General features: G+C 52.0%; 1 protein-coding gene across 5 annotated transcripts; it reads right to left on the bottom strand.

Annotated features, from left to right (window-relative positions):
* Positions 1 to 18094: 18094 nt before the first annotated feature.
* Positions 18095 to 107547, bottom strand: NF2 (NF2, moesin-ezrin-radixin like (MERLIN) tumor suppressor). 5 transcript variants are annotated; one of them, XM_002721163.5, is made up of 17 exons: positions 107028 to 107547; positions 74161 to 74286; positions 71354 to 71476; positions 68499 to 68582; positions 58091 to 58159; positions 57300 to 57382; positions 53150 to 53225; positions 50278 to 50412; positions 45750 to 45824; positions 43079 to 43192; positions 40393 to 40515; positions 38619 to 38836; positions 36955 to 37060; positions 33278 to 33405; positions 30785 to 30950; positions 29389 to 29447; positions 18095 to 20264 (listed from the first exon to the last, which is right to left on the bottom strand). In XM_002721163.5, exons 1-16 carry the CDS (start codon positions 107139 to 107141, stop codon positions 29412 to 29414), a joined length of 1776 nt encoding a protein of 591 aa, XP_002721209.1. In that variant the 5' UTR covers positions 107142 to 107547; the 3' UTR covers positions 18095 to 20264; positions 29389 to 29411. The 5 variants fall into 5 exon arrangements, with proteins under 5 accessions (XP_002721209.1, XP_008272905.1, XP_069921885.1 ...); XM_070065782.1 differs by lacking the exon at positions 18095 to 20264 and adding an exon at positions 28136 to 28153; XM_008274683.4 differs by lacking the exon at positions 29389 to 29447.
* Between the last annotated feature and the right edge of the window lie 14462 nt (positions 107548 to 122009).

Genomic DNA, 122009 nt, shown 5'->3' with positions numbered 1-122009 from the left:
GAGGGAGCAGGCAGGTCTGGGGCTGGCCTCCCTGCCCTGTGGCTGGCGCCCAGAACTGAGCTTGCCTTCCATAGTGGGGCCCCAGTCCTGGAACCTTCCCGAACCCAAGGCCTTGCAGAGGGGTTGCCCGTGTCTCTGACGGCCCCGTGGGATGTGGTGTGAGGCCGAGCTCCCAGCCTGGGGCTTAGAGCAGAGGTGTGTGGGCTTCCCCAGGTGCCAGGTGTCAGGTGTTGGACGCAATGGCAGGTGTGTGCATTTATCTGCCATGCACCAGGGTGCAGAGGTGCTGATGGGTGTATTCGGGAGGACACGCGAGGCCACCTGTGTGTACAGGGCAGGAGAAGAGAGGGCAAGAGCCTGGGGGCATGTGGGGGGGCGCAGACCTCCTGCTGGGAGTGGCGCGTGTGCACAGATGTACATGTGCGTCTCTACGGGGATGGTGACCTTCTAGCCTGGACGTGGCCGTAGCTCTGGGGCCCACCCCTGGAGCCCCTGTTGGAACCACCTCCCTGCCCGCTTGGGTCCAATCAGCCGAAGGCCCCAGCAGGAGAGCTGATTGCCGCGGCCCTGCCCGGCCCTGCCCTTCCCAAGCTGATTACGTTTTTCTGGTTGTTTCTGCTTTTATCACTGATTAATCACAGCTCTGTGTCGGGGGCCTGGGGAGAGAGGCCAGGCTGGGCCAGGCCTGGGCCCCGGCACTTCTTGGGCACTGCTGTGGAGGATCTCCGAGCAGCATCTGCAGCCTGCAGAGAGGTTGGGAAGGAGCCGGTCTGTCTGTCTTGTCTGTCTGTCTCCCCAGACCTCTGTGGGCCAGCTGGCTGCCTGGCCTGGGAGGCTAAGAGGCCCCAGAAAAGCCCCCATGGCACAGCCCTCCTTGTCCCCCTGTTACTGTCTGCCTTCCACCCATAGAGCTGAATGCTGTGAGCTCACTCGGGATTCTCAGTGGAGCAGAGGAGCCAGGAAGAAAGAACCTTGCCCTCGGGTCCAGGCAGCCAGGGGGCTCCTGTAGCTACCTGCTCCTTGCTGTGGGACCTCAGTTTCCCCACCAGTGAAGTGAGGGAGGCAGTGCCACTTCCCAGACCCCTGGAGCATGAAGTGACAGACCGTAGGCGAGGTGCTTGGCAGCTCTCAGTGTCCCTTGGGAATTTGCTATTGGCATGAAAATCCCCCTCCCAGGGATCTGAATTAATAATGACAGCATTGAGTATTGATTGAGAGTGTGAGCGGTCTGCACCAGCTCAGGCCAGCCAGGACCCCTGGGCTAGGGGAGGGTGGGCTGGAGCCTGCTGAGGGGGCTGGCACGAAATCCAGCTCCCGCCTTGCTCCCGGGGAGGCTGACTCAGAGCCTGTCAGTGCTGGCCCAGTGGAGGGGCCGCTCCCAGCCTCACTGCCCAGGTGGGGCGTTTTCAAAGGAAAAGGCAGAAACGGTCCCCGAGTGAATCAAACACAAATCAGCTTGGCCTTCTAGCCCAGCCCAGCCCCGTGGGTCTGTGCCGAGGAAGGGCATACGTGTCCGTGACGACACCAGCCTTGCCCCGAACTTGGCCTTGGTCTATGGCCACGGAGTCAGATGACCAAGGTGCTCCTGGGGCAGGCTCCCTCCAGCCCTAAGGGGCCAGGCCTGCTGGGGACCATTGTCCCACGGTTGTGGGGCATCCCATGGCTTGGGCCAGTGCACAGTGCTGGCTTTCAACTCAGGGAGCTGCTGGCCTCAGCAAACTTCCACATGCCACAGGCTGCACCTGCTCCCCTTCTGCACGTGCTGGTGGGTACCCGGGCCATACCTGGGTGGTGCCTGTGACCTGCTGATTACCCCCCACCACACCCCGAGGGCAGTATGGCTCCAGGAGCTGAAGCCGCGTGGTGTAGCTGTGCAAGGTAGAGCTGGGGTTGGAGCCCAGGGACTCCAGGGGCCGGAATCTGGGCCCTGCTGACCTCTCCTGACCCGTGCAGGTTCAGCTGGAGCCCTGCTGCCTCTGGGAACCACTGTTGACCTCGCTGCCCTTCCACTGCTGTGGACTGAGTTTCCCTGGGCACCTCCTGGTGCTGGTCCCTACGTGCTGCGCTGTTCGTGCCTCAGGTTCACGGAGCAAGTGCTACAAGGCTGGCGGCAAGGCTGAAGCCACAGTTAATTCTATCTGCTGAAAGGCTGAGGGGTGCAGTTTTTGTAGAGGTCTGTGGAGGCAGGAGCTGTAACATCTGTGGACATGGGACGGGGACACGGTGCCATGAGCAGTAAGAGCCCTTTGTGGACAGGCCAGCGCTCACCATGTAATCTCCCTGAGCCTCAGCTTACTCAGCTGTTCAGTAGGACCACAAGTGGCCCCAGAATGGACAATCAGACCCTGCATTTACAGTGCCCTGTGCCGGGGCCAGTGCTGTGGCGTAGCAGGTAAAGCTGCAATGCCGGCATCCCATATGGGCACCGGTTTGTGTCCTGGCTGCTCCACTTCCTATCCAGCTAACTGCTAATGACCTGGGAAAAGCAGTGGAAGATGGCCCAAGTGCTTGGGCTCCTGCACCCTCACGGGAGACCCAAAAGAAGCTGCTGGCTCTTGGCTTTGGCCTGGCCATTGTGGCCATCTGGGGAGTGAACCAGCGGATGGAAGACTCCCTCCTCCTCTCTCTCCCTCTTTCTCAGCAACTCTGCCTTTCAAATGTATACATAAATATTTTAAAAGAAATAAATCAAATGCCCCCATGCTTGGAACGTGGTGGCTCTCCTACAGTCAGGGAGGTCCAGGGAGGAGTGAGGATGGGCCACGGCTCAGACGTGTAAGACCCACTCCCGGCTCTGGAGGGCAAGGTCTGGGTGTGTGTGCCCTGGTCTGCCATGCCTGGCCCGAGGCTGGCCTTAGGAAGATAGTCATCTGTTGAATGAATGAATGAATGAATGAGTGAGTGAGTGAGAGAATGAATTACGGTTGCTCTTGCTGGCTCGCCCATCCCTTTGGCACTGCAGCCCCGCCCAGCCCCCTTCCCCCTGTCACGAGGGAGCAGATGGTGTGAGCGCAGGGTGAGATTTATGTCTGTCGCTCCCGATCTGGAGCAGGTGCTACTGCTGCCTTCACACTCTACTCCCCGGGGGCCCCCTGGGAGGTGCCTGGTTTGGGTCTTCCCGGGAGGGCTCTCCAGGGACCTTGCTCAGTAATGCTTGGCTGAGACAGCAGGAGACGCTGGGAGAGGCGACCGTTGACACCTGTGGCTCTGGGAGGCAAGGAGTGAGGAGACCGATGTGTCCTGACACCAGACCCCTCCCTCCTAAGAGCAGCGCAGTCCACACCTCCCTGGCTGGAGACCTCCCCTCGGGTGCCAGCATCTTCTCGCCCCTCGATTCAGCACCAGGGAGAGCTCCCAGCAGAGCCCAGGGCCCCACAGTGTAGGGTGTGGGACCCTGAGGAGCCTGCAGGGCAATCAGTGAACCTGTTTTCTGCAGGAGGAAATGAAGGTGGGCTCCAAGTTCAAGGTCATGCTGAGGCCCTGACCACAGCCCTGCCTGAGCCAGGGGGTCTAATGGGAGGGACGGTGAAGGGAAGTGGGCAAGTACAGGTAGTGGGGAGTGGCGTCCATCGAGGGCAGAGGCTCTGGCCTCTGCTCCTTGGCTGGGAACAATATTGTTCCAAGAACTCGCTGGGGACAGTGTCTGGAGGTGAATAAAATATTCATTGTCCAGGCAAACTCACGTAGTCACTTGATGAATAATGGAATTTATAGACTGGCAGATGCAGACCGGGCCAGAAGGTGTTGTGGGCCAGAACCCAGGGGCCCCTGCCGCTCTGATCCCGGCCTGCTCTGGCCCTCAGGTACCCTGCCTCTGAGGGTGGTGGGGCTGGACGGGACAGCGGGGGACAGAGTCCGTGGGAGGGACAGGCCCTTGAATTTGTTGCTGATTGAGAAGTGGGGAACTCACTGGGGAATAGAAAAGGAGCACTGGGTTCAGCTGTGTGCCCTTGAGGTGGTACATGGCTGGCCTCTGTCTCCTCCCCTGGCCAGTGGGTTTGATGCTGGTACCGCGAGGCCCTGTGCCATGACAAAGGTGACGGTGCCTGGTGCCACTGACCCTGCGCTCAGATCTGTTGAGCCTCCCTGTCCCCGAGAGTCCTCTGAGCCCAGGATTGGCCTCCCCTGCCTGCTCTGAGTCCTGTTGGAAGGTAGGGGGAGACATGGCCACAGGAAGAAGAAAGTTCTAGTCCTCAGGACGGGATTGCTGTCAGTGATGGAAAAAACCTGGCTCACGCAGGCGCACAGTTGCCCTCCCCCACAAAGAGAGTCTGCCTCCCTAGCCTGCGCTGGGCTGGGGCAAGGGTATTCTTTTTTAAGTTTTTATTAATTTATTTGAAAGAGAGATAGAGTGGGATTCCATCTGCTGGTTCACTCCCCAAATGCCCAGAATAGCTGGGGCTTGGGCCATCGCCTGCTTCTTCCCAGGGTGCGCAGTAGCAGGAAGCAGGGACTCGAACCCTAACAGGATCTTAACTCCTTCACCAAATGCCTGCCCAAGGGTGTTTTTTTTTTTTAAAGAATTATTTATTCTAGACTTCTCTTTCTGCCCTAAATAAAGTCCTCACTCTCCTCGCATTTCTCTCACTGAAAAAAAAAAGCTTAAAAACTTAAAAAAAATTTATTTATTTGAAAGGCAGTTAAGGAGAGGTGGGGGGGGGAGAGATCTTCCACCCGCTGATTCTCCCAAAATGGCTGCGACAGCCAGAGCTGAGCTGATCTGAAGCCAGGAGCCAGGAACTTCCTCTAGGTCTCCCACATGGGTGCAGGGGCCCAAGGGCTTGGGCCATCCTCCACTGCTTTCCCAGGCCATAGCAGAGAGCTGGATCGGAAGAGGAGCAGCCAGGACTCGAACCGGCGCCCATATGGGATGCCAGCACTGCAGGTGGTGGCTTTAGCCTCCAAGCCACAGCCTCAGCCCCTGAAGGGGATTCTTGAAACGCTTCCTGGTGTGTGTGCGTGTGTGTGTGTGTGTGTGCATTTGGCACAGTGGTTAAGATGCCACTAGGGATAGTCGCTCACATCCCATATCATCAGAGTTCCTGAGTTTGAGTCCTGGCTCCCCTCCCGACGCTGGCTTCCTGTAAATGCACACTGGGAAAAGCAGCAGTGATGGCCGGGTCCCGGCCACCCACGTGGGAGGCCTAGCTGGAGCTCCAGCTCCCAGTTTTGGTCTGGCCCGGGCCTGGCTGTTATAAGCATTTAGGGAATGAGCCAGTGGGTGGAAGATATCTGTCTCTGCCTCTTAATAAAATGTTTTTAAACGAGTTATTTGTTTTATTTGAAAGTCATAGTTACAGAGAGAGAGAGGGAGCAACAGAGAGAGAGAGAGAGAGATCTTTCATCTACTGGTTCGCTCCCCAGATGGTCACAACAGCCAGGGCTGAGCCAAGCTGAAGCCAGGAGCCAGGAGCTCCATCTGGGTCTCCTAAGCACTTGGGCCATCTTCTGCTGCCTTTCCCAGGCCATTAGCAGGGACCTGGATCGGAAGTGGAGCAGCCGGAACACAAACTGGTGCCCATATGCGATGCCGGTGTCACAGGCGGTGGCCTTCCCTGCTGTGCCATAACGCCGGTCCCCAAATAATTTTTTAATATAAATTAATTTAAAAAAAAAAAAAGGAACTCCCTAGGAGCGTCCAAGGTGCAGCCAGGGTTAGACCCAAAGCCCCGGAGGAAGGAGACCTGGTGGGTCTGGACAGGAAGAGAGAAGCGTGGGGACATCCTGCCTAGGAAGCAGCAGGACTCCCTCTCTCCTGTGCCCTTGGGGCCTCCGTCCGCCGCTCTGGGGAGTGGGAGCCTCTGCTGGGGCCTGGCCAGGCTGCTGGGATCAGGACCCCACGCGGACGGCAGCAAGGCCAAGGGCGCTTGCTCCAGGCCCACCTCCTGAGTGACAGCGGCAGCAGCTGGCGCAGACGAGGCGCAAGGCAGCTCCTAATTGCTCTGGGCTCCCCAGACCCCGGCCTCAGTCTGTTGCCTCTGATGAGAGGCCTCACCGACTGCCCGCACCGGCTGTGCCCCCAGAAGAGCTGCACGTCCCATCGGCCTGGGCATCGGCCTAGGGTGATGGCTGGGGGAATCACTTCTCCCTGCTGAGGTCTCCAGGCTGAGGCTGGGACCCTGCAGTGTCCCCTCCTCTCCACGTCTCTGTGTGACACAGAGGGAGGGCCGGGCAGAAGCCCCCACTGCTTGGGGCTGAAATATGCAGAGCTCTGAAGGTGGTTCTGTGGCCTCGGCCGGGGCCCCTGGGCCCACCCATGGGGACAGGCTCATCCCCTTGGTTCAAACTCTGGGCAGGGTGCTGGGTCTCTGAGTGTCGGTGCCACACCTGATCTGTTCCTGGAAGTGAGCATGGAAGACGTGAGGCGAGGGAGGTGCTGATCCCCGGGGGCCCAGGGGCCTGGGTGGCACCGGTGCTGCAGCGGTGTAGGGCGATGCTGCCAGCCTGAAGTTTCTGGCACAGCCTCTGGGCTGTTTTCCGATTGGTGGCTGCCTCCCCAGACCCCTCCCTGCTGCACCCTCCCCTGCCCCCGAGCGGTGGGGAGCACAGGACTCAGGGCCCCCAGATTCTTTCTCAGGATGACCAAGTTGTCTCTGGCTTCCACCCTGACACCCCCAGCTGCCGCCCTGTGCTTGTAACCTCCAGGGACGGGGAGCTCACCCCTCCAGGGACAGCCGCCAGCGCTCGCCCAGTCCTTGGCTCTGTCTCTGTGCTCAGAGAACCCCTCTGTTTTGAGAAAGCGTTGAGGGTCCCCTGAAGAGGCACCTGCCTGTCACAGGGGAGAGGGACAGCGCTAATGCACCACTGCTCAGCAGGGCCCGGCCTCTGAGCCAGGGGACAGGGGACAGGGGACAGGGGACAGGGCGGGAGGGGCAGGGGGACGAGGGGCTGCGTTTTCAGAAGAGCACCCCTACCTCTCGTCCCAAGGCTCAGCTGCTGAGATGATCCTGGGACACTGAACAGGTGACTTTTGTCCCTGGGGAACGTGGGGGAGGCCCCGTGTGCAGGGAAGGGCTGGGCTAGGGGAACCCCTCCAGCTCCCGCCAACGCTGGTTCTACCAGGAACTGGGCTGTAATCTTTGGGACTCCCTAAAGTTGAGAGAATGGCTGGACTGGTGCACGAGGACCCCAGGAGTGGTGGGCGGAGGGACTTCCTCCAGGGCCCAGCTAGGTCTGCCCCCGGCTCCCAGGAGGCCCGAGCCCAAGGACACCCATGCTAATGGGCCTCTGGGCCCTTGGTGCCCCGGTCGTGTTGAGCTCAAGTGATGCTAAAATCGACAGCAGTTTAATTGGTAATTTTAATCCTGGACAGAGCAGTAATGGCGTCACTAATTGGATCGTTAGAGATTTGTGCTTTATGGCTGTGTAATTAGAGGAGCTGTGGGGAGCCCGGGTGAACTAGGGGGCCCTGTGGGGCCAGGGGCAAACGGTGGTGCGGCAGGGCCCCTCCCTAGGCGGGGTCACTGCGGGGCCTCCTGCCCCTGCTTCAGCTTCTCAGCTGGGGCCCCCAGGGCAGCTGAGAGAGGCGGACCCGGCCAGGGGTTTCCACTGCAGCCCTTGACCCAGGGTCCCGTCCTGGCAGGAGGCCCTGGGAGAGCAGGAAAGGTCCCCAGAGCTCCCAGCCCAGTCCCTACTGAACCAGGATGGAGGGCTCTCCAGGCCCGGCCCCTCCGGATGCCCTGGGCTCACCCGCGCTGTGCAGCCCGCCCCGCGTGCCCACCAGCATGCTCACTTCCAGGAACAGATCAGGTGTGGCACCGACACTCAGAGACCCAGCAGGATCCCCGGCAGGATCGCAGCCCCAGGCCCTTGACCTGACACCCCACCCGGGACTTGGGCTAACCACAGAGAGCGTCTTCCTTTTAGATCAGGAAGCGCTCTGGGGTCCTGTACCCCGATCATTTCTCAGACGGGGAAACTGAGGCCCAGGACGGTGGATGAGGGGGGAAACAAGCTTGTGTGTGCCCCAAGGCCGACTGCTCCATACGTGTGTGTCCCCATAAGCCCACACCCCCGCCTCAGGAGTTTTCTCGGCACACACACGGGTGCCACCGTGCACCTGCCTGAAGGGGCGCAGGGCCTGGCCTCAGGGACGCTGCCCCTCACCCCCACCCTGCCAGGTGGGCAACGGAGACCTGTGAGCTGCTTGGCCGGGGGCCGGGCAGCGTGGGGCACGCTTCTCCTGGACCCCAGCAAAGGCTGCAGCTGGGGCGAGTGCTGTGGTGCCGCGGGCCCGCCGCTTGGGACGCCGGCACCCCGTAGTGGAGCGCTGGTTTGAGTCCTTGCTGCTCCACTTCTGATCCCGCTCCTTCCTAAGGCAGCAGACAATGTTGCTTGGACCCCTGCCACCCACATGGGAGAACCTGACGGCAGGCTCCTGGCTTTGGCCTGACCCAGCCGCGACCTTTGAGGGCATTTGGGGATGGAAGATCTCTCTGTCTCTCCCTTTGTCTCTGTCGCTCTGCCTTTCAAATAAATCTTGTTTTATTGCCTGGTGCTCAATATGTATTAAGTAATGAAAGAAAAAGAGGGGAGGAGACAGGAGACAGAGGGCCTCTGGGGGACACCCTGCCCACTGACCCTGTAGCATTAGTCACTGACCCAAATTCTGCACACGCCCCTCCCAGCCCTACAGTGCCCCCAGCCTTACTCCCAGGAAGAGCCCACATCACCCCCCGGGGCTGTGAGCACAGTGACAGAGAGAGAGACAGAGGTCTTCCACCTGCTGGTTCACTCCTGAAATGCTGCAACAGCCAGGCCCGGGCCAGGCCAAAGCCAGGAGCCAGGAATTCCATCTGGGTCTCTCTCTCTCTTTTTTTTTTTTTTTTTTAAGGCAGAGTGGACAGTGAGAGAGAAAGACAGAGAGAGAGAGAGAGAGAGAGAGAGAGAAAGGTCTTACTTTTGCCGTTGGTTCACCCTCCAATGGCCGCCGCGGCCGGTGCGCTGCGGCTGGCGCACCGTGCTGATCCGATGGCAGGAGCCAGGTGCTTCTCCTGGTCTCCCATGGGGTGCAGGGCCCAAGCACTTGGGTCATCCTCCACTACACTCCCTGGCCACAGCAGAGAGCTGGCCTGGAAGAGGGGCAACCGGGACAGAATCCGGCGCCCCGACCGGGACTAGAACCCGGTGTGCCGGCGCCGCAAGGCGGAGGATTAGCCTAGTGAGCCACGGCGGCGCCGGCCCCATCTGGGTCTCTTACGTGGGGGGCAGGGACTCAAGTATGTGAGCCCCCACGTGCGGCCTCCCCAGCTGGGTCAGAGGCGGAGGAGCTGGGACTTGCAGTGATGCCCCAAGCAGCGGCTTAATCTGCTGTGCCCCCCCCTGGGTTGTACGGCCTGTGATACACTCAGACCTGCCTTTCCTGCCTGGGGCTGGACTTCGCTCAGTGCTGTGTCCCTGTGCACACAGTAGGTGCTCGTACGTAGGAATGAATGAAGTGGCCTGGGAGGTGACAGAGGTTGTCGGGGGAGGGGTGCACATGCATTGCGGGCGGCAGGGGTGGTGGCGGTGGAGCCAGCCGCGGCCGCGAGTGCCTCTCCTCCGGTCACCCGGCTCTTGTGCCCGTGCCGCAGCAGCTCCGTCAGGAGACCGCGCCCCAGCAGATCGCTTGGCCGAGGCATGGGGCAGCGTCTCTGACCGCCTGCCACAGCTGCTGTGACACCTCCGTCCCCTGTGCCTGCATGGCCACCAACTCCAGCAGTACTCGCTTCGGCCAGGTCACCTTGAAGCATCCAGCTTGAAGCTCCTTCCCGCGCTCTGGGGCCCCCCAAGTCCCCTCCTCAGCTGGGCCCAGCTCCCTTGTTCATGGGCCCGGACCGCCTGAAAGGCCGCCCTCACCACGGAGCTCCCACCTGAGCCCAGTTGCGCCTTGCCCGCCTCAGCCTGGCCAGGTGATGTATGGCACACTGGGCCCTGCCAGGAAGCGACAGCAGATGGATGGGCAGGGCCAGGGGCGGGCTCAGCGCCAGCAGCCAAGCGCAGGGGGCGGGGAGGCGCCTGGCTCAGGAGAGAGCGGTTCCAGGAAGACACCTCCCTGACCCAGCACAGGGCGGGCCTGGCTCCAGGGCCCGGCCCTCAGTGGAGCAGAATGCATGTAGCTCTTGGCCCCTCCTGGCCTTCTCTCGGGTTCCTCATCTCTAGAATGGCGATGCACCGTGCACGGGCCCAGGCTGCTCCCAGCCCAGGCCCTCTCACCCTGGAAGGCTTATCCCGGACCCTGCCCCACCTCCCTTCCCCAGCCCCCACCTCCGCCTTCCCTCTCTTGGCCCAGACCCGAACAAGACCTTGGAAAGTTTCTGGTTCCGCCTTCCTCCCATTTTCCAGATGGGACAAACTGAGCTCTAGAGAGAGGCAGGGCCTGGTGGTCGGGTGGGAGGGCTTAGGAGACCCCTGGTGGTGAGTCTGGCAGGAGTCCCCATGCCTATCTTGGCCACGGGAGGGGAGGCGCTGGGTCGGCCATCGCTGTGGCTAGCAGCTGAGAAAGGACAGGCAGGACACAGGAGAGGGGACTGTGGGCCGGTGCAGCTGCTGCGGCCGAGTCAGGACGCGCCAGACGCCTCCGTGGGCTCTGTCTGTGTCCAAGGAGACTAGGACACTGGGCGGACGGACAGCGTGTCCTTGCCGTCTGGGCCGGAGGAGGGATGGGGAGTGTGTGTGTGTGTGTGAGAGAGAGAGAGAGAATGTGGGAGGGGTCATTCTGGGAACCGGGGCTGCCTGCAGGGCCGGGCAGTGTCTCCTGCTGCCTGTGCACCTGCCCTGCTCCCCAGAGGAACCTGGGCCCCACGTGGGGCTCCCAGTGGCTGTGCACGGGGACAGGCCTGGGCGGAGGGGGCCTGTGACTGCGGATGCGGGCTTCTATGCACAGGCAGGGGTCTGACAACTCAGGCCTGAGCAGTCGCACGCGGTCTCAGCTGCGACACCTGTGTGTGGGGTGCACTTGCAAGCGTGGCCCTCGTGGGTGGGTGTGAGATACACTCTCACTCAGCCCCCATCAGCCGCAGAAGGCAGTGGCTGTCTGAGCACTGCGGGTTCCTGCTGGGGAGTCCAGGAGGAGGACCCCTGCCCCGTCCTCCTGGCTCTGACATGACAGTGTTCCACCAAGGCGCCAGGCAGGTCGCGGCGCAGGCGGTGCTCTGCGCCGTGCAGGGTGGGATGGGGCTGCCCTGTGCTTAGGGACCTTTGCAGACCGGGACACCCCCATCAGGACTTCCCCGTCCCAAGCCTCAGTTTTCCCACCTGTAGAATGGATTCCCCCCACTCCTCAGTGGGGCCTGCTGGGAAGAGCTAATGAGGCCTCAGACGCCCAACCCTCCCATCAAACAGGGCTGGAGACCCAAGGTTAGCTCAGGGACGAGCCCATGGACCTGCCCCGGGGGCCAGGCGGTACCCCACACAAGCTGTCCAGAGGGCTGGGCCGCCTGGGAGGGGGGAGTTGGGGGGCGGGTACGGAGGGAAGCGAGGCAGGGCGGCCGGCCTTCCCGTTCACTTAGAGAAGGGATTTGTCATTTTAATGATGTGATATTTCTTGCCTGGCTCCTGTCCACGCCGAGTGAAGGGGACAGCTGCCTCCCTGGATGAGGAGGCGGGGGTGGGGGTGGGGGTGGGGGTGGGGTGGGGAGGTGTCCTGCACCTCCAGAGCCTGGCCAGGCTGTCGCCCACCTGTGGGGTCCCAGAGGCCAAGAGCAAGCCAGCCCAGCTCTGCCCCTCCCTCCCTGCATAGCAAGTCCGTCCCCATCTTTCAACCTCTGTTTCCTTGTCTTTAAAATGGAGCTAATCCCAGCCCCTCCCCCCACCCCGCCCCGCCCCTTCCCTTCTTCACCTTGGCCCTCCCCCAGCTAGACTTTTGCAGGAGCTACTGCGTCTGCCTCACCCAGACTCGAGGTCCTGGCCCCTGGGGTCTGGCCAGAGGCCTCCTACCTGCTCCCTACCTGCCCCTGGCCCCATCTGTCACCCTGGAAGGGGACGGCCGGTGTCCTAGCCTGTGGGGCTCAGAGCTGTGCTCCAGCACACAGTAGGGCTGGAATCAAGAAGCGTTTACTGAATGACTGAATGAGCAGCTTCCTGACCCCGGAGTGCGGCCGCGAGGGTGGCCCGGCGGGCGGTCCATCCATCAGCCTGGCGCTGCGCCTGACCAGATGGAGCCCAGGCTCCGGGGAGGGGGGAGGAGGAAGGGATTCATCACCCAGCGGTTGGGCAGTGGCGGGCGTGCGGAGTCAGAGCTGCTCCCGCGGGACCCTCATCCATCACGCTGTCCCCGCGAAGCAGGGAGGGACCAGCGGATGGCAGCCTCTCCGCCAGGCTCCTGGGGCGGAACCTTTAGGGCCCTGCAGCTCTGTGGGGCACAGGGGAAACCGAGGCACGGAATGGGCAGATGCACTAACGTTTGAGTGACAGCTCTGGGACTCACCTGGGTGACCCTGGATTCCGGGAGCCCAGCTCCTCAGCTGGGCTGAGAAGTTTTGAAAGACGGGCACACAGTGCAGGACGGGCGGCCCCTGCCTGGCCCCCACTCCTTGGGCCGGCTGGCCTGGTGACCTGCGTCATCAGCAGGGAGGTGAGGACGGAGGCAGCCCTGGAGCAGGCAGGCTGGGGGAGCCTGAACCGGAGTGGTGACAGCTCAGCGGGCCCAAGCAGTGCCAGAGTCCTTCCCAGCCCCAGGCCCGCTCGCTGGGAAGTCCCTGCCTCCCTCCCCCCACCCTGTATTTTAACTACAGAAACAAGCCCCCGTTCTTTCACCGGAATTGTGTAAGGGCCCAGGGAGTGGGCTAGGCCCCCCAGGCACTGAGGTCCTCATTCCACAGCAGGGCAAGCTGAGGCTCACCATCTTGCAGAAGTAGACTGGGTGCCTTGTTGGGGGGTCCCCCAGGTGGGAGGTGGAGCAGCCCGGACTCTTCCCCTCCAGGGAGCCCCAAGGCCGACCCCACAACCCAGCTCCTCCCCTTCCATCACCCTGGACAGCTCCGGCCAGGCCCCTGAGCTGGGGGAGGGGGAGGACTGACAGGGCCCCACTGCACCCCAGCCTCACCCGGGAGTGATGCTACCTGCACAGGGCTCTAGATGCCCCTCCCCGACAGAAAACCGGGAAGACCAAGGAGACATCAAGTACACCAAGGGCAGTCACCAGGCTGGGAGCAGGTGTTCGGGAGACACGGGAGCCCTGAGGGCCTGGTCTCCTGAGCCAGGTATGTGTGGGGGGAGGGGGAGGGTGGTGAGCATGCCCTGTGCTGCTCCTGCCCAGTGGGGCGGAGCCGGCTCTAATGAAGTGGGCTAGCCCGGGCCGCACTGATTTCACGTCTGGGTGGCCACTTCCCAGCTGGTAAATGTCACTGGAGAGCAGCGAGGCACCTGGCCTGGGCCCGGCGGCAGTGGCAGGGATGGGCAGGCTGCCGCGGGGACCGGCGATGCCCATGGAATGCTGATGCTGGGCCAGGGTCCACCTGCTGCTTCGGACACCCCCACCAGGCCCTGAGGAGGGGCTGCCCCTGCCAGCTGAAGCTGTGTCCACCCACTTGGGGCCATTGCAGCCACCAAATCCCTCTGCAGCTGCCAATCCACACCAGCCTGAGCCCCAGCACTGGAGGTTTGCCTCCCCGCCCCCAACCCGCCCCATGCCTGCTCCTTTCTTCATGGCAGGGGTGGGGTGGGGAGCAGGTGACACAGGGTGGTGGCAGGGGCAGGGCTGTCCCAAGATCTGCAAGTGGAGGCAGGGCTGTGTGAGAACACTCCTGGCCTCCATGACCCTCCCTGCCTGGAGCTGTCTCCTTTGATAATTGGTCCAGGACAAGCTAATAGTAACCAGGCAGTGCTAATAAACTCTCGCTGCTCCGGGCCCTGCCTCAGAACCTGGTCTCCACCAGGACCCTGCCTCCCTGGCTGGGCAGAGGAGCTGAGGCTGGGAGGGCAAGGCCTCAGCTGTCCTCCTGGGACCCCTGCTCTGCCCCAGCGCCCACCTGTCTCCCAGGGCTCCCTCCCCTTCCTCATCTTGTGGGATCCCCAGGAAGTGGGAAGCAGGGTGTGTGGGGGGCTGCTGCTGTCCCAGCTTCACCCAGGGCTCAGGCCCCCTCTGCTCCCCCAGCCCACAGGAGCTGGAGGAAGGGAGGGGGAGGGGGAGGCGCCATCCCCCTTTTCTGTTCCTTCTAGAACTCCAGGTCTGAGACCCACGTCTGCCCCAGACAGCGTCTCCCCCGGTACAGGTGTGCGCCCTGGGTTCCAGCTGATGCCACTCCACACTGGCATCCTGGGGCGCAGAAACTAAGTCAGGGCCCCCTGGGACACTGCTGCAAGCAGACCCTGCGGGCGGGCGGCAGCCCCCCACTTCCTCCAGAGTTCTCAGGTGGAGTTGTGTTTCTCTGAGCAGGCCAGCGCTGTGGGGTGCGGGAGCAGACCGGGGCCATGGCTGGGGGCTGCCCCAGGGGCTTTGTGGCCTCCCAGGGAGAGAGGCAGCTCCCAAATCTCCCCCCCCCCCCCACCAACCGCCGTCCCGGGAAGGCACCAGTCCCACCTGGGAGCTGCTCGCGGCTTCCCCTGCTTGGTGTTTCCGGGGGACCTTCCCACGTGGAGTGGGGAGCCCTGGCTTCCCCAGCCGCTCTCCCCGCCTCCATGGGAAAAGAGAAGGGAGGCGAGAAAAGCCGTATTAATAAAAGAATAGGCTCCCTGGCCCAGCCCGCAGCGCGTGCTGCTCAGAATAGCAATGCGCTTTCTCAAGGCAAACAGAACTCCCCAGGTGTTAATGCAAATGCACTCGGTAGAGAAGAAAGAGGGCCGCTCCCCCTTCTCTGGTTAATATGAAGGACTTAATAGATTCAGCCTTGGGAGCCTGGAGCAAGGCTGGGGGAGGGATGCGGCCGCGGGCAAAGAAGGGAGGTCCCCTGTGGGTCCCAAGGCAGAGCCACTGTCACACAGGCCAGTGCCCGGGCCGACGGGGGCTGGGTCATCTCGCTGTCCGGGCGGTGGCCCTGCCATTCCTGTTAACTTGGGGGCTGGCACCTCCAGTGCCCGCCCCAGTTTGTGCCTGAGGAGTGTGGGGCTGGGACAATGGATGGGGCAAGAGGGGCCCTAAACTGGCCCAGGCTGGCTGACCTGCACGGCACAGCACGGGGCCCCTGGGTGTGGCCCAGCTCCTGCTGTCGCTCCGGTGCCAGTCACTCCCCCTTTTGGCTTCCTGGGGGATGAAGCTGGAGCCTGGGCTGTGGAACTTGACCTCCTAACAGCCCAGAGAGCAGAAAGGACTTACTCAAGGCCATACAGCCAGAAGCGGAGAGCTGGAAGGACCCTCTCCCCGCCAGCCCGCCATGGCCAGCTATCCCGAGGCACGGGGTGGGCACCTGTCCAGCAGGTCTGCCAGCCCAGGGCCCCTCCCTCCCCCGTGGAGCTCCTCTCCAGCCCCTCCAGCCCACTTTCCCCTAAGTATCCTCCCCTGAAAAATACACAGGACCCAAGCTTGGCCCCTGTTGGGGCTGTGGCAGGTGCATCCGCCCCCCCCACCCCCAGCTAAAGGGAGACCAGGCAGGCGGGCGGGTGGGAGGTCCTGCATTTCCTCTTCTCCCTCACGGCACGCGCACAGCCTTGCAGCACGTGCTGCCACCAGACACCTTGCAGCCTGCTTTGCTTTTGTTTACTGACTTAATTCCTTCAGATCAAAGGCTGCCCTCCGTCCCGAGCAGGCAGGCGCAGGCGGGGGAATTACATTATTTATATTGGAAATGGGCAAGGCTCCATGGGGACTTCTTCCTTATGCCTGATAAGAGAGAATTAGGTCACTGCCGTGCCTCCCTCCGTGTCTGTGCTGGGGTTTTCACAGCCCAGGTACCCACGGGTGCAGGGGAAGCCCAGGGCGGCCCACCCATCACCTCTCCCACCCTGAGCCTCCAGTAAATCATTACCTGAGCAGCCAGTCGGACTGTGACAAAACAAGAACATCCTTCCCAGGCAACCCCAGCCCCCGGCCATCCATCATCCGCTGGCTTTGCAGCTGGCACTGGGCAAACAGCATGGCCCAGGCCAGATGCGGGTACAATAATGCGTTGAGGGCAGGCGCAGGTGATGGGGGCCCAGCTCGGGGAGTGCGTGGGTGGGCCTCGGACAACCTCGGGGTCACCTTGGCTCTCTGCTCCCCCCTCCAGAGAAAAGACCACCTGGCCCTGTGTGGTGATGTTTTGGGGGGAGGGGCCCTGTTAGCCCCCACATCATTACTCAGATGAAGGTGCAGCTCCGAGGACCAGGCAGCTGGCCTAGGGTGGCCGGCCCGCACTGGGCGAGCAGGGGCTTGGACTCAGGCTTGTCTGAGTTTTTATTTCCCAAGGCCCCAGGAACCCCCCCCCCCCGCCCCGGGCAAGGGCGTTTCCCCAGCTGACCCCGTGGCTGGTGGTAAGGATTCTGTGGGCTTTGGTTGCTGTTTGTGGTGGTTGTTGTTCTAGCTGCTTCTATTACTTATAAATAATGCCAATCCCATGAAATACCCACACCTGTCTTTTCCTAGAATTGGGGTACCTTTTGCTCCCACTCTTCACGGCATGTGGGCAACATCCCTGAGGGTCCCAGAGGCAGCACTGTCAGCTGTTAGTGTGTTGGGGGGTACCTGGCCCTGGGGGAGGGGGGCGGGCAGGGAGCATAAGCTGCTCAGTGGAAGCCGAGGCCAGGTGCTCCTGGGGGCCACCGCCCGTGAGAAAGGGCATCCACTGGAAGCCAGGGGTTCCTCTCCGGGCTGTGCTGATAACGGGGCCTGTCTTTTCCCTGGGGCAAGACCTGAGCTGTCTCCGTGTGAGCTGTGATCTGCCCACTGGGCTGGGGCTGCGCGGGCCGCAGGATCCTGCTGCCGTAATGCAGCAAAGAAAGGCTGCCAGGGAGCCCGCACGGCCGGCCGCCGGGAGGGCTGGGAAGGGGAGGGAGGGGAGGAGGCTGCCGGGGCTCCCCGGGGCGGGAGACACTGAGCTGGGCGTCCACCGCAGGCAGGCCGGAGCTGCAGCAATCTGTCCCCTAACGCCTCCCCGCCCGAGTTTCTTTACCGATGTCACCTGTGGGTGGAGGTTTCTGGGGAGGCTGCGCCCAGGCACTACTCACTCGGGCCAGGACCCAGGCCAGAACGGGCCTCTAGGGACCCGAGGGGCCCTGGTGCCAATACCACAGATGAGCACTGGCGCTCCAGCCAGCATGGCCACAACCAACGAAGACAGAAAGAGAGCAGAGAACTCCACTGACCCCACCCACACCACGGCACCAGGCACCAGGCACTCAGGGTGAGACACTTTCTGCAGGGTGTTGGGCGGGGGGGGGGGGGGAGAGGTCTTTTTAAAAAGGTTAGATAAGGAACACTTATTCAATTTTATGGAATGCAGTGTTGATCCATTCTAGAATTGAAAAGAAAGCCAATTAAGATTGTTAAACTAAAATAAAAAAAAAAGGTTAAGTAAAAATATCGACTGGACAGCTTAAAATGACCACTATTTATGAAGTGCTTTCTCTGGTTTAGACTACATAGGAAATCAACTACTTCCAATAAGAAAAAAAATTTTTTTGACAGGCAGAGAGAGACAAGGGCTTTTTTTTTTTTTAAGTGCTCAAGCACTTGGGTCCCTGCCACAGACACAGGAGACCGGGAGTGAGCGCCCGGCCCCCAGCTCCCGGCTCCTGGCTTTGCCCTGGTCCAGTTCCGGCTGTTGCAGGCATGGAGGGAGTGAGCTGGTAGATAGAAGTGCTGTTTCAGTCTCTCAGTGAAAAGGAAAGGAAAAAACAAGACAAAAACTGAGCTGGGTCCCACCTGTAAGTGCAAACGCCTGTCCCCTCCCACAGCTCAAACACCTGTGGCTGTGCGCCCCCCACCCAGAGCCTGGAACACCCAGAGGCAGAAGCACCCAGCACCCAGTCCAGCACCCTTGTTCTCAGGTCCAGGGTCAGGGACAGAGGGGCTGCAGAGAGGAAATGGAGGCACTGGGACCCCCCCAGCCAAGCCCACTGGACCTGGGTGCTCTCAGGGGTGTCGGCACTAGCAGGGAAGCAGCCAAAGCCCTGGGCGGTCAGCGAGGGCCCCAGCACCAGCCCCCGTTTTTCCACCTCATTGGCCTGAGTGCCAAGCAAACTGAAGGAGCCCAAGACAAACTTTGTACAGCTTAGAGTTTTTATTACAACAATCATTTAAATTACAACAGTCCCCCAGAATAAAAAACAGGGCTCCACGGGCGGCCTCAAGAGGAGGCGAGCTCGGGCCCCACAGGCAGGAACGCCGTCTGACATTGCTGGAAATGCCTGGGGCCGCCCTCGAAGCCCACCAGGGCCAGTGGGAGAGGCTGACTCCCGCCCGGCTGCTCTCCCCAGGGGCGGCGAGGGCCCAGGCCTGTCAGCGTCTGGACTTTGGGAAAAGAAGAGCGCGGAGGAGAGAGAGAAACCCGTCCCCAGGATGCCAACAGACACTGAGGTGTTACGCGGCCACGGGCTGCTGCCTAGCCCGGCCTGGGTGCTGCTGGGGCCTCGGTCAGACACACCAGACACACCAGGCGGCCACAGGTCAACGGCGTGGCCTTGCCGGCTGTCGCCGTGGGCCGGGCCAAGGGCATCCGAAGTGTTCTAAGGAAATCATGATGAGAGCCCTGCTCGCAATAGACCCGGGCTCCAGGCCCACAGGCAGGCGTGGGTTTCTGAAATCCCAGCTCAGCTCTCATTCTCCACCCCCTCCCCCCCAGGGCCCCAGACTCTCGGTGGGGGAGGTGGCCGCTGGTTCTCATCCCCAGGGAGAACGGAAACGCTGTCTGTCGCCTCTCTCCCCGTCTGCGCCTGGGGCCCAGGTGCTCCTGCCAGGGCTCAGACGCTGGCCGGCTCCCTGGTGGCCGCACGGCTTGGCATTTTCCGGGCTTCCAACGCACACGCACAGCAGTTAAACAAAAAAACGAAGCCCGACAACGCTGTATAAACCTGTTATAGACCGCCACCATGCTCCTGTGCCCTGCGCCACTGTTGGAGAGTAAATCTACACGAGGGGCTGCTGACAGCAGGCAGGGGCTGCAGCCCGAGGACTCTCCCGAGCTGGGGCAGACACAGCTGGGCGCCCCCGCCATGCCTAGGGGCTGGGGTGGACACAGTGCTGGCTCCCTCAGGCCAAGGCCGCCTAAGAAGGCTGCGGCCAGCCCAGGACACCAACAGCTCAGCCTGACAGTGGAAAAAGGCAGGATTTTCGTGAGCCTGAGAAAGCCAACAAACTTTCCAAGAAGCCAAAAAAGAGTGGCCAGAGCCGGCCTCGCTGCTCTCAGGGAACCTGCAAGTCCTCGGCTGGGGCCAGCTAAGAAGCCTAAGACCCATCAGCTGTTCTGCGTGAAGGGCCCAGTGGGAGCACCTGAGGAGCTCTGGCCGGCCACGGCGGTGAGCAAGCCACCGGCTGGCTGTGGCGCCGCGGCCGTAGGCACAGAGGAGAGCCATGTGCCAGCCCGTGCAGGCGCCGACTGGGAGTGCACAGGTGCTCAGGCTTGTGCCGGGAGGGGGCACCCAGGACCCTGTGCCTAGGGGACAAGGGCCGCAGCCAAACGAAGCGCAGGTCCGGCAGAGGCCAGCGGGGGGGGCTTAACAGCAGGGGCCTGGAGGTGATCCGCGTCAGCAACACACTGGGGCTGTGGAGCTCAGTGCTGGGCCAGTGAGAAGTACCCGTGGGGTCCCTGCTGACCACAGGTGGGAGAGGCTGAGGCCGAAGGGGGCGACTGCTCTGTACCGCCACAGCCCTGCACGTCCCCCACCAGCCAGAGGACCCGGCTTTCCGGTGGCCCCGAGCCACGGACAGGCTCCCAGACGACGTGCAGGAGCCAAGCAGTGCTTCACTGCACCCCACGTCCACACCCTTGGAGATGGATGTCCTGGAGACCTGGGTGGGGTGGGCTGGCACCAGCCTTCTGGTCTCTGAGGGACTTCTGCACGTGGCTCCCTCTGCCCCCTCCCCAGACTGGACTGTTGAGGTCAGCTCTGGGCAGTGCGGGATCCCACAGTAGACAGACAGACAGACACAAACTTCTGAAAGAATGAATGCCTCTGGTCAGGAGAACCGGATCGCCCAGAGAAATCTCCACTGGCTCACAGTTCAAGGCCACTGCACAGGAAGGAGGCTGGGCTCTCCACTGGGGAAAGTCCCGGAGCCCCCAGCCAGCAGCCCCCGTGGGAGGTTCCTGGGGTGTCCAGCCATCCCGATGGTGCCAGGAGCAGCAGAGGTGGCAGATCCTGGGGAGGGGCTGCGTCCCCTGCTAGAGCTCTTCAAAGAAGGCCACTCGGGACTTGGCGCTCTGCAAGGTGAGCTGTAAGAGAGCAGAGGAGGGGTTGAGGGGCTTGGGGTCTGCTCCTGCTCACAGGCTCCCAGCTGGCCCGTGAGTCCAGGGGCACTGTTCCAGCAAGCTGGTGGCCAACCCCGGGGATTTCCAGATTTGCCCCTGAATCCAAATCAGGAGGTGACCAACACAAGCATGCCAGGAGGGACGGCTGGCGGGCAGAAAATGCCATCGGCACCGCCTTTCCAGGGGACAGGGGTCCCTGGACATCCGAGATTTTCACAGTTCCCGACTACAGAGATCCCGGAGCCGTGCTGCTGGATGGGTGACGCGAGCCTGGGGAGCTCACCCTGCTGGGGCTCAGGGGAGCTGGCTCCTCCCGCCCCCGGGGCAAGGCGACGCGGTCTGGGGCTCAAGCTTGTCCCTGCTGCTCCTGTGTTGGGCTGGCTGTGGGGGGCCAGTTCAGGCAGGGAGGATGGGGGCTCACAGGCTGTCAGCAGAGGCTCTCCCAGGAAGGACACTGACTGAGAAGGCTGGGGGGTGGGGAGGAAGAACGAAAGCTCTCACTCAGTCCCTGACTCGTGGGCCACTTCCCAGCCTCACCCTAAACAGAAGCACGTGGCACGGGACCCTCGCCCTGCTTGTCTCCCGAAGCGAGACTTGGAGTGAGACTGGGGCTTCCCAGGGGCGAGCCGCCAGGGGCAGGGGGACAGGAGAGCACACTGCTCACTTCCACTCCCCTAAGCGTGCTTGTTGGTCAGCGCGCTGCAGCCTGTGGGAGCTCAGGTGCAGGCCATATCACTAAACAGAGCAATGTGGGGCAAAGGCCAGCGCTCCACCTAAGCTCATCACCCTTGATCTCTGGGGGTGAACCAGGGGGCAGGCTAGATGGTAGGACCTATTTCCTCGACTTCTGGTAGTCTCTGATTCTGCAGAGCCCTCACAAACATCCCCCGCTCTCCAAGGGGGCAGGGGAGGGCGGCTCCAAAGCCACCACTTCACCATCCAACGAGACAGCTTGAGAGGCGCCTCTGAATCCTGCCAAATCTTTTGGCCTTGAAGTTCTGGCTAACAAGCTGAATGCAGGGAGGCATCTGAGCTGTTTTCTTCGGGGGAACCAATTTCAGGAGCCCTCTCGAAGCGCAGCGCTGATGGGCTGGGGAGAGCTTTGCTTTGTTGATCGGAGCTCCCTCCAGAAGGGAGCTGTGTGCCGACGGGTTCTCTCTCAACGCAATCAGAGCGGGGCCAGGGCTTCCGTGCCCTGTGAAAATGGGAAGCAGGAGGGTCACGGGAAGAAGGAAGAGACTGGCTGCCAGAGATCTGCCGGGGCTGGATGCTCGTGGGGGTGCAGTGTGGTTTAAATCAAACAGGCGTGAAGCCCAGTGCCTCTGCTCAGGCCCCTCCCGCACTTCCAAGAAGACCCCAAGCCCACAGCCACTCCAAGTCAGACCCAGGCACCGCTGACCGGCTGATCCAAGGCCCACGTGGGTCACTCATGCCCCGGGGCCTCAGTTTCCCACCGTGAGGTGGGGGAGGTGGCAGCCCCTCCTCCCAGGGCGCCGTGCGGAGGAACTGGGACCGCGTGCGAGGCAGTTCCGTGCCTGGCGCGTGGTGAGAACTCAGCAGCTGTGATTACTAACGGCAGCCTCTCATCTCTTCCCTCCCCCAGCTCTGCTGCTCTCCTTCCTGGGGGGCGGGGGCAGAGCAGAGCCCTCTCTGGGAGGGTGCCCAAAGGCCGGGTCACGCACAGCGCTGGTCTCCACAGCCTCCAGGCTGGGACAGGCGCTGCCCTGGGAGTCCTGGCCACTTCCCCAGGCAGGAAGCCTAGGCTGGGGGGGCCTCAGAGAGCCTCTTGCCTGTTCGTACGATGTTGGCTCCAAGAATTCCTGGATCCTTTACCCAAGCAGCGTCTGGCTGTCCCTTTGAGGTGCCAGGGGAGGGCTCTGGCTGCGCCAACAACTCCAGATTCCAGTTACTGGTGCATGCGCTTGTTAGGGTGCAAAGCTCCCTGGCGGCGGCTCAGGCTCGCCTGACGCGTAGCTTGCAGGAGCAAGAATTTGACCTCAGGGCCAAGCAAAGGCACAGAAGACCCTGACCACGCACACACAAGTAGGGAAGCGCCACAACCACACGGCCTTGGCAGCAGAGAGCCACGGTCTTCCAGAAGGCACCGAGGCTGGCAGGGGAGAAGGTGGAGCCCCTGGGTGGAGGTGGTTGAGTCCTGGCTGGGACCTGGGCTGCAAAGCGGCTGACCCCACCCCTACGTTCACCCTACAGCTCCCGGCAGTTCCAATTCCATTAGGAACCCCGAAGTCAGAGGAACTGATGGCACCGCCCACTCTCCGCTGCTGGAACCTTTTTCCACTTTCCACGTGATGGCCTCTGCCTGCTTCTACAGCAGTGGCATCCGTGGTCCCAGCCACCAAAAAGCCACCCGCAGGACAGGCATTTGACAGAGCAGTTGAGACACTGTTTCAGATACCACATACCCCATTAGGGTGCCAGGGTTCAAGTCCTGGCTCCACCCCTGGGTCCCGGTTTCCTACCAGGGAGGCTCTCGGGAGGAGGCAGTGGTGGCAGAAGCAGCTGGGTCCCTACCACCCACTTAGGAGACCCGGACTGAGTTCCCAGCTCCTGCCTTTGGCCTGGCCTAGCCCAGCCTCTCAAATAAAATAAAATAAAATAAAAATTGAAGGCCCCTCCTGGCAGGGGACACAGCAAGGAGACGAGGGGCTGCTTCCTGGAGCTGCTTTCCATAGCGCGGAGCTCGGGCGGGCCAGCAGCCCACAGCACATGCGGCAGCCCAGGGGTGTCCCCAGCTGCGGGGCACTGCTGACGGCTTCTCTGCCCTTCTCCCTGCCTGGGTGCCCCTTCACCGCCCATTCTAGAAAGCTCGCTGCCACAGTTACAGGACAGCTTACAGGCAGGAGGGAGGCGTGAGGGAGACGGCGGAGGCCAGAGGCAGTGGCCCAGCCAGCCCTTCACAGAATACACCGCCTCTGTGGGTCGACTTTGGAGACACGAAAGCCAGCACACAAGCTCCCTGCTCTCCCTGCCGCCCTCTTGAACCCCCCCCCGATGTCCGAGTCCAGCGAACGCTGCTCTGTCTCCCTGCTCAGCACGTGCCCTGGGTGTGTCTGCCCAGTCACCTCTGCTTGCTGCAGCCCCCTTCCCCTCCCCGTCCCACGTCATGCTGAGTCCCTCCCACCACCGGGATTCCACGCAGAGCCGTCTGTGCCGCCTCTGGCCACCTAGGCCCAGCCCTCCCCGCACCAGCCTTGGCTGCCTGGGGAGGACGTGGGTTCTACATGCACACTGCCGGGTGGAGCTCTAAGGCCACCTGGGAGGAGGAGGTGCCCACATTTCGGCAGGCGGTGGTCACTCTGGGAGCGGCCTCCTTTGACCCATCTTGTGGCCAAGTGGGGGGCTCTGCTGCATGTGACCGGTGACCACGTCTGCCACACATCGCATCGTCCTCCAGAACTCGCCCTCAACCAGACAGGCGCCGACCACGGGGGTCTCCGCAGCGGGGCTCAGCTTCTTGGGGAAGGCCGTAAGCCCCCAGGGCCCTGCTCGAAGTCCCCAACTCCCAGCACTCCTGCCAGTTCCCTGAAGATGACTAAAAGAACACGAAGTCTCCCTGCAAGGCACGGGGCTGACCCGCTGCTCTCTTCCAGCTGTCTCCTCACATCTGATTAGAATCAGCCGTGTGAATAATATGGGAGGAATTAAGTTCTCTCTCGCCTCAACCGGCTGTTCAAGCCTGTCACTAATCCAATTCTACTCCGAGGAGACCGACTTCCTTTTCTCTTTCTGCAGCACGTCTGTTTGTATCTCACGGGGCCCCCGAGTCCACCTGCTGGGGCCTGGCTGATCCTTCCTGCCCAGCATCAAGACTTGACCCTGGCGATCACCTTTGCCTCTACTGGCTTTCCCACCGCTCTGCTAGTTGTCTGTGACAGCCACCAGGAGACGAGGCACTTGGCAGAGACAGGAACTCCTTGCATTCCCCAAACTGCGTGTGGTGTGGCAAAGACGGACATGTCCACGCCACTGAAACAAGTCTGGATTCAGAAGAAACATCTGTCTCCTTAAAAAGACAGGAGGCTGGCTCCCGTCAACCCTAGGTAAGGGCCTGGCACCCAGCTGGCTCCCCCAGCTCAGGCACGCGATCTGCGGGCTCAGCTGGCGCCTGCTCACTGCCGCAAAATGGCCTCAGAACCTGCAGGCAGCAAGCCTGGGAGGCACCTGGTGGCAGTGGGCTGTGGAAGGCTTCCAGGGACAAGGGCTCCTCCCGTGTCAGTCTCGAGAGCGCCCCCTGCTGGAACACCACCAGAGGCAGGCTGCCACCGCTCCCAGCTCTCCTCTAAAAGTCCTTTTGGGGGAGGGATTGTTTCCCAAAGTGATGGGGGCGGGGTGTGTGGGGGGGAATAAGGAAATGTATTCCAGCACTGAGCCTGAAGCAGCAAGGCCGCTTGATTAAGAATGAATTACACTTTCATCAGCACAGGGAGAAAATTGATTCACAAGGCCGCATTGTGATCATCTTGTTCCTAAAGCAAAGGCGGGGGGGGGGGGGCAGGACACAGAGCTACTTCGGCTAGCAGTGGCGAGAGAAAGGAAGCTCCGCAATTAAGCGGGGAGAGCAAAACTAATCAGAGCTCCAGGACTCCTTCAACTGGTCCCCGGGGGGCCTCGCCGCCATCCGCTCATCCCAAGGGAGGAGAGAGGAGGGTGGGAAGGGGCCGTCTAATTCCTTTTAAATGATAAGCCCCACAGTGCCGAACCCATTTTAGATACTAACCTAATAACTCCCGACGCGGAGACTCTGCTTGTCCCATAAAAATGCGGAGGAATTGCAATGCAAGCCCTGAAATCATGTTATACTTCCTCTCTCCACCACCACATACTGAAAATGAAGGAGCGGGGGAGGGCTGAGATGCAAAAGGACATGCAGATTCTCTGGCGCGTGGATGCACAGGAGACGGCGGAGTCCAGAGCAGGAAGGTGACAGCCAGCTCCTGCAGCAGCAAATTCGAGCAGAACCTCCGGGTGTGGGGGGTGAGAGACAGTCCCTCTTCCCGGTGGGAGCCAAGTGGGGAGGGTGGCTGTTGTCAAGTGGCCAGACGAAGCCCTGCTGCAGCCTTGCTAGGGACAGCTTTGCACCCCGATGCCATCTGGAGACGTGCACAGGGAGCGAGCCATCCACACACTTCTCCCTAAACAGGGCTGGGATGAAGGGCCAAGTCCATCCCAGTGAACAAATCCAATTTGGGATTAGCTGCTTGATCTGCTCTGGAGAGAAATCAGCCAGGGAAACCCGGGGCAGGGGCAGGGTTGGGGGGCTTTTGTGTGCTAATGCTTTAGGGACTGAGAGCCGCGGGAAGACGCCTGGAACTGTGTCTGCCTGTCTCCAGCTGGCCCGGTGATGCTGGTGGGGGCCTTTGGCTACTCCGTGCCTCCACCCGACAGACTGACTAATGGGCCCGCTTCACCTCAGTGGGCAGGTGGGAGGCTCACTGGTATCGGCCGAGCGCTCTGGGTGAGTACCTCAGGAAAAAGGTGCAGAGATCCTGCTACTGATGCTGTTTAAAAACTGCCCACATTGCAAGAGAAATCATGGCAAAGATCACGAGACACAACCTGGAGCTTCCAGAACGAGTCTGCATCCCGCTCTCCCCTCCCACCAGTGCGGTGACAGAGCAGGCGCAGGCGCAGGTGGAGCGCTGCACGGGACACCTCTCAGCGCCCAGGTGCCACACAGGGCGCCTCCCTGCCTCTAGTAAGGCCCAGCAGTGTCCTCGGGCACTTCCCAAGAGTGGGCTCCCAGGCTCAGGAACCCCCCCAGAGAGCTTGACCTGACTGAAACAGCAGCAGGGCCTGGGCGCTGGGAAAGAGGCCAGGAGGACCTTGTATACAGAGAGCCACTGGAAACAAGGAAGAAAGCTATAAGCCCACAACAGGAGACACCTGGAAATTCAGTGCACATGTGTGTGTGCGGGGGTGAGCCCAGGGCATCACACCCAGGAGCAGCATTCCAGAGACTGGCCCGTGGCTCCCAATGCCTTCAAGAGCTTCCACAGAGCCAGGAGCCAGAAGGACTTGGGTAGCCCTGCCATTTCTTCTAGGGCTCTACGCCCACATCCGGTGCTGCCAGCGCACCCGCTCCCCACTCTTTCTTTTCTCCTTCCTGCCTCTGCTGTGTTTCAGCCACAACAACGATGACGAGAAGGTTCTAGAGCCCGGGAGCCAGTGCCGCTTGCTTTTTATTTTTCTCTGTGTGTGTGTCAGGGCCGAAGGTACTTTAGCAGTTAATGCCCAGTCCCTGAAGCAAGCAGAGCCACTCGGCCCAGGGGGGACAGAAGGGGGCCGGGCGTGTTGACCACATATTAAACACATGGTTTAGCAGCTGGCTCCAAGACGGGCGCTGCAGACTGAGGGCCAGCAGGAAGGCTCTGCCAACAGTCGTAACCGTGGGAGACGCCTTTCACGCGTCTGCCGTCTCTCCCCGTGATGTATCCCTGCCCGGGTCTTCTTGGAGTTCTACTTCACCAGCCCTGCGGCTGCAAGGGGAGCCCGCACAAACGGAAGATGACATTGGGCTTTTACGTCTCCGAGATCCAAGAGAGGCGGCTGCAGCCTCGCAGAAATGTCAAGGCCCCTCTCCTCCCGACCCTGCCCCGGACCACGGCTGGTCTTTGACAGTTCAAACCATCGCCTAATGAAATCAGCTCTCCAAGCTCCACCAGCTCCATGATTTCTCATCATGTCAGTTTCCTTTGAAACCCTCGGCTCCCTCGGAGAGCACTGGAAGGACGGCTTGTCTGCTGGCCAGCTCAGGACTGAGATTGAAACCGGTCTCTTGAGAGGGATGAAAGCAAGACTCTGAAGTGTGCAAGCTCCAGGCCCACAGTTCCCCCTCCAAGATAAAACACGGCGAAGCCACACCTGGCCACTGCTGCTGTCATCAGTTCAGAGGCCTAGGGCAAGACGCCTGCGTCCCTCTACTGCAGCCAGACCACCAGGCTCAGATGCCAGAACTCACATAGCTCCCCGGGAGGAACTAAGCACACCCAGGTTCACCCGGGGTGCTTTTTGATCACTAGTGCCACTGACTCAGATGCAAATGTCGCACCAGTTACGCTGCTCATGAATTGGGAAAAGCGGAAATGCAGGGGAGTGAGCAGGAGAAACATACGCTCTCGCAAGCCCAAGTCAGATATCAGGAGGAACCGGCAAGTGTGGCTTTTGAACCACATGGCCACAAACACACTGAATGAATAAGCTTCTCACCAGGGTGGGCGTAAACGTGGCCGCACAGCCCATGACACCTCCCTCCTCCCTGGCCACGGGCTGGCCAGCAGCTTGGTTTCGGCCCTCCCTAAGCAACCTGCGACCCCTATTCAGTCCTCACAACAGTCCTGGGGGCAAGGACCATTTTGCAGGTGAAGACACTGGGCCTCAGGAGAGGCTAAGAACTGTGAACTAAGTGACACAGCAGTGGTGACCCTGGCTAACCAGGCCGGACCTGCTCTCGGCATTTCAGAAGGTGGCAGTGACCTTGGTACACCCCTTGAATTAGCTTTCGTGTTATCCACTGCCCAAGTCTAGAAAATGGAACTTGCCTCAAACCTCTTGTGCAGCAAAAAACAGCCGCTATTTAATCTAGTGATGCTGAGAGAACCGCAGTCACATTAAAAGCTAAATCCATGCTTTCATTAACCCTTGATTAACCAGGGTTCTTGATTGATTGGAGCCCAGCAGCCTGCTTTGAGAACAGGTTCACATCAAGACACGAAAATGCATGAATGAGCGAATGCGCCCGTTTACGTCCTAGGAGTAGGAAAAATCTAAGTGAAAATGAAGCGTCCTGTGTCTGTAAGAGCTCAGTGAGAACCGACGGGAGAGCCAGGGCTGTGCTGTAACAGGAAGAAGAAATCGCATTCAGGTGGACAGCGGAGTCGAGGGAAGGGCTGAAACAAAGTGCAGCTTTCTGCCTGGCCCTGCGTTAGCCAAGTGTTCAGCGCTCCAAGGTGGGTCCACCCTGGGGTGTTCTGGGTGTCTCAGGGCTACTGCAGGAGCAGATCCACCCGGCCTCCCCTTCTAAGGCCGCTCATCACGGCCCTGCTCAGAGCCGGGGAACCAACACCAAGGTGGGATTTGGAAGCTGAAGAAACGGGAGCCCACTCAACAGAACGATCACACCAGAGGCAGGGTTCACACCATGGTCCTCGGAACCACTCACAGTGTGAGCCCACCTTGTGGGACCCCACTGCTAACCTCTCTGACTGGCATAACCACCACAAATGGGATTTCTTTCACGTCGGATCTCTTCAGTAGAAAGCTTCCAATGAGCTTGTCCTACCCCCCAAAACCTGAGGTGAGGACTCCCACGGGCGTAGCCCACGTTGCTGTCCGATGGCACTGGGCTTCCTGACATGGCACTGCTGCGGATTATTAGGTGAGAAGCAGGGGGAGGAGGTCACGTTATAACTGGGCAAAAACAGTTCTCTCCACGGCCTAGGGCATATGGGGAGAGGGAGGAGCTGCTGTGGGGAGAAAGTAGGCACCACTCAATTAACTTCCTGCACAGCCACTGCCTGCCCCTCTCCCAGTGTCTGCGACTGCACTGCTCCGGGGGAGTGCCCTGTGGCCACCTCTCGCTCCCTCCTGTGGCAGCACTGTGCTCGGACAGACCCCCGTGCTCGGAAAGGCCTATGTGCACAAACGAGCGTCCATTCTGTGACCAGAGGCTGCCAGGTGTGACCACGGGGTGGCAGAGCTCATCACCACAGGAGAGGCCATGATCTTGAGTGAAAGACCCCATTCTCATGCTAGGGTTATCTGTCTAAGGAATAGGCCACCAAGACACAGGACTTTAAGACAGACCTGACTGGACAAGAAGCCATGACCTTCCCCAGCCCAACAATGTCACCAGATGGACAGGACAACCTACAGCCCCGGGACATGCTCTTCAGAACGAGGCAGCCCTCCGGGGCCCTGGACACCTGCTCTCAGACTCAAAGCATGCTGCGGCCAGTACCCAGGCACACCTGCCCTCAGGAGGGCTTGGCGTGGCCCGGGGACAAAGACAGGCAAGCTCATGCATGGGTTAGTATCACAGAGGGCAGGACCATCACCACACACAGAGTACCTGCAACAGCCTACTTTGAGGGCTCAAATGCAGATAGGTCTTCTGCCTTGGGCTTGAGGCTAAACCAGCAAAATAAAATGAAGAAAAACAAAAACACACCCTGTGATATCGACAATGCCACATTTGCAAAATGCTCAGACAGGCCTGAAATGGTGACCCGTGACTTCGCTGGTTTGCTTTTCTGGCTTGGAGAGGAGTCTCTCTGGGCTCAAGACGACACTCTTCCTGGTGTCCACATGAGCGGGGGCGAGGGGGAGCGGGCAGGGGATGGGGCCCGAGGCAGCCCCTGCCCAAGGCTGACCAGCTTCCTGGCCCACTCATTGTTTTCCCTCTTTGCTTAGTGGCTGGGCTTCCCTTTAGTTCCCCACTTGCTGTTTCGTAACTTCATTTTGGAAGGGAAACCCAGGAAATTAGAGAAGCCAGAAGACAGAGGAATGTGGCATGTGGAAATGCCTTTCCTCCTAGGTTATTCTATTAAAGGAGTTCTCTATCCAGTGCCAATTGTAACTGGAGTCAAGAGACGGAAGGCAGGGCTTCCGTTGTACCCATCTCTCAGAGTTTTTAGATACAGCTTTACCACTACAATCAGATGGAAACCGTTTTAAACATTAACAGAAAGAGTAAAAAATTAACTCTATCAATCATTATTTAAACTCAAGAAACAGCCTCATCTTAATGACACCAATTTTATAGGTGTTACTGTGATCCTGGGCTATCTGTTACCATCAGAGCACCAACTGGCAAGAGATGACTTTTCTGCTTTGCCCGAATAAACCAAGTATACTCTTGAGCTGATAATTAGCATGGAATTTAACTTCTGAGTGTCTAAGATGCCTAAAGCTCAATATACCACTGGAAAAAGATAGGAAATTGTTAGCAACGTAAATGAAGTCTCATTTTTTAAAACACTGCTTCTCCTAGACACTTCCTTTTATGTTTGAAAGAAGTTAAAAATTCAGAATTTGCTTCCTAAATCAAGAACAGAATTTTATAGCCTTTGCCACTTAAAAACACAAAAAGTCTAGCGGGGAGTCTGTTCTCAGCAGCCTCCATTTCATTTTGCTTTCTCATTAAGCAAGGAAGCTCCCTGGGCATAACTCCCTTTGGCTTAAAAGACAGAACCACTTTACTGCTAAGTGATGGATCAAAACCCGTCCTCTAACGGGCATTCATTTCATCAGAGCTTTTAACACAAGCTTCACTTCCATCAAGTCAATGGGTTCATGGTCACTGGCAGATTAAATTCCCTTTCTGGCAGGAGTCGAAAAATTTCCTTAACTAAGGACATATGAAAAATGACAACAGCCTAATGACTCGGCTACTGAGGGACCAGATGCCAACCTCACATTTCATTAATGATTGCCCTGATCAGCAGAAGCCGAGAGACTGCGGGTACCTTCTTGATGGTATTGTGCTTGCTGCTGGTGCCGCCCCGGTCAGAGTTCTCGTTGTGCAGGATGTCCAAAGCCGTCTCCCTCTCTTTGAGCTTCAGGGCCTCGATCTCGGTCTTGAGTTCATTGAGCTGCTCCTGCAGATGCTTGCTCTTTTCCAAGTATTCCACTCTGTGGCAGGAGACATTGTGTTATCATTGCTTGGGCCAACAGTGAGACGGGGCTGAGCTGCTGCTTGGGGTAGGATCCAGGGGTTCACCTCTCTACTTGGCCACTCAAGGGCTGTGGGAGCCAGGCTGGGTGCTTCACTGTGAGGAGTCTATTTCCTCATTGGTCAATTGAGATAACGGTCCTGGGGCTGTGGTCAAGACTTAGAGAATGAAAGTGCAAACCCTGAGCGCTCTACAAATACCAGCTGTCATCCATAGTTTTTAGTTCTGCACAAAAAACAACACAGGAAACACATGCTTCTTGGCACCGAAAACAATCTCCTTGTCTCGCACCAGTAATTCAAGGGACAGCCACGACCGCACCTCCAGTTTGTTCTGAGACTTCATCTCCAAAAGATGACAGAAGCTCACTTGGCCAACAAGAAAGAACAGGTGCCCACCCTCACCAGCAGGGACATGCACTAAGCAATGGCACCTTTGATGGTGCAAATCAGGACACTACTTATGAAGTAACCAACACAAGGCCATGGTCGGCAAAACCATGTGACAGAAACATCCAGGAACATTCTACAGGGATCACCATGGCGTGTCTACAGACTTGGTCAGCATGTGTGAGGGTGATGAGTGAACGTGTGTCTTCAAAATTCCTGTGTTGAAACAGAATCATCAGTGTGGAGCTGTCGGGAGGTGATCAGGTCAAAAGGATACACACAGCCCTCGGGAATGGGATTAGTGCCCTTTACAAAAGAGGCTCCAGAGAGACCCCTGACCCCTTCCAACGTGCGAGAACACAGCAGGAAGGCACCTCGTATGAGCCAAGAAGAGGGACCTCACCAGACTCCCAGTTTGCTGGCGCCCTGATCTTGGACTTGCCCCTTCCAGAACTAAGGACTAATTTCTGTTGTTTATAAGGCACCCAGACTCTGGTATTTTGTTATAGCAGCCTGAAGGGACCAGACAGAAAATACAAACTCTACAAAAGCAGATGGCAGTACAGAATGTGGCCTCCTCACACTGATCACGCGTATCTGGACAACTGAGCAGAGACCACACAGCAGACACCACTGTGACAGGCTCTGGTCCCTTGGCTCCTGAGCTATCCCCTGGGCATGAGGGCCCACAGAGGATCCCAGCTAGGCCTGTGGTGGCCCATGCTGGACTCCAGAGACCCTTTCCTCAGGGGGTCATCCTGAGGATGCTACGTGTGCTGGAAGCACACAGGCTAGCGTCAGATGGGTGAGGTCTAAAACCCTGCTCTATCCATCAGCTGTGGGAATTTACGAAACTCTAAATCTATGCTCTCATTCATACAAAATGGGAACACTAAAACCTACCCTCGATGTCAGTTTGAAGGTTGTTAGTAGGAACTATTTTTTTTTCTTTTTCTTTTTTTTAAAGATTTATTTATTTATTTGAGAGAGAGAGAAAGAGAGGTCTTCCATCCACTGGTTCACTCCCCAAATGGCCTTAAAGGCTGGAGATGTGCTGATCCAAAGCCCTGAGCCAGGAGCTTCTTCCAGGTCTCCCACGTGGGTGCAGGGGCCCAAGCACTTGGGCCATTCTCCACTGCTTTCTCAGGCCATAGCAGAGAGCTGGATCGGAAGTGGAGCAGCCATGATTCGAACCAGCGCCCTTATCAGATGCCAACACTGCAGTTGCGGCTTTAAACGCTACACCACGGCGCCGGCCCCAGTTAGAAGGAATTAAATGCAACTGCAGCTAAATTGAGCGCAGGCACCCAATCTGTGGGAGTGACTGGGACAGCTCCCTGGCAAGCTGGGGCACAGTCAGCCAGCTCACCTCCGGCCCTGGGAATGCAGGGACCTTCACTGGGACTTGCCCTGTGGTGGGCATCCTTTCCATCTCCGAGTGGGAACGGAAGTGGAGGGCGGCTTGGCAGGAGCCGCTGCGGTCAGGGCATGCCAGGCTCTGCTCGGGCCGCTCCATACGGCACAGCTGGCCCCATCTGCCTTTTCTCAGCCCCGAGCTGGAACTGCTGCTCTCACCTTAGTTCTAGAAATGGGGACCACAGCAGATCCCAGCCACTGGTGAATACAATGAGGAGACGACAGCTGTCTGATCCTGAGACCCCCGACAACCCAGTCCCAGGCCCTAATGGGTCCGGGTCTTTTTTATCCTGGAAGACTGCATGTTCATCTGCAGTCCTTCCTTTCTGATTGGGAACTGCTTGCTCCAGTGGTGAGAACAGAGCAAACATCTGCAGGCACCAGTGACACACAGGCCGCTGGGAGACCCTGCAAGTCTCCAGGCCCAGAGCCACTTGCTGCCATTCCCGGCTGCCCTGAGCAGGGCACAGGGGCTACGTACTTCTCCTTCTCTATCTCCATGGAAAGTCGCTTCATGTCAGTATCCTTGAAGTCAAAAGACAGACTGTCGCCGATGAGGTTGAAGCTCGGTATGTCAGGAGGCAGCGGTGCTGGAATGGGGTTCATGGGCTGGTAATAAGAAATCTCAGGTTAGGAGGTTTGTGTGACACAAGAACGGAGGGACACTGCTGTGTTAACAACCCACCCTCTGGCAGCCACCGAGGCAAGGGCATGGCTGAGTCCCGCCCACGGCGACACCAAGCCCCACCCTTCTCCGTCCACTGACATCAACAGTCCCAAAGAACCCACGTCCAGGCAAATCCTGTTCTGCCATTCCCCTTGCTCCTTCGAATCACAAACACCAACTCCTACTTGCACTTTCACTTAGGAGGTGCCCAGGCCCTGTGCCAGACGCTAGAGATGCAGAGAACACAGGGACCCTGGCTTTGGGTCCTCTTCAGGAACTGGGTGTGTTCACAAATCATCACAGGTCAGAAAGTTAAACATCACAGCCACAGGGTGAGCCAGAGGCTGGGGGGTGGAGCAGGGAGGATAGAAAGGAGGTTGCTTCTACTAGAGCCAGAGAATGTGCCAGAAACAGAGGTTTGCCAATCAGAGGCAGGACAGCGGGCAGGGCCGAGTGTCCAGCAGGACACTGCTGTCTCCCCACTGCCCATGTGGGAGGAGGGCATGAGACTGGCCCAGACCAGGGAGGTTCCACCTGCACACTGACGTAGACTGTAACTCTACCTCTCAAATTAATAAATCTTTTTAAAAAATGTATTTATTTGAAAGGCAGAAAAACAGAGAGAGACACACATACACACAGAGACAGATCTACCATCTGCTGGTTCACTCCCCAAATGGTCACAACAGCCAGGTCTGGGCTGGGCAGAATCCAGCAGCCAGGAGCTCCATCTTGGTCTCCCACATAGGTGGCAGGGGCCCAAGCACTTGGGCTGTTCCTCTGCTGCCTTCCCAGAATGCACTAGCCAGAAGCTTTAGGTGGGAAGTAGACTAGCCAAGACTGGAATCAGCGCTCCAATATGGGATTCTGCATCACAATTTAACCCGCTGAGGCTGGCGCTGTGGCACAATGGGTTAATGCCCTGGCCTGAAGCGCTGGCATCCCATGTGGGCACTGGTTCAAGTCCCGGCTGCTCCACTTCTGGTCCAGCTCTCTGGCCTGGGAAACTGCAGAAGATGGCCCATCTGCATGGGAGACCTGCACCTGCATGGGAGACCTGGAAGAAGCTCCTGGCTTCAGATCGGCACAGCTCCAGCCATTGCAGCCAATTGGGGAGTGAACCAATGGATGGAAGTCCTCTCTCTCTCTCTCTCTCTCTCTCTCTCTCTCTCTGCGTAACTCTTTCAAATAAAATAATATCTTAAAAAAAAAAAAAATTTAACCTGCTGTACCACAATGCCAGCCCAGGAATGTCCTGTTTTCTCATGGTGATGCTGGGTATATGGGCGTATTTTCTTTGTGAAATTCACTAAGCTGTACAGTTATAACTTGCACTTCTCTGTATGTTACATTTCATAAAAATGTCTAGAAAAGATGAGTTCAACTGCTACGCCACTGGCGAGAGCATAAACTAGTACCACGACTTTGGAGAGTATCAAAATTGAAGGCCTGACCCCATGTGTCTACCAATAAATCCACCCGATGAGATTTGTGTTCAAGGATGTGCAGTACAGCTTTGCTCAAAATTGCAAAAGAGAACAGATGAGATGCTCACCCATAAGGGGCTGGTTAGATGAGTTACAACCCATCCACACAACACAATATGGGTACAAAGCTGATCTGAATGATCTCTTCTAGGATTTATCGCAAGTAGAAAGAGCAGTTAGAAATCTGCATAACATTTGCTCCAGTGTGGCTTTGTTTAAAGATTCATTTTACTTGTTTGAAAGACAAAGTCACATAGAGGGAGAGGCAGCAAGAGAGAGAGAGATCTTCTGCCTGCTGTTTCACTCCCCAAATGGTCATAATGGCCAGGGCTGGACAAGCCAAAGCCAGGAACCTAGAACTCCATCTGGGTCTCCCAAGTGGGTGCAGGGGCCCAAGAACTTGGGCCATCTTCTGCTGCTTTCCCAGGTGCATTAGCAGGGAGCTGGATTGGAAGTGGAGCAGCTGGGACTCTAACCAGGGCCCTCATGGGGTGCTGGAGCTGCAGGCAACAGCTTAATCTGCTGTGCCACAAAGCTAGCCTCGGTGTGTGTGGTAAACACATACGTACATCTCAGATGTACAGCCCAGCTGAGCCCTGCAACAATTCCATTCCCAGCTGCCACCTGCTTATGACCACCTGAGAGACCCCGAGCAAGGACATCGGCCATCAGCCCAGCCAGCCACGAGAGGCAATAACAAATGGAGCCACAGGTTGGCTTGGGGTGGTGTGTGGTACATCAACAGACAACCAGAACACATGGCAAAAGAAACCTGCCCGTGTTTCCCCCACCTCAAGCCCTGGACATCTCATGTTCTAGTGGCCTGTGTATGGACGTACAGTGTGTGTGTGTGTGTGTGTGTGTGTGTACAGGTGCACATGCGCCACAAGTGTATCTGCATTCTCCCTGGAATGTCCTGTCACCTTTCCCACCTGGCTAGTTCCTGCTCCCTCCAAGAGTCAGCTGAGCTTCTTTCCTGCCCGTCACGCTGGGCTACGCCTCCTGCTCCAGGCACCGCGCATGCTGTCCGAATACACACTGCCAACTGTGTGGTAGCAGTGGGCAGGGACAGGTGTGCAAGTGCTTGCCGCACTAATGCAGAGGAGAGGACAGGAGGAAGGCTCTCATCGTGCCGTGACCCCATTTAATGGAAGTCACCACCTTGACCGAAAACGAGGTTGGCAGCTGGTCCTGCAGGGCAGTAATTCACTCTGAGTCATAGTCAGTCCTTCCCAGAACTACAGTGATGGCGCACAGCACGGCTATGGCGTGGAGATTACCTTGGGTGTCCCCCAGAGGCCCATGTGTTCAAGGCTTGTCTCCCAAGTCTTAGGTTAATAGCACTAACAGGTGGAACCTTACCTAGTTCTGGTGTTAGGGGTGGGGCCTCAGGGAAAGGACTGGATTGGATTAAGCTGTTGAAGTACAGCCCCATGATCAAATCACGGAGGCTTCCTTGGGACAGATACACACGGTCGCTCGTGCTATGAGATGCTCTGGCTACCTCGTGACTGCCAGCAAGAACACCATCCCCAGATGTGGAACCAGTGGGGCTACTCGGCCCTGGACTATGAGCCTCCAAATTCCACAAACCAGAATCCACCTCCTTCCTTCCTCAGGAGGTTGTCTACAGTGCTTCACTGTAGTAATGAAAAGCTGACTAGCACAGACATACACTGGCAGTTGGGGACTGTATTCAGTTCAGCATTAGGAGGCCAGAGAGAAAGTTCTCTTTAGGGTAACTTAGCACTACATTCTGGAGTTGGAAAACTTTCAGAACTGGAAAATGCCCTGTGGCAACTGGAGAGAGAACTGATAGTCCAAGGCCACATGGTGGACCAGGGACCTTCTAGCCAGGCCCCACTGCGGGCTGTCTGTACCCTTGCTCAGCCAGGCTTTTGCTTGAATGGTCCCCCAAAGGCACCACCAGACGAACCCAAGGTGGGACAGTGAGGTCTCCAGGTCTGAAGCAGCCAGAGGTGGGTGGCCCCCACCCAAGCTCACCGGGTACGTGGGCTTGGTGGCGATTTCCAGGAGCTTCTGCTTGGCTCTTCGCTCGGCCTCACGGGCTTCCTGCAGGTCCTGCTTCAGCTGATCTGCCTCCTTGGCCCTGCAAGGAAGGAGGAGCCGTGAGCCACACAGAGGACAGGAGCAGGGCAGTGACCCATCCCCGCCCCAAGGGGAGGGACCTGGGTTAACCCTGCGGACAGCACCTGACAGGCAAACAAGGCCGGGGAGGGGGGGGGATATTTACAGGAAATCAGAACCTTCCCAAGCAAGGACAACATTCCTGGGCATTATTCATTGCAACTGGGAAATCTGACTGACTGGGGAGAGCGCAGCAGCCAGTGGGGACAAGAGCCAAGATAAAGAACCTCCGCAGTGGACGGAGAGGGAGAGGGGGGAGGGGAGGGGAGGGCCAGGCCTTCCCTGCTTCATCCTGGGTGGGAATGGGCTGGGTAAAGAAAGAGCGTGGGGGATCAAAGGCCTTTCGTTTCCGTTTTCATTTTTATCTGGAGAGTGATCCTATCGGCTGTTCGTTCCCCCACATGCCCACAATAGCCTGGGTTGGGCTGAAGCAGGGAACTCAATTCAGGTTTCTAATGTGGGTGGCAGGGACCCAACGACTCGAGCCATCACCACTGCCTCCCAGGGTCCACACTGGCAGGAGGCTGAGCCAGGAGCCGGAGCCAGAACTGAACCAAGGTACTCTGATGTGGGACGCAGGTATCTTAACCGGCATCTCTATCCCCAGGCTACACCTCTGCCCTGGGATCAAAGGTCTTACACTGGATCACAAGGGGCAGGAGAGGAAAGAAGAGCTTCTTTGCAGCCCCCAAGTCAAATACTGGGGGGGCAATCACCCATTTTCTCAGGCAGATCAGCCCCACCCCTGAGGGCGCTGGCACCTGGGTACAGATCCTACCCCTGCAGGACACAGGCTGGGCGTGGCATGTAAGTCCTGGCTGGCACGGGGACCTGGCCCCGTATGCATCACTCACAGGGGGATGTAGCCCAGACACAGAAAAAAAGGAACTCAGGACTGGCCACAGGGAACCACGTGCCCAGAATGCCAGGCACAGAATGGTGAGGAAAATGGTAGTGACTGCACCTTGGGAGCTGAGGGCCAAATGCAAATGTTCTAAATCCACAGAGCCAGATGCTGTGGGGAATTGCGCCAGTGTGTATCTGCAGCCTGGCAGGCCCAGAACAAGCCAGGGCCTGGAACATCTCTCAGAAGAACAGACAGCAGCCCCAAAGAGGACCCTGCCAAGGAAGCCGCAGGGAAGCGGGGCCCACTGTCCCCCGGAGCCTGAGCACCGTGCCTTTCCCGAGTCCTTCCCAGAGGAAAAGGGAAAGGAACCATTTTTTCTTTCTTTTCTCTCTCTTTTTATTAATGCAAAGAGTCTCCTCATATCTCTCCAGCTAAAAGCAGCCTGTGGCATGCTCAATGGCTCGGCACACACGGCCTATCAGAGAGGCAGCAGCGTGACCAGGGAGGCCCACTGGGCAAGAGAAGTGTTTCAGTGCCCTCCAAACAGCGCCAGGCCCTGCTCATCTGTCAGACACAGATGCAGCTTGGGCACAGTTGCTGGAGAGTTTGGCCTCAGCAGGGGCAGCACCTTGCTGGGCCCCAGCACCCACGACCCCTGACCCCGTGACCTCACCTCCGCTCTGACTCCTCCGCCATCTTCAGCGCCAGCACCTCGGCCTCTAGCACCTTCTGCTCCATCAGGCGCTTTTCCTCCTCTGTCCTAATGGCCGTGGCCTTGATGCGCTGCATCTCCTGCTCAGCCTCGGCGGCCTTCTGTGCCAAGAGTTTAGCCTCCTCCTCCGTGATCTGGGCCTTTTCAGCCAACAGGTCAGCTGTCTCCTCGGACCGCATCTGGTGAGAATGTGCCCCTCAGTGAGAGTGGGAGTCACTACCCATCCTCTACCCAGACCCAGCCTCTGGCCGTCATTTAGCAAGAACCTGAAGCTGGGACTCGGGGGACCCAGCAGCCTGTGGGCAACAGATGACAGGTCATGCCCCCAACGTCTCAATCCATGGGAGCGACAACAAAGAGGGCCATTCTACAGCCCCTACTCCAGCTGAGTCTTATGCATTATGACAGGGAGAGTGTGGGGAGCAACTCGGACTATACTGTTACTGGAATTAGGACTTATTCTGTGCATCTGCTCTCCCACAATATGGCGCTGGGAGAGAAGAAAACAGCTTCTACACAGCTGCCTCCAGTTCAGCCAATAAACTGTAGGACTTGCTCCTGATTGGAGGAGAGCAGCGTACTCGGCGTGTGGGCAGCCGAGTTGGGATTGGCGGAGGAGGACTATAAAGGAGGAGAGAGACGGCATGCACCAGGAACATCTAAGGGAACACTTGTGCAGCCCCCGAGAGAGCCGGCCGGCGGTGTGCTGCTCCCCTGCAGAAGTGGGGAATGTGGCCAGGGGGAACCGCCCTTCCACGGAGGTGGAAGGGACAGTAGCCAACCCGGGAAGAACCAGCAGTAAACCCGGGGAGGGCCGAGCAGACGAAAGAACAGCGCAGGGTCTAGTGTCGTTCCTCCACGAAGAGGGGGAGCGACATAATGGTGCCGTGACTCGGATATGAAGCTTAGGCAGGGTTTAGTGTCGTTCCTCCATGAAGAGGGGGAGCGACATAATGGTGCCGTGACTCGGATATGAAGCCTAGGCAGGGCTTAGTGTCGTTCCTCCACGAAGAGGGGGAGCGACAGGAGAGTGGGAGAGGGGGAGAGAGGAAGAGAGGGAGAGGAGAGGGTTCACTCTCCAAATGCCTGGAATAGCTGGTGCTAGGCTGGGTAAAGCTGGAAACAATGCAGGTCTCCCACACTGGTGGCTGGAACCCAACTACTTGGCCCATTGCCACTGCCTCCAGGGTCTGTATGAGCAGGAAGCTGGAGCCAGAAGCCAGGGCTGGGATGTGGGCATCTTAACTGCTAGGCCAATGCCTGTCCTCCTGCAGACATTAACAAAAGAAAATTTATTTACTTATATTTTGAAAGGTAGTTACAGAGAGGGAGAGAGGGGTGTCTTCCATTTGCTGGTTCACTCCCCAAATGGCTGCAATGGCTGGGGCTGGGCCAGGCCAAAGCCAGGAGTCTGGCACTCCATCCAGGTTCCTGGAGACATTTTTGATTGTTGCAAAAGGAAGGAGAGGAGGGAGGTGTCACTGGTATCTGGCAGAGTTCAGGCCCCATGACCCAGAACGAACAGCCCCAAACAGTGGTACAGAGGCCGAGAAACCTCCCTTTAAGGACAACCTCATGCACGGCACATGAACCCAACCTAAGTCGGCTTCTGCCAACACAGGTAGAAAGGGAAGGCGTGGATTTCTTTGAAAGCTCAGAGGAGGCTCTCACTCCGGGTCTCTGTGGGCGGAGCCCCGGGAGAGCGGGAAGTCCCCTGCAGAACCTTGGAACTCACCAGGGCCTCATTGGCCATCGTTGCTTCCTCCTTCATCTGCAGCAGCCTCCTCTCCAGCTCGTCCCTTGTGCGTTCGGCCTCCTCCCTCATCTGCTTCTCCCGCGCAAGGCGCTGCCGCTCCATCTGGGGTGGGGGAACAAGAGCGGCACCGAGTGATGGGGCTCTAGGAATCCAAGAACACCCCACCTCCAGAACCTCCTCTTTGGTGATCTTTTTCTTCCCTTTATTGTAAGTAGCCAGGGTCATTCCTGCTGCCCACCACCCTCTGTCTTTCTAAGCCAGCTGCGGAGTTAAGAGCGGTGCCCCATGAAAAAAATGCTAGTGAATGAATCCACAGAAAGCGCCCAAGCCCAGTTCCTACCTGGCTAGGAGGCAGCATCCTGACGTGAGGTGTACGAGATAGCTACCTTGTCCGTGTCCCTTTTTCGCTAGGAGACCTCACCCCACTCTGCCCTGTGGCTGACAGGATAAACACAGGTCCCTGCTCCCTGAGACAAAGCCCCAGAAAGAGGCAGCTGGTTCCTCTGGTCAGATGGGCCACTCACCCACTTCGAACCCACACAGACCCTTCCCGCATTTCTGGTTTCATCAACAAGAGCTCTGCTCTTGCCTGGACTCACGGAAGAGGGAAGCACTATGTGTGATGCATTCACAGGGCACACACACTGGATTTCACAGGGGGCAGCTGCAGTCCAGACTCGCTCAGCCCCATGCGGAGGCAACTCCCGAGCCAGGCGGGGAACTCAGCCCCCCTGTCCTTAAGGCACAGCACAAAGCTGCCTTCTGGATCACCGTGTTAATTGGGCCACATGCTGAGCTTAATAAGGGAACAAGCATAGGACAGCTCCGTTCTCTGTGATCCTGGGGTACTAACTGCATTCCAAGAGCAGAAGCCAGAAGTGACCACTGTGCTATTTTCTGCCTTAAATAATTAAAGCACATTTAATTACTTATTCTTGCTTCAGTCTTATCCCAAGCTCTAGTAGCATAAGATTTCTAAGACTGCCGCTTTTTCTAAATACTAAGCCAAAAGGAAAAAAAAAATGCATTGGAACTTGAAAGAATAATGCAATGACAAGCAATAAAACACTGCACTGTAAGTTCTCCAATTTTCTTCTCGCAGGTCAATGAGAAGCTGGGCCAATTTGTTCTCTAAATTTCCATCATGTTACAATTTCCATAAGGCCGATTCTATCTCCCATTTTCCACCTGAAGAAAAGCCCGGGCTTTTAGCTTAGCAGTTAAGATGCCCACAGCCCACACTGGAGTGCCTGGGTTCAATTCCCCACTCCCGCTCCTGACTCCACCTTTCTGCTAATGAAGACCCTGGGAGAGCGGCTGGGCTCCTGCCACGCATGTGAGAGATCTGGATTTCATTTCAGGCTCCTGACCTAAATCAGACCACTGTGCCCATCTGGGAAGTGAACCAGCAAAGGGGAGCCTAGGAAAGCCCTTCAGTTCTCCCATACCAGTAATAAAGGACCTCCTATTTATTTGCAAACCAGTTTATCACCTCCAAAGACTCTTTGGTCCCCTACATCCTCTGATCTGAGACAAAGAAGTACTATTAGCTCCACGTGACAGGTCTAGAAGGTGGTCACACACAACGTCACATACTAAGCTTCCTACTAAGTTTCCAGTTACAAGGGCAGTGTTTTTCCCACGGGCTGTGGAGCCCCGACCTGTGGTTGCCCAGATGCCAGGGAGGCTGCTCTCTGTTCTACAGGCAGCGCAGGTCGCGGGTGTTCCCTTCCCCCCCTCTGTCAGGGCAGGTGGAAGAGAACTCTGCTTGAATTTGCCACCATGGCTGCACACTGGCTCAGTGGCATCTCTCTGTCCACCACTCCCCAAGCGTTCCAAGAGCACACGGGTGGCCCACTGGGGCAGAAGGCCAAGGGCTGGAAAGCTGAAAGCACTCCGGATCAGGCTGAGCTTTCCATTCTAACCCCAGGGCTGGGGGCCGGCCTCCCCAGTGCACCCAAATCACAGAGCTGAGCACCGACTAATTATCACACCTGTGAGCCTGTAAGTCCTGAGGGCAGCTGCCGGCAGCTGCCGCTACTCCATCTCGCTCGCCCCCAAACACAAATGATAATCTCAGCAGCCGGGCCCAAAGCAGCTGTGTGGATTTCAGTGCGTAGAAACCCACGATGGAGGTTGTCCAGTCTGCGGAAAGGTGCTCCCGGCACCCCCCGCGGCGGGTGATGCGCCGCCCAGGCTGACCTGCAGCCGGGAAGTGCGGCCGGAGTCTAATTAGCATTCCGGCAGCAAGCGCTGAAATGCTGCCATGCATTCTATCACCATCTAATTAGAAAAGGAGAAGGCCAGGCAGAGGAGACAGACCGGGGAGTGGAAGCAAGCAGCTGGGTGTGCAGGTGCATGCCCGCGCGGCTGCCCTTCCCAAACCTGTGTTAATCACACCTAACTTCACCTAAGTGTTGAAATGACTAGAGGAGACACGGTAAAAGCTTTTTTTTTTTTTTTTTTTTAAATATATTAATAGACTTTATTTCTCATTTCCCGAGCTGGTATCCCACCAGCTGGGCATCAGCCAACAAAGAACCACTAGGGATAAAATAACAGCATGTCCATGGCCAGGACACTCCTATGGGCCCACAACCACGCCTTTCCACTGGGCCAGCACTGGCCAAGCAGCAACAGCGCCAGGCAAACGAGGTCTGCTCACCTGCTTTCGAGCCTTCTCCTCCCTGGCCTGGGCCTTCATCTGCTGGACTTCCAAAGAATCGGCCTTCCGTCTTCTCATAAATAGGTCATGGTTCCCAATACAGAGTTGCAGAATCTGTGGCCACAGAAGCAGGAGAAACGTTAAGCCCACAAATCTACTTCACTGACCAGCAGCCCATCCGTGCTGTAGCATCTTAGGCTCTTGTGGGTAGCAACAAACCTGAAGAGAAAGAGTATAGGGAAATGCCAAAGCCCTGCTGATGGCCCCTCATGCTCTTGGCTGTGGAGATAAGAGGCAAAGTGAAGGTGCCTCAGATGGCCAGGCGGTTAAATTCACAAGAGGGAATAAGGGCCACTTTATCAATCTTCTGAATGCACTTTGCTCTCCTATGTCAAGATACAATAAAGTGGTCTGGGACAACAAGTTGTTTATGTGGGAAAAAAAAAAAAAAAACCAAGTTGGACCCCTCCCTCACACCATACACAAAGTTGCTCCAGAAGGATTACAGACTTAAATGCAAAGAACAAGCCCTGGAAACTTTTAGAAAACAGAAGAATGTCTGTATAACCACAGGACAGGGGCTAACATTGTGGCACAGTGGGTTAAGCTGCCATCTACAATGCCAGCATCCCATATGAGCATGCGTTTGAGTTCTGGCTGCTCCATTTCTGATCCAGCTCCCTGCTAATTCCGGAGTGAATCAGAAGATAGAAGATCTCTCTCTCTCTTTTGCTCTGTAACTCTGCCTTTCAAATAATAAAATAAATAAATAGGGGCCAGCGCCGTGGCTTACTTGGCTAATCCTCTGCCTGCGGCGCCGGCATCCCATATGGGCACCGGGTTCTAGTCCCAGTTGCTCCTCTTCCAGGCCAGCTCTCTGCTGTGGCCCGGGAGTGCAGTGGAGGATGGCCCAAGTGCTTGGGCCCCTGCACCCACATGGGAGACCAGGTGAACATTGGTTCACTCCCCAGTTGGCCACAATGGCCTGAACTGCACTGATCCGAAGCTAGGAGCTTCTTCTAGGTCTCCCATGTGGGTGCAGGGACCCAAGGGCTTGTGCCATCTTCTATTGCTTTCCCAGGCCATAGCAGAGAGCTGGATCGGAAGTGGAGCAGCCGGGTCTCAAACTGGTGCCCATATGGGATGCAGGCACTGCAGGCCAGGGCGTTAACCTGCTGAGCCACAGCGCCGGCCCCTGAGATTCTATTTTATATGCGCACAGTTGGCAAAAAAAGTGGCTAACAGTACATGTGCTGAAGATAAGTGCAAATATAAAACACACGTGCAAAAGAAGTCTCACCCACCACTGATGTGTCTATAAATCAATCCCCTACTCTGGAAAACAATGCGTCATAACTCTAAATCTGAATGCACACTAATCCCCTTACCTCTACTCCTAAGCACATATTCTAAACTCTTTAATGCCTATATGCACCAGAAGGCAGAGACAAGAATGGCTGAAGATTCATATCAACCTGCAATCACAGTACAGAAGTGGAAAGCCACTCATCATTCATTAATAAGAGAATAAAAATATATTTATAAGGGTAGTTCATGGACGAGTGGACGTTTGGCCTAACGGTTAACATGCCAGATAGGACATTCACATCCTATACTGGAGTGTCTGGGTTTGCCTTCTAGCTCTAGCTCCCAATTCCAGCATCTTGCTTGCTAACACAGACCCTGGAAGGCAGCAAGTAATAGCTCAAGTAGCTGGATCCCTGCCACCCATGTAGCAGACTCCTGGCTTCAGCCCCCTGTCCCTTGCAGGCATCCAGGGAAGGAACCAGCAGATGGGAGTGTGTGTGTACTCTTTCTTTCAAGTAAGTTCTTTTAAAAAAAGATTTACTTTATTTACTTATTAGAAAGGCAGAGTGACAGAGAGAAAGAAGGAGAGGTGGAGAAGGCAAGGGGGAGAGGGAGCAGAGGAGGAGCAAGGGGAGGGAGGGAAGGAGGAAGAAGAGAGAGAGAGAGAGAGAGAGAGAGAGAGAGAGAATGAACTCTTCCAAACCCTCTGCCCAGGAGGCAATGGCGAATGCTGTGGAAGAGGCGGGCACCAGGAAGGTCTCCAAGAAAAAGAGGAAATTTCCCGCCAAGGAGGAAGGGAGCAGGGGCCCCGAGGAGGCCGCCCCCAGCAAGAGCAGTGCCAAGAAAAAAAAAAAAAAAAGCTCCATAAAGCCTCCCAGGAAGACTGACTAGCACAGACATTCCCTGCACCTGCGAGGGGTGCCCTTTCCCACCCTGTGTCCTTGCCCCAATAAAAACATCACAAAATGCAAAAAAAAAAAAAAAAAAAAAAAAAAACCAGAGAGCGAGAACTCTTCCAAATGCCCACAACAGCTGTGGCTGGGCCAGGCCAAAGCCAGGAGTCAGGAACTCCATGTGGCTCTCCCACATGGGTGGCAGGGGCCCAGGCCACCCTTCACTTCCTTCTCAGGCATGTTAGCAGGAAGCTGGATTGAAAGCAGAGTAGCCAGGACTGGAACCGGTGCTCTGATATGGGATGCTGGTGCCATAAGCAGAAGCTTAACCTGCTGTGCCACAAGCCCAGCCCCTCAAATAAGCTGGGTTATTTTTGTTTGTTTGTTTAAAAAAAAAAAAAAAAAAGCAGCATTCAATTCCTCAGAAAAGCTAACAGTTACCAGTTAAGAAAACCAGGAACTCAACTTACCAGCTTATTAACACGGAGCTTTGAGGAGTTAAATTTAAAGACATCAATTTTCTTATCCAGTGGTTTAATAGTAAACTGTAAGGAGGAAGCAGAGAACAGTTTCAGTCTGACAGTCTGCAATGCTTTTCCCAGCTGGGAAATTCCACAAACGCAGTAGCCAGCCTGCCACGGTCTAGCACGAAGCTATGCCTTGTCCTGGTTTCCTAGTGCCTAGGCCCTACATCTCGGGAATTGGGAGCATCACAAGTACGAAATCTGGGGCTGCAGAAGTTATGGATCCTACAGGTGTACTCTCTGTACCATCTTAGGCACGGGTGCGAGGAAGAGAAGCTTGGCAGCCTGAGGTTAGAACCCCTGATGGGTCCACCTCAAGGTTAACACTACTTGGGAGCCTCCACAGTGTCTAGACTTGGGCCCTGCCTTCATCAAGCTCAAGAAATTCAGCTGGATCTGCACTAACAGCAGTCACTGACTCAGAAAAATCACACAAATCTTAGGGGTTCAGAGTAGAGCCACCAGAAACAGGAGGGGACTAAAGCCAACAGAGTAGCTAAAAAATATGGTAGAGGGACATTCTACACGGGGCTAGGAACCAGGCACAAAAGGGGCAGGAACTGTGTGTGTGTTTGGTGCTATTTGCTTGTTGGTGACTAAGATGATACAAATGGCTTAGACTGGAGGGTAGCAGGGTTGGACTGGAGTGATGGTGAGGAATAAAAGACAGCAGAGTTTACATGTGAGGTGACGGGAGACAAGGAGTCACCACAGGTCTGGAACATAAGGACAATTTGACAAAAGCTGTTATGGATGCAATAAGATATGAAGAAAAGTGGACCGCAGTAGAAGAGAAAAACACAGTTCCTGCCATCAAAGTGGAGAGAATAAACAATACGAGAAGGGTAGAAGCTCAGTGGAAGCAGCTGGGGTCAGAAATACTGACAAATGACAACAGCTGCTGCTTAGCCACTCCTGAGAGCGCCAGGCAGATCCTAGATTCCAAAGATGTACTCAGAAACGTGTATCTGGAAGAGGACTTTTGGCCTAGCGGTTAGGGTGCCGGCCGCGTACACTGGAGGGCCTGACTTGGGTTATGGCTCCACTCCTGACTCCAGCTTCCTAATGCAGACCCTGGGAGGCAGAGGCAATAGCTTATGTGCTCTGGTTCCTGCCACCCGTGTGGGAGATTAGATTGGGTTCTTGGATCCCAGCTTTGGCGCCTGTTACAGGCATTGGAGAATGAACCAGCAGACAGGAGCGTTCTCGCTCTCTCTCTCTCTCTCTGCCTGTCAAATACATGGCTATGTGCCTATCCATTCCCAATAAAGCTTTGCTTAGCATTTAAATATGTTTGGAAAAATACAGTTTTGGGTATTTCTTTCACGTTATATTGTCCAACAAGCAGTTAGGGCTCTGAGGACAGAAAATAATCCTTTGTTTAACTTTTGGCCAAGTTAACTCACTGCTCTTAGGCGGGCTATTTGTGAATTTCATGAGCTTATTTTTGGCCTGGCTGTCAAACTGGAGCTGTCAGTGAGAAACCACAAGTAGTAGGGAAACCACAGGCACTGCACCACGCCAGGCATACACAGAGAATCAATGGATCACTTAAAATAAACCAACATTTCTGTTTTGACAGCACGGCTGTCACGCATAACCACCGAGACCATTCCCCATTATGTTGAGTCAGCTTGGGGTCTGCTCTCCGCACGAGGTACGACGTGATGGAACACAGCAGTGCTTGCCCCTGGAGAGGGTCTGTTGGAATTTACCGAATCAGGCCCTTCTGGGGCAGACTGTAGTCCTTCAGTCTCTGAAGTACGAGTGTGCGGGAAGCCTTTGGTGCACAAACGTGTGGCTGTGCAGTAAGTGGACCGAAAGCCACCACGCCCTGGCACACCCACAGCTTTGTGCTATCACGTGGAGCTTTCGATTTCAGTACAGTCCTGCATCACTCAACAAGCACGTGTGCTGAGAAATGTGCCTGCGGGCGACTTCGCTGTGTAAACATCAGTGTACTTGCGTAAACCTGGATGGTACAGCCTTACTACACACCTAGGCTGTGGGATAGAGCCCTTGTCATATACGAGGATACTCCAAAGAGTTTGTGGAAAATGAGATTAAAAGATAAATTTGGGGTGGGCATTAGGCCTGGAGGTTAAGCCAACAGATAGGATACCCATATCCCATAAAGAGAGCCTAGGTTCAAGTTCTGGTTCTGCTCCCAATTCCAGCTTCCTACTAACGCACACCCTGGGAGGCAGCAGTTGAGAGCTCAAGTAGTTGGGTTCCTGCCAGCCACGTGGGAGACCTGGATTGCATTCCCAGCTCCTACCTTCAGCCTGGGGAGTAAACAAGCAGATGGGAGCTCGCTTGCTCGCTCTCTCAAAGAAATAAAAAATAAAAAGCCAGGGCAGGACCAGGCTGAAGCCAGGAGCCAAGAGCTTCATCTGGGACTCCCACATGGGTAGCTAGGCCTAAACACCTGGGCCACTTCCCTTGCTTTCCCCAGGTCATTAGCAGGGAGCTGGATTGGACGTGGAGCAGCTGGGACACAACTGGGGCCTACACGGGATGCCAGAATTGCAGGCGGCAGCTCAGCCCGCTACGCCACAATGCCGTTCCCATCCATAAACTTTTTGACAACCTTCTCATGTGCATGGATTTCAAAATAATTCATGCAGAATAAACTTATCTTTTAATTCTGTTTTCCATAAAGTTTTTGAGGTAGTCCCGTATGGGGTCTACTGCCAACTGAAACATGGGACACTGACTGCACTTTAAGAAACACCAAACTTCTCATCTCCTGGGCTAACTACTTAGAGGAACTTTAGAGTTAGGATGTTTTGAACTAGGGAGCTCAATCTGTCTCATCAAGCAAGGCTAAGCAGATTTCAACCATGTGTAGTCCTGGAAACCTGGTGTTCCTTTCCTCGAGTCCCTGTGAAGAGAAAGGAAACACGCAACTCGCTCAGGAGTGGGGCCCTGCAGGCACCATGAGCTGTCACTGTCATGCACGCCCCACTCTGTGTCCTGGCTGTGCAGACACCATGAGTCCCCCATGAGTCCCCGAGCACCGTCCATGCCTGCCTTCTCCTGCCCGGAGTTCCTGGGTTCTCAGGGTTGGCAGCTAGGCCTCTCTGAAAAGCAGAGAGCTGGCATCAGTGACCCTGGCTCCCAGCCCTGGCCACTCACTCAGTGGACAAAAGTCACTGGATCCTGTTGTAACAGAAACAATGAAAACATGGCCTCTGCCTTCCCTGTGGCCTCTGCCTTCTCAGCAGGGTTCTTAGAAGTCTTCAACCAGAGAAGTGGGTTGGAAGCGCTCCCCCATCAATCAGCTCCATCACTGGTCCCCCACTGCACTCACTCATTCTGGCAGCCGAGTCCCGGCTTGCCTTTAATTCCCTTCAGGGCTGAGACTAGAGTTTCCACATCTTGTGTTTCCCCTCCACAATCTCACGTAAAGCAGGTGCTCAATGATTCTTTTAATAAATGAATGAATGAATGAACATAGGACTATAGCACCATCCTGTACAGAAGTCCCTGAATTCTGGGTCTGGTGTTGTGGTGCACTGGGTCAAGCTGCCACTTGCAACACCAGCAATGCAGCTTGTGTATTTGAAAGGCAGACTGACAGAGGGAGAGGGAGAGGGAGAAATGCACAGAGAGATCTTGCACTTGCTGGTTAATCCACAGATGGCTATAATGCTATCTCACATCACCACGGACACCAGCATCCCACATCTGGGCACTGGTTTGAGTCCTGGCTGCTCCATTTCTGATCCAGTTTCCTGCTAATGTGCCTGCGAAGGCAGCAGAAGATAGCCCAAGTGCTTGCGCCCCGGCACCCACACGGGAGACCTGGATGGAGTTCCTGGCTCTTGGCTTCAGCCTGGTCCACACCTGGATGTTGCAGCCCTCTGGGGAGTAAACCAGCAAATAGAAGACCTCTCTCTCTGTGTCTCTCCTTCTTTCTCTGTCACTCTGCCTTTCAAATAAATAAGTAAATCTTTAAAAATAAATTACTCAATTATTCTCAAATTCTTATAACCATGTTAGCCTGATGAACTAATTTATACTGCTGCTGATACATACACACACAAAAACATATATACTTGTGTATGTGCAGATGTGTGTATTTATACATTTCCCTACCACGTTCATCAAACACTAGACACAGAGACAGGACTCAACATAAACCACACTTAAAATGCAAAGAAAATTTATCATTAGAAATAGAAAGTCAAATAATACGACAATGTTCCTTTTCTTCTTTTTTACTGTTCTCTGGGGTTTAGCCCTGACAAGTTGAGCTTGCCGATCTCTCGTTAGTCAGTAGTAGGGTTTAGTGATGCCAACGCTGTTCTGTAAATACTTTAAAAACCAACAACCCAAATCCCAAAGCCTGGGAATTAAAGGATTTTACTGATAACAAGGAGATGCCTGGCTGGCATTTCCAGGAAGAAGGAGAGGGGGGGAGGCCTTTTGTGGGGCTGCGGACTGCACCTGCAGTGGAGTCACGTCCTACCTCCTTGTCGCTGTACGAGATGTTTCGGATTTCATTCCACGGGAAGGAGATCTTGGGGGTCAGCCTGTTCTCAGGGTCATAGATGTGCAGCCCCAGAGCATCCACGCCAAGCAGCAGCTCAGTGCCCTTTTTATTCTGTAGACCCAATAAAGAACAGCCACTGTCAGCTCCAGCTGACGCTTGAGATGCGATTCAACTTTCCAAAGAACCTGGCACACACTGCTACGTATGACAAGTTTCAACAGGTCCCAGTGGAAATCACAGCCACTGGGGAAACCAGGGGGCTTTCAGCTTCCTGAACTGGGGCAGAAAGAGGCGAAACTATAACGTTCTCATGACCTGTGTGCCCCCTAGAAGACCACTGGGGGCTTCTGTCACTGGCTTGATGGCTAAAGGAGGGAAATCGAAGTGCTGTTACTAGCAGTTAAATAACGAGGTTATCACAGATGCAGCATTAAAACCCGTGGGTTCAAACATTTCTGATGTCAAAAGAAAAGGTTGTTGGACTCCTGGAAAGAAAATTGTAACCGCTGGGACTGGATAGTCTCATTTTGTGTTAAAATGTCATCAACGGGATAAAGCAAGCAGACTCAAATGTTAACCGTACAATCTAGGTAGCAGGTGTACAAGTGTATTCACTGAAAAATTCTCTCAAGTTGCCTGTATGTTTAAAGTATCTAATAATTGAATGTTGGGAAGAATACATCAAAATGAATCACACATGAATTACACCTCAGTGGAACACCATTTAGCCTAACGGCTAAGACGCTCGTATCCCACATCTAAGTTCAATTCTGGGCTCTGGCTCCTGATTCCAGCTTCCTGCCGACGGATATCCTGGGAGGCAGCAGTGATGGCTCGAGTAACTGGGATCCTTGTCACTCATGAAGGAGACCTGGACTGTGTTCCCAGCCTCTGGCTCAGGACCTGACCCAGTCCCAGTCATTGGGGGATCTTTGGGGGTGAACTGGTAGATGGGAGTCTCTCTAATAATAAAATTAAATACACACATACACACACCCCTCAGTAGAGCTGCTTACAAAATTAATTGACTGTATGTTCCAACTTTGATGGCAATCCTGGCCAGCAGGCAGGGGAACTGGGGGCAAGCGCCCTGAGGCCCCACACCACTGCCTCAGCTATGGACCTGTTGTTGCTCGCATCCTCACAGGCAGGCCTGTCCACCAGTGCAGTGGTCCTGCCCGTGTCATGCAGTGGAAGGAAACTCCCTACACAAAGGCACTACAGCTCCTGACCCCTTGCTGACAACAAGGAAATTGAAGCAAGATTCAAGGGCGGGAGAGCGGATCAGCAAACTGAGAAGGTGCTTGGCCTGTGATGAGAAGTACCAATCTAACAGCAGGCGTCAGACGGGGAAGCGAGGGCTCCAGGATGAATCTTTTTACTCTTTCCAACGCCTTGAAGTCAGGCGCTATCACCAACCCAGGAGAGACTCTTCAGCTTGTCTGCAGTGCTTTTGTAACCACTGTGTTAACAGAAGTGAGGCTTTGTACTATTAAATCTACAGGACATTTTATAAAATGAAATATTTCACTACGTTTCTGACTATTTCGATTACATTAAAAAACAGAAGGATTCTACCCTCTTATCTTTATGACCCCAACACTTCTAGAGATTAAACAGAGAAAGGTGGGAACTCCAGCAGCCACCTTTAAATTGCCTTAAGCACATATCTTCCTTGGTTAATGATAGAATTTCAAGAACTCTAACATAAAAGACACTAAAATAACCTTTAGCCTTGCCTATTTCTCAGCGTAAGAAACACACATGAAAAATAGTATATGTTAGTCTGACTGATATAGAAATAGCCCCTAAAAAGAAACTGTTTTTTGAGGATTATAAAACTAGTTTTCTAGAATCTAGCTGGAGGCAGATGGAGCAAGAAGACTTGGACTGACAGGAATGTGTTAAATTAGTCTGACTTTAAAGAAATCAAACACTTAGCCAAAACAAATGAAGGAAACTTTAGCAAATAAACTTCCGCATTACTAGAGAACGTGTTTTAGGCCCTTGTTCACTATATAAAATAGCACAACATTTCAGTGTGCCTTATCTTTTTTTCAAAGTAACCTGTCAACGTCTGTATTTGGAAAATGAATAAATCTGGTAGAAAGTTAGCCTGGAATCGTGACCATGGACTTCAACTCACCCAAACTTAATACAAAAGGTGTACTGAAAGACAAGCAAGGTGTAACTAAAACAATAAAGTGGGGCTGCTGCGGTCCACGGTTTTCCTGTCTACTCATCTGTGCTTAGGAACCTGCCAGGAAAAGTTTAGCAGACCACATGCGAGCCTTTGGAAGCAGCTGCCTGCACACTGCATCCAGCAACCAAGCACCAGGAAAGACCAAGTAAGGGCTCAGGCAGACCTGGGCCGAACACAAATGCCTCCCTTTGCAGAGGCAACTGGGCCCCCAGAGGACTGCCACAGCGGAGGACCATTAATGGTCTGAATAGAGAGCCAATTAGCCTCACAGCGAGAAGGAGAGTCCCCACCCAAACAAATCACTCATCTCTAACAGCTTTATTCTCCCTGTGCTCTGGGGAAATGCACCATTTGCAGGTGCTCTCTGGATCTCCCAGCCAGGGATAATCAAACGTTACATTCAGAGCATCCCAACAGGTTTCCGCTGACAGTCCCCCAAGGCTCAATGACACTTAATTACCTATCATCTAATTGAAGTCCAAAAATAGAGAATAGGTTCCAAGACCTCTCTCCCTTTCCTCTTTTCTTCTTTCCCACTGAACCGTGAAGCAGTCTACCACCCCGGGCTGAAGAAGTAACCCATTTTTCCAGTCTGGCCCGGATTCAGGCTCGGATTGTTAGATAGGGAAGCTGGCTTCAACGCACCCGGATTGCAAAGTAGTTCACGCCGTACATCTCCAGATCCTGAGCTATCTTCAAATATTCCATTTCGGCTTCGTCCCTGTGAGCAGAAAGGAAGACACTGTCACTGGAGCTAAGTGAGGAGGGTGGAAGGTGGGCACGAACAGCCCAAACCTGCCGTCGCCTGGAGCCGTGTCCCGGCAGACGACAGGAGCCAGAGCAGATACCAGCAAGGCTGGCTCTTCGGAACCCTGTCTATTAAACAACCAAGGTCAAGCCAACTTCCCATCCCTGAGAAAATAAGAGAGCGGATCCATTACAGCGTCTCTTGGCTTCAATTTCACGTTTATGCCCTCGGTAAGTAGTGACAGCTGTCTTAAGTAAGTCCGGAAAAGCACGCGGCATGCTATCTGCTACCCTCAAATGGGTCTCGGTGTTCAAATCTTATTTAAGTTGTTTCCTTATCTTAGTGTACTTCCTTCACCTGGAAGGTTCTGGTAATGAAACAACTCTCTCTGCAGCCGACCTGACAGCTACTTCCCTGATTTGATTTCCTTGGGTACTGCTGGAGGTGAGGGCAAGAGTTATCTGGGCTGTAAAACCCAACCAATGTTGCCTACTTGTAAGTTGTAAGTCAAATTTAAAGGAAGCTCCCGAAGCAGCTATGACTTGCAGAAAACTGCCACGATAGGTAGGGAATTGAAGTATTTTCACTTCAGCCTCCCTATGACCTTGTCCTCTTCTCTCTCCGATCATAAAATGCTCTCAAATGAATTTTAAAAATTCAACTGAGAGAATGCCAAGTGTTGGCAAGCCAGCGGAGCAACCAGAAATCACAAGCGCTGCTGCTGTCAATCGGTACAGTTCCTTTGGGAAATGGACAGTACGGTAACGCCAGAGACCAGGAGCCAGCACCGCATCCTAAACACCCATCAGTAGTAGGATGGATGTGGTATAGTAACGCACTGGAATTCTACACAGCAACGAAAGTGACAAGTTCTTGCACGTGATACTGAGTCAAGGAAGTGAGGCATAAAATCAGAAAGTGTCTGACCGCAGGTATAGAAAGTGTAAAACAGGTGACACTAATTCATGGAGTTAGAAATCAGATTGGTCACCGCTCAGGAAAAAAGAAGAGGGTTTACGGGCTTCTGATTCCCCCGGTGTTACATGGTGTTCCTGCTTTATAACAACACTCATCAGGCACAATATTTGTTTTGTTTTGTTTTAAGATTTTATTTATTTATTTGAAAGTCAGAGTTAGAGAGAGAGCTCGCTCGCACTCTTCCACCTGCTGGTTCACTCCCCAGCTGGCTGCAATGGCCAGAGCTGCGCCGATCCTAAGCCAGGGGCCAGGAGCTTCTGGATCTCCTACATGGGTGCAGGGCCCAACGACTTGAGCCATCTTCTACTGCTTTCCCAGGCCATAGCAGAGAGCAGCCGGGACTCGAACTGGCGCCCATATGGGATGCCGGCACTGCAGGCAGTGGTTTTACCCGCTATGCCACAGCACCGGCCTCAGGCAGTATATTTGTAATTTGTTGTTTTCAGTATGTATGCTACACATTTTAAGTGATGGGGGTGGGGGCAGGCATTGCAGTGCAGTGACTTAAGCCACCACTTTAGACACCTGTATCCCATATCAGAGGCCTATGTTCAATTTTTGCCTCTGCTTCCCATCCAGCTTCCTGCTAATATACTGGGAGGCGGTAGCTGATGGCCAAGCACTTAGGTTTCTGCTTCATCCTGGCCCAGCCCCAGTTGTTGAGGGCATTCTGGGAAGTGAACCAGAGGATAGAAGATTTCTCTCTCTCTTTTTCTGTGTGTGTGTGTTGTCTGCCTTTCAAATATATAAAAATGAATAAACTTTTAAAAAAAGGTTAAGTGATAGTTGATTTGAAGAAGAGAAAAAAATTTTATAGACCAATGGAAAAGTGATCAATTCCTAAATTGATCAGAGGAATGCTAAGTATAAGATACAATTTTTCATTTTTTTTTAGATTTTTTTTTTATTTATTTGAAAGAGTTACAGAGTGAGGTAGAGCCAGAGAGAGAGAGAGAGAGGTCTTCCATCGCTGATTCACTCCGCAAATGACCACGATGGCCAGAGCTGAGCTGATCCAAAGCCAGGAGCCAGGAGCTTCTTCTAGGTCTCCCATGTGGGTGCAGGGGCCCAAGCACTTGGGCCATCTTCTACTGCTACCCAGGCCATAGCAGAGAGCTGGATGAGAAGTGGAGCAGCCGGGACTCCAACCGGCGCCCATGTGGGATGCTGGCACTGCAGGCCATGGCTTTAACCCGTGGTGCCACAGTGCCGGCCCCAATTTTTCATCTTTAAGATCATCAAAAATATTATAGGTTGACTAAAAAAAGGTGTTGAGGTGCAGGCATTGGGTAGGTGGCACATTCACTGCTTGAAACACCTGCATCCCATATCAGAGTGGCTGGGGTCAATTCCTGGATCTGCTTCCAATTCCAGCTTCCTGCGAATGCGCACTCTGGGAGGAGCAGGTAATGGCTTAAGTACTTGAGTCCCTGCCACCCACCATGGAAGACCTGAACTGAGTTCTCAACCCCCAGACATTTGGAGAGTGACAGGAGGTCTCTCTTGTCTATCTCTCTCTGCTTCTCAAAAAAAGAAAGAGGTGAGGCTGGCGCCGCGGCTCACTAGGCTAATCCTCCGCCTTGCGGCGCCGGCACACTGGGTTCTAGTCCCAGTCGGGGCGCCGGATTCTGTCCCGGTTGCCCCTCTTCCAGGCCAGCTCTCTGCTGTGGCCAGGGAGTGCAGTGGAGGATGGCCCAGGTGCTTGGGCCCTGCACCCCATGGGAGACCAGGAAAAGCACCTGGCTCCTGCCATCGGATCAGCGCGGTGCGCCGGCCACAGTGCGCCGGCCGCAGTGGCCATTGGAGGGTGAACCAAAGGCAAAGGAAGACCTTTCTCTCTGTCTCTCTCTCTCTCTCTCACTGTCCAGTCTGCCTGTCAAAAAGAAAAAAAAAAAAAAAAGGAAGAAAGAAAGAGGTGGGGGAGGCAGTCTCGCACCACTGATGATGGGCACTGAGAAACAGGTACAACCTTTCTGGAAGGCAACTTGGTGCCACCCATCTCACATTCTTTGACCCAGTAACTCTCCTTCAAAAGACTCTTATTTCAGTTCTACTTGTGCAATCATTTAATGAGATTGTACAGAACTTTCTGTAAAAGTGAAAAACCGACAGATACTCAGCGCATCAATAGAGGGATGGATACAAAAGCAGCAGGAGGAGCTGGCTTTGTGCCACAGGAGCCCCACTGCAACGCTGGCATCCCACTGAGCATCAGCTCACGTCCTGGCCGCACTGCTTCCAGCCCACTTCCCTTGCTAATGTGCCTGGGGAGGCAGTGGAAGATAGCCCAAATACTCGGGCCCTTGTCACTCACATGGGAAACCTGGATGGAGCTTCTGGTTCCTGGCTTTAGCCAGGAGTGAACCAGTGGGTGGAAGATCTCTGTTTAACTCTCTGTCTTTCAAAAACAAACAAACAAACAAACAATATACTATTTATACAACAGAATTTGTAAAATTAAATGAAATCGCCGATGAGTGCAGGTCAGACAGTACAGCCCTCCATGTTATACCATACACATTCTAGAAGAAGGACACACAGGACCAGCGCTATGGGGTAGTGGATACAGTCACTGCCTGCAGCACAGCACTGGCATCTGATATGGGCACTGGTGCAAGTCCCTGCTGCTCCACTTCCAATCCAGCTCCCTGCTAATGTGCCTGGGAAAGCAGTAGAAGATGGCCCTGCTTGGGCCCCTGCACCCACATGGGAGACCCAGAAGAAGCTCCTGGCTCCTGGCTTTGGATCGGCCCAGCCCTGGCTGTTGCAGCCATTTGGGGAGTGAACCAGCAGATGAAGGATCTCTCTCTGTCTCTCCCTCCCTCTCCAGAACTCTGCCTTTCAAATAAATAAATAAATCTTTAGAAAAGAAAAAGGACACACAACACTGAAGTTCACCATTACTCCCAGCTCTTCCTTTTTCTTTTTATATACTTGGGACTTGGCTACTGCACTTTGTTCAACAAGAATGTCCCAGTTTTGTAGTCCTTTAAGGACTTAAAACGACCAAAAAAAAAAAAAAAAAAAAAGCCCATAAAGAAATGTAAACCAGCAGTGAAGCAGTCTCACCTGGCGCGGCCCCGGTGCTCTGCATACCAGGCAGTAATTCTCTCCTCCCACATTTCCGGAGTCATCTGATACAGATTTATTACCTACCAAAAAATAGAGCAAAATAAAAAACCCACACACAAAGGAAGTTTGGGTATTGTTTGCCATTTTTATAATTATGCATCATTTTCCCACAACAGCAAAGCTATTTTTAAGAAACCGCACACAGGGAGGCCGTGGCACGCAGAGGTGGGCGTGTGAACAAGCACCGTTCAGTTGGAGGGCGGATCAGAAAGCCGCCTGGCTGGGCGGCCCAGGTGCACCCCTGGCCTGGCAGCGGCCCCTCTTTCCCGCCTGGGCTGTTATGTACATCCCAGAGACAGCCTCTGCAGACGAGCTCGGTCAGGAGCGAGGCTCGCTGCTCCCAGCCCCTTCCAAGCACAGGGAAAGGCAGTGAAGGTGAGTAAAAGACTTTATTACCCAGTGACAGATGAGTGTAGCTATAAAATCGCAGCACCAAAAGGGAGGGAGGGCCTGCTTCCGTGACCGATGATCAAGATGAACACCGCCAAAGACTCAAAGCCACGGCGCCCACCCCTGCCTCGTTGCCTCCGTCCACCCCTCACGCTGCAAACAGCTCCATTCCCTAAACCGAACACACACTGCTCCACACGCCTCCTTTAAAGAAACGACTGCTCCAGGGGGACACGTACAGGCCGTGCCCGTCCTGGCAACCCCAAGCCAGCTCCACAAACCTGTGCTTCTTCATAGACTGCACAGCGATTCTGCGTTCTTTTCTCAGGATTTCTTACCCTTTTTGGCAGCAATTCCTCTTGAGCTAAAAATCCCCGCTTGTGAACCGAGGGGTCATAGTCACCATACTGGAGGAGGAGAAGAAAGGGAGTGGTGGTTGAGATGCAAGACAACAGCCATTTCTGAATGGGGGCGGAGAGGGGGCTCCTACTTAGTGGGTTTCCTACCAGCTCCAGGGAGCAATTCAATTCCAATGACAAGTCAAGATTTCAGCCTTGCTAGTTTGTTATCCTTCAATGAAAATACAAAGCTGATTATATCTGCAAATGGAGTTGCATAATCCCGTAAGGGATGAATGGGTGATGTGCTAATAAGGATGTGACACGTGTGTGGAAATGCGGTCATGTTTTCTAGCTCGCAGGGAAAGCAGTCACTTCCAAGACGTTAGCCTTTGAATTGAAACAACAAAACACAACTGCGAAAGTTGTGATTAGCAAGGTGTGATGAGAGTCTTACCTACAGATGCTTCTAAGTGGCTGGTAATTGGAGGCAAGTGCCAGGAGGGAGCTGGGAGTAATGCAGGCAATATTTTTAATGCCTTTTGTTCAAGGTTCTGAAAAATGCTTTGGAAAAAGTCTGATGTCAACACTGTCATTTCTACCGTACAGACAAAGACACGAGTACAAAGCTGGAAAACAGGTCCCTGGAGCAGGGCAGGAAATGGGCCCTGCATTTTAATTTATTCCTCTGGGCACAATGGCTGGGACATTCCTTCTCTGATTTTTAAAAAGTTCCTTTCTTTCCTAGAAAACACTGAATCTGACCTGGAAATAATAATAATAATAATAATAAAAAGAAAGAATGTTTAAACAGGAATTAACTGTGAAACAAATAGTAGAAAATAAAATGCAAGCGTGTTTCTTATCAGCACTGGCTTTTCTTTTTACCAAAAACATCAAAGCCTGGATTTTAGTATAATTTATAAGTGTTTATCCTGTGGACCACTAATACTGAGGGGAAAAGGAAGTTCAAGCACAAGGCTGGCGGTTCTGTGTCCAGGTCAGGCCAGGATGCTGTCCAGAGAGCCTCACGGCAGACTGCAGGGTGTTCTCTGAATGAAGTCACTCACTCGCCAAATGCCAGATCTTCATCAGCCACCCCAACAGGACTGTAATGTTTGCATGCACTAATATTTCTTATGTTAATTTCATAATTATCTTGCATGTGGCAGAATTGTATTTTTTTTTTAGTGTTAAGGAGATTCCTTTGTCAAATTGAACATGTAACCCTATATGGCATTTCTTCATGTTAAAAACTGAAAGGACACGGGGCTGGCGCTGTGGCTCACTTGGTTAATCTTCTGCCTGCAGCGCTGGCATCCCATATGGGCGCCGGGTTCTAGTCCCAGTTGCTCCTCTTCCAATCCAGCTCTCTGCTGTGGCCCGGGAAGGCAGTGGAGGATGGCCCAAGTTCTTGGGCCCCTGCATCCGCATGGGAGACCAGGAGGAAGAACCTGGCTTCGGATCGGCACAGCCAAAGGAAGACCTTTCTCTCTGTCTCTGTCTCTCTCTCTCACTAACTCTACTTTTCAAATTAAAAAAACAACAACAACAACGCACACACACAACTGGTAGGACACTCCCCCCAGTCCCAATTCTCTCTACTTCTCGGAGGCCTGGAGATGCTGTAAGTCCTCCCTGTCTTGCAAGGCAGCTGTCGGGTGCAGGACGAGTCTCCAGGCTGCTTAAAGCCCCACTCCAGATCTTTCACTTAGTAACTACATGACCTTGGAAACTGTTGTGTCTCAGTTTTCTCCACTGTAAAATGGGGATAGTAACAGTACCTACTTCACAGGACTCTTATAGTGATTAAATAAAATAATACTCGCAAAGTTTTAAAAACTATCTTGACATATATATAAGCTGATGTCCGGTTTCTCCAACTGTTTTCTTGTTAAAGAGCCCATTAGGAGCAGGTGTTTGGCCTAGCAGTTAAAACACCCTCAGCACTCTTCAGAGGGCCTGGTTGTTTTTTTTTTTTTTTTTAATAAATTTTTTAAAAGATTTATTTATTTGAAAGAGTTACACAGCAAGAGGAGAGGCAGAGAGAGAGAAAGAGAGAGAGAGACTGACAGAGAAAGAGAGAGAGAGGTCTTCCATCCAATGGTTCACTCCCCAATAGGCCACAATGGCCAGAGCTGTGTCGATTCGAAGCCAGGAGCTTCTTCCAGATCTCCCGTGCAGGTGCAGAGGCCCAAGGACTTGGGCCACGTTCTACTGCTTTCCCAGGCCAAAGCAGAGAGCTGGGTCAGAAGAGGAACAGCGGGGACTAGAACTGGCGTCCATATGGGATGCCGGTGCTTCAGGCCAGAGCATTAACCCACCACGCCACAGCACCGGCCCCAGGCCTGGGTTTTGATTCCAAATTCCAGCTTCCTGCCAATGCAGAAGTAGTGGTGATGGCTCAAGTAGTTGGTCTCAGCTCTCTGCTGTGGCCAGAGAAGGCAGTGGAGGATGGCCCAAGTCCTTGGGCCCTGCACCCCATGGGAGACCAGGATAAGTACCTGGCTCCTGCCATCGGATCAGCGCGGTGCACCAGCCGCAGCGCGCTGGCCGTGGAGGCCATTGGAGGGTGAACCAACGGCAAAGGAAGACCTTTCTCTCTGTCTCTCTCTCTCACTGTCCACTCTGCCTGTCAAAAAAAAAAAAAAAAAAAAAAAAAAAGTAGTTGGTCTCCCTGTCACCCACATGGAAGACCATAGTAGAGCACTGGTTTGAGTCCTGGCTGCTCCACTTCCAATCCAGCTTCCTGCTAGTGTGCCTGTGCCTGGGAAGGCAGTGGATAATGGCCCAAGTATTTGGGCCCCTGCCAACCATGTGAGAGACCAAGTGCCTGGCTCTTGGCTTTTGCTTGACCCAGCCCTGGCTGTTGTGGGCAAGCGAGGCATAATCCCATGAATGGAAAATTGATCTCTCTCTCTCTCTCAATAAACAATAAATAAGTATTTTAGAAAGAGAGCATTAGGCGTAGAAAGTTTTAAAAGGGCGTTCTGGAGTAACCCCTCTGAGGCCCTCTCTCTATAAACCTCAGCTTCCTGATCTGCCAAGCAAGGGTCATAATGGCACCTGTGTGCCAGGAGGTGATGAGGAGGAAGGAAGACGACACAGGTCAGCCTGAGCACAATGGCTGGCCCCTGGGGAAGGTCAGGTGTCATTACTACTGTGGCTGCCGTCCTCACATTATCTGAAACAGCCATGGGCAGTGTTTGCCTCCCTGATTTCTGATTTCTGAAGGGGTAAGATGAAAAACAAAGCCCTGTTAGTTGCATTTGCAAACCCCTCAACAATGCTGATCAAACCCTAAGGCAAAAGTAAGCAGATATGCAAAGTTCAAGTTGTAAATTCCCTTCCGAAGGCCTGCAAGATTAACGAGCCCCATTATTAAATTAGACCGAGCTCCCAGCTACTCCACTGATCAAACACATTAGATCTGACTGACGCAGAGGTGGCAGGGACCCTGCAGAAAGAACTTCTCCACTGGACTAACTCCACTTACGACATTAAAGCCACCTTGATGTATGCCTCTGCTCTTAAATGGCTCTTTGAAAAACAAAGGAAGGGGAAAAAAACCCTAAGCTGTGGCAGTTGGTGAATATAAAAGAAAATCACAGCATTCCACAGCTGGGGATGACAGGTCCTCCTCCTTTCAAGCAGCAGATACGCTGGGCGACAACACAATGAAGGTGCATTTACTGCGAAGCTAAGGAAGCCCGGGCTTCGGGTCTCTGCGCCTGCCAGAGCCTCTGTGTGATTCTACATTCATAATTTCATGTCTGTGGGTCAAGGAGAACTCCCTAAATTATAGGAACCTCAGGTCCTACAAAACCTGGATCTACCCCTGATAGAAACCAACTGAATTTAAATTCAAGAAGGGAGCTCACCATCCAAAGGACTCTTAGAGTCAATTCTTAGGTTAAGTAGACTCTTTCTGGATATTAAATAACTTCCTCTGTCTCTATGTATAGAAAAATGAGATCAAATGCACTGAACAGGATTTGATAAGATATAGAGTAGGTTAATAACTATAGAGAAAATTGGTCCCTTCTACACAGAGTAACTAAATCCCAGATGGATTAAAGACTTAAACCTATACATGAAAATCTATAAAAATATCAGAACGAAACACAGAGCACGAGTATATTAATGGTTGGCAAAGTCCTTCTAAAAGTCAGTCAAAACATGAAAAGAAAAAACCTGACAAGGAAAAATAGACAAAATGTTGGTAGCCCAGATACATGGAGCTCTTACAAGTCAATCAGAAAATGATTTAAGAAGCAGTAGAAAATGGGCAAGTCACAAATAGTTGATTCAGAGAAAACAAATACAAATGGCCAATGAATCTGCGAAAAGATGCTTAGCCCCAGTGGCAATCCCAGAAGTGCAAATTTTCAAAAACCTGTTTTTTCTCCTAGATCAGCAAAAATGTCAAAGACTGATAGTATCTACTGTTGGTGAGGATGTGTGAAAACAGATATTCCCACACACTGCTATTGGACGTTAAATTAGGACAGCAACTTGGGAGGAAAATTTGGCCGTACTTATTTAAATTCTTTTTATTGAGATAATATATATATATAATTTATCATCTCAAGTGAACAGTTCAGTGGTACTCAGTATATTTATCATGTATATCATCATCTAATTTCAGAATACTCCTATCACCCCCACTAGAAATCCAGCACCCCCCAGCAGTCACTCTAATTCCCTCCTGATCCCCATCCCCTGGCAACCACTGGATCTACTCTGTCTCCATGGATCTACCTAACCTGAACATTTCATACCAGTGGAATCCTACAAAATATAGCCCTTTGTGCTCGGCTTCTTTTAGTTAGCATCAAATTCTAAATGTTTTATTCTTCAACCCAGTTATGCCATTTCTTGAAATCTATCACAGAGAAAAACTGTTTATACAAGTATGTGCCCAAATAGGCACACACAAGGATCTTCACTGCACCCACTTAAGCAACAGAAAACAAGAGAAAGAAAAGCAAGCCTCAATATTCACCAATAAAGATAAATTTAAATAACCCACAGGCCCTCCTTCCTATGAAATACCAGTCAGCAGTTAGAAAGAATGAGGCGGGTCTATCAGTTCTGACAGTTTTAAGTGAAAAGAATGCATTGCATGGGAGTTGCATATTGTGTGATTCCATTTATATGAGATGTCCTCAGTAGGCAAATCCACAGTCAGAAAGTGGATTTAGTGGTTGCCAGGGGACAGGGCGAGGAGTACATTAGCAGTGACACTGGTGGGTGTAGGGTTTCTTCTGGGGGGTGATGGAAATGGGGGTGACAGATGAGCTAGTGAGGTGGCTGCACAACAATCTGCCGAACGTACCAACAACCTGGAAAAGCCGCTTGCAAGCAGAATTTCAGGGATTCAACTACACGGGGCATTCTGGGGGGGGGGGGGGGTGTAAATTCAGTCCCTCCTGCAAGAACCAAAAACTGTGGCCATCCACTTTACTGAGCCCTGCCGACCTTATGGGTTCAGTAATTAATCTGTTACTTTCATCTTACTTTTCCTTGATTACTAGTGAGATTGAACATCTTTTTGTATCTACTGTCCATTCCTGTTTTCTCCTGTTTAAAATGCCTATCCATATCCTTTGTGTTCATTTTTCTACTGTTTCTCTTTTTCTTATAAAAAAGAGTTCTTGGTATTTACGGACACATTTAGTCAATTCTATGCAATTCTACTTCTAGAAATCTACCTTAAGGAAAAACAATTTTTTGCACTTGTACAGAAGGAATCATGTAAAAGCATTTTCAGTAAAGCATAATTTATACTAGGGAAAAAGTGGAAACAGCCTACTTCTGCCTCAGAAGGGGGACAGAAAAATAATCTATCCTTATTCTTCAATGGCTACTATACAGCAGCTAAAATCAATGAGCTACAGCTACATTACAACATCTCAAAAATCAATACTGAGTAGGAAAAACAAATACCAGTTTGTAAAAGGATAGACAAAGAAAAAAGGATATGCACAGCATAGCACCACTCTTTTAAAAAGCTTTATTTATGGGGCCAGCATTGTGGTGTAGCAGGTTAAGCCGCTGCCTGCAGTGCCAGCATCCCATATGTGCACTGGTTCAAGTCCTAGCTGCTCCATTTCCCACCTAGCTCCCTACTAATGTTCCTGGGAAAGCAGTGGAAGATGGCCCAAGCACTTGGGCTCCTGTACCCATGTGGCAGGAGACCTGGATGAAGCTCCTGGCTCCTGGTTTCCGTCTGGTCCAGCCCTGTCTGTTGTAGCCTTTTGGGGAGTGAACCCGTGGATGGAAGACTTCTCTCCCTCTGCCTCTGCCTCCACCTTGCTGCAGCTCCACCTTTCAAATAAATAAATAAATAAATCACAAAAAAAGTTTTTATTTATTTGAAAGATAGAGTGACAGAAGGAGAGACAGCCTTACATCCACTAGTTCACTCCCCAAATGCCTACAGAGTCCAGGCTGAAGCCAAGAGCCAGGAACTCCATTTAGGGCTCCCCCATACGTGGCAGAAACCCAAGTATTTGGACCATCATCTGCTGCCTCTCAGCTGCATAAGCAGGAAGCTGGTTCAGAAGTAGAGCAGCCAGGACTAAAACTGGCACTCTCCCAAGTGGCCTGTTTTTGTTTCCTTTAATTAATTAGTTTATTTGAGAGGCAGAGCTGCAGAGAGAGGTCTTCCATCTGCTGGTTCACTCCCCAAATGGCTGCAACGGCCAGAGCTGAGCCAATCCAAAGCCAGGAGCCAGGAGCTTCTTCCGGTCTCCCACATGGGTGCAGGGGCCCAAGCACTTGGGCCATCTTCCACTGCTTTCCCAGGCCACAGCAGAGAGCAGGATCAGAAGTGGAGCAGCCAGGACTTGCACCGTGTGCCACAGGTGGAGGCTTAACCTATTACACCACAGCACCGACCCTACCACCGGCCCTTAACCTGCTATGCCACAACACTGGCCCCTGCATTGCACTAGTCAACTTTTACCTCTTGGGTATTTTTAACTCAGTGTCCTCTAATTCAACCAGCCACTACCCAAGGTATGAACCTAATAGTCTCTCACAAGGACAGCCAGGGCAACCTTCTCATGGTCTCACTGTTTTCAAACTCGTCTCATTCCAATCAGTGCTTCAACAGCTACCAGCGGTTCTGTGTAAGATATAAACTACCGGGCAGGTATGTGGCACAGCAGTCTAGTAGCTGCCTGGGGTGCCTGCATCCTATATCAGATAATCTGAATCCTGGCTACTCTGCTACCGATCCAGCTTCCTGCTAATGTGCACCCTGGGAGATAGCAGGTGCTGGCCCAAGTACTTAGGTCCCTGCCACCCAAATGGGAGACAGCTGCAACCTGACCTAGACCTGGGTTTTGTGGGCATTTGGAAAGTGCACCAGTGGATGGAAGATCCCTCTTTCCATCTGTCTCTCTGCCTTTCAAATAAAATGAAAATAAAATTTTTAGAAAATAGTGAAATATAAAAAACTCACTGGCTTTGCATCAACCACAGGATAAAGCTAAGACCTTTTATAATCTGGTAGCCTGCATATCTTTCCAACCTCAACTCTCCACACACTATGCTTTTATTTCACATGGACTCAGTTTCTTAACTGAACTGCATTTTGGCACCCTGCCCCTGACTGCATTAAAAAATACTAAGCAACACTAAGCCTCCCCTCCCCCATTCTTTTCTCTCTTCCAGATACTAGGAGTTTGCAGGCGGCACCGCGTGATTCGTAAATTACATACCATTTTCTCCCAAAGTCATTTTTAATAAGAACATGTTGCAAACGCCAAATTGTCAATATAAAATCCAACAGGTGGCTTAAACATTGCAAGATGGCTTGGTGTGTCATGTGACTAGAACAAAAAAAAAAAAGAAAGAAAGAAACAGAAAATTCCTGCCCATTCTTTTGATTCCAGCATAACTCAAACTCCAACCAAGAAATATGGTTCTTGTTAACTGAACCATGTGATTAATATTTGTATTTATGCTTTGAGGGTAATTGTTTCTTTATGCTTCGGAATTAACTGTGTCTATATCATTTGAACAGCTGAAAACTGTAATGAATACATTTGTGCATAATTACATTCCGTGTGTTAATGAGCTCAACTGGCTCTCCCCTCCATACTTCTAAAGTTTCTTTCTATTTCAAAAGGTTGTAGAAGAAAACAAGCCGCACAGGATGGTAGAAGCCAGTGTGTCTTACTGAAAACCTGGACTAATGCGACCCCAAAGAGGAAACGGAAATTTAATGAAAGGCCGTGCTTGTTCCCAACAGACTCCTCTGGTGAGAGGCAAGGGCAGAGCTCTGACACGGGCAGCCCGGACCCCAGGCTCCCACGCCAGCTCCAGGCTCTCTTTATTCTGCTGCAAGTCCTCTCCACCAAGAAGTAGGCTCTGTGTATTCCCTAAAAACAGAATTAACATCAAAGTACCGTGACTTTGGACAAATCACTAATCCTCCATAAGCCTTAAATTCCTCATCTGCAAAACAGGCCTAACATTCTCAAGTCCTGGCTTCCAGAAAATACGATGCTGAGTGCTGTGTGAAATACTCATGTTATAACACTTGGTAAAACCGTGAACACTACGGACACGTAAGATCTCATTAATGTTATACTCAGAGATACCCTTTTAATATTAACCAGACGTTCCAGAAGCTGGAAACACGTTATAGTAAACTGTAGTTCCCAGAATGCAGACGTTAAGCCATAGATTACCTTTATTTGTAAAATCCTTAAAAATTGACACTGGGGAAAAAAATAGAACATCCTCTTCCATATGAACCACATATGCTGTCTGTGAATCACTTTCATCTCTAAATTAGTAGGATCCAAATTAATAGGGCTTTCCTACAGTGAAATCTGGTTAAGCAAACATCTGCCGGTTCCCTGAAAAAGTGATTTTTTTCCCCCACAGGTGGCCTTTGAATTTGTGGCCCAAATTCTACGCAAAGAAAATGTAGCCTTTGCGACTGAAATCATTCAAAGAGAGGTGGTGTCCTTGAGAGCCTGGGTCTCCTCTCGGCTGGGGAGGAAGTGCACAAAAAGGAACTCGACTCCGAGCCAGGAAGTGCTCAGATTTAATGAAAGTGACAATGACTGCTTCATCACTGTCAGGGCCATGCTGATTGGAAGGACACGTTTTTCCTTTTACTAATATTCTTGATCAAAGCATAAAAGGAAGCATATGTCTTAGTTGAATTAAGGCCCATTTTCTGTTTTCTCAATTACTCATATTTTTAGGGAAGCGGAATAGGAGAGGCACAAAATGCAACGTCCAAACCATGAATTCTGCCCTTGGCTTTGCCCAAGACTGGCCCTGATGAACTTGGGCCAATGGCTGAGGACAGACAGTTGCATTACCAATTGCACTGATGACAGCGTCAACAATCCCTGGTGAATACTCAGCAAATATTAGACAAGTCATTGGATGATTACATCGATTCTGCTCAATTTCTACAGGTCCACCCAGCATGCACGGCCTTCCCCACCTCCTCCTAACTGATAGGTCCAGTACTTCCTGGCTTTGATCTGAAATTGTACAAAGCTACCAAAAAAAGGACACTAAGACAAGTATCTCATTAGTTTCTCTAACAGAAATGGTTTCATGGACACCTGTTATTAAAAAAGGAAAATAACTGAAAAGACAGTGCTTTAAAAATCACACAAATAATCAAGGTGTCCCAATCCCAGGACATCTTCTTAGGCTTTGGTGAAAGCAGGAAGCAGGGGGACCATGAGAGATGGTTAGGGATTGAAGTAGGAAATCTGAGGGACACGAAGCACTGTGGGCCGACTCTCTATTGGTCGTATAAAAACAGAGGGGACAAAAACACAAGAACAATGGTGTGCCTGCTCCCACTACTCCTGGGCTGCAGTAATTAAACAAAAGAGAATGATTCTCTGCTAATCAGACAGCTCGGCTGGGCTCAACAGACCCCAGCGCGTGCAGTGCCCGTTGGGGGTGGATATGGCATGGTCCCCACCCACAGGGCACCTGTTTCCCACAAGATGAGTTTGGAGTCAGAAGCTGTGTCTTTCTGACCCAGGCCCTGTGGCCCTGTGTTGCCATAACTGGAGACCATAAATTCATTTCTCCTGGTTAGTAAAAGGAGTTTGTTCTAGGGGATGTAATGAACCTCGTGTGCATAATGAAATGACACAGAAAAGTCATCTTTCGGAATGAATCCACCTAGACTGAATTCTAATTCATTAGAACAATACACTTATTTGTACACACAAAAAAGATTACACAGAAGCTGCGGGATAGCGACAGTGATTTCCCCCACGTCCCATAACATCCCACTCTCTGGAGTAAACCTCCCCTGAAGTTCAGAAACTCTTAAGACACAGAAGACAGGAGCCATCCTCTGCCATGAGTTGGGGCCCAGGAAGAACGCGCGTCTCTTCCTCGAGCCTACCTTGGCCTGGACGGCGTAAGACGCCAGCAGCACGGAGGCTTCGGGAGGGCAGTAGATCTTTTCATCTAAAATCTGTTTCTTTACCTGAAAGGGACAACAAGGAAGAGGTGACACCGTGTGCGCGATGGGTGCTGTGCAGGCTGGGCACGGCAGATGGCCACAGTGTGTTCTCATGAGGGCCGCCAAAGCACCTGTTAATGACTTTCTGACAAAGGGTACATTTCTTTTTTTTTAACTGATGCAGACAGGTTGAGAGTTCAGTCTCTGATGAGTTCTTGGTAAGACGGCTCTGCATAAAACCCCCTTTATCTCTTCATGATCAATGTTGAATAATAACAAAAAATCGTCATGGTTACAAGAGACTGACATGTGGGCTGTCACAGAGAACTGTGAAGGTGAGAAGCATCAGGCATAGCTCTGGGGCTGACTGCAGTCCCAGGCCCTGCTGCACACACAGCACTAGAGGAAATAGAGTCGACTTTTGGGTCTTAACCCAAGACAAAAGCCACCAAGGCCACTGAGTTATGACTGCAGACAGAAAAAAAAAAAAAAAAAAGCCATCACTTTCAATGTGCTGCTCTAAGGAAAAAGGAAGCAATAAAATTTGATCGATTCAACTTTTAAGTACATGTGAGGTCCAGGAAATATAATTCCTAAGCCATAATGTTGAATTAACATATCTCATTGCACTTCATTTCTGCGAATGGTGCAGCACGTAGCGGTCCAGACATGGAAGTGAGAGGTGCATGAAGTGGAGGCCGCTGTAATAAACGCCACAGAAAGCCAGCTCCTTCCACAGATGTCAACAGTCCCGAGACTCATAAATGCAGTAAATTCTTCCTTGCTCAGTGGCAAACACAGCCAACCATCAGCATGAAGTGAAATTCAGCCAAAGTCACATAAGGGACAGGCACTGCTTCGAAGTGCTTACAAGAGAGCCTTTTTTTTTTTTTTAATTTTCTAAAAGATTTATTTACTTATTTGAAAGGCAGAGTTACAGAGAGAGAGGGAGAAATAAATCTTCCATCCTCTGGTTCACTTACCAAATGGCTGCCATGGCCAGGGCTGGGCCAGGCTGAAGCCGGTGAGCCCGGAACTCCATCTGGGTCTCCCACTTGGGTGCAAGGGCCCGAGGACTCGGACCAGCTGCTGCTGCTCTCCCAGGCACATTAGCCGGGAACTGGATAGAAAGTGGAGCAGCTGGGACTGGTGCCCACGGTATGGCAGAATCTCGGGTGACGGCTTAGCCTGCTGTGCTACAATGCCAGCACCGTAAGAAAGCCAATTCTGTAACACAAGGACAATCTGAGGCCTAAGAGATCTCTGTGTGGGTTCAGTGACACCCAAAAATCCTTCCCAGGTTTTACAACTGGTTTCATGTTCTTATGGAGACGATGAAACCAGGGTTGTCTCTAGAGCAGTACAACTTCCTAATCTCTTGCTTTCTACTAGAAGGAATCAAAGGAAAGCCACGGTACAGAGCAACAGAAAGAGCTTCCCTTTGATCTGAACATGCTAGAGAGAAGTGCTCCATATATATGAACCTAAGTAAATAAACAGCCTTTATTTCATATTTATGGTAGCTCTCTGGTCAAATACGTTCTTTTAGGGATAGGCATTTGGTGCAGCGGTTGAGATGCCACCTGGGCTGCCTGCATCCTATATCGCAGTGCCTGGATTCAGATCCCAGCCCTGCTTCTGATTCCAGCACCCTGTTGATGCAAATGTGCTGCCTGGGAGGCAGCAGGTGATGGCTCAAGTAGCTGGGCCCCTGCTACCCACAAGGGAGACCTGGATTGAGTTCCAGGCTTTTGGTTTCAGCCTGGCCCAGCCGTGGCTGTTGCAAGCATTTGGAGGGGAGAACCAGCAGATAGAAGATCTGTCTTGTTTCTCTCCCTCTCTCTACCTTTCAAATAAATTAGACTAAATAAAATTTAACAAAGTACAAATAGACCCCCAAAAGAAGTTATTTAAGGGGTTTTATTACATTTAATTTAACATTTGCTGAACATGACATGCCAAGGCTCAAATTAATTACAGGAGGGCTTTGTGACAACCACACATAGGCTATTGGGAAATCATGTAATTAACACCTCTGCTGCAGTCTTCTACACCACCGACAGTGGGCACCTTGGGGGCACACAGACAGCCCCAATGCCAATCACTGCAACCAGGCATGAAATTGGGGATGGGGAAGGTGCTCTGTCCAAGCAGGGGAACACAGCAAAGATTTCCATCCTCAGACTAATCGCCCCGACCCTGCGGCCCTGGTGGTCAGCCTAGAGTTACAGATCTCATGGTTTCTTCAGTTTGATTAAGTCCTTACTGAGCACTCAATGAGCCTCGCCTTTAAGGGCTCACGACCTAAGGAGGGAGTGAGGGAGAAATAAGACAGTTCTAGACCAAAGGTGGCGTGAAGCGGGATGTGTGCAGTACCAGAGGCGAGGGTTCACGGAGCGGCCCCGAGTTCTGAAGTCCCTTCTCAATGAGAGCAGATTCGGAACCTCTGGACTCTCTCTTTAGACTTCCTGTGCAACTACTGGGTATTTGTGAGTTAGAAGAAAACAGGATCTATCTTCAAAGAAGTTAGGTAGCTACCCGTATCCACTCCTCACCCTCACACCTCTGCAATTTCATCTGACACCAATTCTCATCGTTCAAGCACATTTCTACGCTGAAGATTTTTTTCCACTGCAGAAACAAAGGGGCTGACTATTCACAGGCAGATCATTTCTGCAACGGGAAAGCATCTGTGGTCGGCACCCAGGGCTTTGCCCAAGCCAATCTGCCACCTCACCTGGTGACTTCCCTCACAACTGGGAGAGGGGGAGGGGAGGCAGCACGGACTGGTGTACCTGCAGGAAGAATAAATGTTGTGTGATCTCCTGAACCAGCTCCTCCTCAGCATTCTCGGGATAAAATTTGGCCAGGAAGTGAAAGGTGACTGGTTCTTCCTTGGAAACGTCGTGATCCAGCACCTGCGGGATTGCAGACCAAAAGACAGAGCGGTTGGAACCCCTTCCTCCCATGCTATCAAAGCACCTTGGGCAGGCAGCATCTAAAACGTTTTTTTCCTGCTAAATTCATCACACTTTTCAAAGGTGGTGATTCTACAGTTGGAAGCATTCTCAAAGCCTTTTATCGTAAGAGATAATATTCACTTCACACTGTAGATCTGAACCAAATTAACCAATATCCCCATGGGCTGAGTGGATATAAGACTAAGACACAAAAGTTCTCAAGGCCACAGAAAGTTCAAAACTGGAAATGTGTAGCTCAGAGGTCGTGGCCATTACCCTTCATGGTAGGCTAACGGCTTTATAATTCTACGAAGCAGTGGAATCTCCTGTTTCTGCTTGCTGCCTACCACTAGCATTTAGATCTACGTTGGACTGGAACGTTGAAACGATGAACTAGGTCTTTCTGAGTCAGCTAAAGATGAACTGAGCTGCAGAATGAAACGTGTCCACTGTGGCAGCCCTTTGTCTCAGGAACCTGCAGAAATGTCCTCCCAAATGCCAGGAGCACAGTCACTAAACCATTGCCTTTCATCTTTGAACAATTCCATCCATGCTGAGAAAAGCCTGGACCACCTGCTCTCCAGAGCGAGTTTCATTTCAGCACATAAACATGCCATGGGACAGGCTACCAGGCTCCATTAACATGTGTCATAATTTATTTCCTTTGAGCACCAAGTTCCATGGCTCCTGATGCCCCCAGTCTAATATCCATTTGGCCAACATTCAGGTACGATTTAAAATTCACTTTGCGGAGAATCGTAAAAGGATACAGAAACTGGGGAGCCAGTGCTGTGGCACAGTGGGTAAAACTGCCACCTGCAATGCCCACATTCCGTATGGGCGCTGCTCCACTTTTGATCCAGCTCCCTAACAATGGGCCTGGAAAAGTAGCAAAGGATGGCCCAGGTATTTGGGTCCCTGTACCCACGTGGTAGACCTGGAAGAAGCCCCTGGCTCCTGGCTTCACACCAGCATAGCCATCTGTGGACTGAACCAGCAGATGAAAGATCTCTATCTGTCTCTCCCTCTCCAACGCTGCCTTTCAAATCAATAAATCTTTTTTCCAAAAGAAAAAAAGAAGAAGAAGAAACAGAAATTTGCTGTCTTTGATTTCCTGAAACATAATTCTCCATGCTCCTGGCCAATTCTAGGTGGCAGTGCCCAGGAAATTCAAAAGGCATCCGGTCTAGGCCACCCTCGCTGACACCAGCACTCAGTGGTACTTTTGTACCACTTAGGAATTACCATTTGACAGATTACTATGTACTTATGAGAGTACTTCAAAAAGTTCATTGAAAAGGGCGACGATTAAAAGATGAGCTTATTTTGGTGTAAAAAGAAATTGAAAACCATGCATAGTTTTTTCATAGTATGTATTTCCCCTGAACAATTTTTTAAAATTATTTATTCAGTAGGCAGAAAGAGACAGTGAGCTCTTATCTGCTGGTTCACTCCCCCAAATGCCTGCAGTGGACCCTGGCCGGGGTTGAACCCAGGAACAAGGAAATTAACCCAGGTTTCCCATGTGGGTGGCAGAGACCCAGTTATTGAGCCATCACCACTGCCTCGCAGGGTCTGCATCAGTAGGAAGCTGGAATCAGGAGCCGGAGACAGGCATCATACTCCAAATGGGACACAGGCAACACAGAACACCCACTCCCCACCAGGAGCTTTTCAAAGACTTCTCATATGCATGGATCTTTAAAAATTTTTGTGCCAAAATAAACCTCTCTTTTGATTCCATTTCTCCATGAAGTTTTTGATGTGCCCCTGTATGTGGACACAATTTGAACACTTAAGTTTGGAGCCAAGCTGGTAAAACAGCAGATCTTCACGGTTGCTCATGCTATGCAGTGGAAAATAACTGCACGTGGGCATCTGCTGCGGGCACCACATGGGATAAGAATCTGACACGTTCTGACTTCGAGATTCAGGTGTCTTTTAGGAGAGACTGACAAAAGCATCCCCACCGTCCCTACCCCGCTCCCCAGCTGTCATCATGGTTAGGCAGGCACGTAAGCAGGCAAGCGTGTCTTTGTGGGAATGGAGGAACCCACGTAGGGGTTTAGCAACGTCCATTTCCAAGCCACAGTAAAATCGCCAGGAGCCCAGACTTCTCCACCTCGGAGCCCCGGAGAATCCTGAGGACAAAATGAACATTCTGCCTTCGCCACAGGCACCAGGCACTCCCATTCCTTAGATCACATTAATGATCCATTCAGGTTGGGCCACGGTGTTCCTCATAAAGACTTCTAAAAATTCCCTGAAGAACATGAGCCCCAGGAGAATCTTCCAAAGACATGAATTGTTAAAAAAAAAAGTGTAAGAAGATAATAGTAATTTTAATTCACAAGGCCTGATTAATGGTTCAATAAACTAGAAGGCAGAACGCCAACGGCAATAGGGCTGGTGACAACGGGTGAAGAAGCCAAAGCTGGCGACAGCTTAATCCAGGTGATTCTGCTTGCGTGGACGAACAGAAAGCAAGCAGCCTCTCCTGCTTCCTGCTGACTTCACTCAGGACCCCGGCCCTTGTGCTAGCAGGTAGCTGCAATGCCCTCGCAACAGGCAAGTAAGCTAGGAACCCTGGGAAAAGCAGACGGGCAGGCCAGCCCTCGGGATTCAACACGTTTCAGCCCAACCTTCTTGTCCATTTTGAGCCAGGCCACGGTGTCCTTGATCGTGTACTGCAGTCCGAAGAACCAGGTTTCCCGAAGCCCCAGAGTCCGGCACACCAAGTCAAACAGGTCCTTCCCTTTCCACTTCATCTGCAACATAACCAAGCGACAGGAAAGGACCACGTGAGCAAAACTCGCGACCTCCTCGCGGATGAACTTCCTCTCCGCAGTGGCAGACTGAAACGTGGGGGTGATACAAAGATGGCCGAGGAGCACTGAGTTCCTAAATAATGTCAAAGCTTCCTACACAAAGCCATGAGTGGGAAAATACCAATTAGAGCTTAATGGCTAATCACTGCAGAGCATACACAACACCTCCTCCCGTGGACAGTTCTTACAGATCTTAATATCGCCAGAGCTGCTAATTTAGGAGGGGTGGTAAATACGCATCCTCCTTTAGGACAGTGCAGGCTCCTGAGTTAACCCAGTAGATGGCTGTCCCCTGGGGACAGTTAGTCCCTTGAGAGTGTGCTGATTTTTTTTTTTTTTAAATCATGACTCAGATCCTTGATAAAAGTCAACTTTTTGTTTAAAGTTTTTTACTAAAAGTTTTTAAAATATACAGGAGAAAGTTGCAATCAAAGTCTTAAATCTTGGAGACAATGAACCCAGAGACCAGACAGCCCAATCTCAGGCCTCTGCTGTGGGAAAGCAGTTCTCCCACAGTCACACGGTGCGATTTCAGGCTCTCAGTGTCTAAGCCAGGTGATGAACAGACAGCAATATACTGCCGTGTGTTTATGCTACAGCCTCGCTGTCAAAAGGACCCGAAGCAGGCCGGCGCCGTGGCTCAATAGGCTAATCCTCCACCTTGCGGCGCCGGCACACCGAGTTCTAGTCCCGGTCGGGGCACCAGATTCTGTCCTGGTTCAGCCCCTCTTCCAGGCCAGCTCTCTGCTGTGGCCCGGGAGCGCAGTGGAGGATGGCCCAGGTGCTTGGGCCCTGCACCCCATGGGAGACCAGGAAAAGCACCTGGATCCTGGCTCCTGCCATCGGATCAGCGCGGTGCGCCGGCTGCAGCGGCGGCCATTGGAGGGTGAACCAACGGCAAAGGAAGACCTTTCTCTCTGTCTCTCTCTCTCTCACTGTCCACTCTGCCTGTCAAAAAAAAAAAAAAAAAAAAAAAAAAGGACCCGAAGCAAGGGCAGTATCTTTACAGGGTTAGAGAAGCTTGGTGAATGTTGCCACCTAGTGGCCTTCCCATTAAATCACCCAGCACGCTCCCCGGCTACCCTCTGGTGGCTACTCCCCCTCCCTCCCCACCCCAGCCACCCCCACCCAAAAACAGCCAAACATCCTTGGCTGCAGTTGTGAACACATGAGACACATCTCAGAGATGGTAAGAGTAATCTGGGAATTCAAGTACAAGGTCACAGATGGGAAGAACGAGACCACTCCACTGCAGAAGCATCCATCCTTTCTCCTGCCCTGTTAGAAATCTCCACCAGAGTCCTGGCTCACTAAAGACCCACAATGACAAGGACCAGAAGACTTGCCCTCCGGGTGACAGGCGGAAAGTAAGTTAGACTTCCGGTATCTGATTGGCATTTCTGCAAAAACCTAATTCTACAGGGATGTTTTCAAGTGGTCCTTGTATTTTTAATTTATGGTCAATGAACAGGGTGGCCCGCAACAGGCAAGCCCATCCCTTCTGTGTCTGCAGTCAGCCCAGATGGAAGGTCACCAAGACCACAGCAGACAAGTGGTTGAGGGCGTGCGTATCAGCTTCTGTTCTTCCCGTGGCCCTTCCTCCTAACTGCCCTCCAGCTCTATGCCACCCCCTCTACTATAACGGGGTTCCTGGAACACTACAAAGATGGAGGTTGTAGAGATTCTTTTGAGTGGAATAAAATAAAATGATGAGTTGTGTTTTTTTTTTCCCCCAAAACATGATCCCCTTCTCTCCAGTGCTCAGCTGAATAACAGGCACATCCATTTCCCTGTCTGACAACAGGACAAAGGGCTTTTCAATTCACGGCAGGTTTCAATTCCTACAGGCAGACTTCACTGAGGAAATGTTATTTTGGAAAACTAGAAGCTTCGGGATGCTGATTATCCTCTTGTCTCTATTTTAAGCCAGCACACAGTATATAAATTATAAATGACTACTTCACTACAAGATAATGTAACACTAAGGAGGAGGCATTAACTTGGAGAAGTTAAACACCCAGAGGCCAAGAAGATCAAGGTAACGACTCCCACCCCGCCATAACTCATGGCCAAGGCTGGGCTGGGTTTGGCACGAAGGGACTGGGCTGTGTGCAGATGCGATGTGCAGCACACAGAAAGGAAAGCCGCTGGGGAGAGGCTGCGGGAACTCAAACTCGGGAGTTTAAATCCTTCAACGTAGTATTGTATTAATGCAGTTTTCCTGTGTTCTCTTCTACTTCATTTTCCGCTTTCATTTTACTTTTATTTGAAAAACAGAGATCTTCCATCTATTGGTTTACTCCCCAAATATTTGCCTGCAACAGCCAGGTCTGGGCCAGCAGGAAGCTGGGAGCCAGGAACTCAGTCAGGGCCTCCCACACGGGCGGCAGAGACTGGAGTCCTGGAGCCGTAACTGCTGCCTGCCAGGGAAGCTGGAGTCAGAAGCAGAACTCAAATCCAGACACTCTGAGCGGAATGCAGGCATCCCAAGTGGTGACTTAAGCTCCGAGCCAAAAGGCTGCCCTACACTTCTTTGTTTTTAAGATGTAAAATAACATTTGTTGGATGCAAAAAGACAATGTGTTTGCCCCCCCCAGGAACTTGCAAGAAGTGAAGAGAAAAAATTCTCACACCTTTTCAGAATGCTCTGCTTAGATTTTTAACTTTGACTGAAGGCTACATAATGGTGTAAGCAGGATTCCTACAGGGAAAACAGGCATGGATCTAGGTCAGAAATGAAAACAAGTGAGGGGCGGGGATGTGGCACAGAAGGCTGAGACACCATTTGGGATGCTGGTACCCATGCTGGAGTGCCTGGGTTCAAGTCCTAGTTCCACTCCTGGTTCCAGTTTCCGACTAATGTGCGCCCTGGGAGGCAGCAAGTGATGGTTCAGGTAGTTGGGTCCCTGCCTCCCACAAGGGAGGCCTGGATTAAGTTCCCAGCTTTAGCAGCCCAGCCCCAGCTGTTGCAGGGATTTGGGTGACAGATCAATGGATAAGAGAGCTCTGTCTGGCCAGTGCCACGGCTCACATGGCTAATCTTCCGTCTGCAGCGCCTGCACCCCGGGGTTCTAGTCCCAGTTGGGGCGCTGGATTCTGTCCCGGTCGCTCCTCTTCCAGTCCAGCTCTCTGTTGTGGCCTGGGAAGGCAGTGGAGGATGGCCCAAGTGCTTGGGCCCTGCACCCACATGGGAGACCAGGAGGAAGTGCCTGGCTCCTGGCTTCGGATTGGCGCAGCGCCGTGGCAGCCATTTGGGGGGTGAACCAACGGAAGGAAGACCTTTCTCTCTGTCTCTATCTCACTGTCTAACTCTGCCTGTCCAAAACAAAAACAAAAACAAACAAACAAAAAAACTCTGTCTTTCAAATAAATTAAATCAATAATTTGGAAAAATTAAATGTTTTTTAAGAATTAAAAAAAATGAGGTTAGAAGAAGGAGAGAAGGAAATGAGTCTATATAAAAATCATGATGTCAGGGCCAGTGTTGTGGTACAGTGGGTTAAGCTGGGCTTGCAATGCCGGCATCCCATGAGGGCACTGGTTCGAGTCCCGGCTGCTCCACTTCTGACCCAGCTTCCTGTTAATGCACCTGGGAAAGCAGTGAAAGATGGCCCAAGTGCTTGGGCCCCTCCACCTACATGGGAGACCTGGATGGAGTTCCAGGCTCCTGGCTTTGACCTAGTCCAGCCATCTGGGAGTGAACCAATGGATGGAAAGTCGACCTCTCTCTCTCACTCTTTCTCCCTTTCTCTGTAACTCTGCCTTTCAAATAAATAATAAAATAAATGTTTTCCCTTTAAATCATGATCTCTACAGGGAACTGCCAGTTGTCTGGTGGAACTGAGACTGACAGCTGGGCTCAAGAGGCGGTTCGGCGTGCGATGCGGGACCAGCCAAAGGCCATTGTCAGAGGAGCAACAGGCTCAGATGTGCATTCCGGATGCCCTCTACGACTGGGAGGAGAAGGAGAGGCAAGGAGCCCAGAACCAAGAAGGGCAGGCAGGAAGCCAACTCCTGCTAAAAGGGTGGCCGTTGAGGGGAAGACTGCGGCCTGGCAAGTGGCCAGGAGACGCACCCAGAGCCGGGTCCGAATGGGACTGGAGGAGGAAAACTGAGGGACACAGACACAGGCACTTCCGCTTCAGTGCGGAGCTGCCAGTCAACAAGGATGAGACACAAGAGAGGCAGCAGATCTGGGAGGAAGAGATGCACAATTAGGTTTGAGACAAGAGTAGGTTAAGGGAACTAAGGCAACCAGGGAGATGCTCTAAATATAGTTGACTTAAAGCCCTGAGTCCACTTACAAAAGACAAGATGCTCTCTTTTAAGCAAGCAAGTAAGGAGTGTCTGCTTGGTTAAATCTGACCGCAACGTGCCGTGACCTCTAAGAGGCAGGACTTCTCTGAGCGGCCCTCCCCAGATGTAGGACACCTGCTGGGCCTTCCTAATGTGGGGTTCTACTTCTTGGCCACAGATGCGCCGGGCACTTCTCAGGACCTCGTGGAAGGCAGGTCTTCGGCTGTGAACGGGGCTTCCTGGGTGCCAGCCGGCTTGCCAGGACATGAGCGAGCTCGTCTTCGTTTTTTTTTTTTTCACAGGCGGCGCACTGTGCTGATGCAGTGAAGTGACTCACTGTCATCTGAGTGTCCCCCTACATGGTAGGCGCCTCCAAGCCAGAGCACTATTAGTCATCTTCTCAGTCCCCAGCGTCCAGGTGAGCACGCACGCACAAAGACTCGGCAAACACTGGCTGTCCAACAGATTCACCTTGACTACGTAAAATCCCCAGATCAGAGGCTGAGTGCAAAATCACATCACCTCCCCACCCCTACCCCCACCCCGGGTTCATCTACTCCTTCCACAAACATTTAGAGGACACGCACTGTGTCCAAGTACTGCCCGCAGTGCCGGGGATAAACTGGAACCAGACAAGTCTGCTCTCAGAGATCTAGTACTGTAACCGGCTAGGAAGACAATCACCTCCCTCACTCCATGCAAAAAAAAAGATAACAACAACAACTCCAGGGGTGGGGTTTGCTAAGGAGCCTGGGAGTGCCTAGTTTGCATGCCTGGTTTTGGCTCCTGACTCTAGCTTCCTGCTAAGGCAAATCCTGGGAGGCAGCAGTCATGTTTCAAGTGGTTGGTCCCCGCCACCCACATGGCAGACCCAGACAGGTCGGGGTCTTCAGCCTGGCCCATTCCTGGAATTTGGGTTGTGAGTAAACAGATGAGAATGCCCTTTCTCTTTCTCTCTCTCTCGAATAGGAGCACATCCTCTCTCTCTCACAAAAAATAAATAAATAAATAAATAAATAAATAAAATTAAATAAAAATACTCAACCCAGGTATAGTTTTCAGCACTACAACACTTGTAGGGTTCACGGGGACCCCCCTAGGATGTGACCAGGAGAAATAGGGAAATGACACTGAAAATGACCTATGTGGGAAAGAGGGGCCAGGGAAGACTGGGCTTGGAGCAGAAGGAGTGAGCAGCCTGGTGTGTTCTGGGCACAGGAAACACCATAGGCGAATGTCAACAGGCATTCCTTAAAGGAAAAGGAAACAATGTAACTCCACTTGACAGAAGATTGCAGACTAGAGAAGACAGCTGTGTTTCCCAGAAGGCCAGAACTAGCATCTAAAACCAACTCCTTGTCAGCCATCTCACTCCACCTCTCTCAAGTGAACCACAGAGCCCATAAAGGTACTTGGTGACTACTTCTCCCACACTCCCAAGGATGGACATAACTAATACCCTTCTGGCAGTTAAACTGTTACATACGATGGATGCCTTAGGACGCTAGGGCTTAATTCTTTCCAGGAGGCAGTGTAGAAGGCACAGATAAGTGATGGGTGCCCACTATCAGCATGAATCTCAGCGCTGTCACTGGGTGACCTTGGGCAGTTATTGGACTTCCTTGTGCTCTCCCCTGGGGATAATAAACAGAACCTGGCTTAACAGACTGATCTAGGGATTAAGTGCATTAATAGATTTAAAATGCCTACGACAGGGCTCGACCCACAGTAAATAAATCCTCCATAAGGGGTGGTTATTGTTAATTCTGAACCTGCCTCCTCCCAGGCGGTGCTGCTCACAGCCTCCAGCCCGCCTTCACCGAGGATGATGGATGACAGGTCAGGAAGGGCACCATCAGTTCTCATTGAGCTACCCAGACGATCACCCACTTGACAAACATTTACTGAGCACCCACCACATCCTAGTCATTGTGCTCAGCACAGGCGATACATGATGAATTCAGGACAAGACACTGTCCCTGTTTATGCCTGACGGGGAAGACAGATAAATGAATAACAAAAACACGACCTGGGAAGTGCTAACAGGACAGGGTGCTGTGGGAACCCAACTCGGGCCTGGGGGGACAGGAAAGGAGGGATGTGAGGGTCTTCCCAAGGGGCTGCTGTCACGGGTGGGTCGTGGACACCGGGTGGTGAAGGGGCTGACGGAAGGGAGGTCACGCCAGCCGGAGGGAACAGCATGTCTGTAGCTTGAGTCCAAGCTGTTGCAGAGTGAAGGAATGTTCTTTGCACTTTTTCTAGTATCTGACAAACAGCATAATTAGCCTATCTGCAGTACTGAATGTTCACTGCAGAATCTGCAGCCTCGGTCTGATGGGTGTGACGACTCTGCCTGTCCACAACTGATTAGGAACCAGGCGCCTACCTGGGTCGCTGGCTCTCTGCTTCTGAGCAGTGATGCATCTGTAACAACACCTGTGGGGCTCTGGGAAGTTGGACCAACGAGATGAGCTCATGTTTATTTTCTTGTGAAAATATTTTCTTTTCTGACAGCTGATGGCACGTAAATCTTTCAGGCCCTGTGCTCAGACTACGTACAGGTCTTTATGTTGGGGTTTCTAACTTTTCCTGAACAGGCTGCCAAAAACAGAACAGCTCCTGGTTCTGACAAATGTTCATTTAAACCCATCTCTTGAGGTGGGTATTTGACCCAGTGGTCAAGATGCTCCCGTCCCATATCAGAGTACCTCTACCAGATACCTGGCTCCAGCTCCTGATGCAGCTTCCTGCTAACGCGGAACCTGCGAGGCAGGAACGATGGCTCAAGCGGTCGGCTGCCTCCCACCCACAGAGGAGACCCGGATTGAGTCCCTGGCTCGAGGCTTTGGCCCCATGGCCACTGGGGGCATTTGGGAGAATGAACCAGCAGATGGGAGTGCTCTCTCTCTTTCTCAGATATTTTTCAAATAAATGTTTAAAAAGCCATCTTTTTCCAGCCGAAGTGTTCTCAGTCCACCACTGCTCCCTGCTTCACCGCAGCCTAGCAGAGCAGAGGGATCTGGGGAGTGGGCAAACAGATGGGAAAGACAAGTGCAGGGAATGAGGGAGGCGGTTTGCAGGGAGACGGAAATCGGGGGGGGGGGGGCCTGGGCCTTAGTGCTGGACGCTCCCCCTCCGCAGGCCTCCTCCTCAAGGTGCCCTTGGGGCGTGGGGGCCAACGGGAGGGAGTCATGGCTGTGCTCTGCCAGGACTCCGCCGGGCCGTGGTGCTATTTCATGGATATATACTTGTGCCTGTATCAAAGATAGATGTGCATGAACTTTATAAACAGGACTAAGTGCTGTCAGCTTGTGATTTTTTTTTTTTTTTTTTTTGGTAGGGGCTGAATTTATGAGCTTTACCCAGAGTGAAGTGCTTGTAATTTATCAAGCTAGAGTGTTTTAAGTAAATAGCACTAAGCACTTACCCTCCGCAGCAGGCACACAGGGAATGCAGCACTTTTCTGTTATAGGAAGCAACTGGCACCAAGCACCTGCAGCGCTGATTGGGGTCTATTAGCCGGGGAGGCATTAGGAGTAACATCTAGTGACAGCCTTCTCTCAAGGGGCCAGGTCTGCACCCCTCCTCCACCCTCAAAAACTGCCATTGCTTTGTTGCTGCGGCAGAACCTCACATGGCTTCCCCCCTGGTTCCCTGTGCCATGCGGCCATCAGCAATGGAACCCCTTGCCTTTGCAGATGTCCCAGTGCAGAGTGAGTAGGAGAGCAGCCACACGATGGGAAAAGGCCACTGCTAGAGGACAAGTTTCTCGAAGAGAGTGAACGGAATTTGGCTGCTGCTGCGTATGAAAGCGTAAGGAGAACCCACGGAGTAAGGTGGGCTTTACACAGAACATTCATCACCAAGGCTGAGGAGCGACAGTTAGTTGCACAGAGGTCTGGGGGGAGTGGGGACTAAATTATCAGCCACACATGGAATGCTATTTGGCTGTCTATGCCACAGAAAATGAAGGAGAACTGACAAAGCCAGTATTCACTTATCAGGGTTCCTTCTAATTAGCTCACAAGCTGCCCTAGCATTTGCCACAAAAATTGTGGAAAGGTTAACTCCCTTACAGAGAGCAACAGAAGGAACAGTGCCTCACCAAGCTCAGGACATGTGCCACATGTCTCCTGTCGTTTCAGAAATGGAAAATCCAGGGTGACTGTGAGTTTTCCACTCCATGGTTATCCATAACCGATTTTGGCAGTCCCAGCTAGCCTATGAGAACAGACTTACAGAAGACCTGAGAATTTAAGATACTCACACACCAGCTTTTATTTGCCTGCTTTGAAAAAAAAAAAAAAAAAAGATGCCAACAACCTCAATTTACCAGATAAATGCAAGAGAACCAAGTATAACAATGATTCTGCAGTGCAGTAAATTGAGTAATGAAGTCCATTAAAATCTATTCTGATCACTCAAAGAAGATCAAAAGCATAGCAACACAGGTATACCTCAACTCAGGATGTGACCACAAAACCAGGCTCTTATGTCTCATGAGCTTAAACTGCAAAACCATCCGGCCGTTTCTGTTCCCAATTAGAGGACACACCACCTTGTACTCAGCCATTATTTCTCAGCATGAGGGAAAGGGGCTCCTCTAGCAGAACCAAGATCATGGAAAAAGAGAGGAAGAGAGAGATTCGCTTCCTCTGCTCCCCCACTCCCAAACCCTACACCCCTCATCTGAATCAGGGCAAGGTCTCCCAAACTGGCACTGTCCTCTTTGAAAACAAACAAACAAAACAAAACTCCAATCTTTTGCCCTGTCAGTTCTGCCATAATCAACCATAACAAGTAATTTTCTTCTCCCACTCCTCCAATCACCTCTGTTATTAAACCAAATCTATTTAAATGATTGGTTTCAAGGTTCTCCACCAGTCGCTTCCTCCCTCCTGCAACCAATTATCCTGCCTTGTTAGACTCCAGGCTGAGCACCCGAAGCCAGCAGCAATACGTGCCTCTAGTGTTTCATACCAGACCCTTCCATGATCCATTTATCTCATCACTGCCCCTCCACCTCCAAACTCATGTACAAATCAGGATGTACTTTATACGTGTAGGAAAATTAAGTGTCTTTCTTAAGTTTCTTGTCTTTCTTCCAGTGCTGCAGATCACACATGCCTTGAAGGCAAGGGCTAACACACACACACACACACACACACACACACACACACTCACTGATTCATCTGAGGCAGGGAGACAAACAATGCAGCTTCCCTCTGCTGGTTCACTCCCCAGATGCCTATAACGGCCAGCCAGGTCTGGGCCTAGTCAAAGCCAGGAGCATAGAACTCAATCCAGTTCTCCCACCTGAGCAGCAGGAACCTAAACACTGAGTCCTCACTGCTGCCCTCCACAGTCTGCGCTGGCAGGAAGCAGGAGCTAGGAATTGAACCCAGGAGCTTCTTTATGGGATGTCAGCATCCCAACTGGTGTCTTAACCACGAGGCTAAATGCCTGCCCCCCACAAGCTCCTGAAGTCTCCCAGAATCCCAGCAAGGGTTACACAATCTATGGACACTCGATGAACGCTTGTGGTTGGCTGCTGACACTAATGGTAATGATGATGACTGGATGAGGCTTCTGAGTAGAACAGTCTTCTAAGTAATGATTGCAATGAAGCCAGAATTTATGACACTCCTTATTAAAACTCTAATTGCATAATTAGGCCTTAAGGTATATACTTTACCCCTTTGGTGACACATACTGATTTCCTCTCTAAAAATACCTTGGCAAGGAAATCTAAATCTCAAAGAACTAAAGAAGAAAAATTTTCCACAGAACAAAAGAGACTAGTAAGAAACAAATCATAGCACCTTGGGAAGCCACTAAATGGAGATTTTTAAGTTCTCATAAGTCTTTCAAAACAGAATGAATTATTACAGTTTTTTAAGGGGGGAAAGACATGTTTGCAGTTCCTGAGATCTGTCCTGCTGGAGTGCAGAGCGGTTACGGGAGCAGAGTGAACCTGGGGGGCACATTAGACTGGGCCCCCGACTCCCAGCATGCACCACACAAGCCACGGCTCACCTGGGCCTCAGTTTCTCCCTCCCTCTATTTTATGAAGTGATGGATAAAGAAGATGCACGTTCTCAAAGTCGCTTGACAGATGACAAAGCAAAAAAAAATAATACAATGACGGTGCTACAACAGCCACGCAGTGCCCCCCTAAAGAAAGAAGACAATCTCTCTCTCTCTGGAATTCAGCTCCCAACATGACAGCAATCACAGCTCTGCCACACAGCCGTGAAACACCCAACCCCGCTGTGCTGGGTGAGTCACTTAACCTCTCCAGGTCTCAGCTCCTGCAATCATCCAGCGGCCTTTCAGGTCGAACAGACCACTTTCTAAGTCTAGCGCTGGAGATGGTTTTGAATAAACCACCAGTACTGTTTCCATCACTGCAATAGTTTTTCTGGTACTCCCTTATCATCCCGTTCTGTATTTTCCAGCCACTTTCAGGAAGGTAAACGGCCCCATTTAAATATATGTGTAGTCTCTACCTGCCTGTCCCATTACTCGGGCACTGCCATCATGTTCCTTACTCCCAATAACTGAGAGCTGATACGTAACAACTCTCCTATGTGACACAAATGGCAATTAGAATGCTACTGAAAAACAGAAGTTTTTTTTTTTTTAACACCATCCAGGTTGTTGATATTCAGCAATTATCAACAATTAGAAATGTCTGAAATACTGAGAATACAAATTCTGCAGAGAACTACAAATAAGAAACAATAGTAAAATCAGTGCAGATAAGACACGAGACTAAATTTCAAATGCCTAATCATCAGGTAGAACTGGCAGACTATTCAACACAACCCAACACTGAGTATTATGCAGCCGGTTACTTCTGCCATGGATACTGTAAAAACTGCAGCTCCCAGAACAAGAGAGCTGGATCATAATATATTCATGCAAACCAGCTTGGGGAGAACTCGGGCCCTGGCCTGGAAAGCAGTCGTTAACATTCTGCTCCTGTTTCTGCCTTGATCTTTTGATGAAGTCTTTGCGGTCATGGCAGTGATGATGACATGGACTTGAACAACATGGAAGGTACAGCTCCGGGTGGGGAGGACTAGTAATAAGTTTCTGCAAATGGATGAGAACTACTGTGGACTGAAGACTTTCTCAACATATTTATGAGTCTGACAATCTCAAAATCAATGGCAGGATAGTAGGTAAATGCATGGTTGGTGAACTGGAAACCAAAGATCAATCCAGGTAAGATTAGTAATAACCTTAGGCTTCAGTTTTATCTGAAAGTCAAACTATCAGAATTACTGAAACTAGGAGACTAAAACTTGGCACGGTGGATGGGAAAGTCATAAACAACATAATTAACAAAGTTTTTGTGAATTTTCCAATGCTGAGTTCTAATCTGACAAAGAAGCAAAATGAGGAACAGGAATTACAAAGTGTTGGAGGAGTGGGCACCTGCTATAGCAGTTAAGACATCACTTGGGAGGCCAGTGCTGTGGCACAGGGGGTTAAGCCACTGTCTGCAGTGCCGGCATCCCATTCGGGCACCAGTTCAAGTTCCAGCTGCTCCACTTCTGATCCAGCTCCCTGCTATATTAATATGCCTGGCAGAGCAGTGGAAGATGGCTCAAGTGTTTGGGCTCCTGCATCCCTGTGGGAGACCTGGATGAAGCTCCTAGCTTTGGTCTTGCCCAGCCCATTGTAGCCATTTGGGGATTAACCAGTGGATACTTCTCTCTCTCTCTCTCCTTCTCTCTCTCTCTCCCTCTCCTATGCCTCTGAAATAAATAAATCTTAAAAAAAAAAAATACACTTGGGACATCCATATCCCACCACTATCAGAGTGCCTGGGTTCAAGTCCTGGCTTGCTCCCCATTTCAGATTCCTGCTAACGCACATGCTGGGAGGCAGCAGTGATGGCCTAAGTAACTGGGTCCTGACACCCATGTAGGAGACTTACATGGAGCTCTAGGCTCCTGGCTTCAGTCTGGCCCAGCCCCAACTGTTGTGGTCATTTGGGGAGTGAACCAGTAGATGTCTACCCATCAATGTCTCTCTCTCTCTGCCTCTCAAGGAAAATGAAAATATTAAGGGGTTGGCGCCGTGGCTCACTTGGTTAATCTTCCACCTGTGGCGCTGGCATCCCATGTGGGCGTCAAGTTCTAGTCCCGGTTGCTCCTCTTCCAGGCCAGCTCTCTGCTGTGGCCCAGGAGGGCAGTGGAGGATGGCCCAAGTGCCTGGGCCCTGTACCCGCATGAGAGACCAGGAGGAAGCACCTGGCTCCTGGCTTCGGATCGGTGTAGCTCTGGCTGTAGCAGCTATTTGGGGAAGTGAACCGACAGAAGGAAGACCTTTCTCTCTGTCTCTGTCTCTTACTGTCTATAACTCTACCTGTTGAATAAATAATAAACAAAAGAAAAGAAAATATTAAAAGAGGAAAAAAAAAAAAAGAAAATATTAAAAGAGGAAAGATTTAAAAAGCATAATCAAGTATGGGAAGGGCCCCAGTGTCTTTAGAAATTATGTGCTTTGACGCCACCTAGTGGTGCCAATGTGATTCCTAAACTGGGACAAGCAGCTTGGGTCTTAGCATAACGCTAAAGATTTGATTAAAGATTTTTTCCTGAAGTCAGCACTAGTTTGATAATAAATTTTCTGCGTGCTAAAAATGCCCTAAAACATGTGGATTTAGAATCTAAATTAGACAAAGCACAGACAGGAGGACAGAACCCATCACCCTGCAATAATCCAGGGAAGCATCACCAGCTGGCTACAAAGATTAAGCCACTCTGAGAAAATTCATTTCTGGGTTTTTAAACCCTCAAATGCCTGAATTTCTGAAAAGAAAATTAACACGAGCACCAAAAATGTTCTTGGATAGAAATGAAAAACCAGCATGAATAATTGGAGAAGTCATCAAAAACAAAGAGAAAAGAAAAACTTCAAAATGACACATTGAGGACAAAAGAATGCAGCATTAAGTACAGCAGAAGTCTGCAAAGAATCCTGCTGTCACAGTGGACGTCAAGCTAAATAGAGATCAATACAAAAGCGAAGATCTTTCAACTGGAATATGGCATAAAGCAAGCTCATCAGAGGGCCAACAATTATAAAGACAGAGATAAGCTGAAGAGGGTCCAAAGAAAAATAAGGAGATGATTAGGGAAAATTCAGTGTCTCTAGCGTGAAACTCTTCCAGGGGTTCCCATGCTCCCAACCCATGACAACCTCAGAAGCTAATAATATTTACCAAATGCTCACTATTGGCCAAATACCAGGCTGAGTGCCTAAAAAGTCCCATCCCACTGATGCCTCAAAACAGCCTCTAAAGGAAGACACTGTTAGTCTTCTCATTTTACAGATGCAGCAAGTGTGTTTTAGAAAGTGAAGTCCAGGGGCCGGCGCTGTGGTGCAGTGGGTTAATGCACTGACCTGAAGTGCCGGCATCCCAAATGGGTACCAGTTTGAGAACCGGCTGCTCCACTTCCTGTCCAGCTCTCTGCTGCTATGGCCTGAGAAAGCAGTTGAAGATGGTCCAAGTCTTTGGGTCCCTGCACCCACGTGGGAGACCTGGAGGAAGCTCCTGGCTCCTGGCTTTGGATCGGCACAACTCCGGCCATTGCAGCCATCTGGGGAGTGAACCATCAGATGGGAGACCTCTCTCTCTCTCTTTGCCTCTCTTCTCTCTCTGTGTAACTCTGACTTTCAAATAAATTAATTTTAAATAAAAATGAAGTCCAAGTTCACTGGGGTGCAGGTGGCAACAGCAGGGCTTTTTCCTCGCCTAACATAGCCCTTATAAGGACTCTGGCTCCTATTCCTTAAACAATGTAAGGAAATTTCAAAAGTTCATGGACTCTGGCCGGCTCCACAGCTCACTAGACTAATCCTCCGCCTGCGGCGCTGGCACTCTGGGTTCTAGTCCCGGTTGGTGCACTGGATTCTGTCCTGGTTGCTCCTCTTCCAGTCCAGCTCTCTGCTGCAGCCCGGGAAGGCAGTGGAGGATGGCCCAAGTGCTTTGGCCCAGCACCCACATGGAGAACCGGGAGGAAGCAGCTGGCTTTGGATTGGCGCAGCGCGCCAGCCGTAGCAGCCATTTGGGGGGTGAACTAAGGGAAGGAAGACCTTTCTCTCTGTCTAACTCTGCCTGTCAAAAAAAAAAAAAAATTTCATGGACTCTCTATATCTCTGTCTCTCTGCCCTTCAAATAAATAAAAATAAATTAATTAAAAAAGGAGGCCAGCACTGTGGCACATCCCATATCGCAGTGGTTGGGTTAGAGTCTTGCCTCTGCTTCCGATCCAGCTTTCTGCTAAAGCGCCTGGGAGGCAGGAGGTGATGGCAGGAGCACTTGGGTCCCTGTCACCCACAGGAAAGATCTAGATACAGTTACTGGCTCCTGGCTTTAGGCTGAACCAGCCTGGCTGTTGTGGGCAGTTAGGGGATGAACCAGAGAATGGGAGACATCTCCCCCAACCTCTACTTCTTAAAATTAAAAAAAAAAAAAAAATTTTTTTTCACACGCTCCCAACTGCATCTAGTGAATACCAGCTCCATAACCTGCCTCCTGCCTCCACCATTTGGTCTGAACCCCCCAGGCTTTTTTTGTTGTTGTTGTTTTTTGACAGGCAGAGTTAGACAGAGAGAGAGACAGAGAGAAAGGTCTTCCTTTGCCGTTAGTTCACCCCCTCAAATGGCTGCTACGGCAGGCACGCTGTGCTGATCCGAAGCCAGGAGCCAGGTGCTTCCTCCTGGTCTCCAATGTGGGTGCAGGGCCCAAGCACTTGGGCCATCCTCCACTGCACTCCCGGGCCACAGCAGAGAGCTGGCCTGGAAGAAGAGCAACCGGGACAGAATCCGGCACCCCAACCGGGACTAGAACCGGGTGTGCCGGTGCTGCAGGCAGAGGATTAGCCAAGTGAGCCGCAGCACCGGCCTGAACCCCCCAGTTCAAACACACCTCCCCTTCTTCCTCCCATCCACAGCCACTGTTGGAGCCAAGCCCACTGCTCAGCCCACTGCACGGAGTTGCCTCCTTCCCTCCAAACAGTAACACACTCTGGTTTGATGCATGAGGGAGGCTTCCAAAAGTTCAGGGAAAATGGAATTAAAAGATAACATGCATTTTCTATGAACTCTTTTTTAAAAGATTTATTTATTTGAAAGGCAGAGTTACACAGAAAGAGAGAGAGAGATTTTCCATCTGCTGGTTCACTCCCAAATGGCCACAAGGACCGGGGCTAGGCTAGGCCAGGCCAAAGCCAGGAGCCAGGAGCTTCCTCCAGGTCTCCCATGCGGGTGCAGGGACCCAAGAACTTGGGCCATCTTCAACTGCTTTCCCAGGCCATAGCAGAGAGCTGGATGGGAAGTAGAGCAACAGGGACTTGAACTGGCACCGCACCCAGAGGATGCCAGCGCTGCAGGCCACAGCTCAACCTGCCACGCCACAGCACCAGCCCTTCCATGAACTTTTTGAAGCCCTCTCACATGTGTTCCTGAGTTACCTTTTCATGTGTGTCCTATTTCTCTACTAGACTAAGCACCTGGAAAGCTGAGACATTCCCTTTGTAGGTTCGGATTCCTTAAATAGGGGCTGTGGGGCAGGCATTTGGTGCAGCCGTTAGGTTGCTGCTTAGGACTCTGCATCCCATATCTGTGTGCCTGGTTTGAGTCCCAGCTCCGCTTCTGCTCCAGCTTCCTGCACTTAGTACTTAGGTCCTGTACTTAGTACTTAGGTCCTATACTTAGTACTTAGGTCCTTGCCATGCACAGGGGAGACCCAGATTGAACTCTGGCTTCTTTCTGGCATTGGCCTGGCCTGGCCCTGGCTGATGCAGACATTTGGAGAGTGGACAAGCAGATGGAAGATGTCTTGCACTCTGCTTTTCAAATATAATGAAAATATAAAAGATAAAACAAGAGGCCTGCACTGTGGCACAGTGGGCTAAGCCTCCGCCTGCAGTGCCAGAATTCCATATGGACGCTCTTTCTTTCTTTTCTTTTCTTTTTTTTCTTTTCTTTTTTTTTTTTTTTTGACAGGCAGAGTGGACAGTGAGAGAGAGAGACAGAGAGAAAGGTCTTCCTTTTGCCGTTGGTTCACCCTCCAATGGCCGCCGCGGCCGGCGCACCGCGCTGATCCGATGACAGGAGCCAGGAGCCAGGTGCTTTTCCTGGTCTCCCATGGGGTGCAGGGCCCAAACACCTGGTCCATCCTCCACTGCACTCCCTGGCCACAGCAGAGGGCTGGCCTGGAAGAGGGGCAACCGGGACAGAATCCGGCGCCCCGACCGGGACTAGAACCCGGTGTGCCGGCGCCGCTAGGCGGAGGATTAGCCTAGTGAGCCGCGGCGCCGGCCTCTTTTTTTTTTTTTTTTTTTTTTAAGATTTATTTATTTATTTGAAAGTCAGAGTTACACAGAGAGAGGAGAAGCGGAGAGACAGAGAGATCTTCCATCCGATGGTTCACTCCCCAATTGGCCGCAACGGCCGGAGCTGCGCTGATCTGAAGCCAGGCGCCAGGAGCTTCTTCCAGGTCTCCTGCATGGGTGCAGGGGCCCAAGTCCTTGGGCCATCTTCCACTGCTTTCCCAGGCCATAGCAGAGAGCTGGATCGGAAGAGGAGCAGCCGGGACTAGAACCGGCACCCATATAGGATGCCTGCGCTTCAGGCCAGGGTGTTAACCCGCTATGCCACAGCGCCGGCCCCAAGGACGCTGTTTCAAGTCCTGGCTGCTCCTCTTCTGATCCAGCTCTCTGCTAATGGCCTGGGAAAGCAGTAGAGGAAGACCCAAGTCCTTGGGCCCCTGCACCTTCATGGGAGATCCGGAAGAAGCTCCTAGCTCCTGGCTTCAGATCAGCTCAGCTCTGGCCATTTGGGGAGTGAACCAGCAAGCGGATGGAAGACCTCCCTCTCTCTCTCTCTCTCTCTCTCTCTCTCCTCTGTCTGTAACTCTACCTCTCAAATAAAAAAATTTTTTAAATCTTTAAAAAAAGATAAACAAGCCAAAAAAACAAAACAAAACACAGGTTGCTCCAGGAGGAGGTAGACTTTAAAACAGTTTTGAACAGATACAGTAACTAATTTTTCAAAGTACCTGAAAAGTCTCAGAAGAGCTATTAACCAATTGCCAGGCAAATATTATAGACACAGCAAATATTTTCATTGTTATTCAGCTGAGACAGAGGCAGAAGAACACAGAGAGCTCTTCCATCCACCAGTTCACTCCCCAAATACCCACAATGGCTGACCTGGGCTACGTTGAAGCCAGGGGCCCAAAATTCAGTCTGGGTCTCCCAGGCAGGTTGCAGGAAAGCAACTACTTCAGCCCCCACCTGCTGCCTTCCAGGGTCTGTACTAGGAGGAAGCTGGAACCAGAAGCATAGCTGAGACTCAACCCGGGTGTTCTGATATGGCCTATGAGCTTCCCAAGTGTCTCTGAACCTCTGCGCCAAATGCCTGCTCTGGACACCCCAAATATTATAATACAGGTTGAACACAGTGAGACCACTCTGACCACAAAGCATGTTAAGCATGCAACTAGAAAAAACTGCTGCAAAATGAGCTTCATTTTAGGCCAAAGGCACTGAATTCCAAGTAAATCCTAGGGAAGTAAAAAAAAGATTCACTTATGGAAAAAGCCCGTGTGAATCTAAAAGACAAACTAGGCACAGAAGCAACACATCAGGGGTTGTAACTTGAGTCACCCGCCCAGCAATTTTTTTTTTTTTTTTTTTTTTTGACAGGCAGAGTGGACAGTGAGAGAGAGAGACAGAGAGAAAGGTCTTCCTTTGCCCTTGGTTCACCCTCCAATGGCCGCCGCGGCCAGCGCGCTGCGGCCAACCCACCGCGCTGATCCGAAGGCAGGAGCCAGGTGCTTCTCCTGGTCTCCCATGGGGTGCAGGGCCCAAGCACTTGGGCCATCCTCCACTGTACTCCCTGGCCACAGCAGAGAGCTGGCCTGGAAGAGGGGCAACCGGAACAGAATCCGGCGCCCCGACCGGGACTAGAACCCCGTGTGCCAGCGCCGCAGCTCACTAGTCTAATCCTCCGCCTTGCGGCGCCGGCACATGGGGTTCTAGTCCCAGTCGGGGCCCCGGATTGTGTCCCGGTTGCCCCTCTTCCCGGCCAGCTCTCTGCTGTGGCCCGGGAGTGCAGTCAAGGATGCCCAAGTGCATGGGCCACCAGGAGAAGCACCTGGCTCCTGCCTTCGGATCAGTGCGGTGCGCCGGCCGTGGTGGCCATTAGAGGGTGAACCAAGGGCAAAGGAAGACCTTTCTCTCCGTCTCTCTCTCTCTCTCACTGTCCACTCTGCCTGTCCAAAAAAAAAAAAAAATTTAATCTACTCACAAGTTCACAAAATGACTTTCAGAAGGTATCTTATACCAAATGCAATAAATAAAACAGCATCACAAATAGCTTGGGTCTTCCTCTACTGCTTTCCCAGTCCATTAGCAGAGAGCTGGATGAGAAGAGGAGCAGCCAGGACTTGAAACAGCGTCCATGGGGCCGGCGCTGTGGCATAGCGGGTTAACACCCTGGCCTGAAGCGCAGGCATCCCATATGGGTGCCGGTTCTAGTCCCGGCTGCTCCTCTTCCGATCCAGCTCTCTGCTATGGCCTGGGAAAGCAGTAGAAGATGGCCCAAGGACTTGGGCCCCTGCATCCATGCAGGAGCCCTGGAAGAAGCTCCTGGCGCCTGGCTTCAGATCGGCGCAGCTCCGGCCATTGCAGCCAATTGGGGAGTGAACCATCGGATGAAAGAGCTCGCATTTCTTTCTTTTTCCTGTTAAGCAAACACAAGTTAATCCTTTCTCTCCTTTTTCTACTTTAGATAGGATAGCACAAATGGACAAAGGTTTCACCTGGAAGATGGATACCCTTGGGCTTGCAGCCCCACCACCCAGCAGCCGTGGGGGGACTTTGGCACAGAGGAGGAAGCCTCTGAGCAGAGCGCAGAAGAGTAAGTAAGTACCTCTGTGCCAGGGGACAATGCGGGCATGGCAGGCAAAGGGAAGTCTCTGTGAAGGCACAGCGTGTGAAGAGAGCTGGGCACCTCCAAGAGAGAGCAACCAAACAGGCCCAGACCAGGGAGGGCATTCGAGCAAGCTCGGACAGGCTGCGAGAGGGCAGCAAATGCTGAGCAGCTCTCTAACAACCCTTACGTGGCACCACCTTGTGCCAGGTCCTATTCTAAGCACTACGCCAGTGACAACCCAACTTTAATCCCACAACAACTCCATGTGAGAAGGACTATCGCAATCCCCACGCTACAGAGGAGGAAACGGAGGCATGTGGGGGTTAAGGAACTTGTCTAAGGTTGCTGAGCTCACCAGAGGCAGAGTGAGAGACCAGCTTCCCAAGTCCAAGCTCACACCTCTTGGATGAACAGATCCCTACTGTGCATTTAGAGTCCCTGTTGTGCATTTAGCACAGTACCAGGCAGTCACTGCAATTCTCTACCTTTCTCCCACAAAAGAGCAGCAGTGGGGTCCAATGGAGGCTAGCACTGGCCAGCACACACCCCGCTTCCTGTTCACACCCCTTCACTAGCATACAGCCACTCCTCCTTCACTCCCGCCGTCCAAGAACTAGACTTGAGCCAGGGGACCCGTGCAGCCATCAGCACAGCTTAACCTTCATGGGGGAGCCCTGTGGTAAAAAGGAGACGACAGCAATTTTTTTGAAATAAAAATAAAAGTTTTTCAGGATGCCTAGACAGAATATTATTACTACAAAAACTAATGAAATAATCACACTGCCCTCCTTGAATTTACACCTTAGAATGAGACCATTTGCCCAGGAGAGTAAAGACTGAAGATCTTATTGAAAACACTGGAGCTGCTGTGAAAATTCCTTTTGTTATGGACAACTTACGTCCACTCATCGAATGTTGGCATGATCCATGATGTGGGCATTCAACCCAATCCTAATCCCAGGGGGATGAGGGAAAATATGTTGGAGGTCAACCAGCAGAAGTCGGCTTTGCTTCCAACATAAGATGGTATTAGAATCTCTCACAACTCAATTTTAAGAAATTTTTCATATATGGCTCTCCTTACTGATAGATTGAATTATTAGAGTAAAATTCCAGCCCAGATAAGAAATAACATAACCATTTAGCCTCCTGGCAAATTACATTCAGCACCCACTTTTTCAAAATGACAAATATCAACTCTTTCAAGTGGAAAAATCTTCCAAAGTATCAGGCCAATTGTGCAATGCAGCAGAGTGCAAGGAAGTCTCCCCTCCCCGCACCTCTGCAGTGAAAAGTCTGAACTGATTAGCATCAGGTAACGTGACTCATATGTTAACTACCACTGGTTCTTGGAAAGCCACCAACATCTGACCTCAATAACGCCAGGAATTCCACAAGTACCATCTCTCTTCTTTTTTTACAAAATGCATCCACCATCTCCCGGCACCAGCACCTTGCTCAGTTCATGTACAACATAAACATAAAAATAGGGCAGGAGAGTAAGACTAATCGCTTCTCTGAGCTCTATCATCATAAATCAAACTACTAATACTTTAACAGAATATTCCAGTATCATTTTCAAGCAGACAGTTTACCTGGCATTTAAGAGTCAGTGAGATGTAGTGACGTGACTAATCGCAACAGGGCAGTGCCCACGGTGACCCAAGACTTCTACATTATGCCAATTACAGCCCCTTCTATTTCTTCTTTAAAAGAATTTTATTTTCTATTTTTTTGGAAAGGCAAAGACACACACACACACACACACACACAGATTTTTCCATCCTCTGGTTCACTTCCCAAATACCTAGAACAGCTGGGGCTGGGCCAAGCCAAAGTCAGAAGCTAGGAACTCAATCCAGGTCTCCCATGTGGGTGGCTAGGACCCAAGTACTGACACCTGCCAACTCCTGGAGTGCAATTAGCAGGAAGCTGGAGTGGAAGCAGAGCTAGGACTCAAACTAGGCAGGCGTCCCAAGTGGTATCTTAGCAAAAACACCCACCCCAGTGCCTTCTGTCTCTCCCTCTCTGCCAGGATTTATGCATTCCACACATCCTGCTAACAGCTGTGAAGGGTCAGTAGAATCAGTACCTTTTTGCTGATGTGGAAACAGATCCAGACTGCTTCAGTATCTTATCCATGTTAGAAGTAGTTTGTCTAAAGTTCAAGCCCATGTCTGATTTCAAAGCCCTGGCATTTTCTACTACTGCTCTGCTACTCAAAGTGTGGTCCCTGGACCAGCAGCATTGGCATCACCTAAAAGTTCAGTAGAAATACAGAATGCGGGGCCAGCGCTGTGGCTCAGTGGGTTAACGCCCTGGCCTGAAGCGCCGGCATCCCATATGGGCGCCGGTTCTAGTCCTGGCTGCTCCTCTTCCGATCCAGCTCTCTGCTGTGGCCTGGGAAGCAGCAGAAGATGGCCCAAGTCCTTGGGCCCCTGCGCGTGGGAGACCCAGAAGAAGCTCCTGGCTCCTGGCTTCGGATCAGCACAGCTCCGGCCATTGCAGCCAACTGGGGAGTGAACCAGCGGATGGAAGACCCCTCTGTCTCTCCCTCTCTCTGCCTCTGCTTCTCCTCTCTCTGTGAACTCTGACTTCCAAATAAATAAAATCTAAAAAAATATACAGAATTCAGCCGGCGCCGCGGCTCACTGGGCTAATCCTCCGCCTTGCGGCGCCGGCACACCGGGTTCTAGTCCCGGTCGGGGCGCCGGATTCTGTCCCGGTTGCCCCTCTTCCAGGCCAGCCCTCTGCTGTGGCCAGGGAGTGCAGTGGAGGATGGCCCAGGTGCTTGGGCCCTGCACCCCATGGGAGACCAGGAAAAGCACCTGGCTCCTGGCTCCTGTCATCGGATCAGCGCGGTGCGCCGGCCGCAGCGCGCCGGCCGCGGCGGCCATTGGAGGGTGAACCAACGGCAAAGGAAGACCTTTCTCTCTGTCTCTCTCTCTCACTGTCCACTCTGCCTGTCAAAAAAAAAAATAAAAAAATAAAAAAAAAATATACAGAATTCTTGGGGCCAGCATTGTGGCACAGGTTAAGCTGCCTGCAATGCTGGCATCCATATCGAAGTGCCAGTTTGAGTCCTGGCTGCTCTGCTTTCTCTCTAGCCCCCTACTGGTGCACCTGGGAAAGCAGTGGGAAAGAACAAGTGTTGGACTGTGGGAAGCAGGGCCCGGCTCCCACAACATGGCACTGAGAGGGAGTAAACAAATTTTACACAGCGACATTGGACCTCTGCCACCCACGTGGAAGACCCTGCCATCTGGGGAATGAACCAGCAGATGGAAGATCTCTCATTCTCTTTCTCTCTCTGTCTCTCCCTCTCTCTCTGCCTTTCAAATAAATAAAATAAATCTTAAAAGAAAAGAAATGCAGGATTCTCAAGTACTACTGCAGAACTATTGAATCATATCCACAATTTACCAAGATCCCCATCATCTACGTGCATATTAGTTTGATACATTCTGTACTGTATCATTCTGCCTCTCTGAATATCACTGGTATTATCTCCTTCTTCAGATTACTAATGGGGTGGGGCAGCAGGGAGGGGAGGAGCATTCCCCACCCCCCCACCCCCACCCCCGCCAAGGACACCTGATTGTCAATTGTCTCAAGAACTGGGTCCAGATAGAGAGTGCTACTCAGTAAGTGGGTAGAGGCTTGAGACCCTGATGAGAGACAACGCACGTTTCCATGACAATATGTCAATAGTGTCCAATAAGAAACCCTGCTCTAACTAATATCAACTTTGGATATGAGGCTCATTTCAAGAAGAGAATAAAGGAATTTTTTTTCCTGGGAAAATTATAGCTGAAGAAATCAATGTCATACAAGTTCCTTTTTTTCCTACAAGGTAGTCTTTCTCACTCACATAATTCATGAAGTAGTAACTTAGGTCAGAGGTCCGCAAACTATGGCCCACAGGATAAATGTAATTTGCCAATTATTTTTTTAAAGATTTATTTATTTACTATTTATTTGAAAGGCAGAATTACAGAGAAACACACAGAAAAGAGAGGTCCTCTAACTGCTTATTCAATCCCTAAGTGGCCGCAATGGCTGGAGTTTTCTGGGCTGAAGCCAGGAGCCCAGAGCTTCTTCTGGGTCTCCCACATAGGTATGGGGACCCAAGCACTTGGGCCATTTTCCACTGCTTTCCCAAGGTGTGTTAGCAGAGAGCTGGATCAGAAGTGGAGCAGCTGGGATTGGAACTGGTGCCTATATGGGAAGCTGGCTACCTACTAAGCCACAGCGCCAGCTCCTAAATTTGTTTTTTATAAACAAATTTATTGACATGTAATTCACATACTTTAAAATTTAACCATTTAAAGTATTCATTCAGGGGAAGGTGCTGTGCCACAATATCTCATATTGGAATGCCTGGGTTTGATGACTTGGCTCTGGCTCCTGACCCCCACATAAGAGATCTAGATTGAGTTTGTGATTACTGCTTTGGTCTGGCAAGCATTAAGGGAATAAGCAAATAGGAGCTTTTCTCTGTCTCTGCCACTCAAATTAAAAAAAAAAAAAAATGGTGAGTTGGGGCCAGCACAGTAGGTTAAGCCACTGTCTGAGCGTCAGCATCCCATATGGGTGCCAGTTTGAGTCCCTGTTGCTCCTCTTACAATCCTGCTCCCCGCTAATGCACCTGGGAAAGCAGCAGAGGATGGCCCAAGTTCTTGGGCCCCTGCACCCACTTGGGAGACCAGGAAGAAGCTCCTGGCTCCTGGCTTTGGCCTGGCCCAACCCTGGTCATGGCAGCCATTTGGGAGTGAACCAGTAGATGGAAGATTTTTTGCTTACTGTCTCTCCTCTCTCTCTAACTCTTTCAAATAAATAAATTTTAAAAACCTAAACAAAGGTGAGACTGGACATCCTTGACTTTTTCCTGATCTCAGAGGATAAGCATGCAGACTTTTGCCATTACATATTATGTCAGCTGTGTGGTTTTTTTGAAAGGCAGAGAGAGAGAGAGAGAGAGAGGGAAAGAGCGAGCTTTCTGCCAGCAACAGCCAGGGTGGGGCCAGGCTGAAGTCAGTGACTCAGAACTCAACCTGGATCTCTCAGGTATGTGGCAGGGATCCAAGTACCAAGTACCTGCTGCCTCCCCAGGGTGCTCATTAGCAATAAGTTGGAATCAGAAGCAAAGTATGGAATCTGATATGGGATCCAGGCATTTGGCCCAAGCAGGGTCTTTCATTTTAAAAAGATTTATTATTTATTTGCAAATCAGAGTTACACAGAGAGAAGGAGAGGCAGAGAGAGAGAGGTCTTCCATCTACCGGTTCACCCCCCTCAATTGGCCACTGATCCGAAGCCAGGAGCCTCTTCCAGGTCTCCCACACGGATGCAGGGAGTCAAGGACTTGGGCCATCTTCTACTGCTTTCCCAGGTCATAGCAGAGAGTTGGATCGGAAGTGGAGCAGCCAGGACTCGAACTGACACCCATATGGGATGCCAGCACTGCAGGCAGCTTTACCCACTACACCACAGCACGGGCCCCCAAGCAGGGTCCTAACCGCTGGGCGGAACATCCACCTCATCTTTGAGTAATTTCAATGTGCTATCCCACTGCCTCAGGGCTCCAGTTCTGGTTGAGAAATCTGCTGTTAATCTTATTGGAGCTCCCTTGTAAGTGATGAGTCTTTTTTCCCTGTACGCTTTCAATATTTTCTTCTTTGACATTGGGAATTTTACCATGCTGTGGCTTTCTGTGGATCTCTTTGTAAGTTGCCTCCTTGAAGTTCACTGAGCTTTCTGAAGGTGTAGGTTATCACTTTTCAGTAATCTGGGGAAAGTTTCACTAATTATTTGTTCAAATATTTTTCTTCACTCCTTTTTCCCACCTCCCCTCTGGGACTCTCACTGTGTACATGGTGGTATGCTTAATGACTGCATTCATTTTCTTTTTTTTTTTGGTCCTTTCTATTCTTCAGCTTGTATAATCTCTATCAATCTATTTTCAACTTTACTAATTCTTTACTATTGAATTCTTTTATGAATTTTTTAAAAATTTTGTTTATATATTTAAAAGACAAAGTGAGAGAGAAAGCAGACAGGCAGACAGACAAAAAAATCTTCCATCCACTGGTTCAATCCCCAAATGCCTGCAACAGCCAGGACTGGGCCAGGCTGAAACCAGGAGCCCACAGCTCCATCCAGGTCTCCCACTTGGATGGAAGGAACCCAAGTACTTGTGTCAAGTGCATTAGCAGGAAGCCTGATTGGAAGCAGAATAGCTAGGACTCTAATCAGCATCCCAATAAAAGAAGGCCATCAAAACAAACAATGGCTTAACGCACAATACCACAACACCTGCCCCTCTAGTGGATTTTTATTTCCATTATTATACTTTCAACAACATAATTTTCATTTTTTAATAATTCCTATCTCCATATTGACATTCTCTAGCTGAAACAACAGTGTCAAACACCTTCCTTACTCCTCTATCATTTTGCTTTCCTTTAGCTCTGTAAACAACTTTACACTGATGAGTACAAAGCCTTTTTCAGGGGGCTGGCATTATAGAACAGCAGGTTAAGTCACTCCTTAAAATGCTGGCATTCCCTTATCAAGTGCCAATTTGAGTCCTGGGTACTCTGTTGCCAATTCAGCTCCCTGCTAATGTGCCTAGGAAGGCAGTAGTAGATGGCCCAAGTACCACCACCCACTTGGGCCATTCCCACCCATGTGGGAGGCCAGGATAAAATTTCTGCCTCTCACTGTGGCCTGCCCCAGGGAGTGAATCAGAGGATGGATGATCTGTCTCTTCCACTCTCTTTCTCAGTCTCTTTGCCTTTTAAATAAATTAATTAAATCTTTCAAGAAACATAGTCTTTTCTTAAGTCTAGTCTCTGGTTGCTCTCACTAGCAGTTTTCTGTTGTCAGATCTGTTTCCAGGTCATACTTTCCTGCTTCTTTGCACATCCCTTAATTTTTTTGCCAGAAACTGGATGTTGTAGATGGTATATTGTAGCAGCTCTACGCACTAGTCCCCTCCCCCTCTTCAGGACTTATTATTTTGCTGGTTTATTTGTTTAATGACTGGCTAGAATATTCTAGTAAAATCTACTTGCACACACAGTGTGAAGGCGTGATGCTTGTCAGGGAAGTACAGCTTTCAGTAGACAGTCATCCTGGGACAATGGTGGCATAGGTAGTTCTTGACCACACTCAGTTGTTAAACGCCACTAACAGAAACTTACCGTCCTATTATTTTCTTAAGATTGATTTACTTATTTGAAAAGCAGAGTGACAGATCAAGAGAGAGATAGAGAGAAAAAGAGATATTCCACCCGCTGGTTCACTCCCCAAATGGCCACAACAGCTGGGGCTGGGCCGGGCCAAAACCAGTATCCTAGAACTCCAACTGAGTCTTTCATGTGGGTGGCAGCGGTCCAAGCCCTTGGGTCATCTTCCATTGCCTTCCTAGGCACATTAGCAGGGAGCTGGATTGGAGGCAGAGCAGCTGGACTTGAACTCACACTCTGATACAGAATGCTGGTGTCACGGGCTGTAGCTTCATCTGCACCACAGACAGCCCCTGTCCTGTTGTTTTCAGCAATTCCCTGCGGTATAGCTTGCTCTGTGGATTGATTAATCCAGTCATTTGGGGCCGTTTTCTGAGGAAGTTGTTTCTGAGGTCAACAGCTGATCTTCGTCCTGGCCCCAGAAGGGCTCCTCCCAGCGGGCAAGCTCCCCGTTTCTTTCCTGAGTGCTGGGTGACCTACAGTCTAGGCTGCATCGTCATCAAATCCACAACTCTTCCAACTGCCTCTCACCAAAATCTCTGCAGTTCTCATCAGTGTCCTTAGACAGGAAACTCCCCAAATTGTGATGCAGATAAAGTTACTTTCTTTGGAAAAGTTTAGGAGACAGCACAAGTGTTTCAGTCCCCGACACCCACAATAAAGACGTGGGTAGAGTCTGGGCTCTTGACTAGCCCTGCCTTTGTTGTTGTGGGCATTTGGAGAATGAACCAACAGATGGAAGATATCTCTCTCTCCCTCTCTCTTGCTCTGACTTTCAAATAAAAAATAAATACATCATTAAAAAAAAAAAAAAAGAGCGAGAAGTTGGGACCCCAATAATCTCAGTATGCCATGAGTGGTGTTGTGGCACAAAGGGTTAAATCACCACTCAGGGGGCCCACATCAGAGTGCCTCATTGGAGCCCCAGCTACTTTGCTCCCAATCCAGCTTTCTGAAAATGTGCATCCTCTGAGATAAGAGATGATGGGCCAAGTACTTTGGTTCCTGCTACTCATGTGGGAAACCTGGATGGAGTTTCTGGCTCCCAGCTTCAGCCTGGCTCAGCCCTGGCTGTTATGGGTATTTAGAGAGTGAACCGGTGATGGAAAATCTGTCTCCCTCCCTCCTCCTCCCCTTCTCCTACTCTTTTCTTTCTTTCAAATAAATAAATAAGCAAAGCTTGAAAAAAAAAAAAAAAAAGAGGTGGGTATTAAGGTGCAGGGAGGAGGCATCCATATTGGGTGCCTGGTTCAATTCCCAGCTACTGCACTTCCAATCCTTCCTGCTAATGCACACCCTGGAAGGCAACAGATAATGGCTCAAGTGCTTGGGCCCCTGCCACCCACGTGAGAGACCCAGATGAAGTTCCAGGCTCCCTGGCTCAGCCTGGCCCAGTCCTAGCTGGCTGCTGCAGGCATTTGGGGAGTGAAGCAGCAGACGGAAGAGCTCTCTGTCTCTGCACTCTGCTTTTCAAATAGATGGAAATAAATAAATAAGCATTCAAAAAAAAAAAAAAAGTATAGCCCTGTTTTGTAACAGATTCTGGGTAGAAGAAAGGAGCCCATCTTTCAGCTGTACTCACCCAAGGCTTAACCTCAGCAACAAGCAGCTCTGGGTGAGATGAGAAATGCTGAAATCCTGCCTCTCCTGGGAAGAAAGCCCACTGACGGAGAGGTGGGGGTCGGGGGCCCTGCGTGATGGGTTGTGGCAGTCCGGAGTGGAATCTCCACCTCACCGAGCTGGCGAAGGAGAGTGGTCTTGGTTCACCTACTGTAGCCTCTGGCCTTTCTTTCCGAATTTTAAGTTTTATTTATTTAAAATACAAAGTTTGTCTATTTGACAAGCCAGTCCAGAAACTCCCATCCAGGTCTCCCATGAGTGGTAGGGACCAAGGATTTGGGGCATCTTCTGCTACCTTCCCAGGCTCATTAACAGGAAGTTGGATGGGAAGTGGAGCAGCCAGGACTCAGATATGGAATGTGGGTGTCATAAGCAGTTTAACCTGCTACACCACAATGCCCACACTCTTAGTGTTTCTTGAAAAGATGTTTCTTGGGGCCTGTACTGTAACATAGCAGGTAAAGCTGCCACCTGCAGTGGCCCATCCCATATGGGCACCAGTTCAAGTCCCAGTTCCTCCACTTCCAATCCAGCTCTCTGCTATGGCCTGGGAAAGCAGTAGAAGATGGTCCAAGTCCTTGGGCCCCTGTACCTGTGTGGGAGACCCAGAAGAAACTCCTGGATCCTGGCTTCAGATCAGCCCAGCTCCAGCCATTGTGGCCAAATGGGGAGTGAACCAGCAGATGGAAGACTTCTCTCCCCTCCCTGCCTCTGCCTCTCCATAACTGTCCCTTTCAAATAAATTAAAAAATCATTAAAAAAAAAAAAAAAGATGCTGTCTGCAGTACCAATACTCCATATGGGCAGTGGTTCAAGTCCTAGCTGCTCCACTCCGAATCCAGCTTTCTGCTAATGTATCTGAGAAAGCAAAGATGGTCCAAGCCCTTGGGCCCCTGCATCCATGTGGGAGACCTGGAAGAAGTTCCTGGCTTCTGGTTTCAAACCAACCCAGCCCTGGCCATGGCAGCCATTTGGAGATGAACCAGCAGATGGAAGATTTCTTCCTCTGTCTCTCTCCCTCTGCCTCTCTGTAAATCTGCCTTTCAAATAAATAAATGAATCTCTAAGAAGGGGGAAAAAAAATGATACCACCTGTGGCACCAGCATCCCATATGGGCACCAGATTGAGTCCTGGCTGCTCCACTTCCAATCCAGCTCCCTGCCAATGTGCCTGGGAAAGCAGCAGAAGATGACCCAAGTGCTTGGGCCCCTGCACCCAAGTAAGAGACCTGAATAAAGTCTGGCTCCTGGCTTTGGTCTGGCCCAGCTCTGGCCGTCGCAGCCATTTGGGGAATGAGCTAGCAGATGGAAGATCTCCCTCTCTCTGCCTCTGCTTCTCCCTCTCTGTAACTACCTTTCAAATAAATACATCTTAAAAAAAAAAAAAAATTGGAGCCGTCACTGTGGAATAATGGGTAAAGCCGCTGCCTGCAGTGCTGGCATCTCATTTGGGCACTGGTTTGAGACCCAGCTGTTCCACTTCAGATCTAGCTCTACGCCATGGCCTGGAAAAGCAGTGGAGGATGGCCCAAGTTCGTGGGCCCCTGAATCCACGTGGGAGACCCGGAAGAAACTTCTGGCTCCTGGCTTAGATCGGCACAGCTCCAGCCATGGCTGCCTTTTGGGGAGTGAACCAGCGGATGGAATACTCCCCTCTGCCTCTAGCTCTGACTCTCTGTAACTCTGCCTTTCAAATAAATAAATAAATCTTAAAAAAAAAAAAAAGAAAGAAAGAAAATATGTTTCTTCATGTGCGTAGGCCCCGTCCAGTGGATTTAAACAGTTTTGTTTTTAATTTTCCCTAGTTTTACAGGTGAACAGTGGTAGCTTTTGGGATCCGCATGGAAGGAAGGCCTACACTTCTGGGAATGGAGAGTCCCTACCTGTACTTGCGGGGAAGAAAAGTCCTTGTCAAGGTCCCTGCCGGTGCCTAAAGGTCAACCAATGAGGATCAGACCCGCCTCAACCTTTAACCCCCATGTCCTGAATCTATAAAAGGAGCCCTCCCAATCTCTGATGCTGGACTCCCCCCCCCCCCTCGGTTGCTCTGTTGGGACCGGGGAACCTCGCCCAGGAGCGGAATCCCAACAAAAGCCTGTGAATTAATCGATTCGTCTGCCTGGGAAGATTTGTTATGCGCTGGACACCTTGCAAACAGATCAGTGGCGCTCCCTCACTGTCACGCTGCTAGTGAATCCCGTCCAGTGGAGTTGAAGAGCTGAGTAGTTCCAAAGAAATCCTACAGCCCACAAGGCCAAAAATATTTACTACGTGGCCCCGTGTGGAAGCAGCTTGCCAACCCCCGACGGGACACTGCTGCCAACGCCGCTACTGCACAGACCACACTGGGAGGAGTGAGACTGCAGAGTCCGGGGCTGGGTGTGTGGCACAGCAGTTACACCAATGCTTGGGATGCCCCCACACGGAAGTGTCTGGATCTGAGTCCCGGCTTCTTGCTAATGAGCACCTGGAGGCAGCAGGGGATGGCTCAAGCAGTTGGTTCTCTGCCACCCACGTGGGAGACCTGGAGGGAGGTCACTGCTCCTGCCTTCAGCCTGGCCTAGACCCTGCTACTAAGGAAGATGGAAGATCTGTGTCTCTTTGCCTTTCAGATAAAATTAAAAATGTGAAAAGACCTCTCTCTCCTTGTCCCCTGGCCTTTCAAATAAACAAAAATGCTTTTAAAAATTACTGCAAAAGTAATACTATATTGGCTAGGAGCTTAGTTCAAAGTCCTATTGTGCTGTTTACTAAACATATAGTTTGAGGCACTCTGTGGATACAGGGAGAAAGCAAAGTGTTTGTTTCTATTCTTGCAATCAGCCATCAACACAGAAGGCTTTTCTGAAGCGAGTCACCAAGAAATATGTAGAGGGGCCGGTGCTGTGGTGTAGCGGGTACAGCCACCGCCTGCAGTGCAGGCATCCCATATGGGCACCGGTTCCAGTCCCGGCTGCTCCTCTTTCCATCCAGCTCTCTGCTATGGTCTGGGAAAGCAGCAGAGATGGCCCAAGTGCTTGGGCCCCGGCACCCACATGGGAGACCCAGACGAAGCTCCCGGCTCCTAGCTTCGAATCAGCCCAGTTCTGGCTGTTGCAGTCATTTGGGGAGTGAACCAGCAGATGGAAGATCAAACTCTCTCTCTCTTTTTCTCTCTCTCTGCCTCTGCCTCTCACAAAAAAAATAAATCTTTTTTTTTTTTTTAAAGCAGCGTGTAGCGATTCCTCCCCACCCACAGCCAGTCTATTCTTTCCACAGCAGAGAGAGAGCAGGTGAGGGTCCTTCAGTTAATTCAGTTCTGTCTTTCTCTACCTAGAGGGAGCATCAGAGCCCACAGATTGAGAGCTCAGTCGCCCACGACTGGCCCCCACTTCTGATACCAATCACAGGTCCCCAGCTGTTTCTGTGCACCAGATATAAACCCGAGTCCCCACAACTGCTCCTGGATTCGACTGATTTGCTGGAAGCGGCTCAGAGAGACACTAACTCCCCTGTTCACAGGGACTATTACAAAGCATATGGATGAAAGGCACCCGGGAAGGTGCTGGGGCATCCCTGCCGTCTCCCAGCATGCCACCCTCCACGAACCCCCACATGCCCAGCCCCCTGCACGTTCTCTGAACCCTGTGCGTTTTGAGGCTGTATGGAGGCTTCACTAAAAGGCATGACTGATTACATAATTGACTACTGGCCACCGACTTCAGCTCCAGCCCCTCCTCCACTCACCCCCAGAGGTTAGGGGGTGTGGCGGAAAAGTCCCAACTCCCTAATCTTTGCAGTGGTCTTCCCCACCAGCCCCCAACCCAAAACTACCTAAGGGCTTCCTAGCAGGTCAGCTCATCAGCACACAAAAAGACACTTATCGCTTTGAGATTCCAAGGATTTTAGCTGAGAAGACCGAATACATAGTTCGCGTCCTCAGAGGCACCTCCACCTCTGAGTTGTCCCACGGAGGAAAATGTGCCCACGTCTCACCCTCAGAAACTCTTCAGCCCATGATATCTGCTACCATCATCATGCAGGAAACTTCCCAGAAAGTAAGTTGATGACACCACCTCTTTCCTCAAAGAGTTTTTCCCTGAAAATGTAAGCTTTGGGAAAGAGAGACAGGGATAGACTTTCCAAATAAATGAGATGGAATTTCCAGTGCTCGAGGTAACCACATTATCTAAGCAAGGCTGAAAAACGACAACAACAACAACAAACCCTCGGGTGTGCGCTCAAGCCTCCTCCCACGGTGGAGACCAAACTCACAACCACGGACGCTTCCAGCCTCTTCCCACCACAATGAATGAAAACAAACTTCAGAAAGGGCTGAAAGCCCCAAAGCAACAAGGCTCTTTGACACAGGAGTTGGGCCTACGTGGCCCTTTCCGGCTCCGACCCTCTCCACGCCCAAAAGACGGCAGCCACGGAGCTCGGCACGCTCCCCCGCGCCTGTCACACCGCCGCCGGGGCGGGACGCGCGCGGGGCCGGGGCGGGACGCGCGCGGGGCCGGCGGCTCCTCCCCGGGGTCCCCCTCGCCGCAGCCCGTGGGGGTGCCGGCCGGTTACCTCGCAATTGAACTCCATCTCGGCGTCCATGGTGACGATCCGCACCGTGAACGTCTTGGGCTGCTTCCTCTTGAGCGAGCTGAAACTCATGCGGGAAGCGATGGCCCCGGCCATGGCGCGGGGCTCAGGCCCGGGGACCTTCGCACCCCAAGGCCTGTGATCGGGAACTGTTAGCCCCCCTGGAGCAGCCGCACAGGCCTCAAGGCCACCATGGTGGCCGGCACACCGGCCTGGAAGCGATCTGGGCTGGGTGGGTCCCCGGCGGCCAGCATGGGCCGCGAGGACCCTGCCTCGGGAGCGGAAAGGGGACCTGGGGGTCAGGCCCTGCCGGACGGCGGCGGGGAGGGGACGCGAGCCGGGACCGGCCAGACGGGCGCGGCCCGGCGCTGCCGGACTCAGGCCGCGCGGACGCCGAGGACGCCCAGGGACTAAGAACCCTAGACGGCGGCGGCCCAGACCCGGCGCGCCTCTCCAGGGCCGACCGGAGCCCCGGGGCCGCGCACTACCGAGCGCGCGCGGGGCTGTCACTGTCCTCGCTCCGCGTGCCCGCGCGAAGCGTCCCCCTCCCAGTAGCCCTCTGCCAGCTCCGGGCTCCGCCCTCAGTACCTTCGGATCACTACACACAGAGTAACTTAACTCAGCGGCTGCCTCCCAGGCGCCACGGTTGGCTGAGAACGCCAAAGGAGGTGGGACTTTCCTGCTTCGTCCCGCCCCCTTCAGAAAGTTTCACCAATTAGAAGTTGTGATTTAACTAGCGGCGGCGGTCCGGCCTCGGCGTTGATTGGCTGTAGGGGCAGTCACTCTAGATGCTTTTGTTCGAGCGACTACGCCTATTCCAGCAAGATTGGTTGAGGCGGCGCAGTCGGGCGCGCAGCGGGGAGAAGCCTGGAGCTTGGTCCCGGAGCGCTGGCGTGAGGTCCCTCTCTGGACCGCGGGCCGAGAATGGCGCTCCAGGGGATCGCGTTTCGAACACCGGGCGGATATTCCTCCTTGACACTTAGTTACACCTACTGATTTGTGTTTCTCAAACTTTTAAAACACTTGTGGAGACCTAGTGGGTTGCCGGTACTTTCCCGCCAAATCCTTCAGCTTCTCTTTAGGAAAATTACTGTTAGCAAAAAGGAATAATGCTTGTACCTGCCGCACGGAGTTGATGAGGAACTTGAGCGCTTTGAATACACCTAAGGCTTCAGGGCCGTGAGTGGCACACCCTAGAATCCTACAAAGGTTGCAGATCAGAAAGGGGAAAGAACGTCATCAAGGGTTATAGTGGGTGTCAGGAGGAGTCTATGCTTCTGTAGTTTAGAAAGTCAAAACTTCGATTTTTATTTATTTTTATTCGAGAGACAGAGCACCCATCTGTTGGTTTGATCCCCAAACACCCACAACGGCTCGTGGAGGAGTGGAGGAGGAGGGCCAAAGCCAGAAGCCAGATTACCTGAGCCATGGCCGCTGCCTCCCGGGGTCTGCATTAACAGGAGGCAGAGACAGGAGCCTGAGTCGGGAACGGAACCCAGATACTCCTCTATTTGGAGGCGGGTGTCCTACCCAGTGTGCTAACTACTAGGCCAAACGCCCACTCTCCTAGTTCTATTTTAAATAGCTCTCAGTTGTCAAATGCAGGCAACTACTTAAGTTTCGATTGAACAGTTAGCACTTCATGAGTGCTTTGATTAACATCACCTCCAGGGCCTGCATTGTGGTACAGTGTGCTGAGCTTAACCCCCCCACCCCCCACCTGGATGCTGCCATCTTGTATGAGCTCTGCTTAGGGTCCCAGCTCCTCTACTTCTGAGCCAGCTCCCTGCTAATGCACCTGGGAAAGCAGCAGAAGATGGCCCAAGAGCTGGTACCACTCCACGTGGGAGACCTGGATGGAGCTGCAGGCTCCTGGCTTTGGCCTGGTCCAGTGTTGCATCCACTGGTCAGCTAAAATAGAATGTTACAAAAACCAGTGACAGTCACACATGAATTTTATTGAAAAATGAGAGACAAATGAGAAGCAAGGCAACCGATTGGGACCAGAGTGCGGCCCCCAACCGCGAGTTACACAGCTTTTTATAGTATTCTGTCCACTAGGGCTCACAATTTCAAACCGGACCCCTGGTATGCAATGAACAATAAAAACCAAACCAGAATATGGTTGTAAGATAACAGTTAACAATAACAAACCCAGTAACAGATCCAAGATATGGTTGTAAGAGAACAGTGCAGGGCGCATTTCTGTCAACCTGGTTCCTGGGAATTTGGGCCCACGTAGTTTCACAAGATACACCCTTAGCCGTTAGCAAGCAAAGCTAATATGTGCAGAAACAAGAGGTCTGCAATTAGCTTTTAGCCACACTCACTCCATTTTGATTCTGATTCTGCACCAGCCCTGGCCATTGTGGCCATTTTGGGAATGAACCAGTGGATGGAAGATTCTTTCTCCCTCTCTACCCTACCCCCACCCCCCATAACTCTGCCTTTCAAATAAATAAATAAATAAATAAATGTTTAAAGAATCACTCCCACTGTACAGATGAAGAAACTGAGACTTGGCCTGATAGAACCACTTGCTGTTATCACCCACATAGTGAGAGGCAAACCTAGGTCTGTGCCGCCCAGTGCCTGCTGGTATTACCGCTGTGCCGCCTGCTTCCCTGTTTGTGACTTCCAGATTCTCCCTGTTGCAGCCTCCGTGAACCTGAACTTCCAGGGTGGGCGTATAGCCTAGTAGTTAAGCCACAGGTTGATACCTGTGTGCCTCGTTGGAGTCTCTGGCTTTGAGATCCACCTCCAGCGTCTGAGCCCCAGCTCCCTGCTAATGCAAACCCTGGGAGGCAGCAGGGATGGCTCAGGTAATCGGATTCCTGGGGGGAATCTAGATCTCGTTCCCGGCTCCCAGATTTGAGCCCACGAGATCTGGTCATTGAAGGCACTTGGAGAATGAACCAATGGATAGATGAGAGCTTTCTGCCTCTCTCCATCTCAAAGAAGAAGAAAAGAAAAAGAATTATGAGCTGCAATTCTGGAGCGGTTAGCAGACACTGTTGCTGTAACTACCCTAATAGCATAAACCTAGTTTTTCGGCACAGGCCCCTGCAGTGCCAGGAAGCACCAGCGGGCCCCAGGAATCATTTGCTGGCACACCCAGGATGGTTGCCACCGGGAGACTTTATGTCCTGTGTGCTGCTAGCAAATTCTGCCCACGGAACCTGATTGTTCACGGCAGTGTGGGCGTGTCTCCATTTCCACTGCTTCAGTTCTTCCCTGCAGGTGGGAAAACCAGGCTGGATTCTCCTCTGGGCTTCCCACAGAGATGACAAATCAGGCCTTTCAACCAGGGCCAGGGATGCTAACAGAAAATAAGTGGCTCTGGGAACCCACTGAGGAGTAGCAAATGCAAGTGGATCAGACAGCAGGGGCTAAAAAATAACATTGATAGCCAGTAATAGCTCGTTTTTATGGAGGCTTTGCGAAGCGGTGGGCGCTGGGCTAATTAGCCAGACATGCTGAGTGTGAGGTTCCTTGAGGACATCCAGCTAGGTGTGTGGATCTGGGCCTCAGGTGACAGCCAGAAATAAAAATAGATGCGGTGGAATATTATGCTGGTATTAAAAGTGGGGAGAATAGGGCAGATATTTGGTATAGTGACATCTGTATCAGAGTGCCTGGGTTCAAACCCTAGCTCTGCTCCTGATTCCAGCTTCCTGCTTGGGAGGCAGCAGGCCATGGCTCAAATACTGGGGTCTCTACCACCCTCATGGGAGACCTGAATTGAGTTCCTGCCTCCTGCCTTTGGCCTGGCCTGGCCAGTCCTGGTGGTTGCAGGAATGTGGAGAGTGAACCAGCACTGATAGGGCATCTCTGTCTATATGTCTGTCTCTCCATTTTTCAAGTAGTTTTTTTTTTTTTTTTTTTTTTTTTTTTTTTTTACAGGCAGAGTGGACAGTGAGAGAGAGACAGAGAGAAAGGTCTTCCTTTGCCCTTGGTTCACCCTCCAATGGCCACCGCGGCCGGCGCACCGCGCTGATCCGATGGCAGGAGCCAGGTACTTATCCTGGTCTCCCATGGGGTGCAGGGCCCAAGCACTTGGGCCATCCTCCACTGCACTCCCTGGCCACAGCAGAGAGCTGGCCTGGAAGAGGGGCAACCGGGACAGAATCCGGCGCCCCGACCGGGACTAGAACCCGGTATGCCGGCGCCGCAAGGCGGAGGATTAGCCTAGTGAGCCGCGGCACCGGCCAAGTAGTGTTTTTTTTTTTTTTTTTTTAATGGAAAAAAGAAATTGAAACAGGTGATAGTAGTCCTTAGCACATAAAGGTTTGGGGAGGAATGATTCAGGTAAAACTCATTAAGGCCTGGCCTGCAGACACCAGTTACAATGATCTGTGGAAGGAATAAGTAAAGGACATGAGGAGGTAAGTGCTTACAGCCTCCACAGTGATAACAGCCAGCACTTATTGGCTGCTGATCATAGAAGGCACTCTGCTAGGTGCCTTGCGTGCTTTGCTTCTTTTGATGTCTTTCAGTGCCCTCTTTGGTAGATATTACAGCCTTATTTTATACGTGAGGAAACTGGAGAAGGCGGAAAAGAGGGATGATAAGGCTCCTAAGCGGTGAGCTGTGATTTGCATCCGGGACTGCATTAATCCATCACTTACCTACTTGACGTTTGTTCCGCCATCCATCCAGAGGATCGGTGGTTCTGAAAGGACGGTCCCTGCCCTACAGGGGACGTTTGGTAGTGTCTGCAGACTTCGTTGGTTGTCACCACGCAGACGTGCTCTGAGCCTCTGGGGTAAAAGCCAGGGATGCTGTCAAATAGCCCACAGTGCACAGGACAACCCCTCCACACAGAGTTAACCACGCCAAGTGTTAGTAGTGATGCAGCCAGTTAAGCCCCCTCTCCACGACACATCCATACCAGAGTGGCCTTTCAAATGCCTGTCCTGGCTACTGCACTTGCAATCTAACTTCCTATTGATATGCTTTGGAAAGACAGTGGAAAACGGCCCAAGTACTTGGGTTCTTGCCACCCACATGGGAAACCCGGATGGAGTTCCTGGCTCCTGGCTTTGACCTGGCCCAGCTCCAGCTATTGTAAGCATTTGGGGAGTGAACCAATAGTTGGAAGATCTCTCCTCTCTCTCTCTCCCTCTCTCCATCTCTCTGTCACTGTGCCTTCGAAATAAATAAATAACTTAAATCCAAAAAAAGATAAAACTTGCAGCTGATGGCTGTGGCATAATGGGATAAGCCTAAAAGCTGCAGTGCCGGCATCCCATATGGGCACTGGTTTGAATCCTGACTGCTCCACTTCCAATCCAGCTCTCTGCTATGGCCTGGGAAAGCAACAGAAGATGGCCCACATCCTTGGGCCCCTGCACCCACATGAGAGGTCTGGAAGAAGCTTCTGGCTCCTAGCTTTGGACTGGCCCCGCTCCAGCTGTTGCAGCCATCTCAGGAGTGAACCAGCAGATGGAAGACCTTTCTCTCTGTCTCTTCCGCTCTCTGTAACTCTGCCTCTCAAATAAATAAATAAATCTTTAAAAAATAAAAAAAAATAGATAAGCCCTACTCAGACATGTATTGTGGCTCCAAGGGTTAAGCCTCTGCTTGTGGTGCCTGCATCCCATAATAGAGCGCTGCCTGGAGTCCTGGCACATCTGCTTCAGATCCAGCTTCTTATTAATGCATCCCGGGAAGCAGTTAGTGGTAGTTCAGGTGCTTGGGCTCCTGCTGTCCATGTGGGAGACCTGGATGGAGTTCTGGGCACTGCAGGAAACAGTCTGGGGAACTCTGCCGTTTTATTATTATTATTATTAAAAAGATTAATTAATTTATTTTAAAGGCAGTTAGAGAGAGAGAGAGACATAGAGAGAGATTTTCCATTTGCTGGTTCATCCCCCAAATGGCCAAAACAGCCAGGGCTGGGCCAGGCCAAAGGCAGGAGCCAAGAACTTCATCTGGGTCTCCCATGTGGGTGCAGGGTCCCGAGGACTTCAGCCATCTTTTGCTGTTTTCCCAGGTGCATTAGCAGGGAGCTGGGTTGGAAGTGGAACAGCCAGGACTGGAACCGGTGCCCAGATGGGATGCTGGCGCTGCAGGTGGTAGCTTAAGCAGCCGCACCCTAGTGCCAGCCCCAGAACTCTGTCTTTTTTTTAATTTATTTTTTATTTTTATTTTTTTTTGACAGGCAGAGTGGACAGTGAGAGAGAGAGAGAGACAGAGAGAAAGGTCTTCCTTTGCCGTTGGTTCACTCTCCAATGGCCGCCGATGGCAGGAGCCAGGAGCCAGGTGCTTCTCCTGGTCTCCCATGGGGTGCAGGGCCCAAGCACCTGGGCCATCCTCCACTGCACTCCCTGGCCACAGCAGAGAGCTGGCCTGGAAGAGGGGCAACCGGGACAGAATCCGGCACCCCAACCGGGACTAGAACCCGGTGTGCCGGCGCCGCTAGGTGGAGGATTAGCCTAGTGAGCCGCGGCGCCGGCCCAGAACTCTGTCTTTACAACAGAGATTCTGCTGATGAAGTTCCCACAGCACCCTGCCTATGAAAGAACCGGGAAAACAGTGAGCAGTTAGCCCAGTGTTCAGGACCCTTGCTTCTCCCCTCAGAGTACTTGGATTCAATCCCTGGCTACTGCTGACTCCAGTCTTGCTGTGTTGTGGAGCCTAGGAGGCCACGGTGATGACGCACGTGATTGGATCCCTGCCACCCCCATGGGAGACCTGTACTGAGTTCCCGGATGACAGCTTTGGCCCCAGCCCAGCCCTGGCCATTGTGGGCATTTGGAGGGTGAGCCGATGAATGAGCGGTCTCAGTCTGTCCCTCTGCTGCTCCAATAAATAAACACATACATGATCCACACATATGTAAGCCATTAACTAGGCAGCAATGCATTACATAGCAATAAGTGACTGATACAGCCAGAAAGAAAAATAGATCTTAATTTGAGTTTAGTCTACTGGCCCACAGCTTGCATGTACTACATACTGTTTTGCAATTCGTTAATTTTTCACTCGTAGATGTGTTATGAATGTTTTTTCCATGTCATTAAATATGCTGTAATATAGTTTTCTAAAGGCTGCCCAGGATCCCACGTATGGACATAAGTTTTCTTTGCTCTCTTCCCCACACTGTGACTCACGTAACCAATCTCCTTTCTTTCTTGGCATTTGCAGTTAGCAAGTTCAGAGCCAAATCTGAAGCCTACTTCTGGCAATTGTACTTGGCCTTGTCTTATCTTCGGCTTTCTTCTATTCTTCCTGTCCTTATTGTTCGCTTTGCAGGGACATTTTACCCACCCGTTTACCATGTATTTGTTGTACTCACTGTATTTCTTTCTTTCTTATGTTAAAGATTTATTTATTTATTGGAACGTCAGAGTTAGAGAGAGAGAGAGAGAGAGAGAGAGATATCTTCCTATCCACTGGCACATTCCCTAAATGGCCACAACAACCAGGGCCAGGAAAGGCCAAAGCCAGGAGCCAGGGGCTTTCATCCAGGTCTCCCATGTGGGCGCAGGGGCCCAAGCACTTGGGTCATCTTCTACTGGTTTTCCCAAGCCATTAACAGGGATCGCATGGGAAGTGGAACAGCCGGGAAATGAACTGTCACCTACATGGGATGCTGGCATCATGGGCGGTGGTCCAACCCACTATGCCACAACACCAGCCCCAGTAAATAAATATTTTTTTCAATATTTTTTATTTTATTTATTAGCTAGAGTTACAGACAGAGAGAGGGAGAGACAGAGAAAAAGCTCTTCCATCCGCTGGTTCACTCCCCAAATGACTGCAATGGCTATAGCCATGCCAATCCAAATCCAGGAGCCAGGAGTTTCTTCCAGGTCTCCCGGGTGGGTGCAGGGGCCAAAGCACTTTGGCCATCTTCTGCTGCTTTCCCAGGCTCATTAGCAGAGAGCTGGATCGGAAGTGGAGCAGCTGGGACTTGAACCAGTACCCATATGGGATGCCAGCACTGCAGGCAGAGGCTTAGCCCACTACACCACAGCACCAGCCCCATAAATAAATCTTTAAAAAACCATGAATTCATTTTGGTGCGGTTATTTGAAGCCCATGCATATGAGTATTTTCATAAGCTGAGCTCCTTTTCTTTTTTTCTTTTCTGGAATAGGGTGGAGATGGAAACCAAGTGAACTAAGACACTCTTGCCTACCTGCAGCCTGAGGCCCAGGGAGGTGACCTGAGTCACCACCACCGCCTGGCCCAAGGCACCTTTCCCACCCTGAGGCCAGATGCAGGTCATAGCTCCCCTCTGAAATAGCAGCGGGAAAGAACCAATCACACCACTGAGAACACAGCCATCCCTTCACAGCTGTGGTTTCGCTTTCCATGGTCTCAGCTACCCGTGGTCAACTATGGTCTGAAAATACTCGATGGAATATTCCAGAAACAAGCCATTCACGAATTTTAAATTATGCCCCTTTCTGAGTAGTAATGAAACCCTGCATTGCCATGGCTGTCCCTTTGTCCACTCTGTCGCTGTATAAGACAGTCACTGCGTAGCTAATCAGATCCACTATAGTGGAACAGCAGCTCTCGTGTTCTGGGAGCCCGTATTAACCCTAGCAATGGCTTCAGAGCGCAAGAGCCATGAGTGATGTCTGGCAATTTGGATAAGCCAAGAGAAGCAATGAAGTGAAGAAGTGGAAGTGCTCCACTTAATAAGGAAAGGAAAAAGAATCACATGCTGAGATTGCTAAGATCTACAGTAATAATGGTGCTTCTGTCTGTCAAAGTGCTGTTTTGTGATTCGTTATTGTTGATCTCTGATCATTCGTTATTGTGCCTAATCTCTTTGAAATATTCATTTGAAAGGCAGAGAAACAGTGCAAGAGATCTTTCATCTGCTGGTTCACTCCCTAAATGGCCACAATGGCCGGAGCTGTGCTGATCTGAAGCCAGGAGCCAGGAGCTTCTTCAGGTTCTCCTATGTGGGTGCAGGGAGCCAAACACTTGGGCCATCTTCACTTCTTTCCCAGGTGCACTAGCAAGGAGCTGCATCAGAAAGCAGAGCGGCCAGGACACAAACTGAAGCTCTGATATGGGATATATAACCTGCTTAGCCTGCTGCACCACAATGCAGCCTTGTGCCTGATTTTAAATTAAACTTTATAGGGGCTGGCACTGCGATGTAGTAGGTATGGACACTAGTTCGAGTCCCAGCTGCTCCACTTCCGTTCCAGCTCTCTGCTGTGGCCTGGGAAAGCAGTGGAAGATGGCCAAGTGCTTGGGCCCCTGCACCCGCATGGGAGACCTGGAAGAAGCTCCTGGCTCCTGACTTCGGATGGACCCAGCTCTGGTCACTGCGGCCATTTAGGGAGAGAACCAGCAGATTTAAGATTCTCTGTCTCTCCCTCTCTCTATATCTCTCAAATAAATAACCAAATATTTTTAAAAGGTAAACTTTACAGGTGTGGGAAGGATATACAGTGCCGTCTGCAGAGGGTTTGGTGCTATCCACAGATGCAGGCTTCTGCTGGGGGCTTGGCACGCGGAGACGACTGTAATGTGTTCTCGTCCTGCATCCTTGGGGCTGCATCTGTAGCTCTCCGGCTCTACCCAGGACCTCACTCACAGCATAGGAGGCAGACAGGCCTGAGGTGCGACTTCTACTTCTCTGTGACCTCGGGCAACCTCGTGTCTCTGAATCTCAGTTATGTCATCTGTTGACATGGGGATAGTAGGTTACGGGGCGCTTGGGACACCCACCTCCCATATCAGAGTGCCTGGTTCAAGTCCCAGCTCTACTTCTGATTCCAGCATCCTGCTGGGGCACATCTTGCTTACCACATACCACAGGGATGACTCAGGAGACCTGGGTGGGGTTTCTGGCTCCCAGCTTTGAACTGGCCCAGCCCCAGCTGTTGCAGACATGGGGAGCGAATGGGAGATCTCTCTCTCTCAAATGAATGAATGAATGAAAAGAGGAGAACAGGAGATGGGATTGCAAATAGCAAAACCTAAAAGCACACATGGCTTGCACTTTTACTGAGGGCTCAGTTTTTCATGCACACTTTTTAATTTAATCTCCAGATTCAATAGGTTAGCGTGCCCATGTGACAGCCGAGAAAACTGAGGTATCTGGAAGTCAAGTTCCTGGCCGAAGACCACATGGACTAACAGGAGACAGCCCAAGTCTCTGAGGTCAAGAGCACGAGATGGCAGCAGGGCAGTGCTCCCTCTGCCGGATACGCGAGAGCCCTTCCTTGCCTCTCCCAGCTCCTGGGAGCCGCAGCCACGCCTCGGCTTGTGGCTCCAGCATCGCTCCATCTTCACATGGCCTCATCATCCTCCATAGGTGCAGATCCGTCCCTGTGCAGATTTCTCTTTTATTAGGACACCGGGCGCATTGGATGAGGGCCTACCCTACACACCTCTTTTTAACTTGATCAGCTCTAGCAAGACCCTGTTGAGGCTGGGGTCACTGTTAAGTGGGTTAAGCTTTGGGCCCCTGCACCTGCGTGGGAGATCCAGAAGGGGCTCCTGACTCCTGGCTTTGGATCAGATCAGCTCTGGCCATTGTGGCCATGTGGGGAATGAACCAGTGGACGGAAGACCTCGCTGTCTCTCCCTCTCTCCACCTGTAACTATGCCTCTCAAGTAAATAAATAAATCTTTAAAAAAATATATAGGTTAAGCTTCTGCTTGCAATGCCAGCGTCCCATATCAGAGTGCCAGTTCAAGTCCTGGCTACTCTGCTTCCAATTCAGCTCCCTGCTAATGAACCTGGGAAAGAGGTGGAAGATGGCCCATGTGCTTGGGCCCCTGCACCCACGTGGGAGACCCAGAAGAAGCTCCTGGCTCCTGGCTTCAGATCGGCCCAGCTCTGGCTGTTGCAGCCATTTAGGGATTAAATCAGAGGATGGAAGACCTCTCTCTCTCTCTCTCTCTCTCTCTGACCTTCTGTAACTCTGCCTTTCAAATAAATAAATGAATCTTTAAAATAACTTATCTGTTAAAAAAAAAAAACCTCTTGTTTATTTATTTAAAAGGCAGTGAGAAAGAGACAGAAGACAGATAGAGGTCTCCCATCTGCCAGTTCATTCCCCAAAATACTCTCAAAAGGCCAAAGCCAAGAGCCAGGAACTCCAATCAGGCCTCCCACGTGGGTGACGGGGACCAAGTACTTGGGCCATCACCTGCTACCTCCCAGGGTACACAGAGCAAGACGCTGGGGAAGTGGAAGTGGAGCCAGGACTTAAACCCTGGTGCTCTGATATGGAATGTGGGAGTCCCAGGGGGCATCTTAACCACTGTGCCAATGCCCGCCCCCCCCACCTCTTCTCAACCTGTAGCACCCCCTTCTAGGGGTGGGCTCCAGCGTGTGTGTTTATGCCAGGGGAGCTGGGGGAGGCCCAGGGAAGTCATTTTTTACAAGAAGAATGCCTTCAATAAATTTCCTGCGATTCAAAATTCTGGATTCCAAGCCCTGCTCCCTCCCTACCCCCCGACAGGAATGAATGTGAAGGCAGAGAAGAAATACGCTCACACAGCTCCTAAATCTACAGAACCATCTCACGCAGCGTTGCTTCTGATGCTGCGTTATCTCTGCCCACGGGCACGCTCCTCAATCAACAGCACCACCTGTCTGTCGTGGAAGTGGTTCATCTTTACGGGCTGTATCACGTTCCATATCCACTCCAAAGGCATCCATCTGGGAGTGTGCCTCTCAGCTTCAGGAATGCTTGAATGATGTGGTCAGAGCCTTTTTCAAAAGGATTTCTAGGGGCCAACATTATGGTGCAGCAGTAAAGCCACTGCCCACGTCACTGGCAGCCAATACGGGCACTGGTTCAAGCCCTGGCTGCTCTACTTCCGATCCAGCTCCCTGCTAACAGCCTGGGAAAAGCAGTGGAACGTGTCCCAAATGTCTGGACTCCTGCCACCCATGTGGGAGACCCGGATGGAGTTCTGGTTCTCGGTTTCCGTCTGGCCCAGTTCTGGTCATTGAGGCCATCTAGGGAGTGAACTAGTGGATAGAAGATCCCTCTCTCTCTCTGACTTTCAAATAAATAAATATCTTTAAAATAAAATAAATTTTTATAAAAAAGTAATTTTTATTTTGGAGGCTGGCATTGAGGTACAGTGAGTTAAGCCACTCCTTGTGACACTGGAATCCCATATCAGAGTGCAAGTTCAAGTCCCAGCTTCCTGCTAACGCTCCTAGGAAGTTGACAGATGGCAGCTGAAGGGCTTTGGTCCCTACCACTCTCGTAGGAGACCTGAATGGAGTTCCTGGCTTCTGGCTTTGGCCTGGCCCAACCTGGCTGTTGCAGCTCTTTGGGGAGCAAATCAGTGGATAGAAAATTCTTTTGTCCTCCCTACCTATCTCCCTATCTTTTGTTCTCTCTATCATTCTGCCTTTCAAATAAATAAACATCATTTTTAAAAGGATTCTAAAAATTAATTCATTCACTGATTTTACTTATTTGAAAGGCAAAGAGATAGAGAATATCTTTTGTCTGCTGGTTCACTCCCCAGATGGCCACAATGGCCAAGGCTGAGCCACGTCAAAGCCAGGAGCCAGAAGCCAGGAGCTTCTTCTGGGTCTCCCATGCAGGTGCAGGGGCCCAAGGACTTGGGCCATCTTCTACTGCTTTCTCAGGCCATTGGCAGAGCTGGATCAGAAGTGGAACAGCCCAAATGAGATGCCAACATTGCAGCTTTACCAGCTACACCACAATGCTAGCCCCTGGAGTTAGGATTTTTTTTTTTTTTTTTTTTTTTTTTTTGACAGGCAGAGTGGACAGTGAGAGAGAGAGACGGAGAGAAAGGTCTTCCTTTTCCCTTGGTTCACCCTCCAATGGCTGCCGCGGCCGGTGCACTGCACTGATCCAAAGGCAGGAGCCAGGTGCTTTTCCTGGTCTCCCATGTGGGTGCAGGGGCCCAAGGACTTGGACCATCTTCTACTGCTTTCTCAGGCCACAGCAGATGGCTGGATCAGAAGTGGAGCAGCCCAAATGAGATGCCAATATTGCAGGCGGCAGCTTTACCAGCTACACCACAATGCCAGCCCCTGGAGTTAGGATTTTTTTTTTTTAACAGGCAGAGTGGACAGTGAGAGAGAGGGGGACAGAGAGAAAGGTCTTCCTTTTCCCTTGGTTCACCCTCCAATGGCCGCCGCGCTGATCCGAAGGCAGGAGCCAGGTACTTATCCTGGTCTCCCATGGGGTGCAGGGCCCAAGCACTTGGGCCATCCTCCACTGCACTCCCATGCCACAGCAGAGAGCTGGCCTGGAAGAGGGGCAACCAGGACAGAATCCGGCGCCCTGACCGGGACTAGAACCCGGTGTGCCGGTGCCGCTAGGTGGAGGATTAGCCTATTGAGCCGTAGTGCTGGCCTGGAGTTAGGATTTAAACCCAGTCAGTCCTATATGGGATTTAAGTGTCCCAAGTGACCAATGCCTTAATGATGCATCAAATGCTTGTTTCTATTTAGTTTTAATTGACACATAATATCATAGCTTTAAAATGTTATGGCCGTTTTTAGTAACAGTGACTGGCCAAATAACAGCTCTATATATTCAAAGAGCGGCTAGAGCCCAAAGCAGGCCACCAACAGTGTGATCCCCTCCATCCTGGCGCGTTACTGGCATTTGTTTTGTGCGTACAGTGGCGCCACCTTGTGGCGACAGCGAAAACATAGGTTATAATTTATTCCGTCCTCCAAACAGCTTTGAAATCTTCAGTACTTAGTCAGTTAGACTTTCCCCCTTGCATCTGTACTATTTATAATTTATTCATCAAGTGATACTTCATTAGTGTTTGTGTATGACACTGTGTCAAACTCACATAATTCATATCTATATAGGAGGCCTTGTATAGGAAGCCTGAGGCTTGGTCTGTGGTTTTTGCCCTTGTGGAGATAAAAAAAAAAAAAAAAGCTTTCTTGTCCTGTTTCCCAAGTTTAGGGGTCCCATAGTAGCTGGGGGATGCAATTCTCGAGAGAGCAGGAGGGCCTGAGCATAAAAGCCATCAGTAAGGAGCAGCTGACACTTGCCACAGCTGGGTAATTTGTTTCTTTGCGCTTCTGCAGCCCATTTGGTGATGATCTATTTGTCCCGGGGAATAGATGATGGCAGGTTTGTCCATATTTTACACTTATGAACCTGCCTGCTCCTCTCCGCCCGGCTCTGCCCATCTGTCTTTGTCCCTGGGTCCTCTCATTTCATTTCGTGACTGGACAGCAGGCCTTGGCAAAGAGTTATGAAGGTGGCTTCCGTGAAGGCAGCTTTGGGAAGGAAGGGAGAGAGGGAGGGAGGGAGAGAGGAGGAGATGGACCTGCTGCCGGCAGAGAGGGAAGGGGGGGATGGGCAGCACGCGCGGGAGACAGAGATGTCACGGACTTGGAGGTGTGCAAGGAGGGGCATCAGAAAGGAAGGGGATGGCGGGGGCCAGAGGGGGAAGAGATCCTAGGGCAGAGGGCCGGGAGGGGCTGGGGGGTGGCTGGCTTGCAGAGTCCAACCCCAGTCCTCTTGTTGGACCTTGTGCTAAACCTCACGGTGGATGCTGGTCTCTGGGATGGGCCCTGGTGTTCATGTTTGTGTAGCCCCCGCCACGCTGAGCAGAGCTGACCTGTGTGGCCAAGGACAGGTGTGGAAATGACAGCGTGACCTCCACGGCCAGGCAGAACTCCCTGGAGCTGCCAGCTTGCTCTGTATGGGAACACGGACTTGGGGAAGCCAGCTGTCCTCTGGAGAAGCCGAGGTGGCAGGGAACTGAGGCCTCCTGCCAACAGCCAGCACTGGCACCCAGGGGCGTGACCAGCCCTCTGCAAGTCCTCAAGTGACGCAGCCCGAGCCGACATCCGGACTGCAAATTTGCGGGGGACCCCGAGCCAGAGGCACCCCAGAGAACCACTCACCCCTTGTTCTTTTTTTTTTTTTTTTTTTGACAGGCAGAGTGGACAGTGAGAGAGAGAGACAGAGAGAAAGGTCTTCCTTTTGCCGTTGGTTCACCCTTCAGTGGCCG

This window comes from Oryctolagus cuniculus, chromosome 21 (assembly GCF_964237555.1).
Source record: "Oryctolagus cuniculus chromosome 21, mOryCun1.1, whole genome shotgun sequence".
In the NCBI taxonomy this organism is placed as follows: Eukaryota; Metazoa; Chordata; class Mammalia; order Lagomorpha; family Leporidae; genus Oryctolagus; species Oryctolagus cuniculus.
This window is presented reverse-complemented; position numbering and strand designations above follow the sequence as displayed.

Coding starts and splice junctions, on each gene's coding strand:
- NF2 (XM_008274683.4), bottom strand. CDS start 107,141: ATGGCCGGGGCCATCGCTTCCCGCATGAGTTTCAGCTCGCTCAAGAGG. Junction 58,160..68,498: donor CTTACGCCGTCCAGGCCAAG/GTAGGCTCGAGG, acceptor CTCCTCCTCCAG/TATGGTGACTATGACCCCTC. Junction 38,837..40,392: donor CGATGGCCAATGAGGCCCTG/GTGAGTTCCAAG, acceptor CATTCTCACCAG/ATGCGGTCCGAGGAGACAGC.